Raw genomic sequence first — 144,179 nt, 5'->3', positions numbered from 1 at the left:
CACCCATATGCCTCTTTATACAGTGGTTTAATAGCAGTGGAGTAAGCTATTGTCTTTCAGACACCCATATGCCTCTTTATACAGTGGTTCAATAGCAGTGGAGTATTGTCCTTCAGACACCCATATGCCTCTTTATACAGTGGTTCAATAGCAGTGGAGTATTGTCCTTCAGACACCCATATGCCTCTTTATACAGTGGTTCAATAGCAGTGGAGTAAGCTAGTGTCCTTCAGACACCCATATGTCTCTTTATACAGTGGTTCAATAGCAGTGGAGTAAGCTATTGTCTTTCAGACACCCATATGCCTCTTCATACAGTGGTTCAATAGCAGTGGAGTAAGCTATTGTCTTTCAGACACCCATATGCATCTTTATACAGTGGTTCAATAGCAGTGGAGTAAGCTATTGTCTTTCAGACACCCATATGCCTCTTTATACAGTGGTTCAATAGCAGTGGAGTAAGCTAGCGTCCTTCAGACATCCATACCTCTTTATACAGTGGTTCAATAGCAGTGGAGTAAGCTAGCGTCCTTCAGACACCCATATGCCTCTTTATACAGTGGTTCAATAGCAGTGGAGTATTGTCCTTCAGACACCCATATGCCTCTTTATACAGTGGTGCAATAGCAGTGGAGTATTGTCATTCAGACACCCATATGCCTCTTTATACAGTGGTTCAATCGCAGTGGAGTAAGCTAGTGTCCTTCAGACACCCATATGCCTCTTTATACAGTGGATCAATAGCAGTGGAGTAAGCTAGTGTCCTTCAGACACCCATATGCCTATTTATACAGTAGTTCAATAGCAGAGCTGGGTAATGGGACACTCCAGCAAATACAACAGAGACCTGCCCTGGATTTGGTAATGAATCATAAAATATCCAATACAGTAGAGAGTTCGCTAACTGGCGCTCGTCTCAATGCTTCACCCCTTCCTGCTGGAGCTCTTCACACGGGTACAGTTTGATTGTGTTATATGCGTCATGCAGATGGCCGAAGGGGGCAGTAAATCCTAAACGGCATGCTCAGACAGGCTGTATGTCACGACATTGATCAAGCCATTAAACGGTCAGCAGAGTGCCGTTTGTCGTCGTTATCTTGTTCATAAAGTGTGCTGTTTTTATTGCGCGGCCAGACCAGGTGTCAAGTGCAGAGACTGCCGTTACTCTGGGCTCGCTTAAAACACACGCGTGGGCAGTGTTGGGCAGTAACGCGTAGTAACGCGTTACTGTAATTAGTTACTTTTTTAGTAACTAAGTAATATAAGGCGTTACAATTTCCAAAACAGTAATTAGATTACAGTTACTAATCCAAGTAACGCATGCGTTACTGCGTTACATCATTGCCTGCCAGAATGCAGTGTTTTCTATGTAAAAAGAAGAAAAGAAAACATTTTATCCTCACGGAGACTCAGGTAGACCTGTCGCGCACACATATACGTCACGTCATCTATGACTGACGTGTATGTGCGCGCGACAGCGAGCGTGCAATTCAAAACAACCCGAAGCATGATGGAGTCAGAAGAAAGAGAGAGAGAAGACGAGCAAGAGAAATATGCGTTCAAAAGCTGGAAGTATTGCCATTATTTTGAGTTTGTCTCGGTCAAAGATACAAAGAACATTACTGTCCGTTGTAAACTATGTTCGACGAGCAGCAAGACGCTTTCAACCGCGAAAAATACTACTTCTAACTTGGCGAAACATCTCAAAGGGCAGCACAGCACTGTGAAACTGGTTGAAAAAAAAAACGACGGTGAAGCGACTGCCAGTGGCAGTGATACGTCTCCGGCTCGGCAAAACAACAAAAACTGGATTTCAGCCGAGTAAAACCAGCCGTAAGTGGAGAAGAACTTAAGAAGCTTGTCGCTGGGTATATCATGGAGGAGATGCTACCTATTTCGAGATGGCCGCATCTGAGGTTGACTTGTGTGAGTAGGCTCCTGCAGAGTCAGTCTGCTAACTAGCCTATAATATACATTTTGGCTGTAATTAAGGGGACAGCTTTTGGAATAGAATGTACCTAATTTCAACTTAACTTTAACAAACTCCACTTTAACAAAAGTGGATCTGATCCGAGCTTTATTCTGAGCCTTTGAGAAATATCCAAGCCAAACACTCTGATTGCTGAGTGCCCGCACCTGTTGCAGCACAGCCTGCAACAATGCCTGATGGCATGACTCTGGAGAAATTGTGGGATGCAGTGCAAGGCAGCAAAAATGAACTTTTGCTCAAATTATCAGTCTTGGATAAACGGATGGATCAGATGAATTCCAGCATGACTGCTCTCAATGAACAAATTGTTGAAGTTTCAACGAGAGTGAGTGCCACCGAGGATAATATAGCCGTCGCTGATAAGAAGATCACAGTGCTGCAAAAAACAGTAGATGAGCTGGAATCTAAGGTGGACTACCTGGAGAATAAAAGCCGACAATCTAATCTGCTGATTTTTGGCGTGCCGGAGAGTGCCGAAAAGCAAGATACAGTGGGATTTGTCCGTCATCTGCTGCTAGACATCCTGGGCTGGAACATACAGACTGAGCCCCCTTTACTTATAGAAACAGCTCATCGCATTTCTACACCGAATTCTGCTTCACGAGCAAAACCCATAATTGTCAGGTTTGGGGACTACCAGCAGAAATTAAAAGTGATGAAATCTGCCCGGGAGCGGGGAGAGCAGCTTGTCTACAACAGGAGGAGGATTTCCATTTATCCTGACTTTAGTGCGGCTGTTCAGAAGAAACGCAAACTTTTTGCTCCTGTGAAAAAGATCCTTCAAGAGGCTGGCATAAAGTATGCAATGCACTTTCCTGCTACGCTTTCTGTTGAGTACAAGAACTCCAGGATGAAATTCCAATCTCACACTGAGGCGCATGCCTTTATTAACAGTCTGAATCTAAATAATGATGAGTCTCCAATGCAATGACTGTGAGAGTTGTGTTAACAGACTGGATAAGCTACATCGAGACTCGCTAGTGATGTGACCAAACATCCAGTCTGATTGAACTGAAACGCTATAGTGTATTTCATTCCCTTGCTGTGGTCTACCATCTCTCTCTCCTGCTGATGCTGATGCTGAGAACAGCTTATTGTGGTGCTTTGGTGACAAAAAAAAAGAAAGAATCCTGACCATAAAAGCCATGAATATAGGCTTGTTTGAGTTATTTTGTTGATTGTTCTATTGATTGTCCTGCTGCTGCTGGTTATGCCCCCCCCCCCCCCCCCCCCCCCATTTATATAGCCTAACGCTTTATTAGGAGCCCTTATTATTAGGCTTTTCTTTTTTCATAGAGTGAGGGGTTTGGGGCCTTTTCCGCATCTGCCATTTTGTGTCTTGAGGGCGAGGTAAACACGGGTGCAACCGGCTCACTGATTGGGCCCCAGTATTGGGGCACCTGAATGACTGAACTCTGATTGAGGTTTTGGTGCGCCTGTGTTGCTTCCTGCCTTTTGGATGTGGGGCGGCTGCTGTGGAGAGGGCCTATCTCCCTCACTTTTTCACTTTTTTAGTTTATGCAGACTGACGATGCGGACTGACCATGCCTTATGACATTCTACCTTTTAATGTGTAAACCTCTTTTGTTTGTTTGTTTTTTGTTATTTTGTGTGTGTCTGTATGTCTGTGCTTTTGTGTGTTGTGTTCTAGTGTTGCTCTCTCCTGCTCCCATTCCTCCCTCAGCTGACGAACTATATTGTTATATTGATTCTTAACATGAATAATGTGAAAGGTTTAAGAGTAATTCATCTTAACATAAGGAGTCTTCTTCATAAAATAGACCTTTTGAGAGCTTGGGTTTCTCACTATAGACCGGATGTGATTACGATTTCTGAAACTTGCTTAACCAGTAGTATTTCTGATGATGAAATTCAAATTGATGACTTTGTTTTGTTTAGAGCAGATAGGGGCAGTAGAGGGGGAGGCGTGGCAACATATGTCTCCTCTAAACTGAGGTCACATCTTGTTACTCCTCAAGTTGACCCCAAGTATTTTGAGTGTCTTTTTGTGAATATAATTTTTCATCATAATAAAAAATTGGTTATAGGTAATTTGTATAGACCACCTTCTGCTCCTTCTGAATCTATCAAATGTATATTGTCCACAATTGGCTCCCTTCATTGTCCATCTGAGTTAATAATTTTAGGGGATTTCAATGTAAATTGGTTTGATCGCTCTTCTTCAAACATGAAGAGCTTATTTGATAGCATTAATTTAGTTCAACTTATTACTGAACCTACCAGAGTTACAGAAACATCTTCATCTTTGTTAGATTTGATTTTTGTTTCTCACCCAGATAGGATTATTACGTCAGGGGTTCTTTTTGATTGTTTTAGTGACCATTGTGCCATTTTTTGTGTTTGGAAAATTATGATACCCCGGCTCCCTCCAAGATATGTACGTATGAGGCAGTGTAAAAATATAAATACTGACAACTTTATTCATGATGTTACTGCAATAGACTGGGACAGGTTTCAGTTGATACCTTATGTTGAAGATGCATGGAATTTTATTTTGAGTGAATTTACCGAAGTTATCGACAAACATGCCCCATGGAAAACAAGGAAAGTTAAAGGGAGACATTTACCATGGATTAGTTCAGACTTGATCAATCTATTCAAACTTAGAGATAAGGCCTGGGCTAAATATCGAACAACTAGGGATACAGCTGACTGGGATGAATACAAACATTTAAGAAATTACTGTAAAACTCAAACCAGGAATGCTAAATCCAATTATTACAGAAATAGTCTTTCTCAAGATTTTCGTAATCCAAAGCAGTTTTGGAATAGGATGAAAAATATCATCAGTCCCAGTAAAAGTTCTGCTGCCCAGATTCGTGTCAATGATGAAGTTGTTAATGACCCTGCCATTATCTCTAATGTTTTCAATTCTCATTTCACTTCTGTTGGTAGTTCCTATTCTTTTGATTCACCATACTTAAATAGTCATGTTAAGAATTCGGCTACGAGTGGTTCATTTTATTTTAGACATATATTACCTACTGAAATTCTCGAAGTTATTTCTACCTTAAAGATTGGTTGTTCTGCTGGGCCTGATGGTTTAGAGGCTAAGTTTATAAAATTGGCTTCTCAGGTGCTGATTTTTCCACTTGCTGATTTATTTAATTTGTCTTTGTCCACCTGTAAACTCCCATCTATTTGGAAATGTGCAAAGGTTACTCCCCTCCATAAAGGAGGAGATCCTTTGGATGTTAACAATTATAGACCAATTTCTATTATTTGCAGTACTGCTAAAATATTTGAGAAGTTAATTTATAATCAATTATCACAGTATATTAATGCTCAAAATATTTTATCACCATTTCAGTCTGGTTTTCGTTCAAATTTTTCTACTACTACTGCCCTTGTAAAATTTACTAATGATGTAGTTTCTTCCCTAGACAAAGGTAATTTTACAGGGGCAATATTTATTGATTTAACTAAGGCTTTTGATTTGGTTGATCATTATCTTCTTCTGGATAAGCTTCATGGTATTGGTATTTCCCAACAGGCTTTATTTTGGTTTAATTCTTACCTTCATAATCGTCGTCAGTGTGTTTTCCTTAACCGTAATCAATCTGATTTTTTACTTGTTGATAAGGGGGTCCCTCAAGGATCTATTTTAGGACCTTTACTTTTTTCCATTTTCATTAATGATCTTCCAAAAATGTGTTCCAATTGTTTTGTTCAGTTATATGCAGATGATACAGTTATATATACATCTGATTCAGATATAACTAAAATTCAAAATTCTCTGCAAATGGAATTTTCTTTTGTTCAAAAATGGTTTTCAAATAACAATCTTGTACTTAACAAACAGAAATCTTGTAGTATGTTGTTTGGCACTAGCCATAGTCTTAATCATGCTGTATCTTCTCAATTAGCCATTCACTTTACTGATGGGTCTCCACTTACTAATGTCGACAAATTTAAATACTTGGGACTTTGGATTGATTCAGAATTTTCTTTTAGGCCTCATATTGATTTCATTAGAAATAAAATAAATGCTAGTCTTAGAATTCTATATCAATCATCTAATTGTTTTACTCTCAAAGTGAGAAAACGTATTGTTCAACAGCTTTTATTTCCCATTATTGATTATGGGGATATCATTTATCAGAATACCTCAGATACTCATCTGCAGTCTTTAAATGTAGTTTTTAATAATATTTGTAGATTTGTTCTGAGGTGTCCTTACCGCACACATCATTGCTTCATGTATGATTCACTTAACTCATTGAATGCCAATGACGACAGCTGTCGTCAATTCAAATACTGACGTAGAGTGCCAAAGACGACGATTGTCGTCAATTGCGTTTTTTGACGGTGGGACGTGGATCAATCCCTGATACATCTCTGGTACAACTATTGTAGCTATTGGAGGTCTATAACCTATTTTACAGAACCCTTAGGTGGCGACAGTGCTCTCCACATAACAGAAAGGCAAGGAAAAAACAAAGAAGAAGTCGTTATGGAAACGGAAATCGCATCGCATCCGTATGCATCGATATGCTGAAGCACGTTACTGCAGCTGTGCCTGCAGCAGCCAATCTGCTCCCACAATTGAGCCGCTCCGTGTCGGTTGCAACAGCACATCCGCACATCCACACCGTGGAGTTGTTTATTATTCTCAACTGGAAGCATAGGAGCCGGTGACAAACACACGCGGAACGCTGTAAAAAAGCTGGATGTTCACCCTTCACTGTGCGCACAGCAAACTCAGCAGAGAGCCACGACAGACAGGAGGAGGAGTGTGCAGTTGAGGCGAGGCGAGGCGGTGCGGGGCGGGGGCGGGGGGGGGGGGGGGGGGGGCACGCAGAGCAGCACGCAACACCCAGACAGACCCAGGCAGCAGGACAGGATTGACAAACGCAAGCCAGAATATCCGATGCCCACCAGCAGCAAATCAAGACCAGCAAGAAGCTGCAACCAGCAGCGCACGCAGGGGCCAGCGCTGCTGGTTGTAGCTAAAAATATTATTCTGCCAAACAAAATTCCCTGGCCTTCACTGTTTTATTGAAGGAAATTATTTTTGAGGTGTGACTACATTAGAAAAGATTAGCTTCAGAGTCAGTGATGTGCTTGAAATGTTTAATTTCACAAAAGGCCAATTATCTCAGCTTCTAGAAAAAAATTGCTGTTTTTGGATGAATCAAGCTATCTTCTCCGGCTCATAACTAAAGAACGGAAAATGGGATCAATAAACTTTTTTTTGCAGATGATAGAATAGAGTCTCATCGTTCTTTGTGCGTGTTCAGTGTTTACATAGTAATATCACACAATATTCTGTGGGCCTCGAGAAATCACTGAAAACGCTCTGAAACTCTGGCACTGGGAGCGTCCGTTCTCCAAAAGTGGCTGGCACTCAATGAGTTAACTGGCAACCACTTCACTCTAGGAGACATTTTCATTGGTTACTCTTTGTTTTCAAATGCATTCACTTTAACTATCCGTCATACCTAAAACAGCTTTTAGTTCCATGTAGATCATCTTATTCACTTAGGCATACTCAACAACCATTTTTTATTGTCCCTAAAATCTCTAAACAAATTGGGAGACGAGCTTTTAAATTCAAAGCACCATCAGACTGGAATAATTTGCCTGACTCATTTAGATCAATTACTTCTTTTCATATCTTCAAGACTTCATTGTTTGTTTTTCTTAAATCAAGTTGTTCTTGTTTTTGATTGTCTGTTATTCTATGTCTAGTATATGTCTATATAATATAGTCTATACTTAACTATGTGGGAAAGCCTCGTTTGTATTGATGTCTGTATAGATTAATTGATGCTTGGGATGGTGGGAGAGCATTTATGTGTGTATTTGTTAATTGTTTCGTTGAATGTTACCTTTGTTTTGTATTCCTGAAATGTTTCATGTATTGTGTTCGAGGACCCTCTCGTAAACGAGATGCTGCATCTCAAGGGGCTTATCCTCAGACAAAATAAAAATTTCTATATATATTGCTATATATTTCCACTGTGGACTCGCCCTCATTTCGATGCATCATAGCGAAAATACCCACGAAGAACAGTATCAAGCTGCCACAAAGAAAGACGTTTGCCGGCTACCTTGAAAGAGAATATGCGGCAATGGAGGCTAAGTTGAAGGCGACGCTGGGTGAGGTAAACTTTGTTTCCACTACAGCTGATATCTGGACAGCTAACAACAGGAGCTATATGGGTGTAACAGTTCATTGGATTAGCAGATCCACTTTGGAGCGCAACAAAGCCGCTTTAGCATGTAAGAGAATCAGAGGCAGGCACACATTTGATGTTATTGGTGCAGAGCTAGAACAAATTCACTCATCATATGGACTGCTTGGCAAAGTTGTTGCCACAGTGACAGACAATGCATCAAACTTCGTCAAGGCGTTCAGAATGTATCAGCCTGTCGAGTCAGAGTCGGGTGATGAAGAGGAGGCCAGTGATGATGAAGATGCCACTTTTACAGATCTCACAGAAGCCCTCACTGAGACTGATAATGATGTTGGTCAGTTTACTCTTCCCCCACACTACAGGTGTGCATCTCATACAATCAACCTAATTTCCACAGGTGATGTTGAGAAATACTTAACTTCCAGTGCAGAGTGCAAGGCTGTGTTCAGGAGTAGTATTGCAAAATGCACAGCTCTTTGGACAAAGGCAAGTCGATCTACGGTTGCAGCAGAACATGTGGAGGACACCACCCGCAGAAAGCTACTGGTACCGTCATCAACAAGATGGAATTCCTTTTACGAGGCCGTTTCCAGAATCACAGAAATTCCCATGAATGACCTGAATAGCCTGTGCATCAAACTGGGAATTAAGGGCATCAGTGACAAGGAGTACCAATTCCTGCGAGAGTACTGCACCCAGGCCCGCGGGAAGTAGGGGTGCTGCAGGTGCTGCAGCACCCCCTAGATTTTTTCAAAAAAAAAAAAAAAAAAAAATTTTTTTTTTTTTTTTTTTTTTTTTTTTTTACAAATGTAATTAAAAATATTTTGCAGTGCACTATGTTCCTTTCTTGTTTAACAATGTTTCGGGAAATGAAAATGTAGCCTATTTAAATAGAATTATCAACAATAACAATCAAGGAAGTTACATGCTTGTAGGCTATAGAGAAGAAGAAGAAGCGCGCATGCACGCACATGTTGTGTTGAACCAACCAACAACCAATACGAATTGTTTAATCTGGCAATAAAGAAATGTGAACTTGACATGCTATTTTAATAGCCTACTCAAAAATGCACCTCCCACTATACAGCAAAGAGAGGAGTCAATGTTTCTTGATATATGCCATTCAGATCAGAATAGTTAGTCTAGTCATTAAGTTTGCTGATAATATTTCTGTCATGTTAAGTCTGTGTCATGTTAACTGGTGTATTCAGAGCAAATAGGGAGATATAGAGCATTGTCATCATGCTATATATCTCCCTCTTTGCTCTGAATGAGTGAGAAAAGGAGAAAATACTGAATAATTACATCACAATAGTATCCTAATGTTAATTTAAAATGAGATATTCCTCTAAATATGGCAAAAAAATGTAAAAAAAAAACGTCAATTTTTAGAGTCCCTTCCTCCCAGCACCCCCTGCTTAAAATGACTTCCAGCGGCCCTGACTGCACCGCTATGAAGCCGCTTACAACAACATTGGACATCTTACAAGGGGATACCTGTACTTATGGTAGGGCTGTGCGATTAATCGATTTTGAATCGTAATCGAATTAATTAGTTAGGACGATGTTAAAAAAAATTAAATCGTAAAATCGTTTTTTTTTTTTTTTTTTTTTAATTAAATTTTTTAATTTTAAATTTAATTTTCACTTTAACTAGGGTAATTACGTTACGCGGGGCGGCTCTCTCTCATGTACGCATGCTGCTACTTGTCCATTCTCCCAGCTGTAAAGTCTCTCTAGAGGCTGTGATACTGGCTACTAAAGACAGCAGCGCAATGGACTTATTTCAACACCTCCGACCAAAAAGCACAGAGTGAGCATTGAGCGCAGCTTGTTGCACTGCGGGCTGTAGCCTACAAGATAACGATTGCCACAACACACTCACGCGCGCACAGAACACAGACGTTATCACCGGACGATGAAACGTTGCCTTTACAGTTCACATAATAACAAAACAACACGTGAGGCCACTGAGTACTGATAGATTGGCTGTATTCATGGCTGTAACTTAGCAGCCTCAGCTGACTCACCTGTCCCTGTGTGTCTGAATTTCCCCCTAACTGCTATCGCAGTTCCACGCATTCCTGTTGTGACTTTGTGTTATTCTAGTACAGATATAACTCCGAGCACGGGTGGTCGGAGTTAGACACTAATTATCTCACGGAGGAACACGCAAATCCACCAGTGTCAAGTTAGCAAGCGCAAGCCAGGAAGTTAAGCATAGCAGCGGCAAGCTAAAACAGGAAGTTGAGTTGTTCTGCCTTCAGAGTAAAAGCGTAAATTGTCAATTATGGAAAAAATGGGGAAAAAGAGCTCTGCAGGGCAACAAATGTTTAAAGAAGTATAATAGTATAATAAATCGAAATCGAAAATCGAGTTTTGAGAGAAAAAATCGTCAATTTTAGTTTTAGGCAAAATCGCACAGCCCTAACTTATGGAGCTTTATTACCAACCCTCGAAAGCCTGATGTCAAAGACCCTTGCCTTGAAAGACACCCTCTCCAGGCTGACAGCTGGCCTTCCAGATGTCATTGTGAAGGTATGATTATATTCGTAAACAGTTCATCTTTTTGCTAATTTATTTGGGCATTTTATTTGTTTCATTGCACCATTCATGAACAGAGAACAGACCTTTTACTACAATATTGTTGACAGTAGTCAGTACAATGATCAAACATAATAGTAGTCAACATACAGCAACAGAAGATTAAAACAAATAAAGGGGTCAATTAATAGCCTAAAACAAAATAAAATCTATGATATTGATCCCACATGAGGGGTTTAGGTCTACAGTGAATAGCCCGCATGACAAATAATCCAAATGACAAATTAAATAGGCCTAATAATAATCAAATTGTATTTTTCAGGCCATCCGGACTCGTTTTGCTGGTGTGCTGGACAGCAAAGACGCCCTTCTTGCAGCTGCCAGTTGTCCGAAGTTCAAACTCAGATGGCTGAGAGATGAGGGTAGGAGAGAGCAACTGAAGGAGCTTCTGACAGCTGAGTGTCGCACAATTGCTTCTGCAGCAGAGCCAGAGAACCGTGCCACTGCCAGTGTGCCTACGACGTCAGCCAGGTCCAGCCATGATGATGAAATGGCCCTTTTTGGATTTGAGACAGACCCCGAGGAGAGCTATTCAGCAGAAAAAGAAGTAATGGATTATTTGAGGTCAGGGGGGTATGAGCTTGAGACTCTGAACCAGTTCTCAAACTTCAAAAACATTTTCCTGAAGTATAACACTCCGACCCCATCTAGCGCACCTGTGGAGCGGCTTTTTAGTTTTGGAAGTTTGGTGCTCACGCCTAGAAGGAACAGACTGTCTGATAGGAGGTTCGAGAAGCTGCTGTTAATGAGATACAACCACTTTTTCACTCAGTGAACATTAGGACCTTGCTTATATGTCAGGGCAGGACAGGCAGATAAAAAAGAAGAAGGGGTCAAAAGCTGGACACGACTCAGCCTACATGTGATGTTATGCAATGTTTCATGTTTTTGCTGCTCTAGTGCTGTTGGTCAGAACAGACTGATGCTTTATTGTATTGTTACTTTTTATTTATTTTTTGATTATGGAATCTGCAGAAACTATGAGTAAAAAAATCTACTAGAGTTTAAAAAAAAAAGTCAGGACAGGAGAGACTTGCTTAGTTGCTTTATTTTATTTTTGAGATAGAATATGCAGAAACACATAGTAAAAAAGTCAAAATAGTCTTGCTTTATTTTCCATTTTTTACATGATGGACTATGCAGAAACACTGAAAGATTTATAAGTAAAAAAGTCAGAGATGTGCTTTATTTTTTTATGGATGCAGAAACACTAGTTAAAAGATGTATAAGTTAAAGAGTAAAAACAGTCTAGAGCAGCGTTTCTCAACTGGTGGGTCGCGACCCAAAGGTGGGTCGCGGGGCCGTTTTGATTGGGTCGCCCAAAAAAAATAAAAAATAAAAAATAATTTATTTTTTATTTTTTTATATTTCATTTGAGTTAAATTCAGATTATTGAAACTGGATTAGCCTGACCAGTTTTACTTGCTGAAGCATATGCTCTGCCTGTAATTCAAGAGAAGTCTGCCTTTTCATTTCATATTTAATTTTAGTTAAATTCAGATGATTGAAACTGGATTAGCATGGCCCCATTTTAATTAAAAGTTATGACCAGTTTAACTAAAAAGCATATAGCCTGTGATTCCTTTTTATTTCATATTAGTTAAATTCAGACTATTGAAACTGGATTAGCATGACCAGGTTAACTTGTTTTATTATTATTATTATTATTATTATTATTATTAACTTGTTTAAAAACATATAGGCATGTAATTCAAGATAAGTCTGCCTTTTATTTCATATTTCATACAGTTCAAATAAGACTTTCTGAGCATGACCAGTTTGACTTGTTTAAATTTAAAAACATATAGGCCTGTAATTCAAGTCTGCCTTATTTCAATTGGTTTTTAGCCCTAGTTGCACTTCTGTTGCACTTTTTTGTTCATTTGAGGTTTATAACAGTGCATGAAGGCATTGTGTATTAAATTAATGTGCTATTTTTCGTGCAATAAATTTGAGTGGTTTAAAAAAAAGATCTGAAATTTGGGTCGCGACTTCATGACAAGGAAAATAGTGGGTCCTGAGGCTACACCAGTTGAGAACCACTGGTCTAGAGAGACTTTATTTAGGCCTATATGAATGCAGAAACACTAGTTAAAAAATGTATAAGTTAAAGAGTAAAAAAATACACTTTATTTTTATTTATTTTCATTTTGCATTCAGAAATACGTGTTCAGATTGAGTTAGAAAGTCAGGAGAGGCTGTGGCCTTACTTTATTTTTATATTGGAATATACAGAAGCACTAGTTCAAATGTTTACAGTTAGAGTTAAAAAGTCAGGAGAGCCTGTGGCTTTATTTTATTTTTATATGGGAATATGCAGAAAAACAAGTTTAATATTTAAGTTACAGGATTAAAAAGTTGGGAGACCGACTTAATTTAATTTTTTTACATGATGGAATGTGCAGAAACGTTAAAATGTTTACAATGTTAGAGTTAAAAAGTCAGGACTTAGTTATTATTGTTTAGACAACTCAGGTCCGTTCAAGCAACGTAAAAAAATACCTCTTTTTGCGCACTTTATGAAAAGAAAACAAGTTTACATCTTTTAATTTGCACATGTTGTATAGCATAAATTTGTTTTTTTGTGTTAGTCCATGGCCTGTTGTTAAAGCTAAAGCGAAGTGATTTTTATTTTATGTTTGTAATTTACAAGTTATTATTGTTAAGACAGCTCAGGTCCGTTAAAGCACTTTATTTATTTATATATGAAGATATCTGGAGGGAGGAGAGGGGAGGTGAAGTGGTGAAGGGCTAAAGGAAGTAGGCAGTGAAGGAGAGAGGAGGTGAAGTGGTGAAGGGCTAAAGGAAGTAGGCAGTGAAGGAGAGAGGAAGTGAAGTGGTGAAGGGCTAAAGGAAGTAGGCAGTGAAGGAGAGAGGAAGTGAAGTGGTGAAGGGCTAAAGGAAGTAGGCAGTGAAGGAGAGAGGAAGTGAAGTGGTGAAGGGCTAAAGGAAGTAGGCAGTGAAGGAGAGAGGAAGTGAAGTGGTGAAGGGCTAAAGGAAGTAGGCAGTGAAGGAGAGAGGAAGTGAAGTGGTGATTGAAGTGTTCATGTTCTTGAGTAAATAAAAAGTTTTCTACAATTTAACTTGGTTGTGGTTTCCCCCTTTTTGTATGCAAGTTTGAAGTGTTCCAATATAAACCACTAATGAATACAGTATAAACAAGAATGTTTTGATGTTGCAGGGACTACTAGAATCATCGTAATGTTGGAATTGTATGCATCAAAGGGTTAAATCGAGCATTTCTGAGCGATTTCAATATATCCGATTAATTGAACAAATAATCGACCGATTAATCGATTATCAAAATAATCGTTAGTTGCAGCCCTACAGGACTACTGTGTAGACTGGCTTTATTTATTCAGAAAAACTCAGACCTTTTTTTTTTAAATAAATATATACTGTATCCCATCATTTCAAGTTTGAGAGGCTGCAATGTTTACAGTTATGCAGTTTGGCCGATTGTGGACTCCTGTACTCTGTTCCATTAAAGTGGATTCAGTTGTAAAAGGAACTGGCTTGTACGTCACTTTTTCAGGGGTAAAAAAAAAGAAAAAAGTAACTAGTAAAGTAACTAGTAAAGTAACTAATTACTTTTGAAAAAGTAATCAGTAAAGTAACTTTTATTACTTTTTTAAGGAGTAATCAGTAATCAGTAACTAATTACTTTTCCAGAGTAACTTGCCCAACACTGCGCGTGGGCTCCCACAGTTTGCAAATCCTCCCACATACCCATCTGTACTTCAAGCAGGGGAAACTTGGTCAAAACGGAAAGGGACACTCCGGTGAAAATAATGGACTCTGATTGGGCGGGTGGACTAATGAGCGGATCCGCTCATTAGTCCACCCGCCCAATCAGAGTCCATTATTTTCACCTGAGTTTCCCTTTCCGTTTTCCGCATGAAGTACAGACTGGCTCTGGAGCATTGGAAGATTGTGGAAGAGATAGACCGGCTTGAGAGACTAGGCTATGAGAGGCTTGTAAATGTTTGTGTTTGCCCCCACAGCCCCGGGTTTCTTTGAACATGCCGCAGTAGGAGATAGCGTATCATTTGTGCTTGAAAGCCTCTGTTTTGGCAAAGGCAATAAATCAGTTTTATCGTTGTTTCTGTGTCAGCCCTACTTGCACACAGACGACGTCTGACACATGCTCTCAGTTGCCTGGAGTAGCTGCCTTTTCTTGACTCACCACTCTTCCCTAAACGGATAGGGAAGTGCACTGGAAAGATTAAGGTAGACGTCTCATAAGCATCATCACTACCTCGCTCGCTCTCACCTGTGGCTTCCAGAATTGCTAAATTTAAAAGACTTGAGGATTATTGTAAGCAACTTTGGACCGCTACATTTCTTCAACTGTACACTGCGTACAGTGTACATGCCAGCTGAAGAGAGATGGGGCAGTTTCAGGCTCATATCAGGAAGATGCATCAATATTGAGGCCCACAGGGCTTCAGGGCCGTCAACCAGATCTCAGCCAATTATAGGACTGATCCTATCCTATGATCTCGGAGTCCTAGACACACACCCCTGCTCTGTCAGAGCTTTCCTAGACACGCCCCCTGCTCTGTCAGAGCTTTCCTAGACACGCCCCCTGCTCTGTCAGAGCTGGCACTAGCTGCTGGCTAATGGCTGCTGGCAGCAGGGCACTTGTTTAACCCATCATCAAGAGCTTCTCAGGGGGACTGATTATGCTTGTTTGCATCTGTCTTCTTTTTTCACTCACAGATGAATCACAATGCGGCGGGATCACAGGCACCGTAGCGGGCTACAGGGAGGCGGGCTGAAATTACCATGTCAAGTCCAACTGATGGCGGCAGCGTGGCGGTGTATAGAAATTAAAAGGAGGAGGAAGTCAACTCTTTACTTGCTCCAGTGCTCCCTGTACAAAGTGACAGCAGCAAATACCTGTACACCTTAATTCTCCCCTTTGTTCTCTTACTGAGAGTGAAGCTTTCCCTGCGGGCTTTCAGGGTCATTTAATTGTAATCTTTTGAAATGAATAGATTATGTGCACTATATTAACCTTTTCACTGCCTTAGTCTTTTACTGTGCACAATATCAATGCTGCATCCTGCATCCTGGCACTTTGCACCACAGTGTTTTCCATTTTATATATATATATGTATATGTATATATATATATATAAAATGGAATGGAATGGAATTATATATATTATATATATATATATATACATACATACATGCATGCATGCATGCACGCACGCACGCACGCACGCACGCACACACACACACACATACATACATACATACATACATACATAGATCAATACTGCGATAGATAAATATATAGATAGATAGATAGATACTGTAGATATAGATATTGTAGAATATTTATATATATATATACACTGTATAGACAGATAGATACTGTAGATAGATAGATAGATAGATACTGTAGATAGATATATACTGTAGATAGATAGATAGATATATACTGTAGATAGATAGATAGATAGATATTGTAGAATAGATAGATATACATGTATATATACTGTAGATAGATAGATAGATAGATAGATAGATAGATAGATAGATAGATAGATAGATATTGTAGAATAGATAGATAGATATACATGTATACTGTAGATAGATAGATAGATAGATAGATGGATAGATACTGTAGATAGATAGATAGATACTGTAGATATATAGATAGATAGATAGATACTATAGAATACAGTTGATAGATACTGTAAAATAGATAGAGGGCTCGAACCTGTGACCCTCGTGTTGGTAGGCAGGGAATCTACCGCTGCACTACCCGGAGTCCCGGACAGCGGACGCCCCAAAAGGACATATCTATTGAACTCATAGAAAAACTAGCACAGCTGGATGTACAAAGGAAATACACAGGGTTGTTTTCTGGTCAGGACAGATGGAAAGATGTTGGGTGTGAGGGTAGAAGAGAAATGTTTTGCTGGGCAATCAAATGAACTGTTCCACAGCACATCTGCTAGACATAGAGCCAGGGGTTTGATGTGATGCCGATGGGAAAAAAAGGTTATTTTTGGCTGTTGGATGGAGATATTTCAGTGTGTTGTTTTTAATTCCGACAATTTGCTGTGCGGGGGGATTCATAATCACATTGTTTTTTTGTGTGTTTTGAGTTATTGCTTTTTTCTACCATCACTGAGGATTAAGAGTCTTAGTCCCGAGCGGCTCGCAAAACTGTTAATCACTCTGTGGCGCCCTGCGACTCATCTCAAGAGGATATTGGAAATGGATTTTTCCTCCACTTCTGAGAATTCCTCTGCACACCGCACTTCCCTTTGAATCTTCTGCATCTGTACCATTCCGGATGGAAGTCGCTTCTTTGACTCACACCAGCTGGGGGAGCCCTTTGACAACGACGCTAACCTTCAAATGTTAGCATTTTAGTCAAAGGGCTTCGCAAAAACTGTCCAATTAATTCAGTCTCCCGCAGGACAGCCGCAGCCTGGACACATCAGACCAGGCTATTAGGAGACGGAAGGGGCAGAAACTTCCTGTCTCGTTTGATCATTCTCAGATGGTTGATCAGAAGGTTCTGTTTCAGGTCGACGAGAGACTTTTAAAAGACACTTTCAACAGCTTGAAATGGTAACAACTTGAAGCTGTAATCACATTTCCTCTATTGACATTTTGAGATAATTGGGTGTGAATATGGACTTGGTTATTGCTCTAACTCACAGTCTGTGCAGCTCCAAAAGGAGACTTGAGAAGGACTTTCTCGCTTTCAACATGCCTCCATCTCGGTCTTTTGTTAGCACTTTCTCACATTGGCGCAACGGTTCCACTCAGACTAATATTAACAGAAGGCATGAGACAATATTCTTGCACCCATCCCCTCTCCTCTCTTAAGATCTATTTCTGAAATGGCTTTGCAATTTATTCCTCACGGTCCAGCTGCCATCTGGCTATTATCTTTACAAGTGCTAGGCAAAACTGAACAGCAGGCAATGGATTTCTATTTTTTTGTCTCACCCAATATCTATTTTTATAGGCATTCCCATGATCCACTGATTTCATCTACTTTGGAAAGCTAATATCACACTGAAAGTTGTGTTTGAAGGCTAATACGATATAATAGAGAGCCGCAGGGATGACGTATTTTTGTAGTCAGAACGCGGAAGTCCCGGACTTCCTGGTTCTTCACTGTTTCTGTCTATGGGATTTTTGAATGGGTTTTTGCCGCGATGCTTCTAATAATCTCTCTGGGCAACGCTGGTTTAATGAAACGCGAACCAGAGTTCAGTCGGATAATCTTCACACATGAGGACCACTTTCATGAGTTTTGTAGCGTAAATGCGAGCCCTAGAAGTAAAAAGCTCGAGCTAAGCTAATCCAGAACTACACACTGTCGCATAGGCTTCCACGTCACGTCAGCGCTCAACCTGGACTGTTGTTGTGTACACTGATTACCCCAGGCTGAACGGGCTGAACCAGGTGAGGGAAAGAGAATTTCCGTGTTCGCCCTTTGAAGTGGTGACGTTATTGACGTATAATATCCCCATCGACTCAACAGTGTAGTCTCATTTAGCCGTTTGCTAGCTAGCTGCCCTTTTAACGGCACGTAAAAGCTTCAAAACTCATAAAAGTGGTCCTCGTGTGTGAAGATGATATTACTAAACACTGGTTCGCCTTTGATTAAGCCAGTGTTGCCCAGAGAGATTAGAAGCATCGCGCCAAAAACCCATTCAAAACTCCCATAGGCGAAAACAGTGAAGAACCAGGACTGTTAGCATCGATGATTTCCAGACTCATTCCTGCGGCTCTCTATAGCATAAACTTGTTTATCTTGCCACTGTCTTTTCTGCAGCAGTGGTATAAGGGTGAGGTGGATGGGACAACTTGTCAGTATAATGTGCAGACGGAATTACATTATGATGCTGAATAATCAAGCTCGGCCTTCCTTCCTATGTGGGAGACTATTGCTCTGGCGATGTATCCTTAAAGCCAGCGTGCCTCAACCAACCCCCCCCCCCCCCACACACACACACACACACTACCCACTCTCTGGCTTATCAGTGTCACATCCATCACTACAAGCAGAGCCATTTAGCTCCGCCATCACCTCTTCACACACTATTTCCCCGGGATCACGTACAAACAAATTGCAGCGAGATCCCGGCGCGGCTCGGGACAGATGGGGCGGAGGAGTGCCTATAGAGGCAGACGATGCCAAATGCTTGCCTTTAATGCGAGGAGTGGGTGGCAGAGAGAGATAAATGCCACTTCCTCGCCTCGGAAATGGAGATCCGCCCCTATCCTTTGGTCTTGATCACCGTGCTGTGCTCTTACTGTGCAGATAACAAAAGGAAGGGAGGGGGTATTCATTAAAAGTAGACAGTTTAAGATGTTACATTGTGATAGCAGCTCCTGGGAGGACTAAGAAATTGTTGCAAATCACACCAATTTTAGAATGTGATTAACCATTGCCAAATTGCCTCCCATTTTCTTCCCCCACATCTCCAAGCAAAATAACGAGCTATTTATTTGAATTTCTCAATCAATAACTCATTATGCGCCTTTCATTGAGCATTTGTTAGTTTTGAGTGACTCCTGTCCCTCAGACAGACGACTTAAGCACATCATCAGGAGCAGAATGAAAGAAAATAAAGGCTCTCTACATACTTCAGGTATTCTGCTGTGTCCAGATAGATCCTATATAGTGTAAATATTGCTTCATATTGGAGGTTACATAGACATAATGATGTTCCACACAATGTTGACTTTCCAAAGAATGATTTGGGCACAAAGTGGATCTCGAGTCATGTCAAAGTTTTATCAATATGCCTCAAAATTTTGCCTAATGGAAGAAGTTCAGGCAGACATAATTGCTTTTCACAAGCCTAATATTAGACTGAATTGTCAACTTGTTACACTCCATTTCCATCTTCAGAAGCAATCAATTCGGTGGAGTGGGCGGCTTCGAAGGTCTGGACCCAGGCAAGTTTTTCACACCAACACACAGATGTTTGCCATCTAAAAGCTGCCAAAAAGACACAGAACTTCAACAGAGACTTTCAAAGGACAAGGCCACCACCAGCCGATATGAAATGCTAACAGAACAGCACCAGCTGAGCAGCATTTTGAGTGGAAGCAGGTGGCCTTGAGGTGATGACTCAGGCGGAAACGGTGGCGCGGGGGGGGGGGGGGGGGTGGCATATCTGGGAGCTGCTTGTCTCTAAGGGGTTGGATAAGGACAGACATTGCCAAGTCACCGAGAAAATCCTCATCAGCTATTATGGGAAAAGACCACCTTATTAATGGGCCCTGAGGTGTGTCTGGGAAATCCTGCACAGAAAGGAGGCCAGCACATGAGTGAAGAGTCATGGAGGCCAACACACGAGTCAGGAGGCATGGAGGCCAGCACATGAGTGAAGAGTCATGGAGGCCAACACACGAGTGAGGAGGCATGGAGGCCAACACACAAGTCAGGAGGCATGGAGGCCAACACACGAGTGTAGAGGCATGGAGGCCAACACACAAGTGAAGAGGCATGGAGGCCAACACACAAGTGAAGAGGCATGGAGGCCAACACACGAGTGAAGAGGCATGGAGGCCAACACACGAGTGAAGAGGCATGGAGGCCAACACACGAGTGAAGAGGCATGGAGGCCAACACACGAGTGAAGAGGCATGGAGGCCAACACACGAGTCAGGAGGCATGGAGGCCAACACATGAGTGAAGAGGCATGGAGGCCAACACATGAGTGAAGAGGCATGGAGGCCAACACATGAGTGAAGAGGCATGGAGGCCAACACACGAGTGAAAAGGCATGGAGGCCAACACACGAGTGAAGAGGCATGGAGGCCAACACACGAGTGAAAAGGCATGGAGGCCAACACACGAGTGAAGAGGCATGGAGGCCAACACATAAGTCAGGAGGCATGGATGCCAACACACGAGTGAAGAGGCATGGAGGCCAACACATGAGTGAAGAGGCATGGATGCCAACACACGAGTGAAGAGGCATGGAGGCCAACACACAAGTGAAGAGGCATGGAGGCCAACACACGAGTAAAGAGGCATGGAGGCATGGTGGAAGAAGACTGTCGGTGAGGAGGAGGAATGTGACTCAGTGGATCTGGGTTTGATTCTTGACCCTTTCTCATTGTAATGGAATTGGTTTCAAGCACTGACCTAACCGAGCTATCCCATTCAACTTGGTCTCCCGTTTGGAGTTGAAATGTTGGCCGTCGCCATCTTGATTTTTCGTCAGCAGAGTAGGAGGCAATAGGTTGAGTACTTGCGCAGCTCACGTGAGATGGGGGTTTCCCAGAGCTGCAACTCCGCCTGCTATTGGTATGTGATTGGCACGCTGCCATCACTGAACAGGCGATCTGTCGATCACCCCCTTTTCTATCATCTATTTTACTCAAAACGGGCACGTTATATAAACAATGACCCCTCTACAGAGGAAAGCCGGGGGGGGGGGGGGGGGGGGGGGGTAATTTAAGTAAGATAATTTGCCTCTCAGTTTATATTAGCTCTGTGGATCGGGCCATTGGTCACTTTATCACTACTTGTGGCGTGAGCATTGCCAACTTTTCAATTCCAGTCAAGCAGTAGCAGCGAGTGGCAGACAGGCCCTGTAGTTCTCTTGGCTTAATGTTCCTCCTTGGCTAGAGTGAGCCATACTCATCCTTTATCAGCCATGTGTGTCCCCAGCTCTGAATGGCCACTTGAGTTTGCCAAGTCAGCTTTTAAGGTGAGACTATATTACCTTTATTTCTACTCAGAAAACCTACTGAGGACGAATCCTCATTCACAATGGTGCCGGTAGCAAAACAAGAGATAAAATACATACATAGGAACAAAAGAACACTAAAGCACATTGCCAGTGGTCCTGTAAGTATTGATTTTTATAATGGGGGGGGGGGGGGGGGGGGGGGAGGTTGTATACTTTAACCAAAAGACACACGTATTATTGTTACTGCGGTACAAGTTTGGAAAGTCATCATGACAATTTGAGAGCTGTGCAAAATAGAAGCACACATCAGAACCGATAGGCCCTCTGATGCCAAGTTTTTCTTTTTCAATATTTTATTTTGTAATTTTTAGAACATCAACAAACAAAAACAAACTCAGATACGGGAAAAGAAAAGAAAGGCAAAAACAAACAATTAAAAAACAAAACATACATATACATCAACACTCCAATATCACAGTGTGGTGCCATCAGCCACACAATGTGCCTACATGCCCGCAAAAGACACTATGCACGGGATCTCACACAAGGGGGTCCATGGGAGACCAGCCGGGCAAGTCACCCGTCGCCCCAAACCTCGTCAAGGTAGGCCAGAAATGGGTCCCAAATAGCTGGAAATGTCTTAATTGAGTTGGTCCTTAGGAACCTGATTCTCTCCATCCGTATAACAGAGATCATGTCCACCAACCACAGCTGAAAATATGGTGGAGAGGGGGACTTCCATTCCTGCAGAATAAGTTATGTTATCTTTATTTATCCCCATGGGGAAATCCATCCTCTGCATTTGACCCATCCTCTACTAGGAACCTTCCTAGAACTAGGAACAGTGGGCAGCCGCAGTGCAGCGCCCGGAGACCAACTCCAATTATTTTGCCAATGCCTTGGTCAGGGGAACTGACAGGAGTATTAACCCTAACATACATGTCTTTTGGTGGTGGGAGGAAACCGGAGCACCCGGAGAAAACCCACACAAACACAGGGAGAACATGCAAACTCCACACAGAAAGGACCTGGGTCTGTTTGAACCCGGGCCCTTCTTGCTGTGAGGTGACAGTGCTAAGCACTGAGCCACCATGCCATCCATGAGTTTCTTGGCGACAATTGTCCCCTAAGGCTCCACAGAGTATTGGCAACAGTAAAGTTAACAAGCTCAAAGAGTCCTTCTATTCACATAAGGATGATTTAGCACAAAGTTGGCAAAGTTGATATACAGACAGACCATTTCTTTTTTTATGCCTCAGTGCCTTCCTTTTCATTTGTGGAGCTATACAACGTAAACTCCCATTAAGTATCTTCTCCTTCATAATTAAACATTGTACTGTATGTCTCCAAAAACTGCCAATATGCACATAAACAGACTAATCAAAAGCCTATTTATTTCTTGCTACATGATCCAACCCTCAAGGGGGTGAAGCATTGTCATTTATATTATTTCAAGGCTGATTATTTGGTGCTTAGGGTTGCAGTGTTATTGCAGAATTGTGCTTGAGCAAGCATAAAGTAAATACTGCTTTAACCAAACTGTATGAAGACAGCACAGCTGAAGTTGGCTTCTGTCCATCGCTTACAGCGTGTTCTCTGTCTTCGTCTGGAATATTGACCAGATTGGACTTTGAGGGCTATAGAAGGTATTTGTCTTGTGCTTTGCTATTTTTGAAATCCAAACAGCATCTACACAAATGATTTTTTTTTGTTTTTGTTACATTGGAGCAGGGGCGGTTCTAGGCTCAGCCCACCCCAAAAAATAGAGGCAAAAAAAAATATATATATTTTTTTCTCTCCAAATCCATGGTGGTCATTAGTAGCAGTTTCTGACTACACTCAATGCGCTGTGTGCATGTCCCCCCCCCCCCCCTCTATGTTCTTAGGGTGGGCTGAGACAAAAATTTAGGGGGGTTCAGCCCACCCGAAAAGTTTCTAGAACCGCGGCTGCGCAGGCGCTCCCTCCTCCATCTATCTGCCTAATCCCACATCACTTCACACAGGTCACACACACAGTACAGCAGCGAAGTGGTCCTCCACAGTCCACACAATCGTTCTCCCCACTCATGATCAATGAAACTGTGAGGTGAGCATTGAGCAGTCAGAGTCGTTAGTAGTTACTTAGCGCATATTGATATGCAAATTAGCGCGTAAAGTTGTTTCGTAGGCTAAACAAAAGAACTTGTCGCTGTGCCTGCCAGACATACAGGTGGACTGGAGGAAGGTAGGTAGGCTACCATGGCACCAGCCAGCCATGTCATGCTAGCTCGCAGTAAAGCGGGTGTAAATGGATGCAATGTTTTCATTGCATCCATTTACATTTTCATTGAAAATATGTTTTCAACATATTTTCAAACGGGTCCCTTGTTATCTGAATGAAATTAAGCCCTTCAGAATCGTAATAGTCAGTGTTTCCCATACACTGATCTATTTGTGGTGGTACACCCTACATAGATTTTGACCCCCACAATTACTGCCACATATTAATTTCAACTAGTTGACTGCAAACTCCTGCTTTAGTGCTTACTGTATATTATTATCTTGTCGGAATATTATTCCAGCCAATAAGTTAGGAAGTTCCCTTTTGATTTAATTTTACTTTTGTTTTGCCTACAAAGCAAAATGTTACCGTAAATTCCGGACTATAAGCCGCGGCTTTTTTCCAGTTTTTTGGCCTTTTTTGCCCCCTGCGGCTTATATAACGGTGCGTCTTATCTATGGATTTTTTCCCAAAAAAAAAAAAAATCTCTCTTTTTTAGCACTCTTTCTAACTATAAATCCACTTCTGTTTTAATTTCCTCTCTTGCCCTCTTTTAACAACATAACATAACATAACATAACACAACACAGGTAAGCAGAAAGAAAAAGACGAAGCAATCACGCCATGAATGAGGAAATGACTCACCTGCTGGAGGCTGGAGATACACCGCTTGGGCTAAACTTTTACTCCGTGAAACACTATCGATTAAGTCCGACATCGCTCAGAGGTTTTGAGCAGCTTGAAAACAAGTTTGAAAACGTGCAGAAGTCCATCCACTCACTCACTAAAGAAAATAATGCAACCGTGAAGAGTTTCACTCGTGTCCAGCCATCTGGCCGAGTTAGAGCCGAAGTCCCGAACACAGTGAGAAAACCTCCCGAAGCTGCTGCTGCAGCGGGGTGCATATTGTCCGGCCAGCCGACCGAGAGGCATGCGAGCCGGGCACTATTAAACAGTTGGGGTGTGTGAGGTGGCTGGCTGTGGAGGTGGCGGTTTCTCCTCCTCCTCCTTTCTCCCGCACACCGGGCGCCTCGGCCACGTCCAGACCCCGGCCTGCCACCGAGGGCCATCTTCATCTGCCTACTCCGCTGGCCCGACCGTCAACTCATCCTCCAGGCTGCGGGGAAGAAGCAGCTTTTTCGCTTTTTCGTCCGGCAGGACCTCTCCGCGTTGGTGCAACAGAAACGCGCAACATACAACAGCATCATCGAGTCAATGGATATCGCTTTGGCGTACTGTACCCAGCGAGACTCGTCATAACCAGACGGGACTATCTTTAGCACTCTTTCTAACTATAAATCCACTTCTGTTTTAATTTCCTCTCTTGCCCTCTTTTCACCACACCGCGGACACTGTGTGCCCAGCGGCGGAACAAGAGCTCAAAGTGAAACTGCCGAATATCTTTTGAGTTGGACTGGTCAATAGTACTGTGAGTAACTAAAATAAAAAAATAAAAAACGGAATTCTCTCTTCTTTAGCACTCTTTCTAACTATAAATCCACTTCTGTTTTAATTTCCTCTCTTGCCCTCTTTTCACCACACCGCGGACACTGTGTGCACTGTAAAAAAAACAAAAAATACCACAATGTGTGATTTTGTCTGGGGATTAGTGACCTGACTTTTGTTTTGTTGAAATGTTAATAAATGGGAGCTTCCCCAAACAGCCATCGATCCCGACAATCCCCTCTGTGCACGAAGCCTTACATATGGTAATTAAACATCAAAACACCCGCGGCTTATAGACCGGTGCGGCTTATAGAAGAAAAAAATAGTCACCTTTGAAGGTGCGGCTTATAGACCGGTGCGTCTTATAGTCCGGAATTTACGGTACTTTACTTGAAACTCCCCTGAAGTGATTTTGGTATTATTTATGCAAGCATAATTCTACCATATAGTAACCTGTATGCAGAATATATATAGTATATATAGGGAAACAATTATTTTTTCATCGCTGTAAAACCACAGAACGGTAAAGAAGATATTGATGTGTGTAGTTCTTCATAGGTCTAGTCTCTTTATTTTGATCTCAAAGTGCGCCAGTTTGATCCATTTTTACTTGAAACTGTACAAAATGTTCTTCCGGGGGGACTGAGCTCACCCAAAGCTCTGATGCTAAAACTGCCACTGCATTGGAGACATAAGTAGCATTTGGCACACTATGGTATATTTCTGATGACCCTCTCACTCCAAAGAGAGTTTTTACATCTTTAGGGCCTGTGTCCACCTAGCGTCTTTTTCCGACGTTAAACGCTGGAAGTGCGCTGGGAAGCGCTGGGAAGTGCTGATCTCGGCGCACAATATAACAAGGAAGCAGTCTGAAACTAACGTTAGTTCAGTGCGGTAGTAACACGATAAAAAAAAACACGATTTCAGACGGCAGCCCGTCTTTATTGTCACACGAACACACTACAACACGCATGCTGACGGTGGCTGGTGAAATATGTCCTCTGCATTTGACCCATCCAGGCTTGTCCTTTCCTCCAGGGGGCAGGCCAGGAGCAGTGGTCGCTATTTCTTTCCAGCGCCCGGGGACCGTCATTGGACCATCATTGGACCAACTTCAGATCGTCACTGGTCGGATGACGATCTTCTGCATGTTTTTAGTGGGGGGTTATCTACGGAGGAACCCCCTGGGGGGTACGGGGAGAACATGCAAACTCCACACAGAAAGGCCCTTTCGACGAGATAGCACACCTGGGCAGTAGGCACTGAAGATATGGGGGGGTCACAACTCCAGCGCCCACAGCGTCCCAGGTGGGAATCGAACCCAGGACCTTCGAGCTGTGAGGCGACAGCGCTTACCACTGCACCACCGTACCCCGTACACCGTAGCTTGATAGCTGACAGCTAACATTAGCAAACAACACACATACAGGCCCCTATTCTCCCACAGGCCTTGGGCGCAATAACTGGCCTTACGCGCAAAAAAACGTGCCTTGCGCCTGCCTCGAGAAGATATTTAGGCCGCCAAATGCGCTTTAGGCTAAATGGGCATGGCGCACTCCCTGAATGGGTGAGAATGGGCGTTTCGGCCTTAAATAGCGGCCTAATGATATCTTCCGACCTGGCGTTAATTTAGCGCTTTGCGCTTTTGAAAACCAGGCCTATTCAGTGGGCTGGTTGCGCAGAGCGCTCCTCTGGCTCTCCTCTGTCACCCTTCTCTGTGTCACTCCCTCTCTTGCTCATATCAGTCTGACAGGCACAATACGACTCTCTCTCTCTCTGACTCCCTCGCTCAGACAGACACAACACACGTCCCATAGAAAAAAGAAGTTGTAAGTTCACTGCCTGGCTTGTGAAATGTCCCAGCATGCATTGGGCTACTCCATTTCGCTACTAAATAGCAACCAAATGAGCCGAAATAGATATAAAGGTAGATCTAAATAATGTGTAATGGTAACACAACCTGCAATTGTAGAACATTTCAATATTGGACCAAATAAAACATCGAAATGAAAACACCACCCTATGTAAAACATATATGTCATCCTGGGCCTACATATATATCCCTTGTCAATTTAACGTGATTTAGATAAGTGACAGCGTAACGCGCTTCTACTGTCATGTGCTATACTGTGATGTCTGCTCCAATAACTTGGCCCTACTTCACATTTAGTTTTACAATAAAAACACATTTCTGCAATGACTTTACATAATGTAGGGTATATTTATGTGCATCATCCTACCTGCAGCAGGGGAGAGAAAACGATATCTTGCTGGACAAACTTTCACCAATCTAATTAATCTCATCATATAGGGATAGGCTATATTTTTGTAGCTGATGCGTTTACAGTAGAACATTCTTTTCACTTTGATCTTGCTATAGTGTAGCGTATTTACATGCTTGCAGTATTTAAACTGCAGTTAGATTGGTTTGAGAAGCATAATAATATGGAATAATAGCCTATACTGTATATGGAGACAGAGAGACGGGATGAAGGGAGGGGGGGGGGGGAGCAGAGCGCTTGGCTTTGTCTGGTTTTACTGGATTTCTCCGTGGAATTGGAGCTTAAAAGGCAAGCGTGTGACTCTTTACTGCACTTCTCCAATGAGCAGAGGGTGCATAATTTTACGCTTAAAAGGCGTGGTTGTAATGCTTGAGGCCGCATGTAGCGCCGACACAAAGATATCGAGTGCGCTGGTCCACACCCACTAATCTGGGCTGCGCCAGGCCCTAAACGCAGTTTCTACGCCGATGCAAAGATAGGGCCCACAGTGATTTAGCTCAACACTCACCAGAAATATTAAGTGTCTAGCCGATCTGCTCCCACAATTGAGCCTTTTTGTCTCTGTTGTGATAGTTTCTCCATATGATTAGTTGCCAGAAAAGGAGCACCCAACAACAGCGTCTTTCTGAAAAGTTAAAATAATTTGAGCTGGGAGCGCTGGGAGTCGGGCGCACAAAAATGCCAGAGCGCTGTGAAAATAGACGCTGGACGCAGCGCACTTTCTCTAGACGTCCGTGTGCGCTCGCATACACTCTCGCCCCATTGGAAACAACTGAAAATAGACGCCGGAGCTGATGAAAAGACGCTAGGTGGACACAGCCCCTTAGGCAATAGTCTCCAGACTCTCACACCTATAGGTCTGAACCAAGAGTATGCCATCAAACATGTTCTCTAAAACAAAGGAGAAAAATACTGTAAACTCTGTAAAATACAGCAGGCGTGCCTTTTTTCCTTGTTGTCTCTCTTTTCCTTGTGATTATTTGTTTTTTATACAGTAGAAAGGGGTTGACAATTTCATGACTTTAACTGATAAAGTCATCCGCTTAACGGATGGCAGTGGCACCAGCCCGATCTCATGAAATGCGACACGCGGGGTGTTTTCTCGTGGAATAGATACACGGAAACGCGAGTTGGCGTGCAGTTTGGCGGCAACAATGGCGGCAAACTACGTTAACATACTCGCAACCACTAACCCAAACCCTAACCCTAACCCTTAACCTAACCCTGACCCTAACCGTAACCCTAAACCTAACCCCCATAACTTCCACGTAAAGTTATTATGCATGTTAGATTTCTAATGTAAGTGGACGAGGCGAAGTTGCGTCTGAACTGCACGCGGAACTGCGTTTCCATGTATCTATTCCACGAGAAAACAAGCACGTGTCATACATACGCTCTCCCATGAGATCGGGTTGCAGCGGCACGGTGGCTAAGTGGTTAACACTGTTGCCTCACAGCAAAAAGGCCCCGGTTTCGAACCCCGGTCCGTCGCAGGTCCTTTCTGTGTGGAGTTTGCATGTTCTCCCCAGGTGCTCCAGTTTGCTCCCACCATCAAAGACATGTATGTTAGGGTTTATACTCCTGTCAGCGCCCCTGACCAAGGCACTGGCAATCCAACTGGAACTAGTTCTAGAAAGCTTCCTTGTAGAAGATGGGGTCAAATGCAAAGGAATAATTTCCTCGTGTGGACAATAAAGGATAACTTAACTTTAAAAAAAATCTATCTTTACATAATAATGTTTTGAAATGGAGTTGATGTAGATTTCGATTGGTTCTTGTATCTGATATTATGTTTGTGCTTATTAGATATACATGTATGTTGGATATTTTTAAGTATGACTTTTGTATTACTCTTTTCAGGCCTACCCATTTATATGTACTTCAGGCGATTGATTTGTTAATTATGTTTGAATGCTTAGGGAGGAACTCGTTCAAATATAATGCAGCGAGTCAATGGAACATGTTACCTTCATGCTTGAAACTGAGTGAGTCTATCTGCACTTTTAAGAAAGGCTTAAAAAAATGGTTACAAACATCCGCACTTTAAACCGTTTTATCCTGTCTTTTTTAGTTGTTGAATTGGTTATTTATTTATGGTATAGCTGGTCTTTTATTTTATTGATTGATATGTTTAGTTCTAGTTTTTATTTTTTTATTTTGGTAAATTATAAACTGAGTTAGTAATTTATCTTTTAATGGAGTTGTATTAGTTTTAAATTATGTTCCCACTTGCACTTCTTTGTTACACGTATTTACGTTGTCTGTCTTGTCTCCATGGGGACCACAATGGAAATAAGCCTTCGGGCTTTGTTGTGTTTTTATCCTCGGTGATATGTTGTCTTATGTCCTGTTTTTATCACCAAATAAAGTCAATCAATCAATCAATCAATCACCCATGTGAGGTGTTGACCGTTAACCACACCTGCCAAGATAGAGCCTGTCAGCCTATGGATGCGCCTGATTTTATAAATATACATGTAGATGTGTTACTGTACTCATCTTCCAAACATTTTGACCCAACGAAGATCCAAGTAGGATTTAACGTTTGTGGCATGGAGTAAGTGTGCAGTGTATCAGACTTTACTAATCAAAACCCTACTGTATCCCATTGTTTCTTAATTGCTACACAAGCCAACCCTCAAGGGGGTGGAATATTGTCATTTATATTATTTCAAGGCTGATTATTTGATGCTTAGGCTTGGAGGGTTATTGCAGAATTGTGCTTGAGCCAGCATAAAGCATAAAGTAAATACTGCTTTAATGAAACTATCCAAACTGTTTGAAAACGGCACAGCTAAAGTTGGCTCATGTCCATCATGTGTGTCTGTGTGTGTGTGTGTGCGTGTGTGTGCGTGTGCGTGTGTGTGCGTGTGTGTGTGTGTGTGTGCGTGTGTGTGCGTCACGCGTGCGTGCGTGCGTGCGTGTGTGTGTGTGTGTGCGCGCGCGTACAGGTCTGGGGGGCAAGTGTTTCTTCGTCTGGAATATTGACCAGATTTTACTATGGAAGAAGGGCTAGAAGATATTTGTCTTGTGCTTTGCTATTTTCAAAATGCCAACACTATTAGCAAACAGCCTATACAGTACACAAATGTGTTGTTGTGTTACATTGGAGACCTAACACGTAAGTAACATACAGTATATTTCTGTTGTAGTGGAGGTGTGTGTGCGTGTGTGTGTGTGTGTGTGTGTGTGTGCGCGTGTGTGTGTGTGTGGGGGGGAGGGGGGGCGTTAAAGGAAAATTATCAGTTAAAATTAATGTGTAGCAGTGACACTGGTATAGACCCTTATACAGCTTGTCAACATTGAGCTGCGCGCGCATCGTGTAGGCAAAAAGCCGTCAGGCCAGCATTGACAGACAGTGAGAACTGTGTAAAAGCCCTGCTGTCAGGACTGCTCTATGCCCATCTGCAACACACAGTTAGATTTTAGTTTTAAAATGCAGTTCTCGGCTTACTACCACAGCTTATCGCCTAGTGATAAGCAATGTTATGCATCGAAATTAACGTTGTTTAATGGAATGCGTCTTACAGACCCATACGCACTGGCGCTGTCAATTGGCCAAGCCTATAGTGGCCGGCAATACATATCGTGCATTCCTTTATAACTGGGGATAGCGTAGATAATTATTCTGTAACTTGCAAAGATATATTGTTATGTTGATAATGCACACAACTCAATGACATTATGTAACGTTACTTGGTCGTTAACTAACCGAGCGATGAGCAGCCTACAGTTTCAGGCAGCTTACCTGATTATGAAGAGCACTACAAAGTCTGGCATTTTTAATGATGTCCTCATTCCAATCAGTTCAACTCAATAATGACATTATTTAACGTTACTTGCTTGTTAACTAACCAAGCGATGTGGCTGTTACTAGCAGCCTACTACGTACAGTTTACCTGATATGAAATGAGCGAGCACTGCAAAGTCGGGCATTTTTAACGATTTCCTCTTTCGGCTTGCAACCAAAGACACCTACGGTTAGCTTTAAAAGCAGTATGAGCTGACGGGATTCGGTAAAACTTTACTCCTTGCTTTGTTGATAGTGTAACAGACTGGTCACGGTCAGTGTTGTGTTGTGTTCTATTGCGTGTGTGCCAGGCTGTGTATGTTCCCTCGAGTTGCGTAGAACAGGATATGTGGGGAAAAGCTTGTACAGCCCGCCTCTATCGTTTATTATTTTATTAACCAAGAATGAATAGGCGGACCCGAATACTCTGCTACAATAGCTTTCCGATTCTGGCATCGCACTGCACAACACGAAGACATATCTAGCTGGAATAGTTTTCGGGCCACTGGAAAACTACTTGACAGGGCTGCGCGGAGTCTGTCTTTCTGCCTCCGTCTTGCGCATCTGACGCTGCTTGTTGTCATTGTGACGTAGGCGTATAAGGGGTCTATAGGCTTGGCAGAATGCTGCAAACTTTGGAATAGTTGCGAGCCACTAGCTGCGCCCTCAGAGTGGAACGAGGCCTGGCATTTATTGATTACATCATGTGATGGAGAGCTCATCTGGAAAAAGGTTGGAGCCATGTTGCTCGACGGGAACTCCAGTCATTTTGTTTGTCTAACAAGCCGCGCAGCCGGGATTTGGTAATTTTTCTTCATTAAAGGGAAAAGTATACATTTAATTTATGTGGAATGCACAGAGGGGTTGCACATATTAGCATAAAAAAAGATGGCAGCGGAACGATTACTCAGTCCTAGCACACGGCACAGGTGACAGTTATTTCCTCCCGGATATGCGTTCATGCACTCCCGCTCACATATGCGTTCATGCATCGTGCACACAGACAGACACTGTGAGTAGGCTATGTGTGCGTGAGGGAGTGTGTGTCAGTTTCATGGTTCCCACAGTCATGGAAAACCTGGAAAATTCATGGAATTTCAAAATGTCATTTTCCAGGCCTGGAAAAGTAATGGAATTTGTAAAATCCTTTGAAGTTTTGAAAAAGTAATGGAATTTTGTTGTGTGTAATGAGATTGATTGTTGCAGTAAAATTCAGTGGATAACCATCCATTTCTAATGTAACATAACATTAACAGCAAATTCATTTTCTGTAGCTGTTGGTGTTAATCCAATATAAAGAGGTGTGTCCTCAAGTATGTGTCCTGTGTAGTCATACTCTCTGGCATCGATTCAGTCACCACCTCACATTACATGGAATATTCTATTGTGGATCCTTGAAAAGTCTTGTAAAAGTTTTGAAATTTGATCCATGAAAATGTGTGGGAACCCTGTATACGTGCATGTGTTTCAATCTTGATCTAAACAGCCAGTTCCCCACCCGAGGCAAGGACCCTAAATCGAAGGATAAGACAGCACTCATTCTAATTTTGCATTGGGACCAGACTTTGGGGCCATTTCTATTGAAGTGAATGGGGCGGACAGGGGACTGTAAGTCCCACTATAAACCATAAACCCATCACAGCAACCGTATTGAGGTGGTAAAGCAGGATGTAAAGCAGGTGTAGCCAAGATTCAAGATTCAAGATTTTTATTGTCACTCCATGGTACAAATATCACGTGTGCCCCCCCCCTCTCCTGTAGTCCACAATGATCTCCTTGGTCTTGGAGACGTTCAGAGAGAGGTGGTTGTCCTGGCACCATTGTTCCAGGACCCTCACCTCCTCTCTGTAGGCCGTCTCGTCGCCCCCCGAGATCAGCCCCACGACTGCTGTGTCGTCTGCAAACTTCACGATGGTGTTTGAAGTTTGAGTCGCCACGCAGTCGTGGGTGTAGAGGGGCTGGAGACGCACCCCTGGGGCGCTCCTATGCTGATGGTCAGTGGGGAGGAGGTGAGGTTGCCCACCCTCACCACCTGGCGGCGGTCTGTCAGGAAGTCCATGATCCAGTCGCACATCGCTGTGTTTAGTCCCAGGTCCCTGAGTTTGCTTACCAGCCTGGAGGGTACTATGGTGTTGAATGCTGAGCTGTAGTCCACGAACAGCATTCTTACATAGGTGTCCTTCCCCTCCAGGTGGGACAGGGCGGTGTGGAGCATGTGTGCTGCTGCATCCGCTGTGCTCCTGTTGGGGCGGTATGCAAACTGTAGCGGGTCGTGGTCCGGGGGGAGTGTGGGGCGGATCTTTGATTGGTGTTTGGGAATGGGGATGATTGTTGCTGCCTTGAAGCAGGAGGGAACTCGTGGGAGGGAGAGAGACTGGTTGAAGATGTCTGTGTATACGGCTGCCAGCTGGTGGGCGCAGGCCTTGAGGACCCGCCCGGGGATGCCGTCCGGGCCGGCCGCCTTGCGTGGGTTGATACGCAGGAACGACCGGCACACTTCGTCCTCAGTGATGGTGAGAGGGCGGTCTGGATCTGTGGGGGTTGGGAGGTGGGGGGGGGGGTGGTGGTTAGGTGGGAATGGGAGGGGGTGGGGTTGCTGAGGGGTGGGGGGGGGGAGGGGAGGAGGGGTTTTGGTGGGGGCGGGGAGAGGAGGGAGGGTGGTGGTCGGGGGGGGGGAGGGAGGTAGGGGGGGGGTGATGAGGGGTGAGAGGGGGGAGAGGTGGCAGGGGGGGGAGGGGAGGAGGGGGGGGGGTGATGGGGGGAGGGAGGTGGCGGGGGGGTGGAGGAGAGGGGAGGAGGAGGGGTGGTGGGGGGGAGGAGAGGGTGGGAGGTGATGGGGGGGAGGAGAGTGGGAGAGGGGGGGGAGGAGGGGAGGCGCTCTGGCAGAGGGGTCGAACCTAGCGTAGAACGCGTTGAGTTCGTCCGGTAGGGTGGGTGACGTGCTGGGGTTCTGTCGTTTCACCTCTTTGAAGTCTGTAGCAGCATGGAGACCTCTCCACAGGTGTCTGGGGTTGTTGGTGTCCAGTTTTGACTCCAGCTGCCTTCCATAATCTCTCTGTGCTTTTTTAATAGCGGTCCGGAGGGCATATTGTGCCTGCTTGTATTGTTCTGGTGTGCCTGAACTGAAGGCGGTGGTCCTGGCGTGTAGGGCAGCCCTGACGTCGCTGTTGACCCAGGGCTTTTGGTTTGGCATTATTTTGAGCCTCTTTGTGGGGACTATGTCGTCGGTGCACTTCTTTATAAAGCATGACACCGTCTCTGCGTACGCGCCCAGGTCTCCCGCCGCTTTGAACTCCTCCCATGCTACTTGGTCAAAACAGTCCCTCAGGATGTCGTCTGATTGGTCTGACCAGCAGTGGGCGGTTCGGAATGCCGGGGGCTGTTTTTTCAGTTTGTGTTGGTACCTGGGCACCAGCAGGATGGAGGCGTGGTCTGATTTGCCGAAAGGTGGGCGGGGTACGGCCTTGTAGCCATGGCGGATATTTGTGTAACATTTATCCAGTGTATTTTTGCCTCGGGTGGGGAAATGGACATGCTGGTACAGCGTGGGCATTCTAACTCTCAGGTTTGCCCTGTTAAAATCACCAGTCACCACCAGGGCCATTTCCGGTTGTTTTGCCTCCTGTGCGCTGATCGCTCGTTGCAGCTCCTTCAGTGCGACCATGGCGTTTGCTTGTGGAGGGACGTATACCCCCATTACGGTTACTGTCGTGAATTCTCGTGGACTCCAGAACGGCACGCATTGAAGCATTACATATTCAAGGACCTCCGAGCAGTATCTCCCAATGACTGTGATGTTTACACACCAGTTTACGTTAATCATTAGACAAACGCCCCCTCCCTTCATCTTACCGGATCGTTCGTTTCTGTCTCCTCTGAATACACTGAATCCTGGTAACGCGATAGAATGGTCCGTTGTGTCAGGAGTAAGCCAGGTTTCCGTTAGGCACAGAACGTTACATCGCGCTATGTCTTTTTGGTATTTTGTGCGCGCTCTTAGTTCACAAAGTTTGTTTTCCAAAGATTGGACATTTGCCAGGAGGATGCTGGGCAGAGGTGGCTTGTCCGCGCGTCTTCTTAAGCGGGCGAGTATCCCTCCTCGCTTACCTCTCCTCCGGTGCTGTTTTACGAGTTCAGGAAATTCCATAAAGTCGGGAGCTTGCCAGTTACTGTCGGAATATATCCATTCGTTCCTGATTTGGATCAGCGCGTCCCTGTTATATTTTATCCCGACGCTGGTATCCGCGTCCGCGTCCTTGCCCTCCTCCATTGTGGGGAAGCGGGTGTTGTCGTAGCGAACAACGGGCGAACAGGCGAACAAAGAGCGAACAAAGGGGTCCCTGTGAAAAGGGCCTATAAACCATAATATCTGTCATTTCACCTTTGATTAAAAAATGCTTTCACCAGATTAAAGAAAAGACATTGAGTATGTGATGTTGCCTGATGTTTTTTATGTAAATGTGCGTGTTTGTTTTCCTTATTATTGGTCTCCAAACAGAGCATGGCTCTGTCAAGCAGCTGCATTATAGCTAAACTCAAGCCACTGTTTGGTCCAAAATAGAGCTAAATTAGCTTAATCATGACAGATGACGTAACCAAACATCAGTCAACATGATGTAATGTGTTTTCTTCAATCTGGTGGAAGCATTTTTCAATCAAAGGTGAAACGGCACTGATAAGATGGCCTAGGGGACTTACCCTGTCCGCCCCATTCACTTCAATAGAACTGGACCCAATGCAAAATTCAAACGCTGTGATGTGAGTGGTGTCTTATCCTTGTTTTTAGGGTAATTGACCCGAGGTGAGGGACACTTCCTGTCAGCTATAACTGAGTCATCATGACCTGCATGATCAGACATCAGAGGTGAATAATGATTTCAGTGTTGTATCCTGGACCCAGTATCCCCAAGGCAGCTCACCTCAGGCTGATTCTTCAGTGAGAGTCTCCCTCAATTTCTTGCAGCCAAAACCACTTGATGTAAGTCCTACCCAGACCGCAAAACTATCGAGTGCATCCAGACTTTATCTGCATCAAAGTCACCCTGGCGTTCACCATCTTGCCTGTGGTCCGTCCTGTCCGCGGCGTTGAAAACTCCGGGACACTCCCTCTCTAGGAACACCTTTGTTGAGACACTATGTGATCACCCCCCCCCCCACACACACACACACACACACACACACACACTTGTGTGTGTGTGTGTGTGTGTGTGTGTGTGTGTACACTGTCTGTGTGTACACAAACTCGCACACAAAAATGGGGGGCACGCGCAAAAAAAGCGACATCACTGTGAGAGGAGAGTAGAAAACAACAACCCAGGAAGCGATTGAGCATACGAAGAACATTGTTATCTTATTCTCAAATGAGGAACTACTGTGGGGAAACAAAGGAGCTATCTTTTCTGGCATGCCACAAATAGCGCTAACGTTGAAAGAGTTCCTGAATTGTTGACTTGCACTTACAGTATATAAATAAGTCCTGTCTAGAGGAACAATGAGGGTGCAGGTCCTAATTATTGAGGAGTCACTTGGAGTTTAATTAGGATGCTCCGTTTACCTGATCTCCAAAGAGAAAGTTCTGAACTTGAATGCTAATTCCTCCTGGCAGGTAGGAGTGTTGGTTATGGGTTATACAGAAGGTGCTGAGGCTTGGCATCCACTCATCGAGGCGCGGGTGTGCGCTCGGCACTATGCATTATTCAGGCTTGTGGGGGTTGCTGACTACACGGAGGAGTTTACAACCTGTAGGTCAGAAGTCTGAATCAATGGCCTGGTGTTTTTCTGAATCCTAAAACCGGCGAAGAGGGCCAGGACCAGGGCCTTCAAACAAAGCTCTCCTTGGGCATCTCCATGGAGTTTTATTGCAATCCAAGGGTTTTTCAGCATACCTTATACAACTTTGTTTCCTAGTGTGTTTCCAAGTGTGTTTCCTATTCTCTGATGCGTTAGGATAGGGATTGTTGAGTCATGCTGAAAACACTGGACTTCACAGCAGAAAGTTCAGCCTTTAACTTCATGGGCTCACATAGAGCTTCTCTGTGACCCATGGAAGCTAAACAAAACTAGAAAGTTGAGACGCTTCATCTCATCAACTTCACCGACCAGAACCCATCAAATAAGCTTATCCACTGCCAACCCAAGGAATGGGCCACAACTTTTATTGTCTGTTGCAAAACTCCGTTGAAGCTTGCAGCAGGCCAGACTTACTTTGTGGGAATAACATAACATCTCCATGTATAATATTCTGTATAATATTCCACTTGGCCCCCTCGGAGCTCCATTTTACGACTGGCTTGGACGCTATTGATCTCAAAACAATGCTAGGACGGCCAGAAACGCCGCGGAGATCGCTGGGTGAGTGGTCAAATCATAAATTTTGTGAGGAGAGGGGTCCAGGTAAAAAAAAAAACGAAATTCTCCTTTAACATAGGTTCCTGTGATGTGATGAACTCAAAATGCTAAATAATAAAAAATATATTTCTGGTTTCCAGGGACTTTAAGAAAATAGTGAATAAGCTTCTCCACCCCACCAATGCGAGCAATGACACACAACTGTTCTCGTCTATTGCAAAACTCTATTGAGATTCTGAAGCTAGGTCTGTAAAAGGTATTATCAGCACAAAGTAAGTCTGAGCCACAGCACAGACGTACTTTGTGCTGATAACACCTCCATGTATAATAAATATTCTCTACATGATTTATTTTCTATTATATTATGGCTTTATCGGCACAAAGCAAACCTCAGCTGAGGAGAGCAGCGGTATGGAGCCTGGAGTGGGTCGGCTCCCTCTATAGCACGGCTGGCTTTGAGATCCTGGAAGGGGGTGCATGATTTGCTTGTTTACTGTATGGGGAGTGATCAATGGGGGGGGGGGGGGGGGTCACCAGCGAACGCCCCAGGGGCGAAGTGGTCACCGAGCACTGGAGAGCCTCCACCACAGGAAAAATCTATACAAACCCATCACCGGCCTCGTTTTCTGTGTTCACACCCACCCACACACACACACGTACGCATGAATTAATAGAAAATTCTACACTGCACCCTACAAATTCCGCTGCCTCCGGCACAAACGCACGTGCACTGGGGTCAGAACAGTCATTGCTGCTGCCTGGGGCCTCCCGACCCCGCACATTGACCCGTGAAGCAAGAGGCAATAAACAAACAAACAAGCACACCCAAGCAGTGTGGGCCCAAATGGCCAAAAGACCCCACATAAATCCCTCTGAAGGTGGGGGAGCACAAAAGACCGGAGGTGCGAGACCGCCGGTGTTTCCCTGGCAGAGAGAGTGCGAGTGTAACCGCTCTGCTGTGTTCAAGGCTGGGTCGCTGCTATCATGGCTGTGAGGCACCGTCTTCCGCTGTGATTATAACTGAAAAGTGACCTTGATGCTGAGAGGCAGAAACCTTGCATCTTAACACCAAGAGAGAGGATTAGAGAGAGAGAGTGAGAGGGGGGGTGACATAAAGAGACAAAGACAGCGAGAGGCAAATGGAGAGACGTGATGGAATAAGTTCTAGATGGGCAGATAGGGAGCGTGGCGAGATAAATAACGGAAATGACTGCTGGGGTGGAGGGCAGCACTTCTCACAGTCCGGGTTAGTTAACCAAAGTTGGGTCAAAAGTTGGGAAAGATTCAAAGGAATCTGCAAGATTGTCCTGGAAAATGTGTGACATCAAACAGTTGGAGGATTTGGATTGAATAAATTAACTCCCATTTTTTTGGTGTAAAGTCGATGTCTCTTATGTCCTCCTTTCGTTCCCAAGCCGTGTCGGGGAGGCTAAGTGAAATGCTGAAGGCTATCAGACAGAAGCTCAGGATGAAGGCTATCAGACAGAAGCTCAGGCTGAAGGCTATCAGACAGAAGCTCAGACTGGACATTCAAATCAGTGTGGCTCATCAGAAAAAGACAGTCGATGAGCCACTGACTGTTTCGAAGGGATGGGAAGGGAATATATGTGGAGGCAGCAGTCCGGACTCTCACATAGACAGGTTTTTAAGAAGCACCGAGCACACAAGGGCACTCTGACCTCCTGTCACCTGACTCCATCTTCTCCTACCACTTTTCAAAGGAGAGGACAGGCTGGAACCATCGGCTCAGACAGGCCATCAATTCATCGACAAGCCAGAGAAAATCAATGTCATTAAAGATATTAGTTCTGACATTTGGACATGTTATTCTTCCGTTGGTCGGTCAGAGTTTTCCCTTAACGAGAAAGCAGACAGAGAAATGAGAACGTATTCCGTGCAAGGGACTTAACGTTTTGGACATAACTACCTGCTGCCTTTATAGCAGAGCTATAGCTGAGTGGCCAGGCAGATCCCAGGCAGATCCCAGGCTATTTGCTGTCGCTGACTGGTCCTGAGGATGGAAGAAGCCTTCAGAGCTGACTTTACAACGATGCAGCTACAGTAATGAGATGAATGAATGAGACGGCAGTGAGATCAGGGAGAGACCAATCACATTCACAGTAAACAACCAGGAAACATGAAAACAGAGGGAGGAGAGGTGTGGCTTATGGACACACAAAAATGACAGACTGTTAACCTGCCGTGTGCATTCGTAATTACGTGTATGTGCATGCATGTGTGTGTCTGTGCATGCGTGTGTATGTTTGTGTGTCTGTGCTGTAAATTTGCTCATATACTGTACATAAATGAGTGTGAGTGTATACTTTTTTTTTGCTTGTTTATTGTGTAAAGCAGCTCTCAAACCTTTTCACGTCAAGGACCCCTAAACTGACACAAATTAGACCATGGACTCAATTTCCTCAGCGATGCACCTTTTGTTCCGTTCTAGTTAATAAATTATTGTTTTAACTTTTACTTTGGTATGACTCCCCCATGTGTTACTTCCTTGAGCCACGTTGTAACATAGGGGAGTCATGCCAAGTAAAAGTTGAAACAATAATTAACTAAAACTAAGGGATAATAACTAGACAACACAAACTACATTAAACAAAATAATATTATACTGTGACATCAACTTGCTATTATGTGTTTAGGGCTTGTCATTGTGTAGAGAATTTTGTGTTGGTATGTGCTGTTTTTGTACTGTGAATTAATTTGAATGGTTATGATGATTTTATTATGTTTTTTCTGTTTTACTACTTACCTACCAAGGGACAACAGATGAAAATTAGCCTGGTGCACTGTCCCTAAAACTAGAAGAGCACACAAGGTGCGCAGACCTCCGTTACGGCAAATAGTCCAGTCTGCTATGATATGCAAATTTTGTGAGTCAGATCTGGGTCTGCTCCAAAATGTAACGGCTTCTTCCTTGGCCCTGCTGCACCCTTCCACATAGTTTCATGAAAATCGCCCCAGTAGTGTTTTCCATAATCCTGCTGACAAACAAACAAACAAACAGACAAACAGACAAACGGCCCCCGAAACATAACCTCCTTGGCGGAGGTAATAAATAAATCTGAAATCTTAGATGTTGTTTGTGCTTTGATGAAGAGCTCAAGCTTTGAAATGCAAAAATGCAGCATTTAATTGTATAAGACAGTATTTGTGAGCGCAGGATCTTGCAGGAGACTGGCGACAGAGCTGATCTAACAAGGCACTTTGCTCTGCAGTAGACAGCTTTGAGGGGATTGAGAAAAAAGGAAGTGTGAGATTTTAACAAGGGGGAGATTTTGGATTTGGTTCGTGACTGCCTGACAGTCACACACACACACACACACACACACACACACACACAGAAGCACGCACAAAGAAGAGAGGATGGCATGTTCTAGCTCAGCTCCCTCCCCCTCCAGATGTTGTTTTGAAATTGGATGCAGAGAGTCAAACACTTGGAACATTGTCCACGGCTGAAACGATGGATCTCAATGCCAATCATAAGCTGTGAGATGAAGATGTTTGAAATACCTTCAGATTCTTTCTGTTGGTTCTTTTTTCTGTTATCATAAATAGATATCACAAATCAACTTTGTTTTTTGTTGAACCACACCTTTCTATCGACAATACTAACAAGGTCACTTGGTGAAATGATTGATTGCAACTACCGGTAATGGCATGTCCTAAATATGTGTGGGTCTCATTATTGGGGCAGCAGAGTGAAGTCTTTTCACTGATCTGTAAACAACTCAGCTGTCTATCCCGGACCGGTAAGCAGGCTATATTGCATAACGCTTTAGCAGATGTGATGGACTGGATGTCCCAACGTCCTCGTTATTGACCATGAGCACATAGACAAATCCAGCTGTCTGGATGGCTCTGAACACTAGCCTGTGTAATTTGATGTGCTATTGTGGTGACATCTAGTGGACATAAGCTGCAAGTAGCCATACGAAGTTGGGCTGAGTAGTCACGTGACCTGCGAAGGATTATGGCAGAATAGGGTGGGACTATTTGCCGGGTTCAGGCTTGAAGCAGTCAGGGTACCTGCAAGTGGGCAAGCTCTGCCCCTTTCCCAGGAAGATGCGGAAGTCTTTGTTTGAGCTGTAATTCCTCGAATGGCCACTTGAGGCAGGGCTCAGAAGTCCCCTCGTTCCTGTTAAACTGCCCCACTTTGTAACAGTATTTAAGCATCTTTACAGCCTGGGCCTTAACACGATTTGGGTCTATATAGCTAATTTCCCCTTTTCATAACAACTGTAGGGGGGTAATTTTTTATATAACTCGCCAGTTTGGAGTAAAATAGATGATAGAAAAGGGGGTGATTGACAGATCGCCTGTCCAGTGATCGCGCAGCTTGCCGATCACAGACCAATAGCAGGCAGAGCTCCAAACAGGAGACCAAAATGAATGGGATAGCTTTGTCCATATTTTTTAGGTCAGTGTTACCAAGTGATAATTGCGATCGTCTCGCCTTCTCCCTGTCAGCCCTGCCCCGCTGCTGCAGCTTGGTTGGCTGCCTTGCTGTATTTCCGTCTTCAATTGGTCGACTTCAAAGTGGCCCCTCCTTTCCTCACTGCCGCCCGTCGCTCACCACCTTGCAAAGCATGCTGGGATACCTGGCCAGGACATCGCGAACGACAACACAAGAGGAGGGGCCAAAATCAAAATAGACCAATTGAAGATGGAAATACAGCAAGGCAGCCAAACTGGAGCAGCGGGGCAGGGCTTGACAGGGGGCGAGACGATCGCGCTTATCGCTTGGCCAGTGTTGCCAACTTTGTGACCTTATTTCTCAAAAGCGACAAGCAACAAATCTGGCAAATTTTTCTGGCCATGGGGAGTAATGTTACTGTGTTTAATCAAGTATTTGGCAAAAAAAATGGTGCGGCTGCTGCCGTGTTTTCTCTCTCTTTCTCTCTGCCTGTCTGATAAATACAGAGCAGCCCCTTCTCCCCTCTGAGAGCAGCAGGATAGTGTTTACTTGTCATTTAAACGGCATATGCCAAATCTGGCCTGGGCGGGCGGAGTCAACGTGCATATATTGACATGTAAATTAGCGTGTGACGTAATCTGGCGACTTCTAGCGACTTTCTGAGTTTGTAGTAAAAGTAGGTGTAGTAGTAGTTGTTTTAACAGTAGGATTGCTTGTAGTGATAGTGGTGGTAGTGGTGGTACAGTAGTTACAGTAGTACTAGTAGTATTTATTTATCATTAGTATTTATTTATTTTATTTATCCTTTATTTAGCCCTGAGAAGATCCCATGAGATACAATATATCTTCTTCCAGGGAGTCCTGGTCGGCTCAACACAGCAGCATAACAGTTTCACGTTAAAAAAGAAAAAGTCGGCTCACAGCTCGAAGGTCCTGGGTTCGATTCCCACCTGGGACGCTGTGAACGCTGAAGGAATGCGTGCCCGTCCGCATGTCCTCGAGTGCCCACCGCCCGGGTGGGGTCGTCAAAAGGGCCTTTCTGTGTGGAGTTTGCATGTTCTCCCCGTGCCTCCCGGGGGTTTCCTTCATATAGGAACCCCCTTCACCAAAACATGCAATATCCTGGTTGCTAATGTGGTTCCTCCTCTGGTCGTTAAGGGCGCCTGTTCAGAGGGAGGGGAACAGGTTGGAATAGCGTGAACCTCCCACGTGCTATGTCCTACCGGTGAAGCTTCCTCTGTCAGGTGAAAAGAAGCAGCTGGCTAACTGCCCATGTCTCGGAGGAAGCATGGAGCCAATTTTGGCTCTCCCCAGATCGGCAGAGGGTGGAGTAGCAACCAGGATAAATAAATTAAATTAACACTAATGGGGGATGAAAATGGGATAAAAAATCGGGGGGGGGGGGGGGAAATATATATATATATTAAAAAAGAAAACTATTTCACATGGTAGAACACTTACAATACATAAAGGCTCCACAAGGGTAAAGGAAAATAAGCTACAGGCCATACCATTGATGGTCAAATTTGCTCAGTGGGTCGGTATCCATAACAGTCCATCTCAAATCAAGGATATAACAGCAAGATTTTTTCCTACAGAGCAGTTCATAAAAGACCTTTAAAGGTATTCAGAGAAGGGAGTGCTTCTAAGGTAAAGGTATTTTGCAGCTCATTCCATGCCCAAGGTGCAGAAAAGAAGAAAGCGGTTTTAGCAAGCTCTGAGTGCACCCTGGGGACGTTGAGAAGAATCCGATGAGAAGATCGAGTACTATAGTTGCTGTTATATAGGATAAAAGGCTGGAGATATAAGTGGGTAGTTTTCCTAATGTCTTGAAATGAAATAACATGAATTTAGTATAGGAGGAGGAGGAGTGTTGACATTAATATCAGTAGCATTGTAGTTGTCATTGTGTACTGTATGTGCATATGTGTCAATGGCTGTGTTTATGATCACCCCATGTCTTCTTTGACCAACAAATCACACACAGCACTAATACATTTTCCATCAGCCTCTTCCTCTCCATCTCAATCATTGGTTGGATACATCCGTCCCTCCCTCTTTTGATCCTCTTGATCAGCAGGAGGCAATATACTGATCCCGCTATTATCCATCTGGGCTCCAGGCTGCTCTGATGTGTTGCACGGCTCTCCATTTGTGGGTGAGAACCTACACCCCCAACTCTGATTGTCTCGCCTCCCTCTTCAGCCAACCAACTCTCTCTCTCTCTCACACACACACACACACACACACACACACACACACACACACACACACACACACACACACACACACACACACACACACCACACATCATACCTGGAGCTGACCACCTCTGCTGGGTTCAGGTCAGGTCTTTCCCCACATGACACCTCACAGGCTTTGTTCTGTGAACCAGGTGCAACAACTTTGTTTTTCCTGCCTGCCCAGGTTGAGGAATGCATATCGATGTAGTCTCTCCATCCAGTCTATCTCTTCCCCATCTTCGAATGCTCCAGAGACAGTCTGTATACTTCAGCCCATTAAAATTTGGACGGAGGAAGTTGTCATCTTCTAAAGAAAAAGAAAAAAACGCTTCAGACCGGACGGAAGTTCAATGACATTCGACCAATCACAAGTGGGGAAATGGATAGGGGCTCATGGCCTCGGTTTTCATGCAGATGCAGAGGCATGGCTTCGGTCTTGCAGTTTGTAGATCAATGGATCAACCAGGCGCGGGTTTCAGAGCTTTATGTGAATGCTGCGCACCAGCGAGACAGTATACAACTGTAATGCCACATTTTGAAGTAAAGCATTAGCAGAGGCTTCACTTGCAAAGTCACTGCACTTAATAAAACCTCCAAACTCATGACTAATATGGACTAGATTTTGGGGGACTTATTGCCTGATGACTGACATTATATTATTATTTCCAATACATTTTGTCGTTAATTTAATTGAACTTGATCTCCATTGTAATGATAAAACTACACTAAAAGATCCTATTTGTATGCACGTTGGCCCTCTTGGCTTCACTGTGATGGACTGGATGTCCCAAATGACTGATGACTGTCAGTGTATTTTAGTTTTAGAGTTGATTTTAAGATCTTGCTTTTAAATTTTAAGGAGCTACACAGAGAGGCTCCTACATCTCTGAGCTTTTAATCCCCTACGAGCCGAAGTGTAGCCTGAGGTCCTCAGGCCAGGCCCTTCTGTCTGTTCCCACCTAGACTCAGTTCTTAGGTGGCTCTGTTGGTGCGGCTGCAGCGGCTCACCAAACAACAGCCGAGACTAGTTCCCACCTCCCGGCTTGTATCTAAAGGTGACCGGGCATTTGCCATCAGGGCGCCCAAACTTTGGAATGCCCTTCCTCGAGAATCTCAGGCTAGCAAACTGTCTTCCTTTAAATCTCTCCTGAACACACTTTTATGCAATGGCTTTTTATCTTTCTTAAGCTGTGTGTTGCTTTTATTCTGTGTTTGTAGCTCTACTTTTACAACAACAGAAATATGTTCAGTACATTTTTTTTATTTGTGCTTATTTCTATTTTCTATTTGTTTTTGTGTGTTTTTAGTCTATGCTTTTATTGATTGTAAAGCACTTTGTAACAATGATTTTGAAAGGTGCTATATAAAAAATATATATATATTATTATTATTATTATTATTACATGTAGTATTATTATTATTATTAGGTCAATGTGAGTTGTTATTATTAGTGGTACCAGTGGTTCTCAAATGCGGGTCCAGGGAACCCCAGGGGTCTGTAGCACTTTGCCAGGGGGTCCTCGGAAAGTTTTCAGGAAAATAGAAATAAAAATAAAAATGTTTTTGTGTGTGCAAAAGCTTCATAGTTCAACAAAAATATTTTATGCTTTAAATCTAAAATGGTTCATGGATTACACATTCTAATATAACAAAACTATCAATTTAAAAGTCAGGCACGTTACCGTGGAAACAGTTAAGCTTAGCCCAAAATCACAAATCAGAATGACGGGGGTCTCCTGTATATTTTCTATCTTGTAAGGGGTCCTTGGCTGAAAAACATTTGAGAACCTCTGGGTTAGAGTACTGGTCCTGAAAGCTCTCCTGTTTTGAGTTATTCTTTAAATGGGGCTTCGAAACACATTTCTGGTGGTTCTACTTGATCTTCAATATCATATAGAAGAAGCTGTAGGCTATTTGTGTGAAAATATGAAGATGAAGATCCCAAACCCTGTAATATCCTCCCACAAAGTTAGAAAAACAGGGAGAAAATGCATCCCTGTCATCCCTTTCCAACTTCTTGGAATATCCTACAATAAATCGACGCAAACACTTCCAGGGGAAAAAAGCAGATTTGTTAGCATCTGTACGTGTCACATTGCTTTCATTATAATGTTCTACTCACATGCACCGGGCTCTTGGCCTGGTCAGTGACGGTGCCTCCGGCTCTAGTGATGACAACCCACTCCCTGGGGAGGGTGAATACCGAGGTGCCGATGATCCGACCCGCAAACACTCTCTCATTACCCAGAGCTGCTGCTCTCTAGCTGAGCCTGACCTCTGAACTCCCTGTGGAAGGAGAAAGCCAAGAGAATTTCCCTACGGTGACGATAAACATCACATGATTATTAATAATAATTGTCCATGCCTTTGCTGTTTTAAAGATAACACAGCCATTACATTCTGTGCAATCCTCACATACCAATGCAGTATCTTTGCTCCTTCGAGCTCATTTAAGCAGAAAATATGCTACAGCGTCAAAGCCCGAGCCAAATGCGCCGAGGGCCGCGTCACGGCTGGCGAGGCTGCCAGCGCAGCTGGAGCGCAGCTCCCCGAAAATGTGACTCGATGCAGCTGACATGTAACCTGACGCTGCCAGATGGATGAGTTTGCTTCACATTCTGTTTCACAAACGACATCCATCTGGGTTCGGCCAAGCTACATTGCTGAAGAGGGCGGTCACTTTTTTGAAGCTACTAGGCAGGTGATTGGATGGACCGTCTGTCTGTCATCATCTGGGCTTGCCAACGCCAACCAATCAGATCGACTTCCCTTCATGACGTAGCAGCGCCTGGTAAACACGAATAGCTAGGACTACAATTGCTAAATAGTTAGCATGGAGGTCGCAGATTTTTTGCTGTTTTTGTAAGGTGAATATTGGGTGCAACCATTGACTATTCAATTTGCCAAAAGAAAGAAGAATTACTGCAGATGTCTGACTGAGGATGAAGTGCAGGTAGGCCATTTTGCACGTTAAATGATTGGATTGGATTAACTGATGTTACGCTAACGTTAGCAACATTTGGAGGTTGGGGTGCTACGTCTGATGATTGATGTTAACGTTAACAGCGATTCATTACTAACACATATCGTTGTTCGTTTCTTCAGGGAACTGATGACACGATATGACACCGAGTGGCAAGCACCCTGGACGGCTAACGTCATGGAGACGCAACGCTCTCTAGCCTTTATGATCATGGCAATAACAACCAAATGCTTTGATACAATATAATGATTTAACACTACTATTTAGCATTAAGGACTGGTGAATTTTAGCATATCTGTCAGTGGAATGGTAGATGTTTACGCATGACTGGAGAATGTTATTTGCTTACTTTTGTGATAATAAACTAAACGGAGAAAAAACGGCCGTGTGGTGTTGTTGTTACATAATCTGCTGGTCTTGAGGCACGATTGGGTAAAATGATAAGATGATGTAAATTCATAAAGATGTTGATGTCAGATGAATCTGCGAAAGGGAGCTGCCTGGAGCCCAGAGGACATCAACAGAGAAGAGGAAAAACACCCTTAGGTTACACCATGCAGCATGTATTTGGATATAATCTCAAACTTTAAGAATGGTTCCTTGTTGATTTATTCCTAGTATTGGCTCCCATGCCGTTTGTTTACCCCCTATCTAAAGTACAAGTGCAAAATCTTAAGCTATGTTCTATCGATAAACCAATTTCTCGAGTAACAGCTCCAAAATATCAGACATAAAGGACTACTATATGCTTGTGAGAGCTATATTCACACTTAACAGTATAATTTATGCAAGCGTCTGAAAATATCAGATAAACTGATTGTTATATCCTGAGATCTTTAATCTCGCCTGTATAACATAATATGTCACTCGGACACCAACGTGAGTTAACGTGGTTTATTAAACAGCAGCCAACATTCCAATCATAGCAGAATACACTGCGTTCAGCTAACAGTAAAGGGACAATACATCACACTGATCTTTGCAGTTCTGTCTTGATTAGCTAATATTTCAGTGGCATTTTGATTAACGTTATGATTTATTTCTATTTGGAACAAAAATGATTGTTTAACAGATTGCATGTTTACTGGGCAGTGGTGAGAAGGGCTTTGTGTTTGTGTGACTTGCGTGAATGGCTAATGGCTAGCCATTCACTAGCCTTACAGCTAGCTGATGGCTGCTAGATGGCTGCTAATAAGTTCTCCCAGCCTAGCAACGGTCTGAAGGCTATCTCCCCAAATTATACAACAATGTCTTGTTTACTAACGTTCATAGTTGATAACGTTACAGCAATACAGTTACGGTTTCGTACTCACTGTAAGATCAAGTGTTTAACGTTTATGTTAGCTTATTGTTTTGAATAGAATGTTTGACTAGCTCACTGGAGCTAGCCTCGGTAGCCGCCGCCATGTTGAATAGTGAAAGTACTACAAACGCACAGGCGCCTCTCGGCCTGGGTGGCGGCCGATTTAAACGCAAATCTGGAGCCAGGTCCAGACGGAGGTGGGATTGTGAATTTGTGGAACAATGCCGCCCCCGTCTGGCGGAGTCAGGCTAGCTGACATGCACAGCGCAAATAGAATATAATGTAGATGGGGCGATAATAACAGAGAGTGAAAGCTATTAAAGTATATGGACTACATTGTCTCCTTGGGCGAACTCTTTGAAATCCTAGTGAAATCACACAATTTATTAATTTTGCTGGGGATTCCCCTGCGACCCCCTCGTCAAGCTGACTTTCAAGTATATAGGTCTAGCTGCCGTCAGCAAGGCTCCAAGTCAAGGCTAACATTGCAGCATGTTTCCAGCTTTATGCTCCATTTTTGTCAGAAAATAAATGCGTCCATTTCAAATGATGTAACCGTCACTGTCCACATACTTCCATGTGTCTTTCACATTGGTATCATGTTAAGCAATACATCCACTAGTGGGCAGTAGAGAGTCTGTGAGTGTCTGCTCCCTTTCATCTGTATCCGTAGATTCCGTAAGCTTTCAAAAAATGAATGGACAGAAAGCTTCGTCCGTATGCGTATCCGTCGAGCATAATTGGGCCTTTAGTGTGTGGCCATTATTTCACACTAAAAAGAAAGTGATGTATTCTGTAGATGGAGGTACATGTTGGGTCAATGTTTGACATTTGGACCACCAATCGGGGCATTATATGCTAATTTGTCAAAAGCTATAAGCAAGAGAACAAGGAGGAAATGAGCAACTTGAACTTTAATTTCAAATCAATTACAACGCCTTATTTGGCCTAATGGCTAATCACAAGGCTGTTATTATTGTAATAAATACTGGACATGCCAGCGTAATGAGACGGGTGGCCTATTTAGTCTGGAGCGGCCCCTCTGCTGCTGCTGGCTCCCCTGGTGTGCAGTATATCAAGTAGACAAGTGTCATTTGGGCTGGGAGACACCCAGCACCCACCTGGGCCAACCATAACAATGCAAGCTGTCCAAGACACACAGGCCCCTATCGTTGCATCGGCGCAGTTTCTAGGCCGAGCGGCAGGCGCAGATCAAAGCAGTGGGCGTGGAAAGGCGCACTTGATATCGTTGTGCTGGCGCTAGATGCAGCCCAAAGCATTACAACCACGCCTTTTAGGCGTAAAATTATGCACCGTCATGCTCATTGGATAAGTGCAATAAACGAATCGCACGCTTGCCTTTTTAGCTCCAATTCCAGTGATCCCGCAAAACCAGACGAAAGCCAAACGCTCTGCCCCCCCCCCCCCCCTCCCTTCATCCAGCCTGTCTGTCTGCATTATAGGCTATTATTCCATATTATTATGCTTCTCAAACCAATCTAACTGCAGTTTCAATACTGCAAGCATGTAAATACGCTACACTATAGCAAGATCAAAGTGAAAATAATGTTCTATGCATCAGCTAGAAAAATATAGCCTATTAGATTGGTGAAAGTTTGTCCAGAAAGATATCATTTTCTCTCGCCTGCTGCAGGAAGGATGATGCACATAAATATACCCTACATTATGTCAAGTCATTGCATAAATGTGTTTTTATTGTAAAACTAAATGTGAAATAGGGCCAAGTTATTGGACGGACATCACAGTATAGCAGATGCCATTAGAAGCGCGTTCCGAAGCGCGTTCCGCTGTTACTTCTCTAAATCACGTTAACTCGACAAGGGTCGACAAGGGGTATATATATGCCCAGGAGGACATATATGTTTCACATAGGGTGGTGTTTTCATTTCGAGGTTTTATTTGGTCCAATATTGAAATGTTGACAATGGCAGGCTGTGTTACCATTACACATTAATTTAGAACTACCTTTTATATCTATTTTGGCTCATTTGGTGGCTATTTAGTAGCGAAATGAAGAAACACAATGCATGCTGGGAACTCAGAGAGAGAGAGAGAGAAGGGTGACAGAGAAGAAGCAGTGAAGGCAAAGAATAGGCCTGCTTTTGAAAAGCGCAAAGCGCTAAATGTAGGCCAGCTCCCAAGATATGACTAGGCTGGTATTTAGCGCCGACACGCCCACTTTGGGACTGCGCCACGCCCATTCGGCCTAAAGCGCATTTGGCAGCCTAAAGCCTATTGCTATCTTGCCGAAACAGGCGCAAGGCACGTTTTTTTGCGGTTAAGGCCCGTAATAGCGCCGATGGCCTGTGGGAGAATAGAGCCAACAGCCTCCATTCTCCCACTCAGCGCTCAGACAGAGACCTATCAGAGATTCTGTTCAGATCAGCCTGGATGAAACCATTGCCCGAGGCGTGATGGATATTTGAGGCAATTATTCTGTTTGTGGTATGATGATTAGTTTTCGTGTCTAGTTGTTTTGATGTGTGACGCACCTCCTGCCCGTTAAGTGGTGATTGGCTAGACAGCCTAATTCCCACACGGGCTTCATTTGTTGTGAGGGCTGCCATGTCGCCGCTAACTATGGTCAATCAATGGACTCGGTCTTCAACTATCAAAAAAGTTATTTCCAACACTTCAGCTCAGTCAACTTTTCCTTTATTGCCCTACAAGTCCTGCTCTGAGCTCTCTGATAACTTTATCCACACAACACACTGTTTGCAATTCTCTCGTAATTCTCTCGTCTCCTGTCCTCAAATCTCTGTTCTGCTTTTACTTATTATTTTGGATGGATTTGGCTCTTCAAATAATAATTTGTAAATAGAGTTTGACTCTGCCTTGCTTTTTTCTTCTTCTGCATTTCCCCCTGATTTTTCTCACAGTTTTCTCCCCAATTGTACTTGGCTAACCCCCTGCCGTCCCGGTCGTTGCTCCAATCCCTCTGCCAAAAGAAAAGCCGTAGACTAGCACTTGCTTCCTCCGATACATGTGTAGTCACCTTCGCCGGCAAGCTATCCCCCCCCGAACTGAGCAGAGGAGGCACTAGTGCAGGGAGCAGGACTCATACCACACCGGCTTCCCACCTGCAGACACGGCCAATTGTGTCTGTAAGAACATTTGACCAAGCCGGAAGTACCGGCGCTGCCGGGAATTGAACCCGGGTCTCTGCGGTGGTAGGCGAGTGATTTTACCAGACACCCCTGGCCTTGCATTTTTATTTCATTTATGTTACTCTGTCTCTCTTCAACCTTGCAAAACAAGCAAGAGGCCTCGGCTCGTAGCAGAGACGAGATACAGCAGAGCAGCGGTGTTGCTCAAAGCAATGCTCGGCTCAGAGCTTGAGGCTTTGTTCCGGGGGAATGTGCTGTGTTTCTCCAGCATCACATCCAGACTCCTGCTGGGTTCAGGCCCCGAGAGCTGTCAGTTACACTGTTCAATACGTTGTTACAATGTATTGCATAGTGGGGTGGGGTGGAGACAACGTTTTTGTCAACTGAAATAAAAATGAATACGAGGCTTTATAGACAATAACGAACTGCAACTGTATTGTTTGTTTACAAAACTAACTAAGACAAACTAAAACTATTAGAAAACAGTTTTTGTCTTTGTCAATTTGGTCATATCTGCCAATGAGCATAAGGAGGCATTGGTGCATATGTGCATATTATGTTTATTGAGACTTGGCTCAGTGGTTAGCACTGTTGCCTCATAGCAAGAAGTTTGTATGTTCTCCCTCTTAATACTCCTGCCAGTGCCCCTGCACTACTACACTGCCCACTAGTGGCTCCTAGTTCTAGGAAGGTTCCTAGAGGATGGGTCAAATGCAGAGAATACATTTCCCCACGGGGACAATAAAGGATAACTTAACACGACTGAGTCAATTGCCTTCACAAAGTGTTGTGTTTGTATTGTAATAGTATTCTGAGCTTCTTAAATCTTGCCGTGACAAATACCCCCCAAAGTATCCTATAATATATGGAAAGTGTCTGTGTGTGAGTGAGCAGAAATAGTTTGGCAACAGCTATGCCATGTTACGTGTGATTGCACTGAATCTTTCAGGAAGTGTAAAGAGCGTTTGTGTTTGAATGCTAAAATAAAGCTGATAATATACAATTTGATTCTTTAAACGTCGGACCCTTTCAAAATACATCACAAACTGTCAATTTTGCTGCAGCTTGACAGCGCTGCTTAATCCAGAACCTTACTTCCGGGAACTCTTGCGAGTAAAAAACTGGTCCATTGGGGTGAATGGAGATGTCGTGACTCTTCTAAATTATATACATGGCTCTAGTCTAGACTGTGTGCAGTTTCCCCACTTGAAAGAGATACAGTAGATGCATCTACTCTGAAGATTTGACTGGATTCCACTCAATGATCAAACCTTTTTGATCAAGCCTTTTTGATCAAGCCTTTTTCCTCCTTTTATTTTTGGCAACTTTGGACATTTAGTTTGACAGTTCCTTTCGTTTCATTTGTTATTTCCTTTAGCCATCAGATCATGCAGGCATTAGGATGTTCAGCCATGAGCAGCACTTTAGCTTTAGCAGCTTATGCACATAGCACGCCAGCTACTCTATTTATTTATTCATTCATTCATTCATTCATTCATCGCTTTATTTACATGTTTTTATTTCCATTTTTGAAAGCTTGTATCCTTTTCCTCAGAGTCTCAATGTATTTACAGAAAACTCCTGTTGGACTTGACAGTGCAATTGGAATCAGCAAGGGAAGTGGACTATGAAAACCCTCTGGGGAGAGAGAGGAGAGGCTGCATGCCAACTTTGTGACTGTGAGCGAGGCGGCCTGCGCAGATTAATGGTCGAACTCATGATTCGACCATGAGTTGGCTGCACAGCCCAATACACTGCACGGGTATTCTGCTAGTCATAAGAAAAAAAGAAAAAAAAACTAATACTCAAACTCAAACTCATCAAAACAACTAAAACTAAACATTTTAAACCAAAAAACTAAACTGAAATGAGCAAACCCACTCTGGAAACCGCAACTGCAACTAAACAGAATTGAAAACAAAAAATAAGAATGAAATAATGAAATAATGAAATAAAAACAAATGAAAAATCCCAAACTATGATAACCCTGATCCCAACATGAGAGGCTGTGCAGGTCCTGGCACACGTCTGGGTATTTGTACAATAGGGCACTCAGGTGGTGAATACATATTATCCAGACCCACAGCATTAGAGAAAATTGCAGCGGCAGAGTTTTGTGCGATAGCATATTGACTATTAAGCAAACCTCATGTAAGTTCAGTTGTATAGTGGCAGCATCAATTTGCATATTTGAACCATTCCAATACAGCATACAACAGTTACAGCACATGAAGCAATTAAACTAAAGGATGTCTCAAGGGTCCCCACCTGGTTTGAACCCAAATGACCCTTTGATCTTTGTTAAGTGGCTGAATTCATATTGCCAGACCAGACAATCTGAATATAATTAAATTATTTCACAATTCACACAGCGTCACCAGACGAGTTGGAGAGCAACAGCAACTCGGCAGGATCTTGGAGAAGGGTCTCTCACAGTGTGTGTCATAACACTGCCCCCCTATGGCGAGCAAAGGGAACTCGTCAATCAACATGTCTTTTTGCAGTAGGCTAATGTGTATGCTCATAACCATTCAGGGGGAATTCAGGGGTCAAGGCATATTTTGTTTCTAGTGCTGCTTTTGTTGAATCTCTCCACCTCCTGGCAAACGGAGAAGATATGAACTGCAGAGATGTTTTTTTTCCCTCTTCTTCTCCATCAGAATGCCATCTGCTCTTACCTTATGCGTCACTTATTGAGTGAATCACATAGAGACACGCGTTACAGCTTGTCCTTCGAGGCTTTCCTTCAGTCTCATCATCCATTTAGAATATCAGAGAGAAGGGCATCATACCTCTGGAGCCCGTCTGCTGTCAGCGAACATTCAAACCAACATAATGGTAGCAGTAGAGTGGAAAAAAAGGCAAAAATGAAAGTCACACAGCAGCGTGTAAATTGATCAAAAGTGTAGCTAAATTCACAAGGTTTTGTTTTATGTCTCCCATTCACTTTACTTTACTTTACTTTACTTTATTTCATTTAGCAGACGCTTTTGTCCAAAGCGACTTACAGCATATTACAATATAGCATAAAAATACAGCAATAAAATGCAACAATAAACAACAATAAATAGAAATAAAGACGGGAACATAAAATACACACATCACTTTTCGGAGGGGCCCAGGTGTAGTTCGAAAAAGTATGTTTTTAGTCTCCGGCGGAAAATGGCCAACGAGTCAGCCAGCATAACAGAGGGGGGGAGCTCGTTCCACCATTGAGGAGCCAGGGAGGAAAAGAGTCGTGAGTGGGCTAAGCGGCCCCCAGGGTCACGTAGTGATGGAGGGGCAAGGCGAGCTGTGCAGGTGGAGGAGCGGAGGGGACGGTTGGATGTTTAAAAACTAACTAAAGATTGCAGATAGGTAGGGGCTGACCGGTGAACTGCCCGGTAGGCCAGTACAAGGGTTTTGAATTTAATGCGGGCTATAATTGGGAGCCAGTGGAGGTCGCGGAGAAGGGGAGTGACGTGAGAGAATTTAGGTAGATTGAACACCAGTCGGGCAGCTGCGTTCTGGATGAGCTGGAGGGATTGGAAGGCCGAGGCAGGTAGCCCCGCCATGAGAACATTGCAGTAATCAAGGCGGGAAAGAACAAGTGCCTGTACCAGTAGTTGAGTTGCCTCCCTAGTGAGAAATTTTCTGATTTTTCTGATGTTGTATAGTTGGAACCTACATGAGCGGGCGGTTGCAGAAATGAAAGATGAGGTTGAAAGCTGATTATCTATAATGACACCTAGGTTTTTGACAGTTTTTGATGGCCGTACAGTGGTATTGTCTATGGTGATGGAAAGGTCTGTGAGAGGGCAGTTTTTACCGGGGATGAAAAGAAGTTCTGTTTTGTCGAGATTGAGTTTTAGATGATGTGCGGTCGTCCAGGTTACAATGTCTTTGAGACACGCGGCTAGGCGTGCCTCAATTTGGGTATCGTCAGGGGGAAAAGAAAGAAAGAGTTGAGTGTCGTCGGCATAGCTGTGATAGGAAAACCCGTGAGAGGAGATTATGTGACCAACGGACCTAACATACAGAAGAAATAGGAAGGGGCCGAGGACAGATCCCTGGGGGACACCCGTGTTCAGAGTGCATGATTTAGAGAGGGACCCACACCAGAGAACCTGAAGGGAGCGGTTGGAAAGGTAAGAGGTGAACCATGAGAGTGCAGTGCCAGAAATACCAAGATCAGTGAGAGTGGAGAGGAGGATGTGATGATTCACCGTGTCAAATGCAGCTGATAGATCCAGGAGTACTAAAACAGAGGAGAGGGAGGAGGCTTTGGCTGTGTGAAGGGCATGAGTGACAGAGAGGAGAGCTGTTTCAGTGGAGTGAGCGGGTTTAAAACCAGATTGTAGGGGGTCCAGAAGGTTATTGCGAGAGAGATGGAGAGAAAGCTGTTCCGATACTGCGCGTTCAAGGGTTTTTGAAATGAATGGAAGGAGAGAAACTGGGCGGTAATTTTGTATAACAGTATGGTCCAGGGAGGGTTTTTTGAGGAGTGGCTTGATTCTAGCTGTTTTAAGGGGAGCCGGGACTATACCAGAGGACAGGGAGGAGTTGATGAGGGAAGTGAGGAAAGGAGATAGATCGGAGGATATGGTTTGGAGAAGAGGGGAGGGGATAGGATCCAGGGGGCAGGTGGTGGCAGGATGGGACAATAGGAGTTTCAGGACGGCATCGGGAGAGAGGGGAGAAAAGGAAGACAGACTAGTGACAGGGGCCGAAGAGTCAGGTTTGATGTCAGAGCTGTTTTTAGTGGCTGGAGGGGGGAAGGAAGAGGTGATGTCATAAATTTTTTGGGAAAAGAAGGTCAAGAAGTCATCAGCAGATAGGGAAGAGGGGGGAGGAGGGGGGGGGGGGTTGAGGAGAGAGGAGAAGGTGGAGAACAATTTTCTAGGATTGGAGGCAGAGGAATGAATTTGGGAAATGAAAAAGGAGGATTTAGCAGTGGTGACGGCAGTGGTGAAGTTTGTTAAGATGAGGTGGTAAGTTGAGAGATCAGATGGGTCGTGGGATTTTTGCCATTTTCTTTCGGCTGCCCGAAGCTCCGTTCGATGAGTCCGCAGAGCCTCGGACAGCCATGGTGCAGGGGGACAGGATCTAGCTGGTTTGGAGATGAGGGGACAGAGTGAGTCAAGGGCTGAGGTGAGAGAGGAAAGGAGACTAGTAGCAGCATCGTCAGTGGATAGGAGAGAGAAGTTATCGACTGGGGGGAGGAGAGAGAGGACAGCAGAGGAGAGGGCCGAGGGTGTGAGGGTTTTTATGTTGCGACGGGTGGTAGTTATATGAGTGGGGGGTGGGGAGGGTTTGGGGAGGGAGATGGGAAGGGAGAAGGTTATGAAGTGATGGTCGGAAACAGGGAGAGGAGTAACCGTGAAATTGGAGGTGGTGCAGGAGCGGGTAAACACAAGGTTGAGGAGGTTCCCGGCCTTATGTGTGGGCGGAGAAGAAGAGAGAGAGAGGTCAAAAGAAGAGAAAAAGTTGAGAAAGAGGGGAGAAAGAAGTGGTGTTGCCGGGATATTGAAGTCCCCGAGGAGGACTAGAGGAGTGCCATCCTCAGGGAAGAGAGAGAGGAGAGCATCCAGCTCGTCTAGGAATGATCCAAGGGGAGTAGGTGGGCGGTAGATGACTATAATACCAAGCGGGCCATTTCTAAAATTGCTGCTTCTGCTCCACACTTTATTTACTGCCATAGAATGTTTTTTTTGTGGCATTAAAATGAGTTGTCGGTAGCCTCTTAGATGGAAATTATAACTTTTTCATAAACATTCCTAGTGCAAAGGTGGTCTCGGCCCATTTGGATAAAGCAGATATTATAATAAAATATTCATCTGCTCATTTTTAGACAGACCATCTACTCACTTTTACAAACCTCTAAAGGCAACGCTTGGGCATTGAGATAAATGGATCTATGACTCCCACACATATTATATATTTTTTTATTTTTCACCGGAGAAATGAAATTGAAGCAGTGCGCAAGGTGTAATTTATGATTGCATTTTTGTGACTTGAACTGTTGATGTGAGGTTTTTGTCAACAGGGAATGTCAAAATCAGGAAGTGGATGGCTCTTATCAGCGTTCTGCTATTAGAATAAACTTCCACTTTTGCTAAACTCATTCATTTGACTCAGCACCTGGAAAAGAGATGTGCGTGTGTATTAGGGATGTTCATCAATTGTCGAAAATCGATAATTGATCGTTAACTCATTGAGTGCCAATGACGACTTTAGTCGTCAATTCAAATAGTGACGTAGAGTGCCAAAGACGACTAAAGTCGTCAATTGCGTTTTTTGACGGGGGGATGTCGATCTAAGCCTCTTACATCGCCTCTTACAATATGGGAGCTATTGAATGTGTCTAACCTATTTTACAGAACCCTTAGGTGGCGACAGTGCTCTCCAGATAACAGAAAGGCAAGGAAAAAACAAAGAAGAAGTCGTTGGGGAAACGGAAATCGCATCGCATCCGTATGCATCGATATGCATGAAGCATAACGTTACTGTAGCTGTGCCTGCAGCAGCCAATCTGCTCCCACAATTGAGCCACTCCGTGTCCGTTGCGACAGCACATCCGCATGATCAGCCGTGGAGTTGTTATTATTCTCAACTGGAAGCATGGTTGCCGGTGACAAACACACGCGGAACGCTGTAAAAAAGCTGGATGTCGCGCACCCTTCACTGTGCACAGCAAACTCAGCAGAGAGCCACCAGGGACACTCCCATACGGAGGAGGAGTGTGCAGTTGAGGCGGGGGGGGGGGCACGCAGAGCAGCACACAACACCCAGACAGACCCAGACAGCAGGACAGGCAAACGCGTGTGTGTTGGCAAACGCAAACGCAAGCCAGAATATCCGATGCCCACCAGCAGCAAATCAAGACCAGCAAGAAGCTGCAACCAGCAGCGCACGCAGGGGCCAGCGCTGCTGGTTGCAGCTAAAAAATATTATTCTGCCAAACAAAATTCCCTGGCCTTCACTGTTTTATTGAAGGAAATTATTTTTGAGGTGTGACTACATCAGAAAATTAGCTTCAGAGTCAGTGATGTGTTTGAAATGTTTAATTTCACAAAAGGCTCATTATCTCAGCTTCTAGAAAAAAATTGCTGTTTTTGGTTAAATCAAGCTATCTTCTCCAGGTCATAACTAAAGAACGGAAAATGGGATCAATAAACTTTTTTTTGCAGATGATAGAAGAGAGTCTCATCGTTCTTTGTGCGTGTTCAGTGTTTACATAGTAATATCACACAATATTCTGTGGGCCTCGAGAAATCACTGAAAACGCTCTGAAACTCTGGCACTGGGAGCGTCCGTTCTCCAAAAGTGGCTGGCACTCAATGGATTGGAATCGATCCTGTGGAATTTGGATCGATTTTGTTATAAAAAAAAAAAAAAAAATGACTAGGTTTGGGTGGAATTCGTTCCTCCTCGCCCCACTCCATTGCACAGCCGACTAACGTGAGGTGGAGCTTCATATAGTCTCTAGTTTTCTGGCTGGGCACGGGCCTTTGTGCCAACAAAACTGTTTTAAACATGGGGAATTCACACCGGCATGCGCCGGGGACAGCAGAGTGTTGGAGAGGAGACACATTGAAATAAAGAGTTCATTGAGGAGAACACGTTGTCTTTCGTATTTTCTGCCATAGGCATTCATTTAGTAAAAAAATAAAATAAAAAAAAATATAAGTATTAACTCATTGAGTGCCAGCCACTTTTGGAAAACGGATGCTCCCAGTGCCAGAGTTTCAGAGCGTTTTCAGTGATTTCTCGAGGCCCACAGAATATTGTGTGATATTACTATGTAAACACCGAACACAGACTCTCTTCTATCATCAGCAAAAAAAAGTTTATTGATATCATTTTCCGTTCTTTAGTTATGAGCCGGAGAAGATAGGTTGATTTCACCAAAAACAGACGTTTCAAATTAGAAGCTGAGATAATCAGCCTTTTGTGAAATGAAGCATTTCAAGCACATGACTGACTCTGAAGCTAATATTTTCTGATGTAGTGACACCTCAAAAATAATTTCCTTCAATAAAACAGTGAAAACAAAGGAATTTTGTTGTCTGGGTCGGTGTTGTATGCTGCCCTGCGTGCCCCACCCCGCTCAACTGCAAACCCCACCTCCGTGGGAGTGTCTCTGGTGGCTCTCTGCTGCATTTGCTCTGCACTGAAAAGTGCGCTACATCCAGCTTTTTTACAGCGTTCCGCGTGTATTTGTCACCGGCTCCCATCGCTTCCAGTTGAGAATAATAACAACTCCACAACTAATCATGCGGATGGGCTATCGCAGCGGAGACGGAGGGGCTCAATTGTGGCAGCAGATTGGCTGCTGTTCACAGGCACAGCTAACGTTATGCTTCATGCATATCGATGCATACCGATGCGATTTCCGTTTCCCCATGACTTCTTCTCTGTTTTTTCCTCGCCTTTCTCTAATGTGGAGAGCACTGTCGCCACCTAATGGGTCCGTAAAATAGCTTTTACACATTCAACATCCACCATACTTTCACAGGAGATGGATCAGGCTTTGATCCACGTCCCACTGTCAAAAAACGCAATTGACGACAATCGTTGTCATTGGCACTCAACGTTACTATTTGAATTGACGACGATTGTCGTCATTGGCACTCAATGAGTTAATATGATCGATAATCGATAAATGATCGTTAATTTTCACCGATTATCGATTATGGAACATTTTCAAAATGAACATCCCTAGTGTATACTTTGATTTCTCTGTAAAGATAACCCTTTTTTCCTGCTAGACCAGAGTGACAGTAAGAGCGGTCAGACTCTCTCCTGCACGGTGTCGAGAGACAAAGCTATCCATACCTTTATCTTATGAATAATTACAAAGTTGTAAAGTTTAAATACATATTTATTCCAGAGAACAATTTGAGGAATAGGTCTTACCATCCAGAGTTTCTTGCCGAGTCCCCCTTAGCGGAGCAGCTTACAGTATTTATAGTATGGGGGTGGGGCATGCTAGCCATTAACAGGAAAAAATAGTGTAAATAGAAACACCAGCTGCAGTGCCATCTGCAGGCTGGAGGAAGCTGTCATAAAATGCAGTTCTCTCCACAGCGGGTACAGCGTGAAACGGAGATAGTCTGGCAAGCGAGACTAATGTCAAGTTAGTCCACAATGACAAACATTCCCTTATGCGCTCGCAGGGAGCACCTGGCTCCCATTATCCTTCCTTCACTCCTGTCTCACTCGCACGCAGGCCAGACAAGCGTAAAGTGCCATCCGCTTGCTTGGTAAGGGCCGCCCTCTAGCCAGATCAACCAACCATCATTCAATAATAGTGGCTATGATTGACATCTGACAAATGCCAGTCCATGACATGACGAACTGATTGTCACAATATTTTGTGATTTGACTGAACACATGATGCTTGATTGCACTTGATTGCACTTTCCTAAGGAGAGCGACCATCTGTTGTGCCAGTGTGGCTTTTACTCTGGCTCACACCCAGTCAATCAATCAATCAGTCAGTCAGTCAGTCAGACAGTCAGTTGGCCAGTCAATCAGTAACTGAACTACGGCCAGTAGCTGAGAGGCAGCAGCCAAAGGAGCAGGCATTCCCCAATTCCTGATGATTTCCAGATGACAGCCCAGACAGCCTGGCCTGAGAGAACAGCACAGAGAGAGAGAGAGAGAGAGAGAGAGAATGAGAGAGAGAGAGAGAGAATGAGAGATAGAGAGAGAGAGAGAGAGAGGTGTGTAGAGAGGATGAGGGAAGGAATGTTCCTGCACATGAAACTGTTGCTGTGGAGAAATGCTGTGGCTGGACTGCCAGTGTGTTTTCATCCACCTTCCTGATGGCCTGCTGTGCCTGCGACCGCGTCCCGTAGACAGACAGAGACTCGTCCCGTAGACACACAGAGACGTCCCGTAGACAGACAGAGACAGCGAGAGCAGTGTGTGTTGTGACATGTTGGGCATGATGCAGTGGTGGGCTTTCCTCTACCTGTCTGTCTACCTGGCAGCCGCTCAGCACTACAGCAGAGGTAGGTGGACTTATCATTTGGGAGTGTATGGGGTGTATGGGCTGACAAGCTCCAACTCTATCATCTTTACTAAGGCCTGCACAGCAATTTATATTGACAGCAAGTTATGAGAAAACGTTTATATTCAATGTACATAGTGATGTGTGTGCTTGTACAACACAGAATCAAATCGTATATGTATTCTAAAAGCTGCCAGCCTATTACAAAATGTAAATAAACAATCAAATTAAGAAATGAATCTTTGTCTGTGTGTGTGTGTGTGTGTGTGTGTGTGTGTGTGTGTGTGTGTGTGTGCACGATAGAGAGGGAGAGTGCATGCATGCATGCATCCCAGTATATGTATGGATATGAGCATGTGTGTGGGTGAATGCGTGTGGTAATGTGCTATTATGGGAGAATTACAATGTGCATCACATCCACAAGTAATTTTCCAGCTGAAAACAGATGGCTTGTTGTTACTGGATCCACTTACTTCGGTAATTCCTTCACAAACATGTTTCCTTTTCTTGGAAATCTGCGTTTTATTCAACCAGAGATCTGAGATCAGTTCAATAAGGATGATTAAATCCAGATTGGTCATGTGATATTCAAAACCTGTGACAGGAGGGATGGAAAAGGACGTGGTTTCAGTGGTGGACAGCTTGCTGGCCTTTGCACCTGGGCATACTGTAAATACAGTAGATGAAGCAAGCCGGGTCATGTAGGTTTATCACCCTGCTATCTCCCTTGGATCACACCTCTTGATGGGTGACAGTGGCCAAGATATGGAGATGGAGACATATCTTTCCCCAGTGATTGCCCAATCCCGTTTTGAGTGATACTGAGTGACTTTATTGCAGCTGATAGCCAAGAACGTCCACACATGTTGACATGTTGTTATTGGAGTATTATTCAGATTTACAGCATCTCATAGATTTGTCTCACAGTGGGAGTATTGAATGTAAAGTGTGTGTTTATATTGAGGATTGGATTTTGGATTTTAGAGCTGCTGGACTATTATTTTCAAGACATTGTTAGGAAAACTACCCACTATATAATATCTCCAACCTTTTATCCTAATTTGCAGCAACTATAGCACTAGATCTTCCAACCGGCTTCTTCTAAACGTCCCCAGGGTGCAATCAGCTTGGTAAAAATGGCTTGCTCCTTTTCTGCACCTTGGGCATGGAATGAGCTGCAAAATACATTTACCTTCGAATCACTCCCTTCTCTGAATACCTTGAAAGGTCTTTTATGAACTGCTGTGAAGGGAAATGTTGCTGTTTTATATAGCCTTGATTTGAGATGCTGTGTTACAGATACCGACACACTGAGCAATTCTACCATCGATGGTATGGCCTGTATAGGTTATTTTCCTTTACCTTTTCCCTTCTGTAGCCTTTATGTATTGTATGTGTTCTACCATGTGTTTTTGTGTGTGAAAGAGTTTTATATATTTATTTTTACGTGAAACTTAGGCTGCCGTCTTGACCAGGAGTACTCAGTCTCTGGAAGGAGAGATCTTTTATTTCAATGGGATCTTCCTGGCCAAATAAAGGATGAATCTATAAAAAAAATACTTTGTATTTGTAGAGGATGTGATTGGAGTAGGTTTTCTTCTCTACTGTCCTTCCTATCCCCTTCATCCTAAGAGATCCAAACATCAATTTTGTTTTTATGGTTGTTTTTTTCTCTCTCTAATCAAGACATCCCTCCAGCCAGGAGTAGAGTACCATTTAGCTCCTGCTAATTCCTGGATCCTTGTTGTTCCCTCAGCTCCTTGCAAGCATTTAGAGGGAGATTGCAAGTTCCCTGCCAGTGCGTAATGACATTGGGGAAGCCTGCCCATCCAAACACTTAGCAGCACTGGAAAGGGAGGGGAAGCATATGAGATCAGAACAGGGAGAGCTAAGCTATCATCCAGAATGACATCTAATAATATTACTCTTTATATTTTTCTAAACGCGTGGGAGTTAGACCCCCCTGGTCTGGAAGACAGTGTTCGCCAAAGCCTCCGGGACACACTCATATCCATCAGAAATCACTGATCACTTCCCTCCTACTTAGGAGACACGACTGACGTTTTGAAGCTATTAGATTCGTTCAACAGTGACAACGATTTTTTGCTGGTAACATGTGATGTTCAGAGGCTATACACCTGCATCCCCCATGATGTAGGCGTTCAGGCAGTGTTACATTATCTGGAAACTCGTCCCACCGATATATTACCACCTAATGACTTTTTTGTTGACCCTCACAGAAATAGTCCTGTCTAAAAATTATTTTCAGTATGCAGGTTCCTATTTTCTGCAAAAAAGAGGGATGAGCATGGGAAGCGCCTTTGCACCGTTCTGGGAAGAGAAATGTATTCATAATGCAGCCAAAAATCAATTCCTCTCTAATAGCACACTCTGGAAAATATACATTGATGACATTCTGTTTGTCTGGACTGGTGCACTCAATTATTTTGTGGATTATATTCATTCAACCACACAACATCTACGGTTCACAACGGAACACTCCAGTGAGAAAATACATTTTCTAGATCTGACCATCTACAAAAACGGACACAGGGGTTTGTATACCACAATCTGCAAACCACTCAGTAGAAACACTCTACTGTAGTACTGAGAGCCGACAGCCATCACCCAAAACAAGTCATCAGAAACATTCCCATTGGACAATTTCTAAGACTCAAAAGAAACTGCAGTACAGAGGAAGAATTTACACACAAGGCGGTAGAAATGTCACAGCGCTTCCTGGACAGGGGCAGAGCCGTGTGGGCTATGCCGAGGCGGACATCGGGGCAGCCTACCAGATGGCTGTGTGCACTCCTAGAGCCCGCCTCCTCGACAAATTAAGACACTAGTCTCTACCCCTACCCCGTCGCAATATTTTTTTTCGGATGATGGCAAAGGCTGGAGGCACCCTGTCTGCCTGTGATTGGCCTAGCGCATACATGGGCAAACTACGGCCCGCGGGCCGCATCGCCACCTGTGTGGCCCGTGATGGAATTAAAAAAATTATAATAATAATAAATTTACACAGTGCACCTGAACGCAACATGCAAGATACCCGCTGAATAAGTGTCCAAATGTTCATGTCATTCTGGCCAATACTCAACTTCTGTTATAGCATTTCAGTCTGGAATATGGAATATCTTTCAATAATCTTTATGACTAAAAGGCTACATTGAATTAGAAATTTAAATAATTATTGTATTGGGTTTTGGATTTATTTAGCTTCAAGACTGCATTTTTGTTCATGTGACCCTCAACACAGGCTTTGATCATCCCGGGCCACTTAGTGTAGTCGTAGACTGAATTTCAATCATGGAAGACCAAATAAGGCATTAATAGAGCACCCCATGCTGTCATACCCCTCAGCCCAAATGACGTCACTAAATGACGTCACCATCTCCGACGTCACCTTCTCCATGACGTCACCTTTGCAGTGTGACGTCAGTTGCCCAAATGACGTCAGTTATGACATCATAAGTGCCCTTCTCCTGGTACTATATAAGGCCCCCATCACCACAGCTTAAATCACACTTGTGCAGTCATCACTCACCTTGTGTCAGCATCACGCATTCATCCAGCATCTCCAGAGCAAGAAGCTTCATTCAGTCCAGCACCATGTCCGAGTCCGAAAACGAGCAGCAAAGGTTCAGCTCCACCGTGGACGCCTTCCTCCAGAGCACATTCAACGCCCCGGCCAGCCCCGGGCAAATCCCCAATCCCCAGGCTTCATCTCTGGGCGTCTCAGGCGTCTCACGGGACGCTCCCCTCACCAGGGGCCGCGGCCGCAAAAGAAGATCCAACGTCACGGAGGTCCTCGTCTCGCCCGGATCTCAGTCCGCACAGCACTCCAGAGGCCGTGGCCGCGGCAAAAGAGCCCAGAAGTCCACCTCCAAGAAAGGCCCAGCGAAGCGCACCAAGACCGCCGGCTCCTCGGCAGACGCGCCAAGGCTTCCAGCCCCTCCAGGCCTCCATGATCCCCTGATCGCAACGATGTCTTCACTGGTCGGGTCCCTCATCGACATCGATGCCCGGCTGAGGACGCTCGCGAGCCCCACGCTCCCCACGGCAGCAGCCCAAACAGCGCCGCCCCAGGTTTCAGGCTTGTATCCCCCTTTTCAGCCGGCATCTCTTCCGGTGATATCAGCCCAGCCAGCCCCGCTTCAAAATCCAGGTGTGTGTGCCGAGTTCCCTCCCCTCCCCGCACTCATCCCCCCTATGAATACCCTCGCCTCGGCCATCCCCTCCCCCGCATACGGGAGGCCGTATATCCCACTCTCAGCAAACGTATCGCCCAGGCTTCGATCCATGATCCTTCAAGGCAGAGATATCAATCTAGTCAGCATTATCCTGCCGTCTGCTGAGTGCAGCAAAAAGATAACGGGCGGCCAAGATATATCGGCCGTCCTGAAATCTTCCGACCCCCGTCTCGCCAAAGATCTATCACCAACCAAATTCCTCGTTGCGTTCGGGGTTTTCCGCGCCATTATATGCTCAGTGTATCCCAGCCGTCGCGCCGAGTTAGACGAGTACTTGGCTCTGATGGGAGACCTCCACCTTAGGTACGGGAAAAACATATTTGGGGGGGTCTACCAAGGCCACTGGTTCGCTGGCACTTGGCCGCAGCAGTTTGCTGGCTTGGATCAGTCCTCCGCTTTATACGAAATATACCCGATAGTGGCTGCCTGTCACATATGGAGGCGCTTCTGGGCACGTAAAAGGATAGCAGTCAAATGCGATAATGCTGCAGTAGTCGCCATCATCAATAAAGGACGATCATCTTCCCTGGCCATTATGCCTTTCGTCAGGCGCCTAAGGCCACTGGTTCGCTGGCACTTGGCCGCAGCAGTTTGCCGGCTTGGATCAGTCCTCCGCTTTATACGAAATATACCCAATAGTGGCTGCCTGTCACATATGGGGGCGCTTCTGGGCACGTAAAAGGATAGCAGTCAAATGCGATAATGCTGCAGTAGTCGCCATCATCAATAAAGGACGATCATCTTCCCCGGCCATTATGCCTTTCGCCAGGCGCCTAACCTGGCTTTCCGTCACCCATAATTTTATCATGGTCGCCAGGCACATCCCCGGGCATATTAACATAATCGCTGATCACCTCTCCCGTTTCAATTTCCAGGCGTTCCGCAGACTCTACCCCGAAGCGGACTCGACTCCGACACCTCACCCCTCCTTTTCTGCCCTCACGCTCTCATAGAGCGCAATCCCCATCTCACCCATTTTCTCCACTCGGCCCAGTCCTATATTAGGCAAGGACTGGCCAGTTCCACTATCAAAGCTTACGACGCGGCTTGGCGAATGTTTGCCATGTTCTGCCTCTCCGTCAACCAGCCCGTTCACCCCGTTCTAATTCCCACAGTATGTGCCTTCATTACTTTCTGCGTAGATGTCCGCCACCTCCGCCCTCCTTACATTCGCAGCCTAGTGGCAGGCATCCAATTTTACGCCAGGTGCCTCGACCCAGCTTTTCCCAGTCTATTTACAAATCCAGTTGTTAACTCATTCACCGCCAAAGACGTCTTTGACGTGTTATCAGGAATAGCCCTCCCCGCCAATGACGTGTTTGACGTGTTTTTGTTTTTATTAGTGCAGCACGTAGTTCAAAGACTTCCCCAGCCTGTGACATGGTATCAGGTCCCTGCCCTCATAGACAAGCCGACAACACGTGAACAAACGGTAACCCTTTATTTTACAGGTACTCTAGTTACATATGAACTATTTGTAATTACACATGAACACCAAATGTAATTACACAGTAATTACCAATAGTTATAAATGATGTTCATATGTAGTTACATTGTAACAGACCTGTAAAATGGAGTGAGTCTGTTCAACTGTAGTTCATATGTAGTTACATTGTAACAGACCTGTAAAATGGAGTGAGACCGTTCAACTGTAGTTCATATGTAGTTACATTGTAACGGACCTGTAAAATGGAGTGAGTCTGTTCAACTGTAGTTCATAATGTAGTTACATGGTAACAGACCTGTAAAGTGGAGTGAGTCTATTCAACTGTAGTTCATATGTAGTTACATGGTACCGGACCTGTAAAGTGGAGTGAGTCTATTTAACTGTAGGTCATATGTAGTTACATGGTACCGGACCTGTAAAGAAGCTCTGGCCTGGGACAGAGATTGCTAAAACCCAGTGGTGGATTCGAACCACTGAACTTCAGATTGCAAAGCAAGCGGCTTTAACCACTCAGCCACGAGGGCTTTCCAACTTTCTTAGTGGAGTTTGGGAGGATAACTGTATGTCAGTCACATGTAGTTTGTCACTTCCTAGCTTTATTATAAGCATAGACTTGGGGGGAAATGTTGATACTTTGTTAGTTGTAGCTTGAAAGACAGGCAATATTGATTAATGTGAATGCATTTCTGCAGTGTGACTGTGCCAGCCCCCCCCCCCCCCCCCCCATGAGCTGTAAATGGCTCGTGGGACTATTTACACCACAATTCAGAAAATTATTAGAATGAATTTTTTTATTTAAAATCTTTAAATATAACTAAATGTTTCTAGAGCACAGTTCATACAATTTATTTAGCAAATAGGGGGGAGTTCCCCCCTTATGCGGATTAGGGGATTTATAGACTTTGGGGGGGGGGGGGGGGGGGGGGGGCTGGGCTGGGTATAAACTTTGGGGAGAGATGATCCGGGGGTCTGGTGACCAAAGGGGTCTTTGACGGGCTTCGACTGGGTCCCCAACAAATTGAGAAATTGGGAAATTGACGGGGAAATGACTCATTTACAATAAGCTAACAATTAGAATGTAGAAGAATGGCTATTTTGATTATAGTTTCACTGTTACCTCTATATCTACAATACTTTTATTAGAATTTTTGTATGGGAATTCTGGACAAAATCATACCTACAACTAAATAAAGTATCAATATTTTCCCCCAAGTCTCTGTGTATAATAACAAAGCTATGAAGTGACAGCAACTACATCTGACTGACATACAGTTATCCTCTTAAACTCCACCATGAAATTTGGAAAGCCCTCGTGGCTGAGGGGTTAAAGCCGCCTGCTTTGCAATCTGAAGTTCAGTGGTTCGAATCCACCACTGGGTTTTAGCAATCTCTGTCCCAGCCGGGAGCTTATTTACAGGTCCAGGTCTGGTACCATGTAACTACATATGAACTACAGTTGAACAGACTCACTCCACTTTACAGGTCCGGTACCATGTAACTACATATGAACTACAGTTGAACAGTCTCACTCCACTTTACAGGTCCGGTACCATGTAACTACATATGAACTACAGTTGAACGGTCTCACTCCACTTTACAGGTCTGTTACAATGTAACTACATATGAACTACAGTTGAACAGACTCACTCCATTTTACAGGTCTGTTACAATGTAACTACATATGAACTACAGTTGAACAGACTCACTCCATTTTACAGGTCTGTTACAATGTAACTACATATGAACTTCATTTATAACTATTGGTAATTACTGTGTAATTACATTTGGTGTTCATGTGTAATTACAAATAGTTCATATGTAACTAGGGTACCTGTAAAATAAAGGGTTACCGAACAAACACATACCGCAGCTGTTGTTTGAAATGAGCAGGAGGAAAAACAGAGAAACGCGCTTCCTTGTGCAGAGAGGAGAAACGCCATTGAAACGCCCCTCGGCGCGCTGCGCTGGTTGCCTTGCTGCAGGGCGAACCTGGATTGAGTTGTTCGCGGTAGTCAAACCCGTGACGAACATGATCGATCCGGTTCCAGCGCCTGGTCCCAAAGCCAAGCCGGACCCGTTCCTGTGTCGCAGCATTCGTCCCAGCCCGAACGAGAGGAGGAAAACGATGCAGAGGCAGAGGAGGCTAGACGCTGATCTCAGACCAGTTTGGTGTTCCTATGCTAATTTGCGGGGCGATCAATAGTGTTCGCTTGGAAGGAGGTGCGATCCAGCAGCAGCTGTGGACAGAACTCTCTCTCTCTGTGTGTGTGTGTGTGTGTGTGTGTGTGTGTGTGTGTGTCTGTCTGTCTGTCTGTCTGTCTGTCTGTCTGTCTGCACACTCACTCACACTGAGTAAACTGTATTGTTGAATGTAAAAAAAGCACTTCATGTATATATATATATATATATATATATTTTTGTCATTTGTGTCATAACGAATAATATTTACATGTCTGATGTCAATACAGTTCAAAATAAAAGAATTGAGAGCGAGTTCTGCCTGAGATTGTGTCTTTTACAAAAATGGCCTTTTCTGCTGTTTCTCTTCTCAGAGAGACCTTTTTGGTGAAAACAGGGTGTATATAAATGGCTATAAGTAGAGTACAGAACATGCTAAAAGCTCACTTTTTTTTCCTGGTGAACCCAGAGACGTACATCTTCATTTTGAGGTATTGCAAATCACTTTGGTGCTAATAGATAATTTACTGTGGGTCTTGAAAGATGACCAACAATTATGAAAATCTTTGGCCTGTGCTAAATATTGGCAGTCCTAAACTGGCCATGAATGAGTTAAACTACTATTAAAAGGCATTTCAAAAGCTTTTCCGTCTGCCCCCGACTCCCGGCGTCCCATTACTCTCCCCATATTACGGCACTTGTTAACCAGCCTCAGACAAGGCATTCACTCCACCTTTTTAGACAGCCTCTTAGAGTGCGTATTTTCCCTGGCCTCTTATGGGTTCCTCAGAATCAGCGAGTTTACATCCCCCGCCACGTTTCAACACTCACGTGACATAACTCTCTCCGATTTAAAATTCCACCCCGACCACTATAGCATCTCCCTGAAACATACCAAAGTAGGCGGAGCTTGCTCTATAATCATTGCTCGCATCCAATCTCCCTTCTGCCCCTTCTCGGCCATGATTCAATACATTAGAGTCAGGCCCCCAACTAGTCCCTTGGCCCCCCTTTTCCTCATCTCTCCACATCATCACATGACGAGATCCTGGTTCATCCTTCACTTCAAGACCACACTCCAGAAATGCAACATCCCTGCAGAGAACTATTCCAGTCACTCCTTCAGGATCGGAGCAGCCACATCAGCAGCCACGCAGGGGGTGTCCTCCGCCTCCCTTCAACAACTGGGGCGCTGGTCCTCAACCGCCTATGCATCCTACATTCGACCAGAGCAAGACGCCATATTATCAGCCCAAAGATCCCTCCTTCCATGACTAAAGAGGCAGCAAGCACTTCGTTGGTGGTGATCAAACTCTCCTTTTTCTCATCAATGCGCCCATGCCCGGGCTATCCACATCCACTCCCTTGCATCCCCGCTTTGCCTTAAAAAACCCCGGTCAGCCCCTCATCTCCCGGTATGCATAAATTCTCCCCGTCAGCCCACGACCTGACTAAAGCATACCCCAGGCGAGCTCCATGACCCCCGTTTTCACTCTCCCAGTTCCTGAAATAACTTTAAATTCCTTTGGGGGATGTCCTATCTCATACAGCACCGACGCCCTCTCTCATAAGCAAGAGGAGCGTCACATCATGGAGTCATACGCCATACTCAAACTGTCTATTCTGATTCAATAAAGTTTGTTAAAATTATATTAAGAGTCTCTCATGATTGAAGTGTAGTCGTAGACTGAATTTCAATCATGGAAGACCAAATAAGGCATTAATAGAGCACCCCATGCTGTCATACCCCTCAGCCCAAATGACGTCACTAAATGACGTCACCATCTCCGACATCACCTTCTCCATGACGTCACCTTTGCAGTGTGACGTCAGTTGCCCAAATGACGTCAGTTATGACATCATAAATGCCCTTCTCCTGGTACTATATAAGGCCCCCATCACCACAGCTTAAATCACACTTGTGCAGTCATCACTCACCTTGTGTCAGCATCACGCATTCATCCAGCATCTCCAGGGCAAGAAGCTTCATCCCACCACCTCCCCAGATCACCACCAATGTTATGACTCCTGTTGGAAACAGATCCCCTTAGGGGGGATGTCCTATCTCATACAGCACCGACGCCCTCTCTCATAAGCAAGAGGAGCGTCACATCATGGAGTCATACGCCATACTCAAACTGTCTATTCTGATTCAATAAAGTTTGTTAAAATTATATTAAGAGTCTCTCATGATTGAACTGATACTTATGCTTAAATTAACCCACTCATATTCTGGTTTATTTCAAGAAAAACATTTTGGCTAGTGGAAATTCTAAATTGGCTGGTAACTTTAAAATCTAGCAGCCATATTGTCAGGTGGTCAAAAAAGTTAATTTCAAGCCCTGAGAGCAGGTGGTGACCATAGACTGTAAAAATATGGACGTCGTTACCCCATTGAATTTGATCTTCTGAATTGAGTTCAAGCAGAGATGGGCGAAAATACATCATAAAGTATTTTGATACAAATTACAAATACTTGCTCAAAAAATGTATCACAATACAAATACAAAATACCTGTCTGAAAATGTATTTGAGATACAAATACGTATTTTGTATTTTGAAAATACATGAAAATACATTTTATAAAAACTTATAAAGAGCTGCAATGATTAGTCAATTCATAGATGAATTGCCAAATATTAAATTAATTGCCTATTTTGATGATCTATTAATCATTTAGAGACATTTCTTTAAGGAAAATGTCCTAATTCTCTGATTTCAGCTATTCAAAAGTGAAATTTTCTGGTTTCCTTAGACAGTAAATCCTCTCTTTAGTCCTCTGTCACAGTATGTGTACTCCCTAACACACTGCAGTTCTTCCATTTTAGTTTTAGTTGTTTTTCAGTAGAACTAATTTCTCCTTCAGCTCAGCTGTTAATCACCTTCTGTGAGGGCTTTTGACTTAAAGGCAGCATTTCTGCATGTTAACCTCAAGTTTTGGAACTTTGACTATGTTTAGCCATAGATATCTGACATCATAACACAATATATAAATAACTGAAATAGGTAAAAGGCATAGTAGGTCCCCTTTAAACAACTTCACATTCACCACCATGTCAGTAACTTGTCGTCACAGTATTTATTTAACGTGCAAACATATTTATACAACTAGAAAAGGTTACATTTCAGGAATTGAATGCCCTGATGCACATCCTGTCTAAGGTTGTGAAATTGTGAATCGTTGAGAGGAACGATGAGAAACTGCATCTCAAACAAAAAAGGCCTTCCATGAAATTGGACTCTTGTTCAAATCCTTACATCCTTAAAATGACTTCCCCTCCTGCTTCATAAACAAAATCCAAAACAACCTGGCTATCTAGAACATAATTACTAAAGAACAATCACTCACTGAATACAACTTTCCACTATCAGCAGTGGTAACACCATTCTAGTGTCAAAATCTGCACAGCCATCACTATGCACAGTGAAGCTCAGACATCCTTGTAGCAACAGAAAGACATTTTTGATTTTCATTAGGGTACTTTGGTGTTCAGTTATAGTTTTTCAGTATAACTAATTTCTCCATCTATTCAAATCAGGTTTATGACAGTTAGTTGTTTTTCAGTACAACTAATTTCTCCTATTCAAATCAGGTTTCAGTTTAGTTCAGTTAGGGTTTTTTTCAGTACAACTTATTTCTCAATCTATTCATATCAGGTTTTAGTATAGTTCAGTTAGTTGTTGTTTTTCCAGTACAACTTATTTCTTCAGCTATTCACATCAGGTTTCAGTTTAGTTCAGTTACCGTAAATTCCGGACTATAAGCCGCACCTTTTTTCCCGTTTTTTGGCCTTTTTTGGCCCCTGCGGCTTATATAACGGTGCGGCTTATCTATGGATTAAAAAAAAAAAAAAAAATCTCTCTTTTTTAGCACTCTTTCTAACTATAACTCCACTTCTGTTTTAATTTCCTCTCTTGCCCTCTTTTCACCACACTGTATGACACTGTATGACACTGTGTGCACTGTAAAAAAACAACACAGGTGGTGTTGTGTTATGTTGTTTTGTTGAAATGTTAATAAATGGGAGCTTCCTCAAACAGCCATCTCTTTCCCGACAATCCCCTCTGTGCATGAACCCTTACATATGGTAATTAAACATTAAAACACAATAAAAAAAAAAAAAAATACCATTAAAACACCCGCGGCTTATAGTCCGGTGCGGCTTATATAAGAAAAAAATAGTCAACTTTGCAGGTGCGGCTTATACACCGGTGCGGCTTATAGTCCGGAATTTACGGTAGTTAGTTTTTCAATACAACTTCTTTCTCAATCTATTCTGAATCATATCAGGTTTCAGTTTAGTTCACTTAGTTGTTTTTAGTACAACTAATTTCTCCATCTTTAGTTTAAACCTGTGTCAATGTTTACATGTGTCAATTTGAGAATAAAAAGAAAAATGTATTTTATGTATTTGAAATACACAAAATACAAGATCTGAAAGTATCTTGATACAAATTACATCTAATTTTTCTCTGCCCAGCCAAATACAAATTACAAAATACAAAAAAGTAGTTGAAATACGTATTTCAAATACAAGTATTTCAAATACTGCCCATCTCTGAGTTCAAGTCATAAACGAACTGGACGTTGCCATTTTGGTTTTAGTGCGAAGGTGGGGGTTGAGAGGGTGGAGCGTGAGATGAGCACCGATTAGCATAACCTATGGGGGTGATCTTACGCGGTGACAAACACGCCCACGCCAGTGCAAACACGCCCACGCCGTGGGCGTGGGCGTGTTCTCCTTGCTCCGGTCGGGCCCGTGAGGAGGTGAAGAGTCGTCGTTCCACATTCACGTTACGTTGAGGTAGGCTAAATTAACACTAAACTACAATAAAAGTTTAACCAAAGATTGATCTGATATTGATATTATCGCTATTATAATGTACTAAGCATATAGTGGGCAATTGCAGAATTATGGCCAGATATTAGCTAGTGAAACAATATTAACGTGATTGTGAATCAATGTATAACCACCCCATTATGTCACTTTTTCACGTCATTCCCTGAAGCATACATTGTATTTTTTTTTTTACCCCTACAGCAGTGTTTATCTTGGGTGAGTGTGGCATTGTGGCGTGCTGCAAGGTCTTGTGGATCTCCTTCAAGTGGACTGGTCTTCTGTCTCTCGTCCAGCAGCTGCAGATGTCATCATTATCCACGTTATTGATGATTATTTATAAAAAATCTCATTGTGTAAATATTTTGTGAACACACGTTAGAGAAGGAAACCAAACCTCTCTTTGCATTTTATTTAGTTTTGTGTTTTAATAAAAGTACTTGTGATATCTCACGTGGCTTTGATAAATCATTGCAAATTTAGCCCAATTTGTAGAAAATGCAGATGTGAACAGCTAGGTTTAATGACAAATATGGAATATCACCCAAGGAAATACCACGGTTTAATGCCAACAGATAAACCATACAGATTTGTTGTAATTGTGAACACAAATAAGGGAGCAGAGACATGGTTTTCAAGTATAACACAATGTACAACTTTTATTCAAAGACAGGATTTAAAAATATAGGTCACTTGTATTCACTTCAGACAAGACAGGACACTACGTTCAAGTCTGAAATTTACCTAGATTTGCTATAAGAATTGACATTTCAGCTTGTCACCTGATGTCACTATTAATGGACAGTAGCCTACAGTAGTAAAGATTTTGAACATTTTGATTAATCAATCCAAGTCAGAAACAACATGTGCTGTGAGCCTTTTATAATTCAAAAACCTTACTTCCAACAATTAACTAGCCTGCACTAACTACTGCACAGTAACGTGTACAAATATTGAATGCAACAGTCTCGTTCTGGAGCGAACCCCTCAGCTGAATTCACGTTGGAATATGATATCAAGGCTTGATACTCATACAGCAGTGTGGATCTTAACATCTAGCTAGGTTGCATCTGGAATATGATCTGGATTATGTATAATATACAGTATAACACTACGCTCACTAGGTCATGACATTCACGTTAACGCTATAGCCTCCAAAAATCTACTGTAGCTAGCTAGCGTCAGCTACTTCTGTAACCACGCTGAAATGCGAGTGCATTAACGTTAATATTTCTAGCTAGGTCAAACACACCTTAACGTTATGAGTGTGGCCGTTTTTGATTAACATTAAGTCCACGATCAAGTCTAGCATTTCGGTATATTCCTACCTCTTAACATCTAGCTAGCTAGGTTGGATCTGGAATATGATATCAAGGCTTGATACATTTGATTGTGCAGTGTGGAGCTTATCTAGCTAGGTTGCATCTGGAATATGATATCAAGCCAGTAATGTCAGTTCTCAGTCGCATTCACGCTAACCTCTTAACGTCTAGCTATAGCTAGGTTACATCTGGATTATGTATAATATACAGTATAATACTACGCTCACTAGGTCATGACATTCACATGTAGCTAGCTAGCGTTAAATAGGTTTATCTGTAACCACGCTGAAATGTGAGGGCATTAACGTTAATATTTCAATTAGGTCAAACACACCTTACCATTATGAGTGCGGCCGTTTTTGATTAACATTAGCGTTAAGTCCATGATCAAATCTAGCATTTCGGTATATTCAGTGTGTGTGTGTGAAAAGGATGTTAGCATGCTAGCATTATTAGCACAGAATGTATACAGTCCATGGTACAACGTTAGCAGTGACCACCGACTTCATTCACTCACCGAAAAAAGTGGAAACCACCTTTCTTTGAGGTACGGTTAATACAACCAACTGCATCGCAAGAAAACATATTTACTGTATAATATTGACAAAAAGACCGCAACACCACAAACGCGACCACCAGGTCAGACAATTAGCCTTTAGCCACAGTAGCCTACCCTTCCTTAAAAATCTCCAAATAGACATCGGCCATCTGGTACAGATTGATGTCACGACCAGTTGTGCCCAGAACGCTTTGTTTCAAATCCCTCGGACCCGTACTGTAATTATCAACGGTTGGTGGTTCGGGTCAGCAGTCCAGATAACTTGCGATGCAGCTCTGTGGTGCCCGTGGACCGTGATGGCCGTGGAGCAAACAGGCTGTGCTGTGCTGTGGCAGCAGAGCTAACCTCGCGTCACCAGGCTCTTCTCCAGCAGAGCAGCGCTCACTCACTCGGCACGCCTTCAATTATGCATAACTTTAAACCCTTATCAAATGTAAACGGGCAAGTTCCCAAATATATCACCCCCCCACACATGTTATGAAAAGGTGAAATCAGCTATATAGACCAAAACCGTGTTGAGGCCCGGGCTGTAATATGTTTAATTACAGTTAGAAGTGGGGCATTTAAACAGGAACAACGGGACTACTGAGCCCTGCCTCAAGTGACCATTTGAGGAATTACACCTTAAATAAAGACTTCCGCGTCTTCAGGAGAAAGGGGGCGGGTTTGCCCCTTGGTGGTGACATAGGAGTGAGTGAGAAAAGGATGAAATATTGGTGGTTAAGACTGAATAATGACATCACAACTGTTAATTTAAAATGAGTTATTCCTCTAAACGTGGCTTCAAATGCACCAAATTTTTCACGCTGGCGCCGTTCGGCCCTCAGCAAAACCTGGTAGCTAGGACATTCTTTGTGGCCCTCTCTATCATCAAAGTTACCCATCCATGGGTTACGCGTCGGCATGACAATATTTGTTCGGCCCCCGGCACAATCTGGGTTTCTCATGTGGCCCCCCATGAAAAATAATTGCCCACCCCTGGCCTAGCGTCAAATGTACATCCAATCACATTCGCTGCGTCTCTTTCTACAGTCTGTGGTCAGACTCAGTGGGTCAGAGAGACAATAGTTTCGCTTGCTAGCAGGGGCGGTTCTAGGGCTTTTTTGGGTGGGCTTTAGCCCACCCAAAAATAGTCTCAGCCCACCAAAAAAAATAAAAAAAAAATCCTTTCCCCTCTCCAAATCCATGGTGGTCATTAGTAGCAGTTTCTGTTAAAATTATCTTTATTATTTTTTTTGCTTTAAAACTATTTTTTAGTTTGGTTTGTAATTGCCATTACACGCTGAAGAAGGGCTGTTGCCCGAAACGTCCATTGTGTGGCAATAAATCTTTGAACTTGGAGTGCTGTCCTTTTCGTTTTTAAGCTGAATAAGAAGCTGTCATTAATAAAATCAAGGGGAAATAATCAGTAGAGCTCAGTGATATTATTTAAGTGATATTTCTAAGAGATTTCTACGTGGCTATAATGGTAGGCTATAATGAGTCACGCATTCAGAAATAATATCCTCTAGGGTAGTGATACTCAACTTGCGGCCCGGGGGCCAGATGCGGCCCGCGATAGGGTGCAGAGTGGCCCCCCAATGTGAAATAAAGTGTGACTGAGCTCCAGCTAAATTGTCAAATAGCGCTGTCCAGTGATCTTAGTTGATATTTCTAAGAGATTTTTATGTGGCTATAATGGTAGGCTATAATGAGTCACGCATTCGGAAATAATATCCTCTAGGGCAGTGATACTCAACTTGCAGCCTGGGGGCCAGATGCGGCCCGTGATAGGGTGCAGAGTGGCCCCCCGACAATTTCCTAATTCACAATGAAAACTAAGGTTAAATAAAATTTGACTGAGCTCCAGCTAAATTGTCAAATATGGCTGTCTGCTCGCCACCTAGGCACTTACAGTCTATGTATTGACTATGCCAAAAAATATAAGACTTAACTCCGGCTGACACCCCAAAATCCTACAATCTGCTACAGAAAAATTTATATGAATGTTTATTGACTGGCCCCTTGCCTCCTGTCATTTTGCAAAAGTGGCCCCCAGGCAAAGCAAGTTGAGTATCCGTGCTCTAGGGCCCCGCCACTTCCGGGAACCCCCATCCTGTGTAAGTAGCGTTCCCAGAGTAAAACCTGGCTATTTCCACAACTGCTTATGGATGAGCATCATCTGCTGCATGCCATCGAGAACCGTTGGTCGGATCGACATCAAACTCTGGGAGTGTGCCCTATTGTGCAGTGCAGTGCCCTGTTTTCGTGCAATTCTGCATAGCGCCACCTACTGGCAACATAAAAGATGCTGTTTATCTCAAGAACCGTTTGTCCGATCGACTTCCACTTTGGGGAGTGCGCTTAGGGGGACTCAAGGGAGTGCAGGGAGCTGAATTTCATGCAATTTGGCATAGCGCCACCTACTGGCAACATAAAAAGAGGTTTATCTCGATAGCCATTCATCTGATCGACTTCAAACTTGGTAAGTGTGCTGCTGGGAACCTGACAGAGCAGTGCAGAATTTTGTGCAATTCGGCACAGCGCCACCTACTGGCAACACAAAAAGTGGTTTATCTTGAGAACCGTTCATCCGATTGACTTCAAACTTGGGGAGTGTGCTCCTGGGAACTCGAAGTAGTGCGGCGCTGAATTTCTTGCAATTTGACATTGTGCCACCTACTGGCAACACAAAAAGCAGTTTATCTTGAGAAAAATTTGTCCGATTGTGACTTCAAACTTGGGGAGTGCGCTGCTCGGACCCCGATGCGGTGCCGCATTTCATGCAATTTGGACTTAAATTTCCAGGACTGTCTGTATGTCTGTCCTTCGCGTATCTTGAGAACCGTTTGTCGGATCGACTTCAAACTTGCGCTTAGGGGGACCTGACAGAGTGCAGTGTGTGTGCGGGGGGGAAGCGCCCACAGGGTGGTGCATGGGGGAATGGGCACTGCACTAGTGTGATTAAATTTAGAATGACAAGAAAAAAATACACGTCTGTGCAATAGGCTAAGTAGGCCTAAATAACTCAGTTATAGGGTTTGCAATTGTAACGTTCAATATAATGAAGTATCTCATGCTTGTTGATTTAATGATTGTTTTGCACATGCTGCTCACGTTATGAACAAATGCTTAGATGACCATAGCCTCAGCAACAACTGCAGTCATGTATGAATGTTAGCTGTCCAGCAAACACACCACTAATATCTACAAGTATATTTAGGCTTGTTTGAGATACTTCTGGATCGCCTGGAAAGAAGGCGAGAGCAGCTGAGTACAGTCAGCCAATCAGAGGCAGAGAGGGGCGGGTCATGCCTTCGCCTAGCCTTCGCCATCATGGGAAAAAAAATATCGCTTTCAGGAGAGCACGATCACTCAAAGACAGGTTAAGGGCTCATTATACTCGAGCAAGCTCCGTGGGGGTGGAGCTCCGCGAGTCACTGTGTGGACCTCGCGCTGGGGCAGATGCTATTATACTCAGAACAGAAGTGATCAGCCAAGTGATCAACATGTATTGTACAATGGTAATAGTGAGAACAGCCCGTGAAAAGTCACAATGAAACGCTATTATGTGCAGTACTGAGTGCGCTTTCACTCTCAAACGACCGTACATCAGCACATGAATGAATCACCAAACTTGTTTTTACTGAAAGCCGTTTTAGTTCTCAGCCCTGATTGCCTACTCTGTGCTGCTTTTAATCTCTCTTATTCATGCTCTCAACACAACACATTTACTTGGTGAAATGACTAAAAACGAACAGTTGCAAATCAAAGTTTATAGCCTACCACATGAGTCAAGAAATGTGGGGAAAACACAGCTCAGTGTTCAGGGCTCAGTGGCTTGAAAGCGACCATGTTTGGAGTGAAGCCGTGCGGAGGTCGCGCTGTGAGAAAAAAACATCAGGCACACGGTGGGCGCCCTATGGAGGTAGCAAATAACCACGGCCAACAAATTTACGTCCTTTGATGCGCCCGGCCCTCGCTCCACCTCCGCGCCCTTCACGGCATGGTGAGCATAAAGCAGCCTTTAGTACACAGTACCACAACTCCCCCCCGGAAATCCACCTGGACCTGCCCCCCCTCTGATTTTTTGGGTTTTGGTCACTGTACCCACTGTTCCAACTCCTCTGACAGTAAACAGTTTGCTCACCCACGCACGGGCAAAAAATACAATATTAACTCTTTCATAAACCAGCACCACACACGTTGTGTACATTCTGAAATGTCCTTGCGGGCTGGTGTATGTCGGGCAGACCAAGCGGGCATTAAAAGCCCACATTGCAGAACATAAGGCTGCCATCCGCAACAGCAATTTAGACTATATGCAATAGCAAGACACTATGCTCAAGCCAACATGGCTCTGCTGCCACTTTGAAATTCTGCGGAATAGAAAAAGTCTCTCCCTCACAGAGAGGGGGCGACACTGTCATGAGACTGTTGAGATGAGAGGCTTTTTGGATTTATACCCTCAACACAGTGGAACCAAACGGACTTAATGAGGAACTAAGCCTCTCATGCTTTTTTGTAATCTGGACCTTATTGTGTGAGAGGAATTGTTGTTTTTTGCTTGTTGTTTAGGCTAGCCTACTTGTTTCTATTTTTCTACCTTCTATTATCATTGTATATTATTCATGTATGGGCTGGCTGTAATGCCTATCCCTCTTTAGAGTGCTGTCATCATCCTATTGGCTCAAGACCACCCCCCCATCCTGACCAACCAATAACAAACTGCGTTGTGTAGCTACTGGGGAGGCTTATTTTCTCTTTTGCCATTACTGTTTGACTCTGATGAAGACGCTGTCTCGTTGAAACGTTGGTCTGCACCTATAAGTGAATTCAATTTATTCCAGTGAATCAAGTGCTCCAGGTCCTTCTTGGGTTTTCCCATTTATTTCTGTTGTGATCACTGATGATATATAATTGGTGATGTCACGCGAGCACTCAATGATGATTAGGGTTGGTTACATCGGTACTACCGAGTACCGTTTGAAGTCAAATCTATCTGTACTAAATTTCAGTACCTGCTGAGAGCGCATCTGTGTATAAAATGTTCTAAATAAATAACAATGTTGAAATTGATAAGTTTGACTTATTTTTTTACAACTGAAATTACATGTTTGTAATTATGGAGAGAGTAAAGTACTGAAAAAAGGTGTACCGGTACCGAATTCCAGGTACCGGAACTGGTATCAGTTCAAATGTGGTAGTCTGCAACGTTCAAAACATGGGATTCTAAGGTACTTAAAACTATCAAAGACCTTTATCTGCCAGACTCAGATGTTATGATGTCCTTTGAAGAGCTGGAGAGTAAATTTGATCTTAATAGAAGGCATTTCTACGAATACCTTCAGATTAGAAATTTTGTTAGAGCAAATCAAAACAATATATTGACCAAACCCCTACACACAAATTTAGAAGAAATGATGACAGGTGACAGTCTGAGAAAGGGAATCATATCAGGTTTTTATTGTTTACTAACATCTCGCTCATCTGAGAACTCACGATATAAGCTGATTGCTTGGAAGGAAAACTTAGAACTTGAAATTTCAGAGGAAGATTAGGAAACAGCTTGTGAGGAAGTTCATATCCTATCTATAAATTCACGACTTAAATTGATACAATACAAATGGTTAATGCGGATGTATGTGACCCCAGTGGATCTAAATCGTTATAACAAAAACATACCTGACATATGTACAAAATGTGCAGAGGAAAGAGGAACTCTCTTTCATTGCATTTGGCAATGTAGAAAGATTCAGCTATTCTGGGAAGAGGTAAGAAGTATGATCGAGGAGATTATTTCAAAACCAGTTTTTTTTTTACCCCAAGCATTTTCTGCTAGGTTTATACCCAGAGAATCACAGTTATAGTAAAAGTGAAATGAAATTTATAGATCTCGGGTTGCTCAATGCCAAAAAATGTATTGCATTGTTGTGGAAAATGGTTCACAGACCAAGCTCCACTCAATGGATAAGACAGATGCTGTCAAACCTTCCACTAGAAAAAATTACTTACATATTGAAAGCTAAACAACATATATTTGAAGATATTTGGATGCCATTCATTAGTTATGTTGGTCATTTTAATTTAGCAGATGATCAAGCGAATAACTAGGTTTTGTGATGGCAGTGCAGTTCCTGAAGCTAGAATGTCTTTTTGATACCTTGTTCTTTATTTATTTTCTTTACCTGTATGACATTTAATTAAAACATTTTATATGGTTTAAGATTACCTATGTACAAATTGGAGGAGCAGAGGTGTGGTTGTTGTTGTTGTTGTTGTTTTGTCTGTATGTATTGTAAAGATAACAAATTGTAAATAAAAAAACATTTGGGGGAAAAAAATGTGGTAGCCTGCCCTAATGATGATGTCATCAGTGAGTGATGTCACCAGATGATGTTATCATTGCTCGAGTGACATCACATCATTAGGTAATTAGGGCAATCATTAGGTACAATTCAATTCAATTCAATTCAATTCAAACTTTATTCAAGACACACACAGGGGGGTCCATAGTGAAGAACACATAAAACATATAAAAACAAGACAAAAACAAAACAATAAATCAACAGGGCATATATAAACAAGGCAGGACTTTCAGCCTTATCTCTGCACATACAGGCTAGAGCGCCAGTGTCTCCATAGCTTAGATGACAGCCTAACAGAGCTCTTGGCAGGATTAGAGAGTGATACAATGATGCTGTTCACAGAGTCTGTTAACCTGTGTATAAATCTATACATCAGGTTTCGTAATACAGCAGGGCAAGTGGGTACATTTATTTCTACAAACATTTGACTGGCACTACAGCATCTTGGGGCTTTGAGCAGTAGCCTCATGCAGTCGTTATAGGCCACTGTCACTTTTTGCAGACTGCCCTTTTTGTAGTGTCGCCACAGGTGGGCCGTGTATAGCGGAGTGCAGTAAGCTTTAAAAAGAGAGATTTTCACTGGTACTGAGCAGAAATTGAATTTGCGAACAAGCATGTTGGCTTGGGCATACAGTTTACGGCGCTGTCTAAAAACATCTCTGTCATCACCTGTACCTGCAGGAGGGTGCTCTTTACACTTCCTGAAAGATTCAGCCCGATCACACGTAAAATGGCATAGCTGTGGCCGAATACAATTCTGCTCACTCACAGACACCCAGACATCTATTCTATGCTTTTTTCTTTTCTTTTCAATGCAGACTGAGCCTTGAGTCTAATATACGTCTTTTGGCCTATACTGTGCCTGCATAGTTTTGTTCACTCATGGAAATGCTCTGGGATATTATGTCTGGGGTTGCTGGGTCATTCTTGAAGTGTGTGTTTCTTTGTGGTTTTTGTGTTTATGTGTTTTGTGTGATTGCTGTAACTAATGAACTTTGCAAGCTTTACAATCTCGCTTTACTGCTCTGGATCCAACTACTTTTGATATTTTGTTTGATTAGTATCAGTGCTATTCTTCATTCTTTGATATAATAATGGGCGATGTTAAAGTATTAAAAATCATTCATATTAGAGCTGCAACAATTCATCGATTAATCAATCGACAGAAAGATAATCGACAACTATTTTGATAATCGATTAATTGTTTTGAGTATTTTTTTTTTAAGTCAAAATTCTCTGATTTGGTTTCTCTCCTCCTCTATAACAGTAAACTGAATATATCTTTGGGTTGTGGACAAAACAAGACACTTGAGGACGTCATCTTGGGTTTTGGGAAACACTGGTCGACATTTCTTCACTATTTTCGGACATTTTATAGACCAAACAACGAATTGATTAATCGAGAAAATAATCGACAGATTAATCGATAATTAAAATAATCATTAGTTGCAGCCATAATTCATATGAATATCAGGAGCCTTGTGCCTAAAATTGATCTACTTCGTGCATGGGTGGTCCAACACAAGCCTAAAATTATTACACTTTCTGAAACATGGCTCAACAATAGTATATCTGATAAGGAAATACATCTGACAAATTATATTCTCTATAGATCTGATAGGAGCTCCAGGGGAGGAGGAGTGGCTATATATGTTTCCTCTGTATCAGAGTTAATCATACTAACAGTCAAGTCTCTACACTTCCACTTTTGTTATGATAATCTTTCATGCAAATAAATGTATAGCTAATTGGTACCATTTATAGACCACCCTCTTCACCCGTTGAGTCTTTTAACTGCTTTATTTCTACCATCAACTCAATTTCTCCTTGAAATGAAATAATTGTATTGTGTGATTTCAATAAGAAATTGGTTAGATAAATCATCTGATAAGGGGCAATTACTCAGCAGTCTAAATGTTACCCAAATAATTAATAAACCTACCCATATCAACCCAATCTCTGCTTGACTGGATACTTGTCTCACATCCAAACAGAATCTAATGTCTGGTGTTATGTCTCATTGTTTTAGTGATCATTCTATTGATTATTGTGTATGGAAAATCAAATTGCTCAAATTGCCTCCCAAACTAATCAAAATCAGACAATACAAGAAATTTAATTCAGATCTGTTTATTAATGATTTGATCAGTATTAATTGGGACCGATTCCAATTAATACCTAACGTACAAGATCCCAGGGATTTTCTATAGTTCATGGATGTTGTTGACAAGCATGTTCCTTGGAAATCTGTTAAGGTTAAGGGCCAGGCTGGGAATTTCATCATTTTAGGGGCAAGGCCATCTGGCCTTTGGCGTCACAAGTTTTTTTAGGGCACAAGGCCACATACCAGGGCACAAAGGCCATTGGTCTATTGACATCGTGAAGGGCAATTCTTCTGAAAATTAGCCAATTACACATCCTTTGCATAGGGCAGGCTACATTAAACTGAGATCACTGATGCTTTTAATTAAAGCAACTGACAGTAGCAGGCTGGTAGCAGGGCACTGCCAAAGTGGCCTTAGGGATCTCAGGGCATCACAGCCAGAGGGAGGGGCAATGAAGGCCATGGCCTCAATGTAATTCCCACCCTGTTAAGGGCCATCATCTCCCTTAGCCCTGAGCTAATTAGTCTTTTTAAGCAGAGGGACAAAGCCTGGTCAAGATTCCGTCAGACAAGAGACAATGATGATTGGGAAGTATACAGGCAGTTGAGAAATATTAGCAAAACTAAACCCCGCAATGCAAAATCTAACTACTACAAAGGCTGTCTTACTCATGACTTTAAGAACCCGAAGCAATTCTGGAACAAAATCAAAACCATTACTAGCTGTTACGGCCACCTTTGAAAAGGCTCGCTTGGAGACCAATAACATATAAAGAAGGAATCAAAGAGGAGAAGAGCAAAAAAGAGTCTTTTTATTTTTCCAACTCAAAATTTAGCTCTCTAGAAAAAACCAAAATAACAAAGGGGTCAGGTGGGACAGCCAAACAGAACAAAAGAGCGGGCACACACTGGCCGACACACGGGCCGGCGGACCAGGCACCACCCTAAACTACAAAACATAACAAACTAAACTGTATAAACAAAGCCACGAAAACTAAACCACCATACCCACCCTTCCCAAAGTAAAGAAAGGATAAATCAAAGAAAGTAAATCAAAGTACCAAAACAAACCAGGTACATCCTGCTGCCACCTGTAGGTGTGTTGAACTGAGAGAGGGAGAGAGAATGACTGAAGCTGCCACTATTTATGAATGAGCTCTATGATTAACAGATGAGGATCAGCTGAGTCCAGGCATAAGCAATGCCACTGGAATGGAGAGGAGGATCAGCTGAGCCAGGCATGAGCAGCAGAGTGGGATCAGCTTAGCAACCAGGCCTTAGCAACCAGGGCAGAACAACTAAGTGGAGCAGAGAGAACACTGTTAGGATTGAGAAACGTACAATAAGGGGGAGCGCATCACACTAGCACTACTGATAAACACTCTATTAATCAAATTAGAGTCTCCAATACAATAGTACATTACTCTTTATCTATTGCTCAAACATTCAATCAACATTTCTCCTCTGTCTGTTCTACTTCACTACCTGACTCCTACCTGAATACAGGCTCTCCTAACAGTTCACATTGCACCAGTTCTTTTTCTTTTAGGAAAAATGTACCAGCTGAAGTTCTGAGGGCCATTAATGAACTGAATGTGAGCAGTAGTGCTGGCCTTGATGGAGTTGAAAACAGGTTTATTAAAATAGCGTCTGATATTCTCATCTATCCACTTGCTGATTTATTTAACACGTTGACTGCCACTGACGTATATATATATACGTCAAAAATTGATTTTTTTTTTTTGACGGTGCTACGTGGATCAATGCCCCCCGCGTCTCCTATGGAGATATTGGAAGTATTGAATGTGTATAATCTATTTTACCGACCAGCTAGGTGGCGACGGTCCTCTCCCGACAGAGATAAAGTCAACCAAAAGCAGCCGCCTCCCGCGGCTGCTTCCTCCATTCTCAAGGAAATGGCTTGGCGATTTTACAGTCAGAAACGAACGAGCCTCATTCTCATACTGTAGGCGGGGACGCTTTCGCGCTGCTGCGGTGGGGGGTTCCAGAAATGGACTGTGTGGGCAGCATAAAGCCTAGAGTCGCACGGGGCTTCATCGGGGCTCTCAAACCCAAGAGACGAGTGAGACCTATCCACACTCGCTGCCAGGGAGGGAGGCTGCTCAAACTCGCTGCCAGGGAGGGAGGCTGCTCAAACTCCCAGCAGCAGAGCACTCGCTTGTGACAAACGCAGGCTGAAAGCCACTAGACACGCCCACGGAGGGAGGAGTTGAAGGAGAGGGCGTTCGGAACTATATTGTTTGGATGTCTGATCTCTCACTGATGCCAAAAATAAATGGTTAAAGTGACTGTTCTGCCTGTTTGATTGAATTTCACAAAACTGCGATTATCTCAGCTTTCACTCTCAGACGCTAAAACCATGCTGTACTCAACGGCTAATATCTACATAACTACTAACTCTACAAACTAACTCTTTTAGACAGAGAAAGCACACATTCTATTAGTACTTTTGTGAACTTTGTGTTGACAAACTCCAAGCAGAAAATAATCCTCGGCTCTTGTAAAATGAGCCAGAATCCTCAAAAAAACGGCTTGGCAAAAGCTACCTACAGCAAAAAAAAAACGGCTGGCAGTCAATGTGTTAACCTTTCTTTGTCCACCTGTGTGTTACCAGCTGTATGGAAATGTGCAGGCTTTACTCCACTACATAAAGGAGGCAATGTACTTGATTGTAATACTTATAGACCTATTATCTATTATCTGTTCTATTACTAAAATATTAGAAAAAATAATTTATAATCAGCTTTCTAATTATCTCAGTACCAATAATATATTATCACCATGTCAATCTGGCTTCAGGCCTAATCACTCTACTGCCCCCCTTACATTTACTAATACATGTGTTTGCTGCTTCAGATAATGGTGACCTCACAGGTGCTATATTTATTTATTTAACTAAAGCCTTTGATTTGGTTGGCTTTTATCTGCTAACCAGGCAGTTTTGTGATTCAGTTCGTATCTCCATAACAGAAAACAGTGTCATGTTACATGATAATACATCGGATTTGTTGATTCAACAATGAGGGGTGCCCCAGGGTTCAACTCTTGGGCCACTTCTCTTTTCAATTTTTGTTAACAACTTACCAATTTTCAAAAAATGTTGTGTTCAACTTTATGCGGATGACACCATCATATACACATTTAAATCTGATCTACCACAAATTCAAGCTTCTCTTCAGTCTGAATTCAACATTCTACAAGATTGGCTTTCACATAACAAACTCCTGCTTAATAAAACAAAGTCCTATGGTCTTTGGTACCAGACAGAAACTCAAATCCAACCCTGGTTCTTGTGTACTAAATTGTATCGATGGTACTCCTTTGCATGTAGTTGAAAAAAATATATATGTTGGTGTATGGCTTGATTCCAATCTCTCATTTAAATGACATATTGATAGTCTTGCAGAAAGTAAACTTTGGAATCAATGTTTTACATCGATCTAGATTTTGCTTTTCAAGCAGTGTTCATAAGAAACTTGTTTCTCAACTTATATTTCCGATGCTTGACTATTGTGATGTTTATCAAAACGCATCAAAATCAGACCTTGTTCTGCTTAATCCAGCGTATAATAGAATCTGAAGATTTGTCCTTGGGTGTCCTTTTCTCACTCATCACGGTACAATGTATCATGCACTTAATTTCCCATCCCCAAATGTAAGAAGACACATTCACTGGCTTTAACACATTTTTTTATGTATTCACCTTAAATATCCTCTTTACTTAAAACAGTATCTAGTACCCTTTGCCTCAAACTGTCAAGTTAGGCACTCTGCACAGCTCTATTTCTCTGTTCCTCTTGTTAGGAAATCAATTGGCAAATGCGCTTTTATGTTTAAAGCACCAGCCAACTGGAATAATGTACCTGTCGATATTCAATCTATCTCCTCATCTGGTATGTTTAAGCATGCCCTGTCTTCTTACTTTGAGACAGACTGTTCCTGTTATCGCTGAAACTGTTTTGTTTATACCCGTTGTATACCTTTGATATGTTACCCATTATGATATACTATACGTTGGTTTATACCCGATCGTAGCTGGTGATCCACTCACTTTCATCTATTGGCCTTTGGCCACCTTGTGGTTGTACTGTTTACAGTGTAATTAATGTGTCTCTATGTGTGTATATGTGTTTTTCCAACACGTTCTCACTCCGAGCACGTAGCATATTGACGCTTTGTCCCGTCCCTTGTGCGTCACTTGTTACTAACATGGTACCCTTGAGCGACCCATGAAACGACTTGGGCTTTCCGACTAAACTCAATGCAAACCCATGGAAGTCATCTTTGACGCTTATGGCAACTGCTCCCCCATTAGCCTAACTGCTCCCCCATTAGTCAACTGCTCCCCCATTAGGGTCTGGGGGGAGGTTAGGTTTAGGCGTGGGGGGTGGGAGAGGTTAGGTTTAGGGTTAGGGTCTGGGGGAGGTTAGGTTTAGGCATGGGGGGTGGGAGAGGTTAGGGTTAGGGTCTGGGGGAGGTTAGGTTTAGGCATGGGGGGTGGGAGAGGTTAGGTTTAGGCATGGGGGGTGGGAGAGGTTAGGTTTAGGGTTAGGGTCTGGGAGAGGTTAGCTCCTCCAGACCCTAATGGGTGAGCAGTGCCTACGATGGCCCGTGGGAGAGGAACAGAAGAGGAGGGGGCCGTGCACTCGTGGACGCCCAAGGACGCGTGCGAGCGAGCCGGAGGGAGAGGCCGTGGACGGAGACCTGAAGAGGAAGCGCCCCCCAGAATCGGCAGGCGACGAGGAAGAACGGCAGGAGACGCCACGATCTCCCTGGTGACCTCCAGGCCGCCGCCCCGGAAGTGGAAACGGCCCCCTTCGCCGCGGGCACTGCACTGCCGAGCCGACAGGGGTCGTCAAGAGCTATTCTGCTGTCCCTGCTAGATGCTAGCAGATCCGTGGAGGTCCGTCTGAGAGCTCTGGAAACCCCCCCTCCCCATTCCCCCGCCTTCGCCTCAGTCCGGCCAGCTCAGCAGACCCCCCACCCGGTCCCCCCTATGCAGCAGGCGGACGCGTTCCCCGCCACCCAACCCGCCCAGATTAATTCCCTGGCGTCTGCGTCTGGTATGCCGTTAGTTTCCCCATGTGCCAACGTGTCCCCCAGGCTGAGGTCCCAGATTTTGCAGGGCAAAGACATTAATTTAGTTAGCATCCTCCTGCCATCCCCTGTGTGCAAAAGAAAAGTTACGGGTGACCCAGACGCCCCCGTCTACTTAAAATCATCCGACCCCCGCCTGCCCAAAGACCTTTCTATAGGCGACTTCCTGAACACGTTCAGCGTTTATCGCGACGTGATATGCTCCGTGTTTCCAGAGCGCCACGCCGAGCTAGACAAGTGCCTGGCGCTAATAGGGGACCTCCACACCAGACATGGCAAAATGTTTTATTTTGATTTTTTTTTGATTGATTGAAACGATTTATTTCAGTTAGACAGTTAAAACAATACATAAAGTGAAAAAAACAATAAGCATAACAGTCTAATAGACTTCATCAAAAGGAAAATACGTAAACGCAAACATAAAAAAGGTGAACTGTTTGAAAAGGGGCAGGAAGAAGCCTAGGCTTATCGAGTCCTGCCCCCCAATCATTCATAAACAAAATCATACATCCCTATATTATATGCATATCCCAACTCTCACGCTCCTCCCCACATGCTCATGCATACACATACATACATATATATGCACGTATATACACAAACGTACACAAACTTACCCATACACATACATCATAAATCCACCTACAAATCCCTATCAATACCCATTCCAATGATACAATCCAACATTACCCCAAAAACCCAATGTTTTGATATCAACCTGTGTTGAACCAATGCATCCAAGAATCCATCCAATGTATAGAACAATTCTTTACATAATGTATATTACAATATAATTTACATCATGTACACCATATATTATACATTATATGCATAATAACCTCATTACACATACAATAATTTTTATACACATATGTATATCATACATATATGTATATTAATGTACAGAATACACATCAGACCAGGTACATACACCCACCAATAACACAGTAATTCTCTACCAGGAAGAAAAAAGGACATTGCCAAAAAACAGTAAGAATCCTAGTAACTCAAGATTCAATGTATTTCTTGATTAAATATTTTTTTAAATTAGATTTGAAAATAGAGATGCTAGAGCTTTCTTTGATCCTGTCATCCAGTCTGTTCCAAAGAGTCACCCCATATACTGTAATACACTAGCCTGGGTAAACCCATCCCCCACGTGACCTGCTCTCAGACCTCTGTTCTCAGTTAGATAGTCAGATAGTGACTGGGAACTGAGAGAGCAGGTCACGTGGTGGCTGGGTTTACCTAGGCTAGTAATACACATGCTCTTAAGAGTAGTGCGAGCACACGGCTGTTTCAAATTATATTTACCTCTTAAATCATAACCTCCTTCTCTGTCTGCAAACATTTTTGGAATATTACCAGGAAGTAGATTGTTCCTCGCTTTGAACATAATTAGTGCAGTTTTCGAATCAATCAAATCCATCAGTTTCAATGCATTTGACTTTATAAATAGTGCGTTAGTGTGTTCCAAATAACCTACCTTATGAACAGTCCTTATTGCTTTTTTTTGCAGTGTGCATAATGTCTGAAGGGTACTTTTATAGGTATCTGTACCATAAAGCATTCTCCGCCAAAGCCGCCCTAATGATCGCCCAGGCTAATTCGCGGCTAGACTGGTCCATCCTGGACATGCAAATTTACACGTCGCTAGTAAGCGGGCAGCCCGTGAACGCCTGCGACTCGTGCGGCGAACCGGGGCACTCGGCACCTTTCTGCCCAAGGGAGGCCTTCCAGCCACCCAGCGCCGCCCCCACTCCTCCCACCAGGCGCTTAGCCCCAGTGAGTTCGCCCAGGCGGGCAACCAGGGTCGCGAGGTGCGTACCCATATCCCCAACTCCCTTTGCAGATATTTCAATGAAAACGTGTGCACATATCCCAAATGTATTTTCCTGCATGCATGTAGCACCTGCGGCGACGCCCACCCCCGCTCCGTCTGCTCGCAAAGGACTCGCCCGCCTCCAAACAAGAAATATTGATTTTACATTGCTTTGAAAACACCACATGTACTGTAGGTGTCCCTTGTGTTTTGATTAAATAAAACGAAGCTGATTGACAATTTATTTGGTCGTGTGATCTGATCATCCTATCATTAAACGCCCACTAATAACAATAGTAATAATATAATTAAGGAGAAGAAGAGGAAGAAGAAGAAGAAGAAGAAGGGAAAAAAAGAAGTAAATTAATAAAAAAAAAAAAAAAAAAAATTAAAAGCCGACACCTACACAATTGGCGAGCATGGCAACGGGCAGTGTCCCGATACCTCAATGTCATAAAATGTCTCGTTGGTGGTGCCCCCCCCCCCCCCCCCCGAAAGTAAAGTATAGGGCCCGGTAAGGCGCCATATAAAAGTATAGCGCCCGGTAAGGCGCCATATAAAACCCATTAAGTCATCTCCACTGTGTAAACCCTAAGTCCACTTCCTAGCTCTCACAGAGACCTGGATCATTCCTGAAAACACTGCTACTCCTGCAGCTCTCTCTACCCCCAGAGCCTCTGGCCGTGGCGGAGGCACTGGTATCCTCATCTCTCCCAAATGGACCTACACTGTCACCTCTCTCTCTCATCTGTCTATCTCATCTTTTGAGTCCCATGCAGTTGCCGTATCCCTACCCATCAAACTCAACATTGTGGTAATCTACCGCCCGCCTGGTCTGCTTGGTGACTTTCTGGACGAGCTGGACACCCTCCTCTCCGTCTTTCCTGAGGAGGGTACTCCACTCATCCTTCTGGGAGACTTCAACATCCAGCCAGTAACCTTACAATCTCTGCCTTTCCTTAACTTCTTCTCATCCTTTGACCTTTACCTCTCTTAATCTCCTCCTACTCACAAAGCAGGGAATGTGCTTGACCTGGTCTTCACCAGATCCTGCTCCACCTCTAATCTCACCGTGACTCCTCTTCCTGTATCCGACCACCACTTTATCACCTTCTCCCTTCCCATCCCCCTCCCCTCCTCCCACCCATCTCCCCCTCACTCTACCACCACCCGACGCAACCTAAAAACTCTCTCACCCAACTCCCTCTCTTCTACCGTCCTCTCCCTGCTTCCCCCTGCCGAGCAATTTGCTCTCCTGTCCACTGATGAGGCTTCCACCACTCTTCTCTCCTCTCTCTCCTCCGCTCTTGATTCTCTTTGCCCACTCACCACTAAGCCTGCCCGATCTTCTCCCCCTTCTCCTTGGCTGACTGAATCTCTGCGAACTTATCGAACTGAGCTTCGGGCAGCTGAGAGAAAATGGAGAAAATCACATCTCCCTGAAGATCTCTCTTCCTACCACCTTATCCACTCCAACTTCACTGATGCTGTCTCCAAAGCAAAAACCTCCTTCTTCATCTCTGAAATCCAGTCCTCTGCATCCAATCCCAGTAAACTGTTCTCCACCTTCTCCACGCTCCTCAACCCTCCCTCCCCTCCCCCTCCCTCCTCCCTCTCTGCTGATGATTTTGTAACCTTCTTTACTAAAAAGGTGGATGACATCAGCTCCTCCTTCCATCCTCCAGGCACCCTCACTAACACTCCCGACTCCAATCCTGCTCCTCGGCCCCCTGTCCCTGGATTTCCTTCCTTCTCTCCCCTCTCTCCTGATGAAGTGCTTAAACTCATCAGCTCGAACCGAGCCACTTACTGCCCCCTCGATCCTATCCCTTCCTCTCTCCTCCAAACCATCTCACCTAACATATCTCCCTTCCTCACTACCTTCATTAACTCCTCTCTGTCCTCTGGTCTTGTTCCACCTGCTCTAAAGACTGCAAGAGTCAAGCCTCTGCTTAAGAAACCCTCCCTTGACCCTACTGCTATTCACAACTACAGACCTGTCTCTCTTCTCTCATTCCTTTCCAAAACCCTCGAACGAGCAGCGTCCGAACAATTTTCTCTCTATCTCTCCCAAAATGACCTCCTGGACCCTCTGCAGTCCGGTTTCAAGGCCTCTCACTCCACTGAGACAGCTCTTCTTGCTGTCACAGAGGCCCTTCACACTACTAAGGCCTCATCCCTCTCCTCTGTTCTTGTCCTCCTTGACCTGTCTGCTGCCTTCGATACAGTCAACCACCAAATCCTTCTTTCCACTCTGTCTGACCTCGGCATTTCAGGTTCTGCACTCTCCTGGTTTGCTTCCTACCTCTCGAACCGCTCAAACCAGGTCTCATGGAGAGGGTCCCTCTCCAGATCCTGTCCTCTTACCACCGGTGTCCCACAGGGCTCAGTCCTGGGCCCCTTATACTTTTCCTTCTCTATATCAGATCTCTTGCCTATGTGATCTCTTCTCATGGCTTTTCTTATCACTGCTATGCTGATGACACCCAGCTTTTCCTTTCCTTCCCCCCCTCCGACACTCAAATCGAGGCTCGCATCTCTGCATGCCTCAAAGACATTGGCGACTGGATGTCTGCCCACCACCTCAAGCTCAACCTTGGTAAGACAGAGCTACTCTTCCTCCCAGGAAAAGACTGCCCTCTCGCAGATCTCTCCATCTCCATTGACAACACCACTGTACTTCCCTCCCAAACAGCTAAGAACCTTGGGGTGATCCTTGACAACCAGCTGTCTTGCTCTGCCAACATAGCTGCTACAGCACGCTCCTGTAGGTTCTCTCTCTACAACATCCGCAAAATCTGTCACTTTCTCACAAGAGAAGCGACTCAACTCCTGGTCCAGTCTCTTGTCTCCTCCCGCCTGGACTACTGCAACGTGCTCCTGGCCGGCCTACCTGCCACCGACATCCGACCGCTTCAGCTCATTCAGAACGCTGCAGCCCGTCTGGTATTCAACCAACCCAAATTCTCTCACCTCACTCCCCTCTTCCAGGAGCTCCACTGGCTTCCCATCTCGGCCCGCATCAAATTCAAGACACTGGTACTGGCCTACAGGGCAGTACACCAGTCAGCTCCCCTGTACCTGCAATCCATGGTCAGGTTCCAAACCTCTCAGCGCTCCCTTCGCTCCTCCACCAGTGCAGGTCGCCTCGCCCCTCCTTCGCTACGGGGGCTCAAAAGTCGCTCATCCTGATCTCGACTCTTCTCGTCCCTGGCACCTCAATGGTGGAACGAGCTTCCACCTTCGGTCAGGACAGCTGAATCACTGCCGATCTTTCGGAAAAGACTAAAGACACACCTTTTCAGGCTCCATCTGGGCCCTTCTTGATCTAACTTCGTTCTCTCTCTTTCCTTATTAACACGTTCACTGCCAATGGCGAGTTGAGTCGTCAAAAAAATCCAACGGTTGACTGCCAATGACGAGTTGAATCGTCAAAAAAAAAAAAAAAAAAATTGACGGTGGGACGTTGATCAACGCCCCCCACGTCTCCTATAAAAATATTGGAGCCACCGAACGTGTACAACCCATTCCACCGACCCACTAAGTGGCGACAGTGCACTCCATTCTAGAAAAAGTCGAGCCAAAACTGCAGGGGAACGCGCGATGAAACCATTCTCCTACTGTAAAATGGATTGGCGAAAACGCTTTCGCTTTCGCGCTGATTGCTGGCGGTGCCGGATTGCAAATTTGCATAATAGATTATGGGTGCAACACACTTTGAAACACGCAGCATAAATAAGACCACAATCGCAAAAGAAACCCCGTTTCTTGGGGTTTCTCAACCGAAAACCCAGAAACGAACGAGCCTCATTCTCATACTGTAGGCGAAAACGCTTTCACGCTGGCGCACACGGGCGCACAACGGTGGGGGGTTCCAAAAATAGACTGGGTGGAAAACACTTTGAAACACGCAGCATAAAGCATAGAATCGCACAAAGCTTCATCAAAGCTCTCAAACCCAAGAAACGAGTGAGCCCCATCCACACTCCCAGGGAGGGAGGCTGCTCACTGCTCAGACAGGCAGTAGAAACTGCTTGTGACAAACGCGCTGCTGAAAGCCACCAGACACGCCCACGGAGGGAGGAGTTTGAAGGAGAGGGCGTTCAGAACTATATTGTTTAGATGTCTGATATCTCACTGATGCCAAAAATAAATGGTTAAAGTGACTGTTCTGCCTGTTTGATTGAATTTCACAAAACTGCGATTATCTCAGCTTTCAGTCTCAGACGCTGAAACCATGCTGTACTCAACGGCTAATATCTACATAACTACTAACTCTACAAACTAACTCTTTTAGACAGAGAAAGCACACATTCTATTAGTACTTTTGTGAACTTTGTGTTCACAAAGTCCAAGCAGAAAATAATCCTCGGCTCTTGTAAAATGAGCCAGAATCCTCAAAAAAACCCTCTGGCAGAAGCTACCTACAGTAAAAAAAAACGGCTGGCAGTGAATGTGTTAAAAAAAAAAAAAAAAAAAAAAACTAACCTAAACTTGTACCACTGTTCCTTCAGAAGTTGTAGTTGTCATAGACTGTGCTCCATAGTTGATTGCTCTATTGCTGACAAAAAATGTGTTATTGTAAGTCGCTTTGGATAAAAGCGTCTGCCAAATGACGTAATGTAATGTAATGTAAAAGTCATCTCCATCGTATAAGCCTCTAAGTCATCTCCACTGTATAAACCCTTTTGGGGGAAGATCCGGATCCTGGACTCCTCATCGTACAATTCGGTTCACCATACAAACCCCTAAGTCATCCAAGTCCAGCGCCAAGTTAAGTCACTAAGTCACCCAGGCCAAGTTGGGAACCCCTAAGTCACTAAGTCACCAACCCCTAAGTCATCCAAGTCCAGCGCCAAGTTGGGAAGTCACTAAGTCACCCAGGCCAAGTTGGGAACGCCTAAGTCACTAAGTCACCAAGTCACCAACCCCTAAGTCATCCAAGTCCAGCGCCAAGTTGGGAAGCGCCAGCCATAAGTCACTAAGTCACCAACCCCTAAGTCACTAAGTCACCAACCCCTAAGTCATCCTAACTTCTGGAAATTAGATCTTCCTTTTGGGGGATTCTCTCTAGCCCAAATAGATGCCGCCCTCTCGCCTAAAGAGGAGCGCCATCTTACAATGGAGTCATACGCCAAAGTACTTGCCATGCACGCCACTTGCTAAATAAAGTCCCTTGTTAAACCTTACCGACCGGTCTCTCATGATTGAAGTGAGGTTTCCATACCAAATTTCAAGCTGAGAGAGAGGTCGTCATATCTGCATTACCTGATCAGCCCGTGACGTCAGTCAAGCCCTAGCGTGAGGTCAGGCATGACATGGGTTGTCCTCAGTTCATGACGTCAGGCATGACGTCAGTCCTCCCTAGTATATATAGCAAGGGTTCTACGTCACCCCCCACTCTGGCGGATCACAGCCGCAGCCGGCATCGCAGCTGTTCATTCCCCCTGAAACCATCCTCTGAAGCCATCATTTCACCCCACCCACCTCCCCAGTCCACCACCAACGAGTCTTGACTCCTGGAGAATCCCGGGGGGGGATTATCTCTAGCCCAAATAGATGCCGCCCTCTCGCCTAAAGAGGAGCGCCATCTTACAATGGAGTCATACGCCAAAGTACTTGCCATGCACGCCACTTGCTAAATAAAGTCCCTTGTTAAACCTTACCGACCGGTCTCTCATGATTGAAGTATGTTCTATTCCAAACCAAGACCTACCTGACACCATGGTGTTTAGAACATAAAATGTAAAACTGGATATAGGTTGAATCACTATAATGTTATAGCAAAATGGATATTTACATGAAAATGACACAAATGATCACTTCCAAAGGTAATTACTGATGGCTCCAAGCCAGTGATGCATGTGTGATTGACTCAGTAAGTTAAGTTGTCATTCCCATGATGCTTCATTCTTTAACGACATAGCACTAATGAGCCCACTGCCCCCTGGGTGTTGTTTTGATTACACTGACCATGCATGTGTGACCAGGTCTAGATAATGACAATGCCACCTAGGGAGTTTCACCCAAGGAAATACCAGGGCTTTAATGCCCACAGATACACCATACAGATTTGTTACAATGGTGAAAGACCAATTAGAGGAGCAGAGACGTGGTTTCCAAGTACAAAGTGTATATTATTTATTAGAAAACCTCAGACTAGTTGCATATGCCAATGATTCAGATTTATTCAAACACAATGCTAAAAACAGCTAAGTTGCAAAAACATGCAAATGTACCTTTAAAATGTCCAAACTAATAAGGGGGAATTGTAAAAGCAAGGGGCACTGGAACTAAAGTGAGTGAGGGATTGACTGGATAGCATAAAATACGAGAAAGCTTAAGAATAAAAGTACCTACCACACCAAGCGTGTACAATAAACACACACACAATTAAAGTGCTTGGTGCAAAGGGTGCTTAAACAAGGCACACTCACACGCATGCAAATAGAGAAGGAAGAGGCAGGTAGGGAGGGCCCGTAGCTCACACCAGTCTAAATCCCCACCCACTCCAGTGGCCAGGCCTATGCGGGACACAAAGAGGGAAAACTTAGTTCTGGACAGTTTCACATCAATTAATCTTTTACTATATGAAGGTACACTTATAGCACAGTAGAAGGGCAGAACAGCAGCTTATGTTCTGTCCAAAAAGAAAAGGCACAATTAGCCACAGACAAACAGAATACTTTGAAATGCTTTTAGTCACTTACTACACTTACCAACAGCAGTTAGCATAGGGATATGAACAGCTCCTTATACCCAGACCCAGGACAGATACACAGTAGGCTAGGTTAGCCTGCCCAGCCTACAGGACCAATGAAGCAGCAAGAAAACACAGTACATTGGTCAATGGCAAGTTGGGTTGTGTCAGTGTGGAGAGGTTAAATGTGACCTGCTACACTCACCAATGCAGGTAGCATACAGTAGGAAAATCCCCTGCTTGCAGCCAGACCCAGGAGTCTACACAGTAGCCGGTCTAAGGAATAAACATCTTCATAAACACCAGGAGACATGTAGGCTAAGGTTTACAAATCAACGTTATAGGTCGCTACATACCTTCCTCCAATGGAGGTTTGGCGGGGAAGACACCAGAAAAGCCAGCCTTACTCCATTGTCTGTTTGGAGGTTACTTATAGGGGCTGGCCAATCGAGGGGCCAGCCAATTGAGGGCCAGGCCAAATGAGGTAACCGGAAACACCTGGTGTGTGGAAATTAGTGGGCGGGACCCATAGGTGTAGGTCACCCTGCCACACATGGGCCCAATTCCAATCCTCCCCCTAAACACTCATGCCCTGTTCCCTCACTCCCTCTAATGGCCGCCATCTGAAAGTGGTTGAGTCATCAAGTGTGGAAGGGATCCACATTGGATAAATAGGAGGATTGGGACAGCAGAGCCCTTTGCACTTGACAAGATGATGTTGACTCTGGCAGGTTTGGGGCTCGCTATATATTGTTTATTTCAGGGTTCGAGTTATAGTCAGATAGCTATGGGGTCCCCCTAAATCGGCGGCCCCCGGAGGGGGTCGCCGAAAAAAAATTGGGCCGTTTTTTCCTCAAATTGTGGCCGTTTGAAGCCAGATTTAGAGGAATATCTAATTTTAAATTAACATTCGGTTTAGACTGTTGTATGATGTTATTATTCAGTCTTACACTTGCATCTGATAAAATACAACAATTTAATTTTACAAATGAGACAAAATTGCTTAACTTAAATTAACATTTATTTAACTCTGTCTCTGCACTTATAAATCAAAAACTACAAAAATAAATACATAATGCTCATACAATTTGCTTTCTGAGCAGTTCTCTGCACTCAGCAAGAAACGCTATCTAAAAACAACAACAAGAAGAAAACAGATGAATGGGGCAGCCATCCCCTACGCTACCGTTGCATAGCAACAACAGACCGGAAGTTACCAGAGTAGGCTAACCTTACGAACAAACCCCTTGTGCACAGGTAATCAAGAACTTGTGAATGAAAAACAAATTGCAACAAACAGCAGCATATTTCAGCAGATACAGTAGCAGCATCTTGTTAGAACAAAAACAACTGTAGGCGTAATACTTACAAAATGAAAAATCTCAGACTCCTCTCCTCTCCTCTCATCATCAGACCATAACGTTAGCTTACCTACTAGCTAGTAGCAACCTAGCTGTTGCACTAACAGGTCGTTGTCCCTTGTCTGAAGTCGTTCTTTGTTTCTTTCTGAAACCGAAGCTATCCAGGCTTGTACACCCCGTTGGCAGCTTCAGCCTTTTCTTCAGTGGCATGATAACGCTATACTAAAGATTAATAAGATCTTGTTGGCTCAGGCGGCTGTTTACATCACGTGATGGTTGCATGTTGTGGCTTCTTCTCCCTGCAACTCGGTTGTAGCAGTAGAACACGCGCTCATGGGCGGCACATGGTGGCTTGGAGGTGAAATGCAGCCTATTTCACACAACAATTCAAACGGTTGTTTTGGGAAAACTGAAAACATGTTTCTTATTTAGCCTATTTATCTAGTTAACATAAATAATAATAATTCTTCCATCGAAAAATGTGTTATTTGGAACACAAAAAAGGAAAAAATAAATAAAAATAAAAAAGTTATATTTGTGGGGGTCCCACAGGTGTTCTGGACTATGGGGTCCCAGACTCTAGCTATGGGGTCCAAGACCCCATAGGTCCCCCCATAACTCGAACTCAAGACACCTAAGGCGTTTGAGGGATAGACTCCCTGATGAGTCTGTTCTCATCCAGGCTCTGGCTCTACAGAGTGGACAACAGGTCATTTAAAAATAAATATAGCCTATACTGCAACATCTGCAATCTGCAACATGTGTAATTATAATTAAAAATATAGCCGCAAGCGGCGATGCGGGGTCCAAGCTTCTGGTGACTTGGGGGTTATATGTCAGATATAACATATAGGGATAGCATATAACATATAGGGATAGGGATCCACGCACTTCGTGCTTGGACCCCTAATAATAACTAGAAATATTTCTTCATCTCCAGAAAGGTGTACAGACAGACTAACAGATAGACAGACAAACAGACACTCAGACACACAAGTTACTTGCCTCCTTGCTGTTGTGGAGTGGATGAGGTACTGCGAGAGCTGATGTTATGTAGAGGAAGGATGAGCTACTTTACTTGCCGCAGGTTTGCTCTGGAAATGCTGGATGAATGCAGGATGCTGGCACGAGGTGAGTGATGACTGCACAAGTGTGATTTAAGCTGTGGTGATGGGGGCTTTATATAGTACCAGGAGAAGGGCATTTATGATGTCATTTATGATGTAATTTATGATGTCATTTATGATGTCATTTATGATGTCATAACTGACGTCGTCATAGAGAAGGTGACAGTCTTGTGACATCACTGATGATGTCATCTATGATGTCATCTATGATGTCATCTATGATGTCATCTATGATGACATAGTGTCAAAGTTTAAACATTTATCATTTCAAGACGGTTTCACGTATCCAAATTCTTTATACAACTTTAGATCAGGGAAGTCCAGAGATGACACAGAAAAAGTTTGGGCTCATTCGGGCAAATGGCCTAGGACGAGTTCGTTTTTTTTTTTGGAAAATCTAGCAGGCTTAAATGGGTGTGAGTTATGGGTCAATACGCAAAAGGGTCTGTTATAGCGCCACCATCTGGCCAATATGGCTAATTTTTTGTCTCTGAGCAGTGGGGCACATTTCCAACCTATGTGCAAGGTCTGGCTACTGTAGCCCTTATGGTTTTTGACGTGCATGCTGTTTTAGGGCAGAATAATAATAATAATAATAAACGGAACAGATACAATAGGGATCCACGCACTTCGTGCTTGGACCCCTAATAAGCATAATAATGACATGTCACCCAACATTATACACAATGTCAATACTGTACAATACAGATTCGGTAAAACTATTTCTCATTCATCAAAAAAGTTGTGGATTGCAATTGTAATAGAAATGATCGATGATTATACTCGGATTGTGTAAAATAACTACTTGCATTCCTCTGATATATTTTTGTCTAATCTGAAATCCCTATTAACTCATTGAGTGCCAGCCACTTTTGGAGAACGGACGCTCCCAGTGCCAGAGTTTCAGAGCGTTTTCAGTGATTTCTCGAGGCCCACAGAATATTGTGTGATATTACTATGTAAACACCGAACACGCACAAAGAACGATGAGACTCTATTGTATCAGCAGCAAAAAAAAGTTTATTGATACCATTTTCCGTTCTTTAGTTATCAGCCGGAGAAGATAGCTTGATTTAACCAAAAACAGCCGTTTTTTTCTAGAAGCTGAGATAAAGAGCCTTTTGTGAAATTAAACATTTCATGCACATCACTGACTGAAGCTAATATTTTCTGATGTAGTCACACCTCAAAAATAATTTCCTTCAATAGAACAGCGAAAACCAAGGAATTTTGTTTGGCAAAACAATATTTTTTAGCTGCAACCAGCAGTGCTGGCCCCTGCGTGCGCTGCTGGTTGCAGCTTCTTGCTGGTCTTGATTTGCTGCTGGTGGGCATCAGATATTCTGGCTTGCGTTTGCCAATCCTGTCCTGCTGTCTGGGTCTGTCTGGGTGTTGTGTGCTGCTCTGCGTGCCCCACCCACCCCCCCCCTCAACTGCACACTCCTCCTCCGTATGGGAGTGTCTCTGGGGCTTTCTGTTGCGTTTGCTCTGCACTGAAAAGTCCGCTACATCCAGCTTTTTTACAGCGTTCCGCGTGTATTTGTCACCGGCTCCCATGCTTCCAGTTGAGAATAATAACAACTAATAACAAAATCATGCGGATGGGCTATCGCAGCGGACATGGAGGTGCTCAATTGTGGCAGCAGATCGGCTGCTGCAGGCACAGCTAACGTTATGCTTCATGCATATCGATGCATACGGATGCGATGCGATTTCCGTTACCCCAACGACTTCTTCTCTCTTTTCTCCTGGCCTTTCTGTAATCTGGAGAGCACTGTCGCCACCTAACGGGTCCCTAAAATAGCTTTTACACCTTCAACAGCCACCATACTTTCACAGGAGATGGATCTGGCTTTGATGCACGTCCCACCGTCAAAAAACGCAATTGACGAACATGTTCGTCCTTGGCACTCTACGTTACTAAACCAATTGACGAACATGTTCGTCCATGGCACTCAATGAGTTAATGTAATGTTTCATTGTCAATTAAGGCATTCCAGCGCACTCGCAAACACCGCGTTTGTTTCGCGCGTGTGTTCTTTTATTTTTTTGACAGATATTTGCAGCCTTACCCGTTTTATACGTTACAACGCTATGCATTGTGGGCAATTCCCTTTCCGTAAGTGGCCACAGCTGCACCCTTATGGTAAGGGGGCAGAAAGGGCTCACTCAGAGCCCTCATTCACTTTGCGATTTCAGCGTGGGACATCCCTAAACCCTCACTCCCTTCACGTGAACGCGCCTCGGCTTGAGTCAGTAAGGGGGCGAATTGGAATTGGGCCATGGTAAGACTTCCCTTTGCTATGTAATGGATGCATAGTCATCCCTCTGGTGCTGATGGTGCACTCCCACTCACTCAATGAGGTTTGTACATTTTTCAGCCTGGTCGCCAGAATAAAATGTACGTGAATTGTACGTTTCTGCAATCCACAGAGACATAGAATATCAACGTTTCTGAACTAAAGGTACATTGCATATCACGTTTCTAGATGTATAGATGTATATCACCGTTATAGAGTCTGCTATTGAAATAGGACGGTAGCCAGTAAGGGTGCTGTGGTCATGGTGGATGGATCGCATAAACACTTGCCTTTCTCACCTACCATGTATGACTACTGTATTTTGGTCATGGGTTTCAAGTGTGATGAATCCTCCCACTCTCCTGGCCCCCCTGTCTTGAGGAGCCTGGTGTTGGGATTGTTAGGCTGATTGGGTGCACCTGGGCCTGACCTTCAGACCATTCCGTCTCTCTCCCTCCTCAGGCACATTTTTTTCTGTTTGTTTGTTTAATGTAGTATGTGTTGTCTAGTTATTTTCCCTTAGTTTTACTTTATAAATTATTGTTTCAAGTTTTACTTTGGTGTATGACTCCTGCATATGTGACAACCCTGCTCAAGGAAGTAACAAATGAGGGGAGTCATATAGCAAAGTAGAAGTTAAAACAATAATTAATCAACTAAAACTATGGGAAAATATAGACAACACAAACTATATTAAAGGTCCCATATCATGCTATTTTTAATTGTATGGACTTTATGGGTCTTTAAAACAAGGTTATGAATTCTGTTTAGATAAGATAAGATAAGATGAGATAAGATAGAATAAGGTGATCTGTTGGGATACAGTAGATCCATCTTTGGTGCAGTTGATTGATTTCTGGACTTGCACCACTGTAAGCAGGCAAATCAATGAGTGCCACTTTCTGAGTGTCCCGTGATGTCAAAAAAGTCAAAACGACTCATTTGGAGGCACTTTGTCCTGACATGGCTGGTGTGGCTTTATCTGGGGACCATGGGCTCTATTCTCCCCCTGGCCTTATGCGCTAAACTGGCCTTAAACGCAAAAAAAACACGCTTTACGCCTGCCTCTGACTCGGGAAGATACCGTCATGTTTTTACGCTGAAGAGGCGTGGCGCAGTGCCAGAATAGGCCAGAATGGGCGTTTCGGCCTTAAATACCAGCCTAAAGCGATCTTCCCAATGGGCGTTAATTTTGCGGTCAACGCTTTTCAAAACCAGGCCTTATTCAGTGCACTGGGTATATAGCCAGTAACCTAGGCCTATCGTTTTGTCACGAGTAGCCTACAGCTCAAGTCCCTCTTGCCATCAAGCAGACAGTGACGGAAGCATGTGTCTTTATGTGCGCCAAGGGGAAAATGATGGACTAAATTGGTGGGAAATGCGGGGCTACTCCGTGCGTAATTACGCAGCGGAGATGCAGGAGAGAGAGAGCCCGAAAAGGGATAAGCATACCTCCATAACAGCATGAAAGCTGAAAAAACATTTATGGCACTAACACACATACATACCGTTCCCATTATTTGAGCTACGGCAGCATTAATTGCACACTTTTTATAATGTCCTAGGTCTAATAACTGTTTGTTTGTTTTGGTCTCGGGCTGATATGTGACAACGGCGGGCGAGTTGATCTCGGTCCGCGTCTCAAGCGGGTTGGGTCGGGTCGGATTAGATTTTTTAGGACCATTGAGAAAGGAAGACAGCACTCCAAGTTGAATACTTTTATTGCCACACAGACGTTTGGGCAGCAGCCCTTCTTCAGCATGTGTGCGGGAGAGGTGTTTAGGCTATGATCTGTGATGTGCTGAGATGTCCAAATTGGCATGGATAGATGACAGCATGCAGCCGCAACCGGACTGGATCTAGTCGCTCCGTGGATCGGAGCTTGGAAGGGAAGAATGTGATTGGTTTACTGCAGATCACCAATGGCCACAGTTGTTAAATGGTTAGCGCCGCACAATCTGGCTTTAGCGTCAAGGAAAAATTTGGGAATGCGCGTGACCACGCCCACTAATAACACAGCGCCCAGCCATAAATGCAAATCTAAGGCCAGGGGGAGAATAGAGCCCCATGTGTTTTGTGACTTCCATGATTTTTATATAGCACACCCAGCAAGGAAATCTTGTTTTACACAAGATGGGAACTTTAAACAAACAAACAAACAAGGTGCGGTGAGGAGAGAGAGAGACTGAATGGATTGAAGGTCTTCTTACTCCAATGACTGCATCGGGCCCACGTGCACCCAATTAAACGACCCCAAGAAGACCCAGGCTCCTGCAAGCCAGGAGAGTTGGAAGGCCATCACCAAACCTAAAATCTTATCAGTTGGGGTCCATGGTCTAATTTGTCTAACTAATTTGTCTAATTTGGTCTAACTTTTTCACGTCCTTGACGTGAAAAAGTTTGAGAACCACTGATCTAGTTGTACCAAACTTCTGGGCTGTATTTCTCTGACATTGGCACATACAGTCCAGATTCTGAGCATATTCTGAATGGTGGCCAGTGAAAAAGTTGCTAAGACGTGGAGCTGAGGCTGGCAGGTACATGAGGAGATCAGCTAGAGAATGTGGGATTGGCTGACCTCAGACCTGCCTATATAAAGCCAAGTGTGGCGGCTTGATATACAGTGCCGAGCAGATCATTACAGGAGAACTTGAGGCCAGTGCACTGTAGATGACACTGTAAGATGAGGACGAAGCCCAGAGTTTACATTCTATACCTCATTAAGCTTTGTTTCCACTGGCTTACACAGGGAGCCGACCATTGCAAAATATGTGAAGCGCTGTGGAGGAAAAGAGTTAGATGTCTGGAGAAACTCAAAGGAAGTTTTACTTCATTTCATTATTCCGTGAATGCCCCTTTCAGTTCTGATCAACTTTGCTTTTCACTTCACTCTCCTGCAAGCAGCTAAATTGGTCTTGGAGAATCACACAATAGAGGCAGTCAAACTAAACGAACACTGGTCCAGTTAAATAATGGCCACGCATACAGTACAGATGTCTTTTGAAGATGTGTTGTATTTCGTCAGCAGACACCGTGAAAACTACAAGAAAAAAAGATGCAAAAGGTTCCAAATAGACTCTGTCATAAAGTCTCTCAAGTTAGTGGCCATTGGTATAATACAGGCCCAAACACGGTAGCACAACAGAAATGTAAACCCTGGCCATCTGACCTACACTCTACATTATATCAACCTTACATGAAGTGTGCATCTGACCTACACTCTACAACTACATTATATCATCCTTACATGAAGTGTGCATCTGACCTACACTCTACATTATATCAACCTTACATGAAGTGTGCATCTGACCTACACTCTACATTATATCAACCTTACATGAAGCATGCATCTGACCTACACTCTACATTATATCAACCTTACATGAAGCGTGCATCTGACCTACACTCTACATATCAACCTTACATGAAGCGTGCATCTGACCTACACTCTACATTATATCAACCTTACATGAAGCGTGCATCTGACCTACACTCTACATTATATCAACCTTACATGAAGCATGCATCTGACCTACACTCTACATTATATCAACCTTACATGAAGTGTGCATCTGACCTACACTCTACATCAGAGGTTCTCAAATGTTTTTCAGCCAAGGACCACTTACAAGATAGAAAATATACCCGGGGACCCCCTCATTCTGATTTGTGATTTTGGGCTATAAGCTTAATAGTTTCCACGATAACGTGCTTGACTTTTAAATTGATAGGTTTGTTAGATTAATCCATGAACCATTTTAGATTTAAAGCATACAATATTTTCGTTGAACTATGAAGCTTTTGCAACAACAACAACAACGTTTTTATTTTTATTTTCTTGAAAACTTTTCGCGGACCCCCTGGCAAAGTGCCACGGACCCCTGGGGGGTCCCCGGACCCCCATTTGAGGACCACTGCTCTACATTATATCAACCTTACATGAAGTGTGCATCTGACCTACACTCTACATTATATCAACCTTATATGAAGTGTGCATCTGACCTACACTCTACATTATATCAACCTTACATGAAGCATGCATCTGACCTACACTCTACATTATATCAACCTTACATGAAGCATGCATCTGACCTACACTCTACATTATATCAACCTTACATGAAGCATGCATCTGACCTACACTCTACATTATATCAACCTTACATGAAGCGTGCATCTGACCTACACTCTACATTATATCAACCTTACATGCAGTGTGCACAATCTTTAACCAAACATTATTTTAAGATGGTATATTTTAGGCTTTTTTCTTATCAATGATACCCTTTAAACATCTTATTTATATTAAATTTTGAAAGACCCCCTATTCACCTTAAGAGACCATCTGGCTTGAGAGACTAACAGGAAGTGTAAATACAATCAGAAGTTCCGATTGTATTTACACTTCCTGTGTCTCATAAACCAGGTAACCAGGTGAGTCAGACTAGTTTGAGCAGGTAAAACAGCCGGCGTTTTGAACAGGAAGTCGTGATACAATGGGTCAAGTGGGCGGGGCTGCATAAGGTGAATAAAGGCATGTTTTAAGATGTAAATACTCTACTACAGGGGTTTTCAAAGTCTGAGACTGTGGGCCTCCCCTCAAACAAAGCTTGGAACCCCCCCCCCCTAACCTGACACTGCCAGATGGATGTAAGTTTGTTCACATTTGTTTCACAACCAACATCCATCTGGATTCGGCCAAGCTACCTTGCTGAAGAGGGCGGTCACTTTTTTCAAGCTACTAGGCAGGTGATTGGATGGACCGTCTGTCTGTCACCGTCTGGGCTTGCCAACGCCAACCAATCAGATCGACTTCCCTTCATGACGTAGCAGCCCCTGGTATTAACACGAACAGCTAGGACTACAATTGCTAAATAGTTAGCATGGAGGTCGCAGATTTTTTGCTGTTTTTGTAAGGTGAATATTGGGTGCAACCATTGACTATTCAATTTGCCAAAAGAAAGAAGAATTACTGCAGATGTCTGACTGAGGATGAAGTGCAGGTAGGCCATTTTGCACGTTAAATGTAACTGATTGGATTAACTGATGTTATGCTAACGTTAGCAACATTTGGAGGTTGGGGTGCTACCTCTGATGATTGATGATTTGATGTTAACGTTAACAGCGATTCATTACTAACACATATCGTTGTTCGTTTCTTCAGGGAACTGATGACACGATATGACACCGAGTGGCACGCACCCTGGACTGGCCTGGACGGCTAACGTCATGGAGACGCAACGCTCTCATGGCAATAACAACCAAATGCTTTGATACAATATAATGATTTAACGCTACTATTTAGCATTAAGGACTGGTGAATTTTAGCATATCTGTCAGTGGAATGGTAGATGTTTACGCATGACTGGAGAATGTTATTTGCTTACTTTTGTGATAATAAACTAAACGGAGAAAAGACGGCCGTGTGGTGTTGTTGTTACATAATCTGCTGGTCTTGAGGCACGATTGGGTAAGATGATGTAAATTCATAAAGATGTTGATGTCAGAGATGAATCTGCGAAAGGGAGCTGCCTGGAGCCCAGAGGACGTCAACGGAGAAGAGGAAAAACACCCTTTAGGTTACACCATGCAGCATGTATTTGGATATAATCTCAAACTTTAAGAATGGTTCCTTGTTCATGTATTCCTAGGGGGTCGTTTGTTTACCCCCTATCTAAAGAAAGTACAAGTGCAAAATCTTAAGCTATGTTCTATCGATAAACCAATTTCTCGAGTAACATCCTGTTATCCTGAGATCTTTAATCTCGCCTGTAATAATAATAATTAATAATTATAATAATAATAATTATTAATAATAATATGTCACTCGGACACCAACGTGAGTTAACGTGGTTTATTAAACAGCAGCCAACATTCCAATCATAGCAGAATACACTTCAGCTAGCAGTAGGGACAATACATCACACTGATCTTTGCAGTTCTGTGTTGATTAGCTAATATTTCAGTGGCATTTTGATTAACGTTATGATTTATTTCTATTTGGAACAAAAATGATGGTTTAACAGATTGCTGGGCTGTGGTGAGAAGGGCTTTGTGTTTGTGTGACTTGCGTGAATGGCTAACTGCTAGCCATTCACTAGCCTTACAGCTAGCTGATGGCTGCTATGTTCTCCCAGCCTAGCAACGGTCTGAAGGCTATCTCCCCAAATTCTACAACAATGTCTTGTTTACTAACGTTCATAGTTGATAACGTTACAGCAATACAGTTACGGTTTCGTACTCACTGTAAGATCAAGTGTTTAACGTTTATGTTAGCTTATTGTTTTGAATAGAATGTTTGACTAGCTCACTGGAGCTAGCCTCGGTAGCCGCCGCCATGTTGAATAGTGAAAGAACTACAAACGCAAAGGCGCCTCTCGGTGGCGTCACACCCGGTCTCGCCTAAAGCCCGCCCGTAGCTCACGCTGATTGGTGCGCCTGGGTGGCGGCCGGTTTGAACGCCTATCTGAGGCCAGGGCCAGACTGAGGTGGATTGTGAATTTGTGGAACAATGCCGCCCCCGTCTGGTGGAGTCAGGCTACCCCCCCCCCCCCCCCCCCCCCCGACTCAACAATTGAGCCAAGATAGCCTGATATTGCTGTTTGACATACAGTACTTCGCCAAATACATCAACAAGCCCCCCCTGAAACTGATTGGAGCCCCCCTGGGGAGGCCCGCCTCCCACTTTGAATACTTCTGCTGTAAACAGTATGGAAGGTGAGAATGTCCTTGTGCCACCCCTCTGCTCTGTGGATGCTGAAGCATTGTTTAGACACACGTCCAAGCATATGAGATAGTGTGTCTGTGTCCACTGCTTGTTTTGACTCCCAATCTTACTTATTCCAGCCTTGTTTTGGGCTTGCCCTCCCAAAGACCTTCCACCCCAGTGGGAGAACGCAAATATGATGTGGTCAGAGCCGTCCGTTTCATAAATCATTCCTTGCTCGTTAAGAATGCAGATTTTCATGTTTAATCTTTGTATTTTAAGCCAACCAAAAGATGCTTCTCGGAGTGGACAAAACCTGGAAAATCTGTGCGGCTTCTGCCTGAACTTCCTCTCTAAAAAATAATTAATCGTCGCTTCCCTTTCCTGCCTTGCTTAAAGGGATAGTTCACATTTTTTTAAGTCTAGCCCTGCTTGCTACTTACCAATGATGACGTTGATTGGTATGGTATAATTCTTTCTCAGCACAATCCATGCTGTTCCTCATAGATACAGTAGTAGCTCTGGAAAGTTGAGCAAAAATGAAAGCAAGGTCAATGGGGTCACACTCATGTATGTACAAGCTGACTGAAGCTCACTGACATTTTCTTTGTGTGCACTGTGGATGAAATTTTAGTGAGCCTTTACTTTTTAGTGAGACTTTGAAAAATGTGAACTATCCCTTTAAGATTAGTTTTTGCAGCAGTTTGTATAGTAGGCTACATTCAGTTAGTTAGTTAGTTAGTTAGTTAATTAGTTAGTTAATTAATTAGTTAGTTAGTTAATTATAGTACAGTTTGTATAGTAGTAGTATATTTCAACATAATAGAGAGACTCTCAGCTGCAGTAAATTTGAGGTAATGGACCAGGGCCTCCTCTGCTGCTGAATCTGCTGCTGGTTATCAGCTCCAGTAAAATATGGGGTTCATAAAGATGGGGTGTTGGCAGCAACTGTTTCCGAAACTGAGAGCAAGGAGTTTCATTCCAGGCCTATCTGGACACCTCAGCTTATGAGGTCACTGGTCTGCTACACACATGCCCTGACACTTTGAAATCTGTCCAGTGGAGGAAATTTAGCAGCACACAGGCCCGGTGCGAGGATGAAGGGGATGAGGGGGCACTTAAACATATTTTTATAAGTGTAACGTTAGAATGGTAAGACTTTCATTAACTACCAATTTCACAGCTGTGCCCACTGATGTCCCTAGCATTGTAAATACTCCTGACAGAAATGGCTTTAAATCTGAGTTTGTCCCCCCTGGTAGCAATGCCTTTAATATTGAAACCCTTATTTCTGTTAAGGGGTTAGGCTCAGACTACAGGATTCTGACAATCCTAGCCGATTTTGAAATCTGGCTGTGACACGCACTACAGGAGAATCTTCCCAGATTATCTTCCCTAGAATCTCAAACATGCACACACTACAAGATTTGTAAATGTGGCGCACCACGCACTACAGGATATTATTAACCGGCCATACTCCGAACCTGTTTCGTTTTTGGGATTCCAGCAGTGACCAAAGCGCTCCGCCCCCACCTCACCTCTCTCTTTTCCTCATTTTCATGCCTGTCTCGCCAAACAAATGAATCTCACGGTAGTTAGCATGCGTGTAAACAACGCGAGTCTATTGTCTGTACAAGTGACAACACAAACACATGGGCTACCAAAATATATTTCCCTGCTGCATGTCATGAGATCGGCAAAAGTTTGGATAGACTGGATTGCTTCCCGCAGCAGCAATGCCTTTTTTCCCCACACTGCCTGATAGACAGGTAGGAGATTGCAGCCTCTGACTGGCAGGGGCTCAAAACTACGATATAACTTTTTATTCATTGGTCATTCATTGTGATATAAATTAGTGACATTTTCCCCCAAATCCTCATGGTTCTGTGCTGTTGGTGTTTGGTAGCCTATCTGATGCCTGCAGTGCAGCGCATCAAATGAGCCGCGTCAATTAACGATTAATGACGGGAGTCTCGCGCAGCAGCAGAATGATGTATTCGCGCAGATTTTCAGTCCTAAATATCTGTAAGCTATTTTTATGAAGGTGCTATGTGATGTAATTTATGTTTACGTTCTAGGCAGCACTGTAGACTTTATGTTGAAAGCCGGAAACGGAAGTGGTTGTTGTTGTGGTTGTGGGGAACTTGTGGCTAGAATCTAGGAGAACCGGATAAATAAAGCTGGCGTCTCATGTTGAGAATGTTCAAGGTTGGAGTTGCTCCGTTTATTGCTTTTTATATATAAGTCTAGGCGCAGCCTAAACGCTCGGCTACACTGGTGGCAGCGGTGTTTCAAGGGAACGTCCCGAGGAGAACCGAAGTAAAACGCTAGGGCGGTTAGCTGTGCGTGCTAACTGCTACGGAGCTAGCTGCGTGTGCTAGCTGCTGGGAGCACCACGTGCGATCATGTTGCGCGGCGGAGAATGGCCGTCGGTGAACGGGATGAAAGAGGAGCTGACAACGGTGATCAGCTCGGTGCTTGCGGGTGTGGAAGCCCGTTTGTTGAAGGAAGTGAGACGGCTGTTGGATGCTACGCCTGCCTGGGCAGAGGGGCTGAGGCGGATGCTACGAGAAGTCATACAGCAGGTGGACTTGTTGAGCATGGAGGTGACGAAGCGTGGAGAACGGCCGGAGGAGCCGCAAGAGAGACGGTGTTGGACTTGCGGGGACCCTGGGCACATAGCGAGGTGGTGTCGCAGTGGTCCCGGGGGACAGACCAGGTGCGCGGAACAACGGTACTGGGGACGCCCGGGTGTCTGTTGGTCATGCGGTGCGTTTGGACATCTAGCCAGGGAGTGTCAAGAGGCTGTCTGGGACCGGAGGACAGCGGAAGAGGAGAGAGGTGCAGGCGGCTGGCAGGTGAGACTCTGCTGGTCGTGTGGTAGGCCAGGTCATTTGGCCAGAGAGTGCACTGAGAGGATAGAGGACAGAGGAGAGACACAGGCTGGGGAGAATGTGAGCAGCCGGAGAGAGGTAATCTGCAACGCGGTGACAGTCGGGGGAGCGACGCTCGTGTCTCCAGGTGAGCGAGAGGGGTTGACGCCGGAGGAGCCGGCCCAACCTAGGTGCTCCACACACCCCACGGTTGCTGTGCAGAAAGCCGAGGTGGAGATGGATGCCGGTGGTGTTCGCCCTGCCCTCAACACGCCGCCCCCTGGGGGAGGAAGACGAGAGGACGAGCGAGTGCAAGAGGCGGAGGAACAGGAGGAGTGTCCAGATGTGGACCTGACGGACGACAGAGTGACCATCAGGGATGTCGAGGTGACAGAGTGGAAACGCAGACAGATGGAGGATGCGGAAATCGGTGCGGTGTACGCGTGGGTAGCGGCCGGACGCCGGCCCCCTGTGGAGGAGATTCCCCTGTGTTCCGGTGCCATGAAGGGACTGTGGGAGATTTTTACCGACCTGCGTCTGGATGAAGATGGGCTGTTGGAGAGGACAGGGCACGGTAGAAGGGGGTTCCAGACGGTTGTACCCAGCTACCTGCGAGAATTAGCACTGAAGGGGGCGCACAAGGGCCCTGGATCCAGTCATTTTGGGCCCGAAGAGACACTCAGCCGCATCCGTGGACATTTCTACTGGAGCGGACACACTGGGGATGTGCTGAGCTACTGCAGTGCGTGTGATGTCTGTGGGACACAGAAGGGGGTGTGGGAGAATTTTTGGGGTTGAGGGAGTAGCGTGCTTCAGGTGGGACAGAAGCTGTAAAAGGGGGGATGGAAATGGTGGTGGTCGAAATGAAGGTAGAAAGAGAAAAGAAGTAATGAAAATAAATAATGTAAATGTTGGGGTTATTGTGGAATGGAAAGGTGTGTAAAAAAAAAAAAGATTGTTGGTATGGAAATGCACTGTGAATGTTTGGAAATACTGATGCCTTTGCACAGGGGGGGATGCAGGGTGATGGAGTGTGTTAATGTCCGTGTCTCTGGGGGATTGGAGTGATGGGGTGTTTAGTTACTGAGTTAAGAGTGTGTAATTTTGAGGGGATGGAATGTGTTGGGTGCTTTATGTTACATTGCAATGCCAGGTAGTTACACCGTGAATGGATGCTGAAACGAGGACGTTTCTTTTGGAGGAGGGGAGGTGTGTAAGCTATTTTTATGAAGGTGCTATGTGATGTAATTTATGTTTACGTTCTAGGCAGCACTGTAGACTTTATGTTGAAAGCCGGAAACGGAAGTGGTTGTTGTTGTGGTTGTGGGGAACTTGTGGCTAGAATCTAGGAGAACCGGATAAATAAAGCTGGCGTCTCATGTTGAGAATGTTCAAGGTTGGAGTTGCTCCGTTTATTGCTTTTTATATATAAGTCTAGGCGCAGCCTAAACGCTCGGCTACATATCAAACATGTTTGATATGATCGGGACAGCCCCGATGAGGCTGTGAGCAGATCGGGAGGGTTAAGATTGGATCTGCAAACAGCTCACACTACAAGATAATCGGTGCCGAACGTCGGGCCCGACCAAGCTTGACAAGCTGCCAGGCCAGATTTCTCCTCCGATTCTCGGGAGGGGTGAATCGGGCATAAATCGGCCCGAAAATCCTGTAGTGTGAGCCAGCCTTTAGAAACAGCCATTATTATTATTATTATTATTATTATTATTATTATTATTATTATTATTATTATTATTATTATTATTATTATTATTATTATTATTATTATTATTATTATTATTATTATTATTATTTTAATAAAAACAAAAACAAACATTCTAATAACGTTTTTATTATTTTGAGAATTTATTTTAAATTTAGAATGTAAATTGTCTATAAATTATAATACATTTAAATCTAATGTAATTTCACGTAACATTTATTTTTTGGCCCACGCCCCTCCATCCAGATTAATTTTTGGCCCTTCATACAGAAGAATTTGGGCACCTCTGATTTTGCTGGTGTGCTGGACTGTTACACTGTTCTGCTGTTGGGATAGGTGCATGTATGGTTCTGATATTCTGAATATATAACCTAAAGTACAGTATAAATAATGATGTACATTGATTTCCTTGCTGTGCTGCTGTTTGGTCATCATCATCATCATAACTAAAAGGGAGCAAGTGGGCTCTGCGATTTTACTTTAAAAATGAACAAAATGTTCTTCAAGCTAATTACCCTTGGTCCAGCTGGAGCCACAGTCAATCTGACTTGCATAATATTTGAGCAGTAAAGTATCAATGTTTGTTCGACCTCAGGCCCACCCACACACACGTCACACTGGGTAATATGCTGCCTAATTTCTTGAAGGTCTAATGGGATTTGCCCCCCTCTTCTGTCTTCCAGCTCTGTATCCGTCCGCCTATTGGATAAAGCGTGGGACACATTTGCTGATCAACCCCACGTTCCAGCGCTCGGTGGAGGATGTCAACCTGCTGTTTGAGGTCAGTTAAGGCCTAATGGAGGTGTAAATATGTCAAAATGGTTCCTGGTTGATTTTGAATCTATTGAGAATGTCTCTAGATCCCCTGGCCAAATAATCAAACATATCTGTGGTTCGTCATCTTCAAGTGTTGAAGGCTGGTGATAAAAAAAAAATTAAAAAGAAAACACTGTGTACCAATGCTATCCTGCTAATGATTAAGAGGAATGTGAAATATGTGTTGTTCAAAATCTTCATTCACGCAGGGGGAATTCATCATGTTTTCACTTCACTTTTTTCCATACACACGCAACATGTTTGCATACATTGTAGCAACATAGAGTAAATGCAATGTATTGACATTATATAATAACATTTTTATTAATTAATACACAGGACAAGATGTTACTATCCCTTGTGCCAAAATCCGAGGAAAAACACAATTAGAAGCCCAATCCAGAATAAAACAGGCTAACAGGCTAACAAACTAATAAACAAGACACAAATCACCAGTTACCTACCCTAGCCAACAGCAGTATGAAGCATGTCATTGGGGTTTTCAAGTGGGGACCTTCCTTCACCGATGTTTCGTTAAGTTAGGCCCACGACACCTTAAGAAGGCTTAACGGTGTAATCCAGCATCCTGGAAACACCCCCCTCCATGCTACCACCGCACAACTGCATATTACCTCACTATCTAAGCCTAGCTATCCAGGTCGGTTCGGTATGATATTCCTAACTACACCACCACTGTCAATGATTCAGCCCTGTTGATGCGGACCGTCAATCATGACCAACAACAAACAATCAATCTTACCTTAGCGAGCTCCCCAGCTAGCATGTTTCCTCCTTAGCCACAGCCATTCACTTGCTCGTTCTGCTGCCTGAGACATGTTGCTAACCACAAGTTTCAGGCTCCGTCCCCGAATGCCCAACTCAGTTAGTAGGGCAATAACGGACTTTGCCACAAAACCATGTCAGCCCACCTCTACAGGCCGCACTCGAGCCCTCCAACCTCGCTCCTCTGCCTCTGCTGCCATTTCAGCATACCTAGCTTTCTTGCGCTCATAAGCCTCCTCAACTCGATCTTCCCACGGGACTGTGAGTTCGATAAAATAAACTATCTTCTCTACCTCAGACCACAGTAACAAGTCCGGACGTAGCCGGGTGCTAACTATATATGCTGGGATGACTAGCTGTTCATTCAAGTCAACCCTCATTTCCCAGGCTCCACCTACACTTAGCTGCCCTAACTTGTGCCTGACCTTAATTGGTCTAATCTTTTCTCCCTCACGTACAAATTTGATCTGTCTAGTCTCTTTGCTAGCAACTAGAGAATTTACTTCTAGCCGCTTTTCCTCAACTGCAGCTACCAAACATTTCAACACCTGGTTGTGACGCCAGGTGTATCGCCCCTGGGAGAGACTGACCTTACACCCTGACAGTATATGCCTCAGTGTACATACACTTGAACACAATGGGCAGGCACCACCACCACCTCGCCCAACCACTGATTTAAGTTCTGGGGAGATGGCAGCACATCATAAGTAGCCCCTAGAATAAATCTAATTCTGCTGGCCTCCATGCTCCACAACTCTCTCCACTTCAACTTTCTCTTCTCTACACTCTCCCGTTCACCCACTGTCCTTGCTTTGCCTGCGACACTGCCTTAGTACATCTTACTGCCTCCTCTTGCCTATGTACTTCTTCAACTACCATCTTCCTTTTTTCTATTACTGATTCCACTTGTTCCACACAGCTTTCCCTATGCACAACCCTAAGCCTCCACGCCCATGCTGCACCTGACCTATGATATCCCTGTGTCTAAGAGCTGACTGTGCTTGCTGTACTGCCTCCTTTGGGTTCCACTTCCTCCCTGTTTTAACTGTGGGCGCTACACTCCTAACCACTGGATCCTTTGACTGAGTCAGAGTCATTTCCAGTCTAACCTTAGCAAACTTGAACTCCTCTGTCAGGCTAGATAAAGGCAATTCCAATATGCCTTTCCCATATAAGGCTACACTGCTTAGGCAGCGTGGGACTCCGAGCCATTTTCTAATGAATGAGTTCATCATCCTTTCTAGCTTTTCTACCTTTGAAAAGGGAACCTCATACACTCTCAGTGGCCACATCAACCGAGGCAACAATCCAAACTGCAAACACCACAACTTTAACTTTCCTGGGAGCCCTGACTTGTCTATACTTGAAATACCTTGAATCATTTCCTGCCTCACCTCCTCAAACTGTCCCTTATCACTAAGACTTGCATCATACCATCTTCCCAAACTCTTGACCAGGGGCGGTTCTAGGCCTTTTTTGGGTGGGCTTTAGCCCACCCAAAAATAGTCTCAGCCCACCCAAAAAAAAAAAAAAAAAAAATATTTTTTTCTCTCCAAATCCATGGTGGTCATTAGTAGCAGTTTCTGTTAAAATGATCTTTATTTATTATTTATTTTTGCTTTAAAACTATTTTTTAATTTTCTGCTTAAAGGTCCCAATTCGTGCAGCTGTAACCTCTTAAAAACGTGTGTCTCTGGTCCATAAAACATGATTCTGGATTAATTTGTCGAAAATATAGCAACCCCGTTTGTCGTGACGGAGTTGTCCCTTCCTCGTCCCAAGAACGGTCTGTTTCTATAATATATTCAGAACTAACAGTTCCCATTGGCCGCTGAGGGAGAGCCCGCCCCAGGCTCCCAGCGGCCAATCAGATTAGCGTCTGTGGACCAGCACGCTAGGTTGTGTCTACAACTAACGCTATCGTTAACTTAACGTTGCTACGCTAAAGAGGACATCTCAAAATGCCTAGACTTACCGAATGCACCTCCGCAGTTGCTGGATCATGTACAGTTGGCGTCGCTCCAGCTAGAAGTGTTAATTTTGTGGCTATAGACAAAATGGTGCAGGTAGCTTGTGTGAGAGAGACCCGCGCAGTATGCGTGAGGAAGCTTGTGACGTCCCAATTCCCCTCTGGGCAAACAAAGCGTTTGGGGGTGTGGCTTGGAGGAGACTGCAGGGGGAAGCTGGATAGGGACAAATCCAACTGTGGCAGTTCTGAGCTTGTGACCACTCATTACAGGGAGGGCTGACAGCAGTATATGCATTTACAAGTAAAAACAGCTTTTGCACGGAATGGGACCTTTAAAGTTCATGAAAAAAAGTGGCATTCTTGTTTTTTCCCACAATAATTTCATAATACCATTTGTAATGCCACCGTTGTAGTGCTGTTGTTCAAAATTAAAGTACATTTTCTCAGATTTATTGGTGTCTTTCTAGTCACACAATTTAATAGTCAGTGTTTCCCATACACTGATCTATTTGTGGTGGTACACCCTACATAGATTTTGACCCCCACAAATACTGCCACATATTAATTTCAACTAGTTGACTGCAAACTCCTGCTTTAGTGCTTACAGTATATTATTATCTTGTCGGAATATTATTCTAGCCAATAAATTAGGAAGTTCCCTTTTGATTTAATTTTACTTTTGTTTTGCCTACAAAGCAAAATGTTACTTTACTTGAAACTCCCCTGAAGTGATTTTGGTATTATTTATGCAAGCATAATTCTACCATATAGTAAACCTGTATGCAGAATATATATAGTATATATAGGGAAACAATTATTTTTTCATCGCTGTAAAACCACAGAACGGTAAAGAAGATATTGATGTGTGTAGTTCTTCATAGATCTAGTCTCTTCATTTTGATCTCAAAGTGTGCCAGTTCGATCCATTTTTAGTTGAAACTGTACAAAATTTTCCTTTTTACCTACTACCCTGTAGTAGCGCTACAGGCTAGTAGTAGTAGCGCTGTACGAGAAAGCGACCACTGCTCCTGGCCTGCCCCCCGGAGGAAAGGACATGCCTGGATGGGTTAAATGCAGAGGACACTTTTCACCGGCCACCGTCAGCATGAGTGTGTTGTGGCCGCATGCATGTGTTGTGGTGTTCGTGTGACAATAAAAGACGGGGCTTGTCCCGTTACGAGAGAGAGAGAGAGACCCTCCCTTTAATGATTGAAATACTCCTGGACTTACTTGGCTTCACTTTCATTCTAGCCCACTGCAGATGACTATTTAACTTATCCAACAATCTGCTAGTACATGGAGCGGTTGACGTCATAGTCGTCATGTCATCCATGTATGCCCTAATTGGAGGGAGCTGCAGCCCTCCCTGCAGCCTTTCTCCACCCACTACCCATTTTGAAGCCCTAATAATGATCTCCATTGCCATGGTAAAAGCTAATGGGGAAATTGTACACCCTGCCATAATGCCTATCTCCAGCTGCTGCCAAGCTGTAGTGTACTCTGCTGTGGTAAAGCAGAGTTGAATATCTAAGAAGTAGGCTTTAACTAAGCTCTTTATACTACCTGGCACTCTAAAGAAATCAAAGGCCTCCCTATGCGGCACTGACACGAAAGCATTAGCCAGGTCCAAGAATATTACATTACATGCAGGTCTCTCTTCTCACGCCTAGCTGACTGGATTTTGTGCCAGATCATGCTGGTGTGCTCCAAGTACCCGGAGAAGCCGGGAATTCCAGCCTTTTGACACATATATGTATATGAAATGTAAATGTCTACCCTACGATTATTATCACATTATGGCAGGGGTGGGCAACATTTTTTTCCAGAGGGCCATACTGACTTACATAAAGTAAGCGAAGGGCCACACATTGGAGATCATACCTGCCAAATAGGGAGTCTCCCTATTTTTAACCCTCTCTCCCGCTGTTATTGGTAATTTCTCGTTACAAATCCAATGGCTGTAGCAGATGAGATTTATTAACATAATTCTGCCTTTTACCGAGTTTTTGGGGATTGTTTTGTTTTCCTTTGAGGAGGTTGGGGGCCGTATTGAGATGGTCCAGGGGCCTGGTCCGGCCCTGCATGGGGCCACATTTAAAAACAAAAACTATACTATACTATATCGGCCCAGCAGGAATACAAACAATTAAAAAAATATCTAGGTTACAATAAAAACACAATAAAGCCAAAAGGCTTATTTCCATTGTGGACCTCTGGGAAAAGGGAGTGGAGTGGGGGCATTTTGGGGAGAAGGGCGTGGGGTGGCGTACATTAAGCAACATTATAGATAGTGAGCTACTTTGAACTGAAGCCCAAATACTAAACATACAAAACCAATCACACGCTTTCATTTTATTCTGATATTGATATTCCATCCCTAGTTGGTAAGTAGGTAGTTAGACAGTATTTTAGGTAGGCAGGTACTGTAAGTAAGTAGGTTTGTAGGTAGGTAGGTTGGTAGTTGGTTAGGCAGGTATACTGTATGTAAGTAGGTAGGCCAGTACAGATGTTACCTGCTGTTTCAAAGAACCCTTTTGCTGCTGCCTGTCACAGCAGTAAAGCTTACTTATTAGAAAGTGTCGCTCAGCACATGGTCGCAGACGAAAAAGAAAGTGTCGCTCATAGTGTTGCATTTATACTTCAGTGAATCTTCGCCTTGGTTCAACGGTCACGTGACACTCGAACGCTATCACTGCAGACAGCCAAGAGAAGAGAGGGAACGCACAGTGAAACCACCTCGGTTTCTATAACTATATAGCCAATCAGACTTGCGCGACACATAGTGACGTAGTCAGCGACACTAGACATTTCACTAGGTAGCAGACACTTGAAAGTGTCGACTCAAGTCTTCATTTCTGTCGGCGACCGTTTCAAAAGTGTCGGCAGACAAAGCATAAATTGGGCTTAAGTGTTCTTCTGTTTCTAGTTCAGTGAGTCTAAGGGGCTTTCACACCAGCCTAGTTTGATCCGGACCTTTTGGTGTGACAACGCCCTAACAGTAGTCTCACATAGTCAGACCCACCGTCGACGTCATCAAGCTTCCAGCGATGGAGGGTCTGAATCACAAGTCTCTAACGGAAGTCGGCAACCTGGCAGATTCCCCCCGGGACGGAAGTTACGTTATACACACCGCGTCATATAGCATGCCTCCCATATTACAGTCCGGCCGCGCCGTGGACGTGGCCGTGGTCTGAAATGTAGGCTGCACCACAGAATGACAGAACCATCACTATTTTGGGGGAAAGTCCATTAATTTATATGTAGGCACTAGGCAGGCACAATGACCGATGAAAAATAAGTTGTTATACCGTAGTTTTGAGCCCCTGTCATTCAGAGGCTGTTGCATCATCCTACCTCATCTGCCGTGTAGAGGGGGAGGAGAAAAGGCGATGTCCAAACTTTCACCAATCTAATCTCATCATGACATCCAGGGATAGGCTATATTTTTCTAGCCGATGCCTTTAGAACATTGTTCTCAGTTTGCTCTTGCTATAGTGTAGCGTATTTACATGCTTGCTGTATTTAAACTGCCGTGAGATTTGTTTGAGGAGCATAATGGAGACAGACGGGGATGAAAGAGGGAGGCGGGAGCTCAGAGCGCTTTGGTTGGGCTTTTCTGACCGGACTGGATTGCTCTGTGGAATCGGAGCTTGAAAGGGAAGACTGTGACTGGTTTACTGCAGATCACCAATGGCCACAGTTGTGAATAATTCTCCGCTTAAAAAGGCGTGGTTAAATGGTTAGCGCCGGCTTTTGCGCCAAGGACAAATTATGGAATGCACCTGACCACGCCCACTAATAGCGCTGCGCCAGGCCTTAAATGCGATAGAGCCCACCAGCTACGGCTGGCACTGCGAGACTACCCTAACACTAATACCTTTGGAATCTGTGGATTCTCAGCTTTCATTTGACACCTTGTTAGACTCTTACTGGTGCAAACAAAGAAAAAATCCAACCATTGCCACGACTAGTACTTTTTTGGTAATAGGGTACAGTATTTCGAAACAGGTAACATTATGTAGGTAGGTAGGTATAGTTGATTAGGTAGGTAGTTAGGCAGCGTGGATATGTAAGGATGTAGGTGGGCAGGTACTGTAGTACAGTATACAAGCGCCTCACTATTTTTCGTGACAGTCCAGAGACAAACACTTTCATGGACCTTTGCCTCCCAGATCCTGCTGGCAGGACTGCAGATCGAAGGCGAGCAGGAAGCCATGCTGCTCCCAGATGAGGAGCTGGCCTCGCTGAGGAGCATGGAGAAGCTGGAGGTCATCTGCGAGGACGTGCTTCCCAAGAGGCTGTCCGACATCCGCCGCCTGGCGGCCGCGCTCGGCCATCACCACAGGCCCCTGGGAGGCCAGGACTTCGAGAGGACGCTGTTGACCATGGTGTACGCCGCCCAGATGCTGGCTCGTATCAGCAGCCATCACCAGAGGGTGCTGTGGACCGACGCCCTGCTGCAGCTGTTCAGAGCCATCCAGAAGGACCTGGCACCCTCTTGAGGAGGAATCTGGAGCTGTAACTTTATGGAGGTGAATTAAGAGGATATGGTTGTGCTGACAGCATCATATATTTCACTGGCTCATGGTCACTGGGTCACTCCATTGTGATTTTAAAACTTTCTAATTCCTGACATTATATGATACAAAAATATGACCAGCAGCAGTATTTTACTCTGACAATACCAGGCAGAATCACTTCCTTTCCACTGTGCTGTTTGTGCATATCTGTTTAATTTCACATAATGGCTTTAGAGGACATTAGATATTTGGCCCTCTCTGGAAAGATTACTCAGCTTGTTTGATTTGCCAAGCCCTTTGAAGGAAAACCATAGATAATGTGTAGATCAATACTCCTGATTGCTAGTTTTATCACATTGGAAAAATGTATGATAGATGTTTGCTTCAAAACTAATTTCCTCGTGTTGTGTACTTGCTGTAATAGGCCTCCATGCACTTCATAGTGGAGTGGATACAAATTATACAGATGTTAGTCATGTAACTTGGCCGTGGCCCGTCTTACTGCCACATTTCCAAGGCACCACTGTGCTGCTATTGCAGCAGTGAGGGGGGCCTTTTTTAACAAAGAAAACATTGAAATAAGAAAATAACTGCAGCAGTACAGTACCGCAGCAATGTGGCCAAACCAATTGAGTAACAACCACTGATCTATATTAATATGGACGCCGTCTCCACCTCCTACCAGTAGCCTATGTTATAGTGAGGCCAAAATACCCCAGATTCGGTGCCATTTTCTGTGCCAGTAGTGATCGGTGGATGGGACTGGAGTGTCAGGTTCCCCCCCCCCCCCCCCCATTTCCTCCCCAATTGTACTTGGCCAATTTCCCCTTGCTGCCCCGGTCGCTGCTCCACCCCTTCTGCCATCTGGGGAGAGCCATAGACTAGCACCATGCTTCCTTCGACACATGCGCAGTTGCAAGGGGAGCTTCACCGGCAGGACGTAGCATGTGAGAGGATCACACTATTCCCACCAGTTCCCTTCCGTCCCGAACAGGCGCCCTGACCGACCAGAGGAGGCGCTAGTGCAGCAACCGGGACATATCCCCTCAAACCGCATCACTGGGTGGCAACAGCAATACAACCCTATGGAGCCTGGGTTTGAGCATCTGACTCTAACCGGCTGACCCTGTTTACATTTTAAAAACTGCGACAGTTCACCCAACTTTAACACGACATGCATATATTATACATCAAACTCTTGAGCTACTTCTGCTCTCACTCAGAATGTCAAAATATAAGCGATGTGATAGTTTAGATATTAATGTTTGTTTGGAACGACTCATACTAGTTAACTGCTGTGGGGTTCCGCATGTCTGGGTGGCTGTGACGTCGCGCTGATTCGTCCTATAGTGTATTTATACAGTCAATGCTCTAGCTCTGTAATATGTTTTGACTCATCAAAAGTAACCATGCATGTAGATTCCCAATATGAGGTCAGTTAATCAAAATGACGAAATCTTATTTTCGTTGCCGGAGATTGAGGAACCGGGTGTCAGCCGGTCATCTCAGCTCCTAGCAGCCAGACTGCGAGCTGCTCAGCTGGGCAACGTACGTCGCCATACGGGGGAATATCGATGAACTGATCTTTGCGGCTCTGTGGTGATTAGCTAATGTCTCCCGCTGTAGCATTTCGATTAACGTTATAATTTAACATTAATTCCTTTTTGGACAAATGTTGGTTTAACAGATTAAATATAACGTTAACAAGTGAAGCTTTGTGTGAACTGGCCAGCGCAGCAAGGCCTCTGGGGGGCTCTACATTAGCAAAGCTGCTGCAGCGATAGTTTTTCTGTTCATCAACAGAGAAAGAGGAAGTGACCCCTGGCCTTGAATTTGCGCGGCGCAGCGCTATTAGTGGGCGTCACGCGCATGCCCAAATTTTTCCTGCCAGATTGCGTGGCCCTGACCATTTAACCACGCCTTTTTAAGCGTATAATTATTCACAACTGTGGCCATTGGCGATCTGCAGTAAACCAATCACATTCTTCCCTTTCAAGCTCCGATTCCACGGAGCGATCCAGTCCGGTCAGAAAAGCCTGACCAAAGCGCTCTGAGCTCCCCCCCTCCCTCTCTGCCAACTTTCATCCCCGTCTGTCTCCATATGCTCCTCAAACAAATCTCACGGTAGTTTAAATACAGCAAGCATGTAAATACGCTACACTATAGCAAGAGCAAAGTGAGAATAATGTCATGATGAGATTAGATTGGTCAAAGTTTGGACAGAATGATTGCATCATTTTCTCTCGCTGCCTTTTCTTCACCCCCTCTGCACGGCAGACAGGTAGGATGATGCAATGCAACAGCCTCTGAATGACAGGGGCTCAAAACTACGGTATAACAACTTTTTTTTCATCGGTCATTGTGCCTGCCTAGTGCCTACATATAAATTTGTGACCTTTCCCCCAAAATAGTGATGGTTCTGTCATTCTGTGGTGTAGCCTACATTTCAGATCTGATGCTTGCAGTGCGCTATAGGGGCAGAAATTGAGGCGCGAGAGAGAGGGAGTGAGAGAGAGAGGGGGGAGAGAGAGTGCAATAGCAGCAGAGAGAGTGATTGAATAACGCCGTGGGTGCATCCCCGGGGCCAGCGCACTGAATCTGCATCTCTCCTGCATCTCCGCTGCATAATTACGCACGCAGTAGCCCCGCATTTCCCACCAATTTAGTCCATCATTTTCCCTTTGGCGCACATAAAGACACATGCTTCCGTCACTGTCTGCTTGATGGCGAGAGGGACTTCAGCTGTAGGCTACTCGTGACAAAACCAGACATCGAATTTTCAACAGTTAACTTTTGCAGTAGCTAGGCCTAGGTTACTGGCTATATCCCCGGTGCACTGAATAAGGCCTGGTTTTGAAAAGCGTTAACCGCAAAATTAACGCCCTTTGAGAAGATCGCTTTAGGCTGGTATTTATGGCCGAAATGCCCATTCTGGCCCATTCTGGCACTGCGCCACGCCTCTTCAGCGTAAAGTGCATTTCGGGGCGTAAAAACAAGACAGTATCCTCCTGAGACACGGGTAGGCAGGCGCAAAGTGTGTTTTTTTGCGTTTAACGCCAGTTTAGCTAAGGCCAGGGGCGTCATTGAATCACTCTTTCTGCCGCTATCTCATTCTCTCTCCCCCCTCTCTCTCTCACTCATCCCTCTCTCTCGCATCAATTTCTGCCCCTACAGCGAAAGGGGTCCACCCGCTATGCCGACCACCTGCTATGCCGACCACCCGCAATGCCAACCTTAGGTTTAGGCGTGGGGGTGGAGAGGGTGGAGCAGCAACCAGGATAAATAAATTAAAATTAGCACTAATGGGGGATACAAATGGGATAAAAAAAATCAGAAAAAAAGAAAAGAAAGGGAAGAATGTGATTGGTTTACTGCAGATTGCCAATGGCCACAGTTGTGAATAATTCTACACCTAAAAAGGTGTGGTTAAATGGTTAGCGCTGCGGATTCTGCTGTTTAGTGCCAAGGAAAAATTAGGGAACGCGCCTGACCATGCCCACTAATAGCGCCGGGCCAAGCCATAAACGCAAATTTAAGGCCAGGGCGAAGATAGAGCCGCTCGAGTTGGTAGCAGTATGGCTCAAATGTTCTTGTCTAACACTGAACATTAATAAGAAAACCATGTCAATTTGTTTCGTCTAGGAGACGGTCCTCACCAGATCAAGTGAATGAAGTGAATAAGTTAGATCTAAAAAGCAATGACCAATCTATTCACCAGGTATCTGAGGTTAAATATCTTGATATTCATCTAAAATATGAGAAACATACAGATGGTGAGCAGAGTGGCTAAAGCAAACCTATGTATGTTGAGAATGAAGTGTCTACCATTTTATGCTGCAAACATCTATATGCACTCAATGATTTTCACATCCTGAGTTATTGTGTGACTGTATGGTCCCAAGCTAGTCCGACTGTAATCAATTCTCTTAAGATGAAATACAATCGTGCAATAAAAATTCTTGACAGGATCCAATTAGGTATTACCACCGTGGAGTCATTGAGAAACTAAATATTTTAAGTGTTGATGACTATTGGTTTCACTAATATAAAACTCATCTATAAATGTATCCATGATCAGGAACCGCATGTTCTCTGCGACATGGTAAAACCTCTGGGAACTGCAATGTGCCGTTTCAAAAAACCTCCCTAGGACAAACAGCCCTATCTACAGGGGTTAAAATGTGGAAGTCACTGCCCACAAACATTAAACAGGATTGTAGTTGGGATCATTTTAAAACCAACCTAAAGCAGTTCCTGAAGAGTAATTACCAATGTCCCCACGAATGTATCGGTGGGCATATTGGTGTCTATATCCATTGTGTGTGATTGTTTATATTGTTGTATTGATTGATTGATTGATTGATTGATATCCTTGTTTATGTTTATTGTATATTTTACTGTACTTTGCTTTTAATAGGTGCTTTAATAACATCTAGGGACGGGTATTGCAAATTAGCTTTGGCTAAATGTTGTGATACATGACATCAGGCATTTCTTACTAAATGTTATATGTATGTGTATCTGTCCCTCCCTATTCAAATAAACAATAAATGAAATGAAACGTTGAGTAAAACACATAATTGTATTAAATTACCACTTCAGTCCTAACTGTTACTTGCGCACGCACTTTTCTCCAAGTCCTCTCGTTTTTATTGCGGTCCTGATCACGCATCAAATTGTAGCAGAAACTGTATTAGTAAAAGTAACGTTAGCTCGACCATCCTAAACACACAGTCAGAGATGGATAAGTGTCTGATACAGTCAATGGTCCTAATGTTATGCAACTTCTTGCTATTCCCAAATACAAGTAGGCTATACAAGCTGTCATGAGAGGAGCTGCCAGTGACGGCTTGAGACTGGCTGTCACAGCTGTCAATCACCCCTTTTTATATTGTCAAATAACTACCGTACTTAAAAACAAACTTTAATGTATCAGAAAGATGAACACTTGAACATACATTAGCACGATAAGAAATTGTATAAACTGTCTTTGGAAAAAAACATTTGACCTGTACTTTGATTGTTTAGTTTGGCTCATGTCCCATCCAGTAACATGGCGGAGGCGGGACTTGTGACCTATACGGGACCAGTCACCAGGGCGGTGATCTAGATGTTTTGGCTTCACTTTTAGAGAGCTGATATCCTGTCCATTCTTTATACAGTCAGTGGTAACAACTATATCAGGTCTGTGCTACTTTGTAATACAGCGCTCAGTCAAATTATTTTATTACATTTTATTTGAGTATCTGACTCACACTCGATAACAGTTGCTATCTATGCCATGGGAACAATGTCTGTCATTTCCTGCCACCAGACCTGCACATTCCCCACAGTATTTGTTTTTTTGAAAATGTATACAATTGCAGGATTTTTTTCTGATGCTGGCTAAAGAACATGTCAGCAGTCAGCCCGCGTCTCCGGACTGAGGAGGAAGTAAAGACTGCGGTGGGCAATTTCCTTCCAAGACAGAGGATCAGCCTTGGCTCCCAGCAGCGCTCTGAGGCTGCTCATCTGCTGGAGGCTTTTGGCCTCGACTTGACAGAATAATGAAGAGAATTTCTGAGGAAAGACGAAGAAAAATATATCTCAGGTGACAAAGATTTTATGCACCGTATCAAGTCTGATTACATTGGTTGAGCTTTATTATAAAGCTGTCCCACAGCACACATTAATCTTAACTGCACCTCAGAAAATTTACATTTCAAGATTATTCATAGAGCTTATGCAATATGCCACTGCACTGCTTGATATAAAATTAAATTACAGCCCACCTATTACTGTCATATTTGCAATTAAAATAGTCCCTCTACCTTCCTGTCCTTTGTAACCTATGTACAGTAATTAAAATCCAGTATGTACTGTGGGCTAGCTAATGTCTGTGCTTACCTAATGACACTAAGGAGTAAAAAAAAAAGATAAAGAATTATATTTTCTGCCTTTCAGGGGTGAAAGTGGTTTGAATTTCTTGCAGGAACTATAGGCTACTACCCCAACCTTCATCGTTTCATATTGTTCTCCTCCCACCCCCATGCATCCCTGAACACACACATCCAATTTTTAATGCCTGTATGGTGTCGAAATTAGAAACACTTGACACTCGGCTTCTTGTTGAGTCTCCTCTTCCTCTCTCTGGCCCTCAACTGTTTGAATTAAATTAGATTAACATTTACAACTAAATTCATCAACAGTCAAACAGTCTGTCTTTGAATTGTCAGAACAGTGGGCAGATAAATTAATGAACAGATTATTAGTAAAATAAAATATCTCAAAATGTATCCTACAATGTGTAGGATACATACAAAATGTTGTACTGTATGCACACAGACTGTGTTCTGAGTAAGCCATTGTCTATAGTTTGCTAGTAAGCTAACTTCATGTCCATTCTCTGGTCTAAATTAGCATCATCACCTGTATTTGCATCTGAGGGTGGGTTTTCATTTTGCAGAGGCTCTGCCTCTTCCCTCTGGCCCTCAATTTGCTCTTTTCTTCTAACTTTCGCCACTTTATCTGCTTCTTTCTCTCTCTCCTTCCTCTTAAACATTTGAGTTAGTGTTCGTTGCATTTCTGCTCCTTTGTTCTGAAAACAATGGCGAAACATGTTGGGCTCGTTTATTATCCATCCTTGCCCGCTGCCCTGTGCAAATTGCATTAATAAAGTAGGTGCATTTGGTCGCAAAATGTCCGGGAACAATAAATCAAACGCACCTTTATACAACAGTTAGTTCCGGCCGAGTAATTTGATTGGACAAGAGTTGCCTACCGCCGTACATTTCATGTTAACACAACAGCGCTGGCACTTCACTCAGTTCACTGTGTGTGTATCACTCCATCACTTCACTGCGCCTCCTCCTGCTAGCTGCTGTTAGCTACTCGCCCCACAATTGCCACAAAGTAAACCCATGCCTTGCGGCACATCGCTGCCTGCCTGCCTCTCAGTGGTTGGAAATATTACCGTTTCTGCTTGCTTGCTTGCTTGCTTGCTTGCTTGGGAACTACACTCGCGCAATCCTGGTGGAACTGTTTTTGTTTGCGGAGCGGAGGCAAGCCGCAAGCGAGACTAAACTTGACACAGCCCAGTGCAGGCAGCAGCAGCGGCATTCAGGAGCTGCATGCTGGAAGCGCAAATCAGCCTACACACACAGCACGGATTAAAAACCACTGACAGCCAGGTCTAAAACAGGAACAATTTAGAAGCAATTTATGAGAGAGACTGTTGTTTATTAGTAATGACATAACGTCAGCCATGCATTTCCTTGTTGGAAATTATGGATCGACTGCACTCTGCAACAATCGGATTTTGATTGACAGGCAGCTGGATGTCTTCCCCCAACGGCGTTCAGGCACCGAAAGTCTTACCGGAACTGCGCACCGGACGGTTCCGGCCCACTTTCACCAGTGCCTTTACCGCTGCTAAAGACTACCATTAGTACCCTAATATTTGCATGAAAATGATCTGCATTCACTCTTTTCAAAGCATTGTAAATCTTGAATGTATGATTGACTGCTACTGCTACAGTATATACATATAGTACTATATGATATATATATATATATATATGTACACACATATATATACAGTATATAGTATATATACTGTATATATATACTGTGTGTGTGTGTGTGTGTGTGTGTGTGTGTGTGTGTGTGTATATATATATACAGTATATATATACACAGTATACATATATATATATATATATATATATATATATATATATATATACAGTATATACAGATCCTTCCCAAAAATTAGAATATCATGGAAATACCATGGATGAAGGTGGGCTTCAGCGCATTGTCAAGAAAAGACGATTCAAAAATTTTGCGGAGATTCAGAGGGAGTGGACTGAGGCTGGAGTCATAACTGAGAAGTAACTGCTGATTTTCTTCACACTATTCTAATTTCTTGAAATACTGTTTTGGGGGTTTTCTGGAGCTGTAGGCCAAAATTATGAAAAATGAAATAAAGACTAGAAATATTTCACTTTGTGTGTAATGAATCTATAATCTATGAAAGTTTCACTTTTTGAAAGGAATTATGGGGAAAAACTAACTTTTCCATGATATTCACATTTTTTGGAAAGGATCTGTATATATATATATATCCTCCTTACTTATTATAATAAGTGTCCATGTGCGTGTGAGCAGAATTTCTTCCGGCCGCGGCTGTGCCGTTTTACGTGCAATCGGGCTGAAACTTTCAGGGGGTGTAAGAGCACCCGTGTGGGTGACCTGACGGAGCTGGATTTTTTAATTAGAGATTGCCCTGATTACCTAATGATGTGATGTCATCAGTGATGTCAGTGATGATGCCACTAATGATGTGAATTAATCAGTGATGCCAGTGATGATGCCTAAAGGTCCTTACACATCAAGAGTGATGCGAATATGCAGCACGAAATTGCGATGCAAATTCTGACCCACCTGTCAATCACAGCCACAGATGTATACACTCCGAAGCAAATTTCTGAAAAATCGGTTCGAAAAAATAAACGCCGCGATAACGCTCAGCGAAACTTCGCCGTTGGTATGCACGGTTGCATTGACTGATATACAGTAGGTTCGGAAAATATTATTATTATTATTTATTTATTTTTCAATTTCTTTATAGAACAATATACGAACAAGACAAACAGGCTCAGACACAGGAAAAGAAAGGGGAAAAAACACATACATCATTGACATTCAACAATACAACATTGTGCTATCAGCCGCATAAGGTGCGTTATGGGCCCTATCTCCCCAAAAGCAGTAATTTAGCGTTTGTGCTCGTTTAACGCCGTGCACATTGGGGGGCACAAGCGCATGCCTGTTAGGCTGTTATAATTATACTGGGTATAGGCGTGCCACATGCCAAAGCAGGCGTTTCAGCGCTAAAATGTGGGGATAGATGGCATTATCCTATCATCAGCAGCCCGTAATTATTTTGCACTAAGAGCTTTGAAAAGGACCTCTTACACGTTAAATACCTCGATGTCTCTCAGATGTTTTTAACAGGTATATGATGTGATGGTGTCGTTATGAGATAATATATACAGTCAATAGGCCTACACCTATCCAAATTACGCATGGTGGGGTCAGGGCCGCTGCTGGCCATTTGGGTGCCCTAAGCGTAATTGTTTTGTGGTGCCCCAACCCCCCCCCCCCCCGTACATGTCAGCAAACAAGCGATTGTTAAACTGTACATGCAAGCAGGGGCGGACTGGGATCATAATTCAGGCCGGGCATTAGATACCAAGCAGGCCAGACCGATACGGGTCGACGCGCGTGAATTTGGGCCGTTTGAAGCCCAATTTGGGCCGTTTGCAGCCCGATTTGGGTCGTTTGAAGCCAGATTTGGGCCAGTTGAAGCCAGATTTGGGCCGGTTGAAGCCAGATTTGGGCCGTTTGCAGCCCAATTTGGGCCGAGTCCAATTTTACAATGAGATGCACCCACTTTAACCCTGAATAAAGTAATAAAACCACTAGTAAACCAGTAGGCGGTGCCTGGCCTGCTGTTCAGTGAGTGGCCTGACTGCGGGCACCAAAAAAAAAAAGTGAGGTCTCCAGACCATATTTCAAGCAGAAGGCCACTCATGCATAATCCGATCATCCCCTGACGACAGTCAAGTTCTAGCATAACGTAGTCATTCAAAGCCCTAGCATGACGCCTGCTATGACGTCAAATATGACGTCAGATAATCCTCATATATATAGCAAGGGTTCTACGTCACCTCTCTCTCTCTCTGGCCGATCATAGCAGCAGCTAGCTCTCAGCAGTCCATCTCCCTTGAAGCCGTAATCCGAAGCGTCGTTTTGCCCCACCCACCTCCCCAGTCCGCCACCAACGAGTCTTGACTCCTGATCCCCCACGGGGGGGGGGGGGGATCTCCTAGCCTACGCAGGTGCCCTCCTCTTGCCTCAAGAGCAGCGCATATATATATAAGTAGGCTAATAAAAAATTTTTTTTTTTTTTGCAGGCCCTTAACTCATTGAGTGCCAATGACGACAATCGTCGTCAATTCAAATAGTAACGTTGAGTGCCAATGACGACGATTGTCGTCAATTGCGTTTTTTGACGGTGGGACGTGGATCAAAGCCAGATGCATCTCCTGTGAAAGTATGGTGGATGTTGAATGTGTAAAAGCTATTTTACGGACCCATTAGGTGGCGACAGTGCTCTCCAGATTAGAGAAAGGTGAGGAAAAAAACAGAGAAGCAGCCGTGGGGACACGGAAACCGCATCGGTATGCATCGATATGCATGAAGCATAACGTTAGCTGTGCCTGCAGCAGCCAATCTGCTGCCACAATTGAGCCCCTCCGTCTCCGCTGCGATAGCCCCTCACATGATTAGTTGTGGAGTTGTTATTATTCTCAGTTGGAAGCGCTGGGAGCCGGTGACAAATACACGCGGAACGCTGTGAAAAAGCTGGGTTTTCAGTGCAGAGCAAACGCAGCACAGAGCCACCAGAGCCACCAGAGACACACCCACGGAGGAGGGGTTTGCAGTCGAGGGGGGTGGGGCACACAGGGCGGCATACAACACCGACCCAGACAGACCCAGACAGCAGGCTCGATGGACAGATTGGTTGGCAAACACAAGCTAGAATATCTGATGCCCACCAGCAGTAAATCAAGACCAGCAAGAAAGTGTAGGGTCTGCGCAGCAGGGGCCAGCGCTGCTGGTTGCAGCTAAAAAATATTATTTTGCCAAACAAAATTCCTTTGTTTTCGCTCTTTTATTGAAGGAAATTATTTTTGAGGTGTCACTACATCAGAAAATCAGCTTCAGAGTCAGTGATGTGCTTGAAATGTTTCATTTCACAAAAGGCTGATTATCTCAGCTTCTAGTCTGAAACGTCTGTTTTTGCTGAAATCGACCTATCTTCTCCGGCTGATAACTAAAGAACGGAAAATGATATCAATAAACTTTTTTTTGCTGATGATACAATAGACTCTCCTCGTTCTTTGGGCGTGTTCGGTGTTTACATAGTAATATCACACAATATTCTGTGGGCCTCGAGAAATCACTGAAAACGCTCTGAAACTCTGGCACTGGGAGCGTCCGTTCTCCAAAAGTGGCTGGCACTCAATGAGTTAAGAGCACATGATGCCCTACGCAGTCTGCGTACTCTGCGTATAGGGTGCGGCGGCCCTGGGTGGGGAGAAGTACAGCATGCCTCATGCAAATTGTATTACATGGACTGCAAGATGGGAATCTGATTGATGTAACGCCCAGGCATTGCCAGGCCACACCTGTGAATAATTCTGGTGGTTAACACCACCCAAATCCCGTTTGCGCCATCCATAAATGATTTGGCATGCCTCTAATCTGCGCTTGGGCCCGTTATTATTATTAATTATGCTCCCCGCGAGTATTGCATCCTCATGAGATTTTGGCGCCGTTTTAACTTAAAAACAGGGAGGTCTACTCAAACAATTATATCACTTTTAAACAGTTATGTTTCTGTATAAATCATTACAATTATGCTCCCGTGAGGTGGGCATATCGCCTGTACGAAGATAGGGCCCATCGTGTAGCTAGGATCCCACCTAAGGTGTCCATGGGATACCAACCGGGTGAGCCATCCATCATCCCCAACCCCAGTCACTTATAATTCTTAACCTCGTCAAAGTAGGTCAAAAACTGGTCCCAGATATTTGAAAACCTTTTAAGCGCGTTGGTTGGAAAATATTATTGACGTGCGAATTAATCGCACAAAAAAAACGTGGACCTTTACCTTTTAAAAAGGACCTTTACCCTAAGCCCATGGGTCTGCTAGTATACTGTATAAAAGAGAGCAAGTGGGCAATGTCTGTTTGTTTAAAAAGAATGTCCCATTGACAAAATCATCTTATGACATCACTGATGATGTCATAGGCATCTTCTAGGTAATAACATAATCTGAAAATGTTTGTATGTATGCAGACTTACAGAAAAATACAAATGTTGATCACACAAAAAAAAGCTGTCCCACACTTCCAGGTATGTGACCTTGATCACAAAGGTACTGACTGTACTGTTATGGCCCAGTACCTCACAGATGCACCCACCTCAATTGCCAGATAAAACTACTTTAATATGCAGCAGACATATCCATATATCCTTGTAACAAAGTATGATGTGAGTGGGTAGCATGCATAAAATTGCATTTCCAAACAGCTGTTTGCATATGTTTTCCCCTACTTGGAGAAGCTGAGTTTACATCAGGACAAATCACAGTCAGGTAAGTTAGAAACGACAGAGAAGTTGGCTTTCCTCAGATTATGTTATTATTTTGGCACTTATCTCAAATGCTACTGACTTGCAAATTAATTATATGCAAATTATGTTCTATACAGATCTGACAGCATGGTACTTGATACATCTCAGTTACAGCCTTGGCTTATGTTGTTGCTTCATTAGCCTCCTCTTTGTTTTCTCTTCAAAAAGAGCCCTTGAATATTTTACAATATGCTTTAGGCTGTGTACTCTTTATTTGAAGATCGAGTCTAACTTTTCAAAGTTAAAACTTTCAAATGTTAAAAATCCTTCTATACTGTATCTCGTCTGATTGTCTTCATTTAGCTTTAGAAAACTAATCCAAATCAATACGGCATAAAGGATTTTACCTGGATTCACCTCATCAAGACTATCCCTAATATTTTGTACATTCTTTCCCCTAAAAGCAGTTTTTGCACATCACCTTTAGGTGGCTATTGCATGTTGAGAGAGCACCTCCAAGTGGCTGAACACAGAATTTTTTGTGTTCTCCGTCTGAAGCTGCATGTTCCTGGTTTGTGACCTACAGTATTGCACCCAATAATATGAGACAGGCTTTTCTCAATCTGGCGTTATCATGTAGTCTCCTTGCCCAGATTCAGGTAACTCGATTCAATTCAAAGAACCCCTTTTGGACTGGTTGGCCCGGTTACAAATAAAAGTAATTTCTACCAAATTCCTATGGAACAATTCGAGGACTTGTAATTTTGGGTCAGTATGAGTATTATATATCAATTGAAAGGTCTCAGTGAGATATTTTCAGTGCCAAAAGAACACAACTGAAATCATGATGACCCATAAGTTTTAATTAAACAAGAGACTGAAAGCCGTTTGGAAATGTGTGTTCGGTCGATCATATCTCTGTTATTACTTTATCCTCAGCATTGTATCATATCTCATTGGAAAGCCTGTTCATTTCCCTTTATGAGGCCTCATTTGTATGGATCATGCATTTGTGGGATCAGCAGCTGAGCTGAATATATGGGTCGGTCCCAAGTGACGATCGAGCTGATCCCACAACCCTGGCTCTGTGTAGCGGTATTATTTTTTTATAGTAATACTCAATCTGATAACACAAAAAGCAGATCAAAGTTTGATCAAATTTGTTTTTGCTCTCCTATACAATCTACTATAACACACTTACGCCCCTTTGGCTCCAAGCCCTCGATTCTGATCACAATTCTCAGACATGTCGAGGAATCTAGGCATATTTTGACCAGAACAATGCTGTATTATGTTTAGATGGGTTTGGCCTGCCAATCAATTTAAACCAAGGTAGAGATGACGGCCTGTGTTAGTCCACAATAATGTAAAGTAAAAAGTATGACATCATAATGTAACATCATGACCTGACCTCTTGCCCAACAGATGGATAGGGACAATTGTTGATGACTTTTGGTGAGGATGATCAATGCTTTTGTACAATCAGTTCAGTCCATGGACCAGACATGACATGAAAAATGATAATATTACAGCAATATTCAAGTCTAAAAGTATTTCAAAGTCAGCCTTTTTCCAATGTGGTCCAGGCAATCCATGTAAATAGTTACATCATACTTGATCTTACCCAATTCCCTGCTGGGTGATGCACCCTCCATAGGCTAAAATACCCCCTCATACACCAATACTACAACCTGTAAGTTATTAGTTATTATCAGGGACAGGGTACTCACTAGGTGGCAGCATTACCAAGTGTACGACCTGCTTCCATGCTGGATCTCCTCCAGTTTTACTCAGGACCCACTCATCATATCGTCTTGATTTATTGTGTTGTGGGGACAATGGACATCATGACACAGAGGGAACTGTTAGTATCGCTAAGTCCTGTCTTGCCTGGGTTTGGTTGATTCGAGTCTTTGAAATCAAACTTTCTGAGTCCATGTGGTGGCTAGAAGCACACTATACAATTCCCCTCAATATTTCTTGAACTAATTAGGTACATTGTTGTTATGCCAGCAAAAAAGTATAGGCTGCGATGAGAGAAGAGAAGCTGTGATGTGGCGTTTTAATTGGAGCTGAATCTCGTCAAAATGGTGTATTGTGTGTCTACTCTGGTTGAAATACTCTGATATCAGCTGAAGCTGCTTTTACTCAAGCTTATCAGCTGCATATGTTTCCCCCACAGCTGTCAGACATATTCCCATGCCTCTAAACCCATTATTCTGGCAGAGAGAGAGAGAGACCAATGAAAAATCTCAATGTGTCACGCTATACTTCAAAAAGCAAATTAAACAACTCAATACTTTATCATGTGGTTTAATAAATGAGCACATGGCAATCTGCCACAACAAAACCTCTGGAAGACTCTACGGACTCTCCTGCCTGTCAGTCAGTCAGATGACTCTGCGGTACGACTTGGCATCTTCTCTATTATTATGAGAAAATAATAATTCGGGATCTCTTTATCGGAGGCATCAAACGCACTCCGGACACACCATTAAAAACATTCCTCATGGCAGAAATCAGCAGCAGCCCATACGGGGCCAGATTCCGCCCTTTGAAAATCCTTTGAAAGAATGTGTTCATGCTAAAGCAGGAATGTGGTAAATTTAACTTCTTCTTTTTTTATCAGGCTGATCACTGTCATTCCCAATGGGAGTAAGAGGACAGAATGAAGGCTGTGACTCAAACACTCCAAATGTAAGCTGAACATGTTGGGAGGTGATTTATGAGCTGGAGCCACAAACAGGGTGAGGTCATCAATGTGCACCCATCAGCACCCACCCTCCTTTGACCATGCTAAGATTTTGCATCAAACAGACTTGACATTATAAAGTCAATCTGAAATTTGAACTACCAGGTGAGGATGGTGCTTCATCCAGCCCATCACAAGGAAAACTATAACATTGGTCAATTTGCTGCCTTCAAATGAAAGTCGTGGACTCGTGCTTACGAGACGGGAAGTCGTGTACACAACATGCTTGGCATTCAAGGGGTCACGTCATTAGACACTACCATGCCTGGAGTGAGAAGGGTATGGCTTCCATCAAAGACCTATACATAGATGGTCATTTTGCATCCTTTGATCTACTGAAAAGGAAGTTTCAGTTGCCCGGCACGCACTGGTTTAGATACCTGCAAGTCAGAAATGATGTTCGATCCAAGATTCACACCTTTGAAGCGCTCCCAAATGAGCATGCTTTTTTTTAAGTTTTGCTGAGCCCTCCTCACTCCAAGCACCTCATTTCTAGATTTGTATGTCTGTTTGACAACTGTACCATAGCCTCTACTGATAGGATTAGAGAGGAATGGCAGGGGGAACTTGGCATTGACTTATCTGACATTATATGGGACAGGAGTAAGTCTGTGGTGCAACTCTGCTCAGTTAATAGACACCAACTGATCCAGTTTAAAGTCACTCACCGTCTTCGCTGTTCTAAACATAAATTGCACAGGATTTACCCATCTGTCTCACCACAGTGTGACAGGTGTCAGAGGGTACTCTGTATCATGCCTTCTGGTTCTGCCCTTCATTGGTGGGTTTCTGGGCCAAAATATTTGACTGGTATTCTAAAGCATACAAAATAACCCTTCAGCTGGACGCAGAAATCGCCATCTTTGGTTGCTCCGAGTCCTCTTTGAACTTTCCTACAGCTGTGCAACAGTCTCTGACACAGGGGACTATTGTCGCCAAGAAACTAATTCTGCAGGAATGGAAGTGCCCCTCTCCTCCTTCTTTTGAGCCGTGGTTGGCGGACATGATCTTCATTATACGAATGGAAAGACTCAGGTTCCTACGGACCAACTCACTTAAAAAGTTTTTGGTTATCTGGGACCCGTCTTTGGCCTACCTTGATGAGGTAAGGGGCGACCACTGAGACTCGCCCAGCTAGTTTTTCATTAACCCCTTACGTGGGATCCCATATATGACACCTCTTGGAAGCACATGGACACCTCTAGCAGCTGGTAGCACTATGTTGTAACATTGAAATGTAGATGTTTTTCTCTCTTTCAGGCAGGCAAAGGAGTAGTGGGTAGATGGGCCAGAGTGACGACAGGTGACCAGGACGATGACGATCGGATCGAGGGCTGCGGTGGCAGTCGGCGGGGGGGCGAGGGTGTAAGTCAGGCCAGTGAAGAACACCTGAGGAGGAGAGAGAGAAGGGGGGAGAGCCACTATGGAGGAATCTGAGGTGGAACTAAGTTTGGCAGCTAATAATTTCCTGTCTATACTGCTGGGACAACTGAAACTATACTACAAAATCAAGTCTAGATTTATACTGATACTGCTGGCTTGAGACAGCCCCCTCAGCAGTTCAGGACTAAGTTTATTCAGGGGAGATTATATATTCTGTCCATCATGCTACTAGGATGACTATACTGCTAATTCAGGTCTAGATAGTCTAGGTCTAAGTTGACTGATACTGCTGGCTTGAGATAGTTATGAAGATTTCAATAGAGTGTGTGTGTGTGTGTGTGTGTGTGTGTGTGTGTGTGTGTGTGTGTGTGTGTGTGTGTGTGTGTGTGTGTGTGTGTGTGTGTGTGTGTGTGTGTGTGTGTGCAGGTATGTATGTGTGTATATGTTTGTATGTATATGTAAGGGATAATGGATAGTGAGCCGGTGATTACTGGCGAAATAATGACCGACAGGTGATATTGAGCCCGACGCGCAGCGGAGGGCTTAATCATTCACCTGAAGGTCATTATTTCCAGTAATCACCGGCTCACTATCCATTATCCCGCTTAGAACACGGCCTACAACTAAATCATTCAATAATCGGACAAAAATAATTATTCAAATAGATTTTTTAATAGCGTTTTCAACGACAAAGCGGTTTCATTCATAATTGGCACACAAGACACCACAGCTGCAACTGGTTGGCCTAATTAGTAGTGTTTTGCTGACAAAAGGCTCTTATCAACTTAATCCAGGTGTGGCAGAGCAGCGGTCGGTTGTCGAGAAATAATGACCGGTGAATCTTGTTGATTGACCAATCAGAATCGAGTATTCAAGAGAGCCGTGTTCTAAATATATATATATGTATATGTGTGTGTGTGTGTGTGTGCAGGTAACGCTTTATATTAAGGTTCTATTAATAAGCGTTAATTAATAGGTAATTAACACGTTCACTGCCAATGACGTGTTGATACGTCAAAAAAAATCCAACGGTTGACTGCCAATGACGTATTGATACGTCAAAAAAAAACGGTGACGGTGACGGTGGGATGTGCATCTAACCCTTTTACATCTTCTATATAAATATGGGAGCCACCGAACGTGTACAACCCATTCCACCGACCCACTAAGTGGCGACAGTGCTCTCCAGACTAGAAAAAGCAGAGCCAAAACTGCAGGGGAACGCGCGATGAAACCATTCTCATACTGTAAAATGGATTGGCGAAAACGCTTTCGTTTTCGCGCTGGTTGCTGGCGGTGGGGGATTGCAAATTTGCATAATAGATTATGGGTGCAACACACTTTGAAACACGCAGCATAAATAAGACCAGAATCGCAAAAGCTTCATCAAAGCTCTCAACCAAAACCCCAAGAAACGAGCGAGCCCATCCAGACTTGCCCAGCGGCCGCCAGCAGACAGGAGCAGCAGCAGCAGCAGCAGAAACGAGCTTGTGACACGCCCGCTGCAGCCAAGAAGAACACACACGGAGGGAGGAGTTTGAAGGAGAGGGGGGTTTCCTGCTGTTATGGAGGAAATTACTGTTCAAAACTATTGTTTAGATGTTTGACGTCTTACTGATGCCAAAAATGAATGGTTAAAGTGACTGTTCTATCGAATTTCACAAAAAGCCATTTATCTCAGAATAAATTTTCAGACGCTGAAACCATGCTGTATTCTACTGCTAATGCCTACATAACTACTAACTCTACAAACTAACTCTTTTAGACAGAGAAAGCACACATTCTATTAGTTATTTTGAGATCATTTGTGTTCACAAAATCTTAGCAGAAAAGAATCCTCGGCTCTTGAAAGATGAGCCAGAATCCTAAAAAAAAAAACTTGGCAGAACCTACCTACAGTATTGAAAAAACGGCTGGCAGTGAATGTGTTAACACTTATATAGTATTATTAACATAATAATAGTGTTAATAAGCACCTTATAAGAGCCTTATTACCTATTAATTAACGCTTATTAATAGAACCTTAATATAAAGCATTACCGTGTGTGCATATATATATGTGTGTGTGTGTGTGTGTGTGTGTGTGTGTGTGTGTGTGTGTGTGTGTGTGTGTGTGTGTGTGTGTGTGTGGGTGTGTGTGTGTGTGTGTGTGTGTGTGTGTGTGTATACATATATATTTTAGTCATATGGGTAGTATGGCTGTGCGGGGTAACCTTTAGTTGTGTATATTTAAAAAAAATGTTATTATTACCTCTTTTTTTTAATATACGTTTTAGTTTAGATAAGTCACTTTATGCATTTTTGCACTTTCAGTATTTTAGCACAGTGCTGTATTAGATATATTTTTATTTATTTATTGCCGTAGTAGATTTAGCAACTCTAGTACGTAGTACTCTTATCAACCTTTTTTGGTATTATTGTGCCTATAGCTACATGTTTCAGTGTCAGTTTTTGTCTCCTGTTGTCCTGACTGTTGAATGTGGCTGCATCACGTGACACATCAATTTCCTGCAAAGGATCAATAAAGTATCTATCTATCTATCTAGAGCCAGCTTCCCTAACTGACAGAGGAAGCTGGTTCCAGAGATGTGGAGCACGGTAAGAAAATGCTCTGCTACCTGCTGATTTTTTCTTAATTTTAGGGACGGTAAGATAATTACCGTCCTGTGAGCGGAGGGTAGGCCTACGCGTGGGAACATGAGGAATGATTAGCTCAGATAAGTACGGGGGTGCGAGCCCGTGCAAAGATTTATCGGTTAACAGAAGCACCTTAAAGTCTGATCTGGCATGAATTGGGTGCCAGTGGAGGGAGATTAAGTTATATGATCAAACTTCCTAGTTCTGGTTAGAATTCTAGCAGCGGCATTTTGCACGAGTTGTAATCTATTTGTGCTACAAAGTGGAAGGCCAGAGAATAAGACATTACAGTAGTCGAGTCTAGATGAAACAAAGGTGTGTATTAATATAAGGTTTCGGCATCCGTTGCATTTAGCAAGGGACGGATCTTTGAGATATTGCGAAGATGAAAGAAAGCTATTTTACTGATTTATTTAATGTGAGCATCGAATGAAAGAGTAGAATCAAAGGTAACACCTAGGTTTTTATCATGGGTAGCCTGGGTAATTGTCTATCTATGGCTGTTTGTTAGCACCCTAAGAGTAGCTTCAATGTTGGGTACTCTGGCCCCGGGTAAACAAACTATTTCAGCTGGTGTGATAAGCTTGAACAACTGTAAACCCATCATCCACAGACTGTGGGGCCAACGAGGCGTTGGTCGGGTTGTTGTGCTCGTGCTGCAGGGTAGCATTAACGAGGGCACCAGCTGGATCCCAGCTAGCATCCTCGTTTAATTCACAGTGCACATCAGCTGCTGGGGTACACTGTAAATTGTTAGGTTAAGTGTAACAAGACCATTAAGTGGCTGGCGTTTATCGTTCTCTAGTTGGGAGACACGGTTATCTAGTAGTTTAATCATATCTAAGAGAGAGTGGATAGTGTTAGTAAGAGTTGGATCGATCCTACCCGGTTCAGCAGGGGGATGGCTAGCGTTAGCCATGTCAGGAGCTTGTAGTGCTGCCGCCAGTAGCAGCTCAAGCCGTTGTGATGACCGGAGACCCAGGGCCTTAGTGGGAACAGAAGCTGGTAGTGTAGGTTGATGGACCAGTCGCTCAGCTGATGTAGTTAGTTGCTGGGCGATGCACATGACCCGAGATGCTGAAGGAGCTGGTGTTGAAGTAGCGTCAGGCAACTTGAAGAAAACATCATCATCCGAAGGAAATGAGTGTGATTCCACGGATCCACTAAGCGTTGTCATCTTGGATAGACCGGTAGCATGTTGATTATCCAGGATAGGATGGTTAGCGTTAGTTGCTAGCAGGCGGCTAGGCTAACGTTTAGCGATAGAATGGTTGTTTCAGGTTAAAGTAAAGTTGGTGGTAAGACGTTTGTGATTGAAATAAGGATACATTGAAGCTGTGCAGTGGAGCTGCAGTTTCTCATATTTACCTTATTTATCCTTATCTTTAAAAACAGAGGCTGCGAGTGACGCGAGGCATATCATCGCACCCATCGCTTCGCTCATATCATTTATGTTGTTTTGAGAGTCATTGGAAATTGACTTATTCTGTCATTTCAGTATGAGGACATGTTTCATCAGTGTAAAGCACCTGTACAGTAATTCCTTCAGCACTGTTACTGTGACAGGCTAATGCGGAGTGTATAATAGCAGCTGAGACTAGCCTAGAGAGAAGAAAGACGGTGCCAGCGGGTGGGGCAGGAAGGGGGGTTGGATGGGTTGGATGGATGATGGTGTGGGATGCGTTAGCTATTCAGGGAGTGAGATACCTCACTGTGTCAAAGAGGCAATTACACAGCGTGAACCACGACAGAGGAGGTCCGATTCAAAACAGCCTGCACACAGTGTGAACCAGGACAGAGGAGGTCCGATTCAAAACAGCCTGCACACAGTGTGAACCAGGACAGAGGAGGTCCGACTCAAAACAGCCTGCACACAGTGTGAACCAGGACAGAGGAGGTCCGACTCAAAACAGCCTGCACACAGTGTGAACCAGGACAGAGGAGGTCCGACTCAAAACAGCCTGCACACAGTGTGAACTAGGACAGAGGAGGTCCGATTCAAAACAGCCTGCACACAGTGTGAACCAGGACAGAGGAGGTCCGACTCAAAACAGCCTGCACACAGTGTGAACTAGGACAGAGGAGGTCCGATTCAAAACAGCCTGCCGTGACCTCACGAGAAGATCCACACAGTGTTATACAAACACATCGGAGCAGCTGGGTGAGATCACAAAACATCAGTGAAAGGAAAGAAATAGTGTTCGGGGGTGTCTGGGTAGTGTGGAGGTAAATGCCGTGGAGACCCGGGTTCAATTCCTGGCAGTCGGACTTCCAGCTTGGTCAGATGTTCCTACAGAGACAATTGGCTGTGTCTGCGGGTGGGAAGCCGGTAGGGTATGAGTCCTGGTCACTGCACAGGTGCCCTCTCTGGTCAGTCGGGGCACCTGTTCGGGAATGGGGAGCGGAAATAGCGTGATCGTCCCATTCGCTACACCCTGCTGGTGAAACTCCTCGCTGTCAGCATAAAAGAAGCGGCTGGCGACTTCACATATATCGGACGAAGCATGTGCTAGTCTGGCTCTCCCCAGATCAGCAGAGGGAGTGGAGCAACAACCGTGACACAGAATTGACCAAGTACAATTTGGGGGGAAATGGGAGAAAAATTCTGGGGTGGGGGTGGGGGAGAAAGAAAGAAAGAAAGAAAGAAAGAAAGAAAGAAAGAAAGAAAGAAAGAAAGAAAGAAAGAAAGAAATGGTGT

At 43.9% G+C, this 144,179-nt stretch overlaps 1 protein-coding gene across 1 annotated transcript; it reads left to right on the top strand.

The window, feature by feature from the left end:
• Positions 1–61,582: 61,582 nt before the first annotated feature.
• fam180a (family with sequence similarity 180 member A) lies at positions 61,583–122,505 on the top strand (the record flags this gene model as incomplete). The annotated part of the gene is made up of 3 exons (XM_083662561.1): positions 61,583–61,658; positions 115,119–115,216; positions 122,176–122,505. 3 exons carry the CDS (start codon positions 61,583–61,585, stop codon positions 122,503–122,505), a joined length of 504 nt encoding a protein of 167 aa, XP_083518687.1.
• Between the last annotated feature and the right edge of the window lie 21,674 nt (positions 122,506–144,179).

The sequence above is a fragment of the Poromitra crassiceps genome (assembly GCF_964638095.1).
Source record: "Poromitra crassiceps genome assembly, chromosome: 2".
NCBI classification, from domain to species: domain Eukaryota; kingdom Metazoa; phylum Chordata; class Actinopteri; order Beryciformes; family Melamphaidae; genus Poromitra; species Poromitra crassiceps.
This window is presented reverse-complemented; position numbering and strand designations above follow the sequence as displayed.